This window comes from Orbicella faveolata, unplaced genomic scaffold (genome assembly GCF_042242905.1).
Source record: "Orbicella faveolata isolate gen_17 unplaced genomic scaffold, um_ofav_v1 contig_26, whole genome shotgun sequence".
Taxonomy (NCBI): domain Eukaryota; kingdom Metazoa; phylum Cnidaria; class Anthozoa; order Scleractinia; family Merulinidae; genus Orbicella; species Orbicella faveolata.
In genome coordinates, this window is record NW_028301554.1 from 52913 (window position 1) to 197091 (window position 144179).

At 39.9% G+C, this 144179-nt stretch overlaps 6 protein-coding genes and 1 long non-coding RNA gene across 7 annotated transcripts; 3 read left to right on the plus strand and 4 right to left on the minus strand.

Annotated features, from left to right (window-relative positions):
• Positions 1-28094: 28094 nt before the first annotated feature.
• On the minus strand, positions 28095-34514 carry LOC110048227 (putative skeletal organic matrix protein 5). Its single transcript, XM_020754019.2, has 6 exons — positions 34115-34514; positions 31985-32280; positions 31767-31884; positions 31016-31058; positions 30583-30709; positions 28095-29586 (listed from the first exon to the last, which is right to left on the minus strand). Exons 1-6 carry the CDS (start codon positions 34185-34187, stop codon positions 29107-29109), a joined length of 1137 nt encoding a protein of 378 aa, XP_020609678.2. The 5' UTR covers positions 34188-34514; the 3' UTR covers positions 28095-29106.
• A 48-nt stretch (positions 34515-34562) lies between these two features.
• LOC110048226 (phenylalanine--tRNA ligase, mitochondrial-like) lies at positions 34563-39441 on the plus strand. The gene is made up of 4 exons (XM_020754018.2): positions 34563-35265; positions 36404-36674; positions 37797-38065; positions 38957-39441. The coding sequence occupies exons 1-4, from the start codon at positions 34669-34671 to the stop codon at positions 39122-39124; spliced, it is 1305 nt and encodes a 434-aa protein (XP_020609677.2). The 5' UTR covers positions 34563-34668; the 3' UTR covers positions 39125-39441.
• Positions 35248-36452, minus strand: LOC149107526 (uncharacterized). Its single transcript, XR_016209226.1, has 2 exons — positions 36388-36452; positions 35248-35844 (listed from the first exon to the last, which is right to left on the minus strand). It is a non-coding gene; the product is annotated as an uncharacterized LOC149107526 (long non-coding RNA).
• Positions 38710-47829, minus strand: LOC110048257 (polyunsaturated fatty acid 5-lipoxygenase-like). Its single transcript, XM_089296215.1, has 12 exons — positions 47606-47829; positions 47332-47502; positions 46259-46368; positions 45454-45788; positions 44744-44891; positions 44333-44641; positions 44018-44216; positions 43530-43692; positions 42819-42925; positions 42343-42445; positions 41656-41874; positions 38710-40823 (listed from the first exon to the last, which is right to left on the minus strand). The coding sequence occupies exons 1-12, from the start codon at positions 47671-47673 to the stop codon at positions 40590-40592; spliced, it is 2166 nt and encodes a 721-aa protein (XP_089152341.1). The 5' UTR covers positions 47674-47829; the 3' UTR covers positions 38710-40589.
• A 1657-nt stretch (positions 47830-49486) lies between these two features.
• LOC110048213 (regulator of nonsense transcripts 1-like) lies at positions 49487-69658 on the minus strand. The gene is made up of 29 exons (XM_020754001.2): positions 69186-69658; positions 68316-68405; positions 67729-67896; positions 67018-67059; positions 66255-66351; positions 65474-65515; positions 63008-63081; positions 62794-62881; positions 60589-60772; positions 60373-60481; positions 60063-60182; positions 59813-59900; positions 59571-59641; positions 59326-59401; positions 58819-59022; positions 58525-58668; positions 57996-58057; positions 57659-57810; positions 57222-57339; positions 56007-56163; positions 55786-55872; positions 55222-55277; positions 55089-55131; positions 54767-54824; positions 54584-54657; positions 53457-53711; positions 52772-52897; positions 52513-52614; positions 49487-52284 (listed from the first exon to the last, which is right to left on the minus strand). Exons 1-29 carry the CDS (start codon positions 69539-69541, stop codon positions 52141-52143), a joined length of 3387 nt encoding a protein of 1128 aa, XP_020609660.1. The 5' UTR covers positions 69542-69658; the 3' UTR covers positions 49487-52140.
• A 93-nt stretch (positions 69659-69751) lies between these two features.
• Positions 69752-78289, plus strand: LOC110048214 (haloacid dehalogenase-like hydrolase domain-containing 5). The gene is made up of 8 exons (XM_020754002.2): positions 69752-70280; positions 71041-71153; positions 73542-73638; positions 74122-74158; positions 74527-74701; positions 75128-75173; positions 75473-75609; positions 76247-78289. The coding sequence occupies exons 1-8, from the start codon at positions 69960-69962 to the stop codon at positions 76593-76595; spliced, it is 1275 nt and encodes a 424-aa protein (XP_020609661.1). The 5' UTR covers positions 69752-69959; the 3' UTR covers positions 76596-78289.
• A 3341-nt stretch (positions 78290-81630) lies between these two features.
• On the plus strand, positions 81631-83333 carry LOC110048215 (uncharacterized). The gene has a single exon (XM_020754004.2). The coding sequence runs from the start codon at positions 81942-81944 to the stop codon at positions 82683-82685; it is 744 nt and encodes a 247-aa protein (XP_020609663.1). The 5' UTR covers positions 81631-81941; the 3' UTR covers positions 82686-83333.
• The last annotated feature ends 60846 nt before the right edge of the window (positions 83334-144179 follow it).

The following is a 144179-nucleotide window of genomic DNA, read 5'->3' on the forward strand; positions in this document are numbered from 1 at the left end:
CCACAGTTGGTAAAATGCGGCGACCTTGGAAAAATGCGCCACACTTGGCAAAATGAGCCACACTTGAAAAAAAGACGCCATATTTGGAAAAATGCACCACGCCAGAAAAAAATGCGCCACACTTCCAAAATTGCGCCACACTTGGAGAACTGCGCCACACTTAGAAAAGTGCGCCACACTTTCAAAAATGTGCCACACTTGGAAAACTGGGCAACACTTACAAAAATGCCGCACAGTTGGTAAAATGCGGCAACCTTGGAAAATCGCGCTACACCTAGAAAACGGTGCTGCACTTAAAAAATGCTCCACGCTTGTAAAAAATGCGGAAAAGATGGTAAAATGCGCCACAGTTGTAAAAATGCTTAACGTTTGAACAAATGCACCCAACTTGAAAAAATGCGCCACAGTTACAAATATGCGCCAAACTTAGAAAAATGCGCCACACTTGCAAAAACGTGCCACATTTGGAAAAATGGGCAACACTGGGAAAACTACGCCAGACTTAGAAAAATGCGCCACACTTGGAAAAATGCGCCACACTTGGAAAAATGAGCAACACTTGGAAAAATGAGCAACTCTTGGCAAAATGTGCCACACTTGAAAAATAAGGCGGAGTTAAAAAAATCGCGCAGAACTTGGAAAATGCGCCACACTTGCAAAACTGTGCCACACTTGGAAAAATGAGCCACACTTGGAAAAATGTGCCACACTTGAAAAAATGCGGCACAATTGAAAAATTCCGCTAAACTTGGAGAAATGCGCCACATTTCGAAAAATGTGCCACACTTGGAAAAATAAGCAACTCTTGGAAAAATGTGCCTCACTTGAAAAAATGCGGCACTGTTAGAAAACTGCGCCAAACTTGGAAAAACGTGTTACTTTTGGAAAACTGTGCCACACTTGAAAAAATGCGGCACAATTGGAAAATTGCGCAAAACTTGGAAAAATGCACCACACTTGGAAAAAGAAGCAACACTTGGAAAAATGTGCCACACTTGAAAAAATGCGCCACAGTTGGTAAACCGAAACAACCTTGCAAAAATGCGCCACACTTAGAACATTGTGCCAAAGTTGGAAAAAAGCGCCACACTTGGAAAACTACGCCAGACTTAGAAAAATGCGCCACACTTGGAAAACTGGGCAACACTTGGGAAAATGTGCCACAACTGAAAAAATGCGGCACAGTTGCAAAATTGTGTCAAACTTGGAAAAATGCGCCACCCCTCGAAAAAAATTGCCACTCTTAAAAAAACGAGCAACACGTGGAAAAATGCCCCACACTTGAAAAAATGTGGCATACTGGAAAAAATCCGCCACACTTGGAAAAATGCTCAATGTTTGGCAAAATGCATTACACTTGGAAAAATGCGGGACTCTTAGGAAATTGCGCCAAACTTTGAAAAATGCGCCACACTTTAAAATAATGCGCCAGACTTAGAAAAATATGAAACACTTGCAATAATGTGCCACATATGTAAAAGTGGGCACCACTTGGGAAAATATACCACACTTCAAAAAATGCGGCACAGTTGGTAAAATGAAGCAACCTTGGGAAATTGTCCCACACTTAGAAAATTGTGCCCACTTAAAAACAATCCATTACACCTTAAAAAATTCGTTACTCTTAGAAAAATGCACCACACTTGCAAAAGTGTGCCAGACTTGGAAAAATGTCCTACACTTGAAAAAATGCGGCAAAGTTGTTAAAGTGCGAAACATTTGAAAGATGCGTCACACTTGGCAAAATACGCAACACTTCGAAAAATGCGCCACGTTTGGCAAAATGCACCACACTTGGAAAAATGCGCTACACTTGAAAAAATGCGCCAAACGTGGAAAAATTCGCAACACTAAGAAAACTGCGTTACACTTAGAAAAATGCACGACACTTGAAAAAATGCGGCAAAGTTAATAAAATGTCTATTCATCGAAAACCTAGACCATCCCAAGTTAGTTTAGATTCACGGGGACCAAGTAATATCCCCCAAGTTTCGGCAAATCGACCCAAAGCTGATCGATACCACGCTGCGTGTAAGGCGGTCTAGGCTATTTTTTTAAACTTAAAATAAAGTGGAGCTATATTTCGTCCTAGAAGCTCGAAACCGAGCGTTCATTTATTTTTCTTGTGTCCATTTTACCGAAAACAAAGGCCATCACAAGTTAGTTTAGAAACCCCAGGACAAGAAAAAATCTCTTAAGTTGCTGGAAATTGACCCAAAGTTAGTAGAAATCACAATGCGCGTAAGGCGGTCTGGGCTACCTTTTCAGTTTTAAAATTAAATGGGGCTATATTTCGACCCAGAAGCTTGAAACCAAGCGTTCTACTTTTTTTCTTCTGTCTATTTCAGCGAAAACCAACGCCATCAAAACTATTTTAGAGTTCCCTGGACTAGAAAGTATTCCCCATGTTGCTGAAACTCGACCCAAAAGTTGGTCAAAATCACGCTGCGCGTCAGGCGGTCTAAGCTATTTTTTCAGTCTTAAAATGAGGTAGGACTATATTTCGGCCTAAAAGCTCCAAATGGAGCTGGTGATTGTTTTACCTCTGTCCATTTCACCGAACACCAAGGCCATCAGTAGTTAGTTTAGAGTCCCCGGGACTGGAAGATAACCCCCCAGTTGCTGGATGTCGACCCAAAGTTGGTCGAAAGCACGCTGCGCGTAAGGCGGTTTGAACTACTTTACAGTATTAAAATGAAGTGGGCAATATTTCGGCCTAGAAGCTCGAAACCAAGCGTTCAATTATTTTTCCTCTGTGTCTTTCACCAAAAACCAATAGTCCCCGGAACTAGAAGATATTCCCGAAAGTCCAGAAAATCGACTTGGACGTGGGTCAAAATCACGCTGCGCGTGTACCAGTCTGGACCACTTTTTGAGTCTTAAAATAAAGTGCGGCTATAATTTGGCCTAAAAGCTCGAAATCGACCGTTCAATTATCTTTCTTCTGTCAATTTCACCGAAAACCAAGGCCATTACGAGTTAGTTTAGAATCTTAGGGACTTAAAAATATCCCCCAAGTTGCTGGATATCGACCCAAAGTTGGTCAAAATCACGCTGCGCGTAAGCCGGTCTCGGCTACCTCTTTTCAGTCGTAAAATGAAGTGGAGCTATTTTAGAGCTAGAAATTAGCTCCAAAACGCGCGTGCGATCGTTTTATCTTTGTACATTTCTCTGCAAAGCAAGGATATCAGGAGTTAGTTTAGAGTCCACAGCAAGTTGCGGGATATTGAGCCAAAGTTGGTAAAAATCATAATGCGCTTTAGCCGGTCTCGCCTACCTTTTTTCAGTCGTAAAATGAAGTGGAGCTATGTTAGAGCTACAAATCAGCTCCAAAGCGCGCGTGTGCTCGTTTTACCTTGGTACATTTCTCTTCAAACCAAGGACATCAGGAGTTAGTTTAGAGTCCACAGCACTGGAAAGTATCCCCCAAGTTTCAGGAAATTGAGCAATAGTTGGTGAAAATCACGCTGCGAGTACGCCGGTTTCGGCTACCTGTTTTTAGTCTTAAAATAAATTGGAGCTCTCTTAGGGCTAGAAATAAGCCCCAAGGCGAGCGTGCGATCGTTTTGCCTGTGTACATTTCTCTGCAAACCAAATCCATCAGGAGTTAGTTTAGAGTCCCTGAGACTGGAAAATATCCCCTAAGTTGCGGGAAATCAAGCCAAAGTCGGTGAAAATCACGATGCGCGTAAGCCGGTGTCGGCTACCTGTTTTCAGTCCTAAAATAAAGTGGGGCTATATTTCGGTCTTGAAGCTTGAAACCGAGCGTTCAAACATTTTTCCTCTGTCCATTTCAGTGAAAACCATGGCCATCAAGACTTAGTTTAGAGTCCCCAGGATTGGAAAATATCCCCCAAATTGCGGGAAATATAGCCAATGTTGGTCAAAGTTGCGATCCGCGTAAGAAGGTCTTGGCTACTCTTTCAGTCTTAAAATAAGGTGGTGCTTTATTTCGTCGTAGAAGCTCGAAACCGACAGTTCAAAAACGTTTGCCCCTGTCCATTTCACTAAAAACCAAGGACAGGAAAATATTCTTCAAGTTGGTGGAAATCGACCCAAAGTTGGTCAAAATCACGGTGCGTGTAAGGCGTTCTGGGCTATATTTTAAGTCTAAAAATGAAATGGGGCTATATTTTGGGGCTAGAAGCTCAAAATCGAGCGTGCCATTGTTTTTGCGCTATGATTAGCAAAATACACCAAGCTTGGAAAAATAAGCCACAGTTGGAAATATGCGCCTCACTTGGAAAAATGCGCCACACTTGGAAAACTACACCACACTTGCAAAATTGTACCACACTCTGAAAATTGTGAAACACGTACAAAATGCGACACAGTTGGTAAAATGCGGCCACCTTGGAAAAATGGGCTACACTTAAAGAAATATGCCACCGTTGGAAAAAGACGCCAGATTTGGAAAACTGTGTCACACTTAAAAAAATACGGCACACTTGAAAAAACCCATACGCGCAAAAGTAAGCAACATTTGAAAAAATGTGCCACACTTGTAAAATGCCGCACAGTTGGTAAAATGTGCCACACTTGGAAAAATTCCGCACAGTTGGTAAAATGAGGCAACCTTGGAAACATGCGCCACACTCAGAAAAATGCGCCACACTTAAAAAATGTCCCAAAATTGAAAAAATGCAGCACTTTTGAAAAACTTTGCCACACATAGAAAAATGCACGACACTTGAAAAAATCTGGCACACTTGGAAAAATGTGCCACACTTGGAAAACTGGGCAAGACTTGAAAAAATGCGACACCTTTGGAAAAATGCGCCACACATGGAAAACTGCGGCACACTTAGAAAAATGCGCCACATTTGGAAAACTATGCCACACTTGAAAAACCAGGCAACACTTAAAAAAATGCGACACAGTTGGTAAAATGCTGCAATTTTGAAAAATTGCGCTACACTAAGAAAAATGTGCTACACTAGAAAAAATGCGCCAAACTAAGAAAACGTTGCACACTTAGAAAAATGCGCCAAACTTGAACAAAAAGCGCCAAACTTGGAAAAATGCGCTACACTTGTAGAAAATTGGGAACAGTTTGTAAAATGCGCCACAGTTGGAAAAATGCTGAACGTTTGGTAACATGTACCTAACTTGGAAAAATGCGCACACTTGGAAAAATGGGCAACACTTGCAAAGATGTGCCATACTTGGCAAAATGCGCCATACTTGGAAAAACGCGCGACGTTTGGTGAAATGCAGCATACTTGCAAAAATGTACCAACTTGGAAAAATGCCGCACAGTTGGAAAAATGAGGCAACCTTGGAAACATGCGCCACAGCTACAAAATGTACCATACTTGGAAAAATGGACCACTCTAGGAAAACTGCGCCCTACTTGCAAAGAAATGCGCCACACTTGTAAAATATGCGATGGAGTTGGTAAAATTAGCCACAGTTGAGGAAATGCTCGGGAAAAAAAGTTTGGGTAAATGCACCAGATTTGGAAAAATGCGCCACACTTGGAAAATGACGCCAAATTTAAAACGATGTGCCACAATTGGAAAAAAGCGCCACAGTTAGAAAAATGCGTAACATTTGCAAAAATATTAGACACTTGGAAAAATGTGCCACACTTAGAAAACTGCGCAACACTTGCAAAAATGCGCCAAACTTAGAAAATTAGGTAAGAGTAAAAAAATGCGCCACAGTTGGTAAAATGCGGCAACCTTGGAAAAATGCGACAGTTTTGGCAAAATGCGCCAAAGTTGGAACAATGCGCCACACTTGGAGAACTGCGCCCCACTTACAGAAATGCGCCACACTTGCAAAAATAGGCTACACTTGGAAAATATTGTCACACTTGGAAAAATGTGCAACACTTGAAAAATTCGGCACAGTTGTTAAAATGCGAAACCTTGGAAAAATGGGCCACACTTAAAACAAATGCGCCAAACTTAAAACAACGCGCCACACTTGGAAAACGGCGGCACACTTAGAAAAATGCGATACACTTGCAAAAATGTGCCACACTTAGAAAACTAGCCAACGTTTAAGAAAATGCGGCACACTTGGTAAAATGCGCAACTTTAGAAAAATGGGTCACACTTAAAAAAATGGCCACGCCCAGAAAAATGCTCCACACTTGGAAACGTTCGCCGCACTTAAAAAAATGTTCCACACTTAGAAAAATGTGCTACATTTGCAAAAACGTGCCACACTTGGAAAACTAGGCATCACTTGAAAAAATGCGGCACACTTAAAAAAATGCGCGACGTTTGGCAAAATGGAGGACACTTGCAAAAATGCGCCACACTTGAAAAAATGCGCAACCTTAAAACAACGCGAAACACTTGGAAAACTGCGCCAGACTTAGAAAAATGCGCTACACTTGACAAAATGTGCCACACTTAGAAAACTAGCCAACGTTTAAAAAAAATGCGGCACACTTGGGAAATTCCGCTGCACTTAGAAAAATGCCTCACACTTGCAAAAATGTGTCACACTTGGAAAACTAGGCAACACTTGAAAAACTGCGGCACAGTTGGTAAAATGCGGCAACCTTGGAAAAATGCGCCACACTAGGAAAATTACGCCACACTAGGGAAATGCGCCGCACTTGAAAAAATGAGCCACACTTTAAAAAAATGCGCGAAAGTTGGAAAAATACGCCACACTTGAAAAACTGTGCCACACTTAAAAAAATGCGTTCACTTGCAGAAACGTGCCACACGTGGAAAACTAGGCAACACTTGAAAAAATGCGGCACACTAGGAAAATTGCGCCACACTAGGAAAATGCGCCACACTTAAAAAAACTGAGCCACACGTTAAAAAAAAATGCGCGAAAGTTGGAAAAATGCGCCACACTTGAGAAACTGTGCACACTTAAAAAAATGCGCCACACTTTAAAAAACACGACACGCTTAAAAAACTGCGCCACAGTTGCAAAAACGTGCCACACTTGGAAAACTAGGCAACACTTGAAAAAATGCACCACACTTGAAAAAATGCGCCACACCTAAAAAAAAGCGCCAAACTTAAAACAATGCGCCGCACTTAGAAAACTGCGCCACACTTTAAAAAATGCGCGACACTTGCAAAACTGTGCGACACTGGAAAACTGGGAAAAACCTGAAAAAATGCGACAACCTTGGAAAATTGCGTCACACTTAGAAAAATATGCCACACTTGGAAAAATGGGCAACACTTGAAAAAATGTGCCATACTTAACAAACTGCGGCGCAGTTGGTAAAATGAAGCAATCTTGGAAAAATGCGCCAGAATTGGAAAAATGCATCACAATTGGATAAATACGCCACACTCAGAAAAATGCGCCACTCTTGTAAAAATGTTCCAAACTGGCAAAATTGGGTAACACTTGAAAAAATTCCCAACGTTTCGCAAAATGCACCACACTTGGAAAAATGCGGTACACTTGGATAAATGCGCCTAACTTAAAAAAATGCGGCAGCTCGCAGAAATGTGTAACACTTGGAAAAATGGGCAACACTTTAAAAAATGTGCCACGTTTGACAAAGTGCGGCACAGATGGTGCAATAAAGCAACCTTGAGAAAATGCACCACATTTAGAAAAATGTGCCCCATTTGGAAAAAATCATAACAGTTGGAAAACTACCCCACACAAGAAAATTCGCTACACTTGCAAAAATATGCCACACTTGGAAAACTGGCTAACACTTCGAAATATATACTAAGCTTGAAAAAATGCGGAACAGTTGGGAAGATGCGCTACACTTAGAAGAATACGCCACTTTTAGCAAAATGCACCACACTTGGAAAAATGCGCCACACTTGAAAAAATGCGCCACACTTGGAAAACTGCGCCACACTTAAAAAAATGTGGCACACTTTCAAAAATGTACCACACTTAGAAAACCAAGCAACACTTAAAAATATGCGGCAACCTTAAAACAATGGGCCACGTTTGGAAAAATACACTACGTTTGGCAAAATGCACCACACTTGAAAAAACTCACCGCACGTGAAAAAAGTGCGGCAAACTTGGGAAAATGCGTCACACTTGGAAAACTGCGACACACTTAGAAAAATGCTTCACACTTGAGAAAATGCGGCACAGTTAATAAAGTGTTCATTTCACCAAAAACCAAGGCCATCACGAGTTAGTTTAGAGTGCGCGGCACTGGAAAATATCCCCAAAATTGCTGGAACCCGACCCAAAGCTGGTTGATATTACGCTGCGCCTAAAACGCTCTGGGCTACCTTTTGAGTCTTAAACTGAAGTGGGACGATATTTTGGCCTAGAAAATCGAAACGAAGCGTTCAATTTCGTTCCTCTGTCCAGTTCACCAAAAACAAGGGCATCACGACTTAGTTTAAAGTTAATGGGACTGAAAAATATCTCTCAAGTTGCTGGCAATCGATCCGATGTTGGTCGATATCACATTGCGCGCAAGGCGTTCTTAGCCACTTTTTCAGTCTTAAAATATCTAGAACCTTGAAACCGAGCGTTTAGTTAATTCTTCTCTGTCTATTTCACCAAATAGAGCTAGTGATTGTTTTACCTCTGTCCATTTCACCGAACACCAAGGCCATCACGAGTTAGTTTAGGGTCCTTGGGACTGGAAAATATCCCCAAGTTAATGGAAATCGAGCCAAAGTTCGTCAAAATCACCCTCTGCGTAAGGCAGTCTCAACTACTTTTTCAGTCTTAAAATTAAGTGGGACTATATTTTGGCCTAGAAGCTGGAAACCGAGCGTGCAATATTTTCATCTCTGTCCATTTCACCGATATCCAAGCCCATCAGGAGTTAGTTCACAGTGCCCGGGATTGTAAAACATTCACCAAGTTAATGGAAATCGACCCAAAGTTGGTCAAAATTACGCTGTGCGTAAGGTTGTCTCGGCTCCTTTTTAAGTTTTGAAATAAAGTGGTACTATATTTCGAACGTGAACCTCGGAACCGAGCGTGCGATCGTTTTACCTCTGTCCATTTCACCGAAAACCAAGGTCATCAGGACTTTAGAGTGTCTTAGACTGAAAAATATCCCCCGAGTTGCTGGAAATCGAGCGAAAGTTGGTCAGAATCACGCTGCGCGTAAGGCGGTCTCGGTTACTTTTCTAGTCTTAAAATGACGTGGGGCTATATTTCGGCCTAGAAGCTCGAAATCAAACGTGCGATCGTTTTACCTCTGTTCTTTTGACCGAAAACGAAGGCCATTAGGAGTTAGTCTAGAGTCCCTGGAACTGGAAAATATCCCCCAAGTTGCTGGAAAGCGGCGCAAAGCTGGTTAAAATCACGCTGAACGTAAGGCAGTCTCGGCTACTTTTAAAGTCTCAAAACATAATATGGCTATATTCCCGCCTAGAAGCTCGAAACCGATGGCACGATCGTTTTACCGCGGTCTATTTCACCGAAAACCGAGGCTATTACAAGTTAATTAAGATTGCTCGGGACTGGAAAATATCGCCCAATTTCTTGGAAATCGACCCAAAGTTGGTCAAAATCACGCTGCGCGTAAGGCGGTCTTGGCTACTGTTTCTGTTTTTAAATAGAGTGGGGCTATATTTTGGCCTCGAAGCTCAAAACTGAGTGTGCGATTGCTTTACCGCTGTCCATTTCACCCAAAACTAAGGCAATCAGAAGTTAGTTCTGAGTCCTTGGGACTAGAAAATATTTCCTAAGTTGCTGGAAATCGACCCAAAAATTTTTAAAATAACCCTGCGCGTAAGGCGGTGTAGGCTACTTTTTCAGCCTTTAAATGAAAAGGGGCTATATTTCTGCTTAGAAGCTCGAAACCAATCGTGCGATCGTTTTACCTCTGTCTGTTTTATTGAAAAGCAAGGCCATCAAAAGCTAGTAGAGAGTCTTCGGGACTAGAAAATATTTCCCAAGTTGCTGGATATCAAGTCAAAGTTGGTCAAAATCACGCTGCGCGTGAGGCGGTGTCGGCTACTTTACCACCCTTAAAATGAGATAGGGCTATATTTTGGCCTAGAAACTCGAAACCGAGCGTGCGATTGTTTTACCTCTGTACATTTTACCGAAAACGAAGGCTTTCAGGAGTTAGTTTAGAGTCCCTGAGACTGGAAAATTTCCTCCCTGTTCGGGGAAATCAAGGCTGAGTTTGTCAAAATCGCATTTCGCATGAGGCGGTCATAGCCACTTTTTCAGTCTTAAAATGAAGTGGGGCTATATTTCGGCCTAGAAGCTCAAAACCGAGCGATTGAATATTTTTCCTCTGTACATTTTACTGAAAACCAAGCCCATCACGAGATAGTTCAGATTCCCTGAGTGTAGAAAACCATCTCTCAAGTTATAAGAAATCGACGCAAATTTGGTCAAAATCACACTGCGTTTAAGGCGGTCTCGGCTACTGTTTCAGTCTTAAAGTGAAGTGGGGCTATATTTCGGTCTACAAGCTCGAGACCGAGCGTTCAATTATTTTTCCTCTCTCCATTTCACTGAAAAGCAAGGCCATCACGAGTTAAATTAGAGTCCTCGGGACCGGAAAACATCCCTTTAGTTCCGGAAAATCGAACCAAAGCTCGTCATAATCACCACCCGCGTAAAGCAGTCTCGGCCATTCTTTCTGTCTTAAAATAAAGCGGGGCTATGTTTCAACCTAGAGGCTCGAAACTGAGCGTTCAATTGTTTCCTCTATCCATTTCATTAAAAACCAAGGTCATTACGAGTTTATTTAAAGTCCCTAGGACTAAAAATATTCCCAAAGTTCCCCCAAATCAAGCCAAAGGTGGTCATAATCACGATGCGCGTAAGGCGGTAACGGCTACTCTATCAGTATTAAAATAAGGTTGGGCTATACTTCGGCGTAGAAGCTCGAAACCGAGCATTCAAATATTTTTCCTCTGTCCATTTCACTGAAAACCAAGGCCATCACGAATTAGTTTAGAGTCCCTGGGATTGGAAAATAATCCCCAAGTTCGTGGAAATCGACCCAAAGTTGGTCAAAATCATACCGCGCGTAAGTCGATCTCGTCTACCTTTTCAGTCTTAAAATGAAGTGGGGCTATATTTCGGTCTAGAAGCTCGAAACTGAGCCTGCAAATATTTTTTCTCTGTCCATTTCACTAAAAACGAAGGCCGTCACGAGTTAGTTTAGAGTGCCAGGGATTGATAAATATCCCCCAAGTTCCTGGAAATCGACCCAAAAATGGTCAAAATTCATGCTGCGTGTAAAGCGGTCTCGGCTACTTTTTCAGTCTTAAAATGAAGTTGGGCTATATTTTGGCCTAGAAGCTCAAAACCAAGCGTTCAAATATTTTTCATTTGTCTATTGTATTGAATACCAAGGCCATCTCCAGTTATTCTAGAGTCCCAGGGATTGGAAAATATCCCCTAAGTTCCTGGAAATCGACCGAAAGTCGGTCAAATGCCTGCTGCGCGTAAGGCAGTGTCGGCTACTTTTTCAGTTAAAAAATAAAGTGGGACTATATATCGGGCTAGAAACTCGGAACTAAGCGCGCGATCGTTTTTGTGCCACGTTTAGCAAAGTGCACCAAACTTGGAAAAATGCCCCACAGTTCGAAACATGCGCCACCCTTGGAAAAATGCGCCATACTTGCAAAACTGCGCCACACTTGGAAAAATGTGCCACACTTAAAAAAATGCGGCACAGTTGATAAAATGCACCACATGTAGGATAAAAAAGCACCACATGTAGGACAATCAGCCACACTTGGAAAAATGCGCCACAGTTGGAAAACTACGCAACATTTAGGAAAATGCGCCACACTTTAAAAATGAGCCATACTTCGAAAAATTAGCAACAATTCAAAAAATGTGCACACTTGAAAAAACGCGGCATAGTGAATAAAATTTGCCACACTTGAGAAAATGCTCCACGTTTGTCAAATTGCATCACACTTGGAAGTATGCGCCACACTTGGAAAACTGCGCCAAATTTGGAAAAATGCGCCACACTCGGGAAAATGCGCCACATTTAAAACACTAGAGAAGACTTAAAAAAATGCGCCACAGTTGGTAAAATGCGGCGACCTTGGTAAAATTCGCCACACTTGGCAACATGCTTCAGTCTTGGAAAAAAGCGCCATATTTGGAAAAATTCACCACACTTGGAAAACTGCGCCACGCTTCCAAAAATGTGCCCCACTTAAAAAACTGGGCAACACTTGCAAAAAATGCGGCAGAGTTGGTAAAATGCGGCAACCTTAAAACATTTCGCCACACTTAGAAAAATGTGCCAAACTTAAAAAAATGCTCCACACTTATAAAAGATGCGGAACAGTTGGTAAAATGAGCCACACTTGGAAAAATGCTTAACGTTTCACAAAATGCACCAAACTTGGAAAAATGCACCACACTTGGAAAATTACGCCAAACTTTAAAATAATGCGCCACAGTTAGAAATATGCGCCAATCTTAGAAAAATGCGCCACAGTTGGAAAAATGTGCCACACTTGGAAAAATGAGCAACACTTGGAAAAATGTGCCACGCTTGGAAAAGTACGGCAGAGTTAAAAAAATTGCGTGAAACTTGAAAAACTGCGCCACACTTGGAAAAATGTGCCACAGTTGAAAAAATCTGCCACACTTGAAAAAATGCGACACAGTTGGAAAATTGCGCCCAACTTAAAAAAATTCGCCACACTTGGAAAAATGTGCCACACTTGGAAAAATGAGCAACTCTTGCAAAAATGTGCCCCACTTGAAAAAATGCGGCACAGTTGGAAAAATGCGCTAAACTTGGAAAAATGCGTTACACTTGTTAAAGTGTGCCACACTTGCAAAAATGCGGTACAGTTGGTAAGACGAAGCAACTTTGGAAAAATGCGCCAAACTTGGAAAACTTTGCCACACTTGGAAAAATGAGCAACACTTGGAAAAATGTGCCACACTTTAAAAAATGCGGCACAGTTGGGAAATTGCGCCAAACTTGGGAAAATGTGCCACACTTGGCATAATGGGCAACACTTAGAAAAATGTGCCACACTTGAAAAAATGCGGCATAGTTGGAAAAATGCTCAACATTTGGCAAAATGCACCACACTTGGAAAAATGCACCACACTTGGAAATTACGCCAAACTTAAAAAAAAAACGCGCCACAGTTAGAAATATGCGCCAAACTTAGAAAAATGCGCCACACTTGCAATAATGTGCCACATTTGGAAAATGGGCAACACTGGGAAAACTAAGCCAGACTCAAAAAAATGCGCCACACTTAGAAAAGGGTGCCACACTTGGAAAACTGAGCAACACTTGGAAAAATGTGCCACACTTTAAAAAATGCGGCACAGTTGGTAAGACGAAGCAACCTTGGAAAAATGCGCCACTCTAGAACATTGTGCCACAGTTGGAAAAATGCGCCACACTTTGAAAACTACGCCAGACTAAGAAAAATGTGGCACATTTGGAAAAATGGGCAACACTTGGAAAAATGTGCCACACTTGAAAAAATGCGGCCCAGTGTGAAAATTGTGCCAAACTTGGAAAAATGAGCCACACTTCGAAAAAAAGTTGCCACACTTGAAAAAATGAGCAACACTTGGAAAAATGTGCCACACTTGAAAAATTGCGAAACAGTTGAAAAAATGAGCCACACTTGGAAAAATGCTTAACGTTTGGGAAAATGCATTACACTTGGAAAAATGCGCGACTCTTGGGAAATTGCGCCAAACTTGGAAAAATACGTCAGACTTTAAAATAATGCCCCAGACTTAGAAAAATATGAAACACTTGCAATAATGTGCAACACCACATATGTAAAAGTGGGCACCACTTGGGAAAATATACCACACTTCAAAAAATGCGGCACAGTCGGTAAAATGAAGCAACCTTGGGAAATTGTGCCACACGTAGAAAATTGTGCCCACTTAAAAACAATCCATTACACCTTAAAAAATTCGTTACACTTAGAAAAATGCGCCACACTTGCAAAAGTGTGCCAGACTTGGAAAATTGGATAACACTTGGGAAAATGTGCTACACTTGAAGAAATGCGGCAAAGTTGTTAAAGTGCGAAACTTCTGAAAGATGCGTCACACTTGGCAAAATGCGCAACACTTCGAAAAATGCGCCACGTTTGGCAAAATGCACCACACTTGGAAAAATACGCTACACTTGAAAAAATGCGCCAAACTTGGACAAATTCGCAACACTAAGAAAACTGCGTTACACTTAGAAAAAAGCACGACACTAGAAAAAATGCGGCAAAGTTAATAAAATGTCTATTTCATCGAAAACCTAGACCATCCCAAGTTAGTTTCGAGTCCCCGAGACTAAATAATATCCCCCAAGTTTCGGCAAATCGACCCAAAGCTGGTCGATACCACGCTGCGCGTAAGGCGGTCTAGGCTATTTTTTTAAACTTAAAATAAAGTGGAGCTATATTTCGCCCTAGAAGCTCGAAACCGAGCGTTCATTTATTTTTCTTCTGTCCATTTTACCGAAAACAAAGGCCATCACAAGTTAGTTTAGAAACCCCAGGACAAGAAAATATCTCTTAAGTTGCTGGAAATTGACCCAAAGTTAGTAGAAATCACAATGCGCGTAAGGCGGTCTGGGCTACCTTTTCAGTTTTAAAATTAAATGGGGCTATATTTCGGCCCAGAAGCTTGAAACCAAGCGTTCTACTTTTTTTCTTCTGTCTATTTCAGCGAAAACCAAGGCCATCAAAAGCTACTTTAGAGTTTCCGGGACTAGAAAATATTCCCCATGTTGCTGAAACTCGACCCAAAAGTTGGTCAAAATTACGCTGCGCGTCAGGCGGTCTAAGCTATTTTTTCAGTCTTAAAATGAGGTAGGACTATATTTCGGCCTAAAAGCTCCAAATGGAGCTGGTGATTGTTTTACCTCTGTCCATTTCACCGAACACCAAGGCCATCAGTAGTTAGTTTAGAGTCCCCAGGACTGGAAAATAACCCCCCAGTTGCTGGATGTCGACCCAAAGTTGGTCGAAAGCACGCTGCGCGTAAGGCGGTTTGAACTACTTTACAGTATTAAAATGAAGTGGGCAATATTTCGGCCTAGAAGCTCGAAACCAAGCGTTCAATTATTTTTCCTGTGTCTTTCACCAAAAACCAATAGTCCCCGGAACTAGAAGATATTCCCGAAAGTCCAGAAAATCGACTTAAAGTGGGTCAAAATCACGCTGCGCGTGTAGCAGTCTGGGCCATTTTTTGAGTCTTAAAATAAAGTGCGGCTATAATTTGGCCTAAAAGCTCGAAACCGACCGTTCAATTATCTTTCTTCTGTCAATTTCACCGAAAACCCAAGGCTATTACGAGTTAGTTTAGAGTCATTCGGACATAAAAATATCCCCCAAGTTGCTGGATATCGACCCAAAGTTGGTCAAAATCACGCTGCGCGTAAGCCGGTCTCGGCTACCTCTTTTCAGTCGTAAAATGAAGTGGAGCTATTTTAGAGCTAGAAATTAGCTCCGGGACTCGAAAATATCCCCCAAATTGAGGGAAATCGAGCTAAAGATGCTTGAAATCACGCTGCGCGGAAGGCGATGTCGGCTACCTTTTGTCAGTCTTAAAATAAAGTAGGGCTATTTTAAGGCTAGAAATTAGCTCCAAAGCGAACGTGCGACTGTTTTACCTGGGTCCATTTCTCTGCAAATCAAGGCGATCAGGAGTTAGTTTAGTATCCCCGGGACTGGAAAATATCCCCCAAGTTGCGGGAAATCTAGCCAAAGTTGGTCTAAATCACTATGCGCGTAAGCCGGTCTTAACTACTCTTTCAGTTTTAAAAAAAGGTGGGCTATATTTTGGCTTAGAAGCGCGAGACCGAACGTTCAAATATTTTCCTCTGTCCATTTCCATGGAAACCAACGCATTCAGGAGTTAGTTTAGAGTACCCGGCATTGGAAAATATCCCCCAAGTTGCGGGAAATTGAGCCATAGTTGGTCAAAATCACGCTGCGAGTGCGCCGGTCTCGGCTACCTGTTTTTAGTCTTAAAATAAATTGGAGCTCTCTTAGGGCTAGAAATTAGCCCCAAAGCAAGGGTGCGATCGTTTTGCCTGTGTCCATTTCTCTGCAAACCAAGTGCATCAGGAGTTAGTTTTGAGTCCCTGGGACTGGAAAATATCCCCTAAGTTGGGGGAAATCAAGCCAAAGTTGGTGAAAATCACGATGCGCGTAAGCCGGTCTCGGCTACCTGTTTTCAGTCCTAAAATAAAGTGGGGCTATATTTCGGCCTTGAAGCTTGAAACCGAGCGTTCAAATATTTTTCCTCTGTCCATTTCAGTGAAAACCATGGCCATCAAGACTTAGTTTAGAGTCCCCAGGATTGGAAAATATCCCCCAAGTTGGGGCAAATATAGCCACAGTTGGTTAAAATTGGGATCCGCGTAAGACGGTCTTGGCTACTCTTTCAGTCCTAAAATAAAGTGGGGCTTTATTTCGTCGTAGAAGCTCGAAACCGACAGTTCAAAAACTTTTCCCTGTCCATTTCACTAAAAACTAAGGACTGGAAAATATTCCTCAAGTTGGTGGAAATCGACCCAAAGTTGGTCAAAATCACGGTGCGTGTAAGGCGTTCTGGGCTACTTTTTAAGTCTAAAAATGAAATGGGGCTATATTTTGGGGCTAGAAGCTCAAAATCGAGCGTGCCATTGTTTTTGCGCTATGTTTAGCAAAATACACCAAACTTGGAAAAATAGGCCACACTTTGACATATGCGCCCCACTTGGAAAAATGCGCCACACTTGGAAAGCTGCGCCACACTTGCAAAATTGTGCCACACTCTGAAAATTGTGCCACACCTAAAAAATTGCGGGACAGTTAGTAAAATGCGGCCACCTTGGAAAAATGGGCTACACTTAAAAAAAATATGCCACACTTGGAAAAAGGCGCCACATTTGGAAACTGTGTCACACTTAGAAAAATACGGCACACTTGAAAAAGACCCCACACGTGTAAAAATAAGCAACATTTGCAGAAATGTGCCAGACTTGTAAAATACCGCACAGTTGGTAAAATGTGCCACACTTGGAAAAATCCCGCACAGTTGGTAAAATGAGGCAACCTTGGAAACATGCGCCACACTTAGAAAAATGCGCCACATTTTAAAAAATGCCCCAAATTGGAAAAATGCAGCTCTTTTGAAAAACTTTGCCACACTTAGAAAAATGCGCCACAGTTGAAAAAATGTGCCAACCTTGGAAAAGTGGGCAAGACTTGAAAAAATGCGACACATTTGGAAAAATGCGCCCCACTTGGGAAACTGCGGCACACTTAGAAAAACGCGCCACATTTGCAAAACTATGCCACACTTGAAAAACTAGGCAAGACTTAAAAAATGCGGCACGGGGTTGGTGAAATGCTGCAACTTTGAAAAATTGCGCTACACAAAGAAAAATGTGCCACACTAGAAAAAATGCGCCAAATTAAAAAAAAAACGTGCCACACTTAGAAAAATGCGGCAAACTTTAAAAAAAGCGCCAAACTTGGAAAAATGCGCTATACTTGTAGAAAATGGGGAACAGTTGGTAAAATGCGCCACAGTTGGAAAAATGCTTAACGTGTGGTAACATGCATCTAACTTGGAAAAATGCGCCACACTTGGAAAAACGCGCCACGTTTGGCGAAATGCAGCACACTTGCAAAAATGTACGAACTTGGAAAAATGCCGCACAGTTGGTAAAATGAGGCAACCTTTGAAACATGCGCCACAGTTACAAAATGTGCCATACTTGGAAAAATGCACCACTCTAGGAAAACTGCGCCCTACTTGCAAAAAAATGCGCCACACTTGTAAAAAATGCGCTGGAGTTGGTAAAATGCGCCACACTTGAAAAATGCTTAACGTTTGGGAAAATGCACCAGACTTTGAAAAATGCGCCACACTTGGAAAATTACGCCAAATTTAGAAAGATGTGCCTCACTTGGAAAAAAGCGCCACATTTGCAAAAATATTAGACACTTGCAAAAACGTCTCACACTTCGAAAACTAGCCAACGTTTAAAAAAAATGCGGCACACTTGGTAAAATGCAGCAACTTTAGAAAAGAGCGCCACAGTTAAAAAAATGGCCACACTTGGAAAAATGAGCCACACTTGAAAAAAAATGCCTTAAAGTTGGAAAAATGCGTCACACTTGGAAAAATGCGCCACACTTAAAAAAATGTGCCACACTTAGAAAAATTTGCCACACTTGGAAAACCGTGCCACACTTGGAAAACTAGGCAACACTTGGAAAACCGCGCGACGTTTGGCAAAATGGACAACAGTTGCAAAAATGCGCCAAACTTAAAACAACGCGCCACACTTGGAAAGCTGCGTCACACTTAGAAAATTTCCCTACACTTGCCAAAATGTTCCACACATAGAAAAGTAGCCAACGTTTAAAAAAATGCGGCACACTTGGTAAATTCCGCCACACTTAGAAAAATGCCCCACACTCGCAAAAATGTGTCACACTTGGAAAACTAGGCAAACATGGTAAAATGCGGCAACCCTGGAAAAATGCGCAACACTTAAAAAATGTGCCACACTTGGAAAAATGCGCCACACTTAAAAAAAATTCGCCAAACTTGCAAAAATGCGCCACACTTTGAAAACTGTGCGACACTTAGAAAAATACGCTACACTTGTGGAAAATATGCCACACTTGAAAAACTGGGCCACACACTAAAAAATGCGGCACTGTTGGTAAAATGCGGCAACCATGGAAAATTAATCCACACTTGAAAACATATGCCACACTTGAAAAAATGCGCCAGACTAAAAAAATTGCGCCACACTAGGGAAATGCGCCACACTTGAAAAACTGTGCCACACTTAAAAAAATGCGCTACAGTTAAAAAAATGCGCCACACTTGCAAAAAGGTGCCACACTTGGAAAATTGCGGCAAGATTGGAAAAATGCACCACACTTGGCAAAATGCGCCACCCGTGAAAAAATGCGCCACACTTAAAAAAAATGCGCCAAACTTAAAACAATGCGTCGCACTTAGAAAACTGCGCCACACTTTAAAAAATGCCCGACACTTGCAAAAATATGCGACACTTGGAAAACTGGGGAACACCTGAAAAAATGCGGCAGAGTTGGTAAAATGCGGCACCCTTGGAAAATTGCGTCACACTTAGAAAATTGTGCCACACTTGGAAAAATGCGCCACACTAGGAAAACTGCGCCACACTAGGGAAATGCGCCACACTTCAAATAAACTGCGCCCAACTTGGAAAAATGCGCCCTAATTGTAAAAAAAAATACGGAACAGTTGGTCAAATGCGCCACACTTGGAAAAATGCTCAACGTTTGGCAAAATGCATAACACTTGGAAAAATGCGCCATACTTGAATAAATGCGCCAAACTTAAAAAAATGCGCTACACTCGCAAAAATGTGCTACACTTGGAAAAATGGGCAACACTTGAAAAAATGTGCCACACTTGACAAAATGCGGCGCAGTTGGTAAAATAAAGCAACCTTGGCAAAATGCGCCACACTTCGCAAAATGTGCCCCACTTGGGAAAATGCATCACAATTGGATAACTACGCCTCACTTAGAAAAATGCGCCACTCTTGCAAAAATGTGGCAAACTGGCAAAATTGGGTAACAGTTGGAAAAATGTGTTACACTTGAAAACATGCGGCACAGTTGTTAAAATGCGCAAACTTGGAAAAATGCGCCACGTTTAGCAAAATACGCCACACTTAAAAAAATTATCAACCTTTTGCAAAATGCATCACACTTGGAAAAATGCGGTACACTTGGATAAATGCGCCAAACTTCAAGAAAATGCGCCAGCTCGCAGAAATGTGCCACACTTGGAAAAATGAGCAACACTTTAAAAAATGTGCCAGACTTGACAAAGTGCGGCACAGGTGGTAAAATCAAGCAACTTTGGAAAAAATGCGCCACACTTACAAAAATGTGCCGCACTTGGAATAATGCATCACAATTGGAAAACTACGCCACACTTAAAAAAATGCGCCACACTTGAAAAAATTTGCCACACTTGGAAAATTGGGTAAGATTTCGAAAAATGCGCGAAACTTGCAAAAATGCGGCACAGTTGGCAAGATGCGCCACACTTCGAAAAATGCGCCACTTTTGGCAAAATGCACCACACTTGGAAAAATGCGCCACACTTGAAAAAATGTGCGACACTTGGAAAAATGCGCCACACCTGGAAAAAATGTGACACACTTGCAAAAATGTGCCACACTTAGAAAACCAAGCAACACTTAAAAATATGCGGCAACCTTGAAAAAATGCGCCACATTTGGAAAAATGCACTACGTTTGGCAAAATGCACCACACTTGGAAAAATCTACCGCACGTGAAAAAAATGCGCCACACTTGGAAAACTGCGACACACTTAGAAAGATGCTTCACACCTGAAAAAATGCGGCACAGTTAATAAAATGTTCATTTCACCAAAAACCAAGGCCATCACGAGTTAGTTTAGAGCGCCCGGCACTGGAAAATATCTCCAAAATTGCTGGAAGCCGACCCAAAGCTGGTCGATATCACGGTGCACCTAAAACGCTCTGGGCTACCTTTAGAGTCTTATAATGAAGTGGGACGATATTTTGGCCTAGAAAATCGAAACCAACCGTTCAATTCTTTTCCTCTGTTCATTTCACCAAAAACAAGGGCATCACCACTTAGTTTAAGGTTAATGGGACTGAAAAATATCTCTCAAGTTGCTGGAAATCGATCCGAAGTTGGTCGATATCACAATGCGAGCGAGGCGGTCTTGGCTACTTTTCCAGTCTTAAACTAAAGTGGGGCTATATTTTGGCCTAGAACCTTGAAACCGAGCGTTTAGTTAATTCTCCTATGTCTATTTCACCAAAAACCAAGGCCATGACGAGTTAGTTTAGAGTCCTTGGGACTGGAAAATATCCCCCAAGTTAATGGAAATCGACCCAATGTTGGTCAAAATCACCCTCTGCGTAAAGCGGTCTCAACTACTTTTTCAGTCTTAAAATTAAGTGGGGCTATATTTTGGCCTAGACGCTGGAAACCGAGCGTGCAATCGTTTCACCTCTGTCCATTTCACCGATATCCAAGCCCATCAGGAGTTAGTTTAGAGTACCCGGGACCGTAAAATATCCCCCAAGTTGATGGAAATCAACCCAAAGTTGGTCAAAATTACGCTGTGCGTAAGGTGGTCTCGGCTCCTTTTTAGGTCTTGAAATGAAGTGGAGCTATATTTCGAACTAGAAGCTCGGAACCGAGCGTGCAATCGTTTTACCTCTGTCCATTTCACCGAAAACCAAGGTCATCAGGACTTACTTTAGAGTCCCTCAGACTGAAAAATATCCCCCAAATTGCTGGAAATCGAGCCAAAGTTGGTCAAAATCACGCTGCGCGTAAGGCGGTCTCGGCTACTTTTCTAGTCTTAAAATGACGTGGGGCTATATTTCTGCCTAGAAGCTCGAAATCGAGCATGCGATCGTTTTATCTCTGTCCATTTCACCGAAACCCTAGGTAACCCAAGTTCCTTGAAATCGCCCCAAAGTTGGTCAAAATTACGCTGCGCGTAAGGCGGTCTCGGCTGCTTTTCTAGTGTTAAAATAAAGTGGGGGTATGTTTCGGCCTAGAAGCTCGAAACCGATCGTGCGATCGTTTTACCTCTGTCCATTTCACAGAAAACCAAGGCCATCAGCAGTTAATTTAGAGTCCCTGGAAATGGAAAATATACCCCAAGTTGCAGGAAATCGACCTAAAGTTGGTCAAAATCAGGCTCGCGTAAGGCGGTCTGGGCTACTCTTTTAGTCTAAAAATGAAGTGGGGCTGTATTTTGGCCTAGAAGCTCGAAACCGAAAGTTCAAATATTTTTCCTCTGTCCATTTCACTGAAAAGTAAGGACATTACGAGTTAGTTTAGAGTCTCCGACACTGGAAAATATCTCCCAAGTTTCAGGAAATCGACCTAAGGGTTGTCAAAATCACGATGCGCATAAGGCGGTCTCGCCTACTCTTTATATCTTAAAATAAACTGGGGGTATATTTTGGCCTAGAAGCCCTAGACCGAGCGTTCATAATATTTTTCCTGTCCATTTCACTAAAAACCAAGGCCTTCACGAGTTAGTTTAGAGTCCCCGCAACTGCAAAATATTCGCTAAGTTGCGGCAAATCGAGCCAAATTTGGGTAAAATCGCGATGCGTGTAAGGCGGTCTTGGCTACTCTTTCAGTCTTAAAATAAAGTGGGGCTATATTTAGGCCTAGAAGCTCGAAACTGAGCGTTCCAGTATTTTTCTCTGTCCATTTCACTGAAAACCAAGGCCATTAAGAGTTAGTTCAGAGTCTCTGGCGCTGGAAAATATCTCCGAAGTTCCGCGAAATCGAGCCAAAGTTGGTCAAAATTACGAGGCGTGTAGGGTAGTCTCTGCTACTCTTTCAGTGTAAAAGTAAAGCGGGGCTATATCTCTGCTTAGAAGCTCGAAACCGAGCGTTCAAATATTTTTCCTCTGTCCATTTCACTGAAAACCAAGGCCTTTATGAGTTATTTTAAAGTCCCCAGCACTGTAAAATATACCCAAGTTCCGGGAACTCGAGACAAAGTTGCACATTATTTTCTACAGCATTGTTGAGACCTATGGCATGCCATCCATTGATCCTTTTGCATGTAGAATTAACAGAAAAGTTTCACGTTATGTGTCATGGAGGCCAGACCCCGAGGCACAATTTGTGGATGCTTTCTCTTGCTCTTGGTCTCAAGAACAATTTTATGCTTTCCCTCCTTTTAGGCTGATACTTCGTTGTTTAAAGAAAATCGAAATAGAGGATGGGGAAGGGATCATAATTGTTCCAGTCTGGCTCAGTAGTAGTAGTAGTAGTAGTATACTTTATTTACCCTCGGATTTTAGAGTAGCTTTAACAGCTAATATCTCCGAGCATTTCAACAGCACAATGGGCAAAGACCACACCACAACACTGGGAACTTCGTGCCCTGCTCTTTACGATGAGTGTGTGGGTTCTTTAACGTCCCCTGCTGACCATAACAGTGAAGATGCAGGAGACGGGGTCTACGGTTTATCGTCCTTATCCGAGAAGACTAGAATATCTAACCATTTGCAGATGTCATTGCAAAGGCAGCATATTCTCCTCAGTTATTTTAAGACCCTGAGTGTTGGTCCGGTCTGGGCCTCGAACCCGAGACCTCCCGCACGGTAGTCCGAAGCTCTACCAACTGAGCTAACCCGTCGGCCCACCCAACCTTGGTATCCAAAGCTGATGAGTCTTTTGGTCGACAAGCCCAGACTGTTACCAGTGACAAGAGGGACATTGTATCTTCCAAGCAAGTCCAGTCAACCACATCCCATGAAGGGCAAACTGAAACTAATTGCACGCAAGTTATCGGGGAATTCCTTTCGGAGCAAAACATTTCTGCAGAAGCTACCAAGATTATCCTCAAGTCGTGGAGGAAAGGCACATCTAAACATTACCAATCCAACTACAAAAAATGGCTTTACTTCTGTCATAGAGAACAGATTAGTAGAGTTCGTCCCTCTTTAGCCCAAGTGATAGAGTTTTTACTGACTTTATTTAACAATGGTCTTAGTTATAGTAGCCTTAATACTGCCCGCTCAGCACTTTCTTCAATACTCCCTTCAATACATGGTATCCCAGTTGGGCAACATCCTTTAGTTATTAGGTTTCTAAAGGGAGTATTTGAGTCTCGCCCAGCGATGCCTCGTTATGCAGCAGTTTGGGATGTAAACCAAGTTCTTTATTACTTAAAGACTTTGTCCCCTGTTAATCAGATTTCTCTCAAGAGTTTAACTCTTAAGCTCACAATGTTATTAGCTCTAGTCACTGCTCAAAGGGGGCAATCCCTTCTTTTTCTCAATGTGGACAGCATGATAGATTCTGGCTCCTCTATAGTGTTCAGACCTCAAGAGCATGTTAAACAGTCCAAACCAAGGTCCAAGGGTATGGTGATTGAACTTAAATCATTCACAGATCCGAGACTTTATGTTGTGACCTCTCTTAAGGAGTATTTGACTAGAACAAAGCTTGCAAGGGAGACTCGTTCATGTAGTCAACTGTTGCTAAGTTATGTTAAACCGTACGGTCCAGTGTCTAGAGATACGATCAGTCGTTGGGTTAAGTTTGTATTACAAAGTTCAGGCATTGATGTAAACATTTTCAAGCCTCATAGCACAAGGTCAGCTTCAACTTCTAAGGCAAAGCTGAGTGATGTTCCATTAGCAGATATTCTTGACAAGGCTGGATGGAAGTCAGAATCCACCTTTGCTAAATTCTATAACAAAAAGATTGTGGAAGACACGTTTGCCAATAAAGTTTTGTAGTAATATGTTCACTTGTGTGAAATTATTTACTACTAGCCTGTGCATCTGTCTTTGAAGTCTCATGTGATCCCTCTGTGGGTGACAAGGTGGAATACAGAAGTTGAACGAGACTTACCGGAAGTTGAAGTTCGACTGGGATTCTACCTTTGACACCATACACAGAGGGATTACATGCCCTCCCTTGGACCCACCCTGTTACCTACTTCCTACGATGCACATGGTTAATGCTTTCAAGACTGAGTTCACGCAGGCGCAATGCTATCTCATGTAATCCCTCTGTGTATGGTGACAAAGGTGGAATCCCAGTCGAATTTCAACTTCCGGTAAGTCTCGTTCAACTTCTGTATTTTGTTTTGTTTTATACCTCTATTAAACGGCCAGGAAGATTTGAAGTCGGGCGTTTTCGGCCAGATGAAGATAAAAGAATGACAAGGTGGAAACGTAATTGTTTCTTTGGCTTTTGTTAACGTTATGGACCGTATTATAACCAACATTGTTCTACTTTTTCTACGCTTGCATTTGTTTGTACTTACATTTGATAAACCGAAAACTGGACCACGACCAACGTTGTTTTCGTGCAAATCTCTATTTAAGAGCATGAAACGGCAAACGGCAAAACTGAAACTTTTGCCGTCTGTCTTCAACTATCTGTACAGTGAAGTGAAAATATTTGTATTTGCGGTGAATAGTAGAGGACATTTTTCTATTTTTGTGTGATTTATTTAAGGATTACAAGAAAAGAATAAAAAAAAATCAGAGGTAATCTTTGCAGTTTGCCGTCTGCCGTAAACGGCAAGCTTAAACTCTCTATTAGGGAGCTTAATTAAGAAACCACGACGGCGACGCCGAGGACAACTTCTATTAAAAAATGGTTTGATATTTTATCTCCGAATCCCGCGGTTCTTCAAGTCGTTTACTTTGCTTATCACTGTCAAAGCTACCACGAAACTGAATCTTCGACACATCGATAAATTCGAAATAAAAATTTAAAAAATTAGCCTTCGTGGTTCACCTTCTCCAGACAACGCAGAATTTCACGTTGTTGTTTTGCAGAGAACGACAAAGAAATCTAGCAAGAATTATAACGCACGTGCACAGCCATTGTTCTCCTCATTAAACCTTTTGTTTAGCGACTTTGTCGTTGCCGTTGCCGTCGTGGTTTTCTTAAGCTCCCTAATCTCTCCAGTGGCAACTTAGACCCCGTCCACACGTATTCGGATATTTTTGAATCCGCAACTTCTTCTTTTCGGATTAAAAAATCTCCCCGTCCACACTTAGCGTATTCAAATCGAATTCGCCTGTCCACAAGCATCCGGTGGTATCCGGATTCACTGTGAGAAACTAGGCCTACACGTTGTGCCGCCATATTGATTTATTGTTCGGTAAGAGACTGGACACGATTTTGCTACGTTATCGGATTCGAACACATCCGAATTCACCGTCCACACGTTATCGAATTCGTTGCGGACCTATTTTTTTTTCATTCTAGCGAGCGGATTCAAAAACATCCGGATTCGCAGCCGAATTCGCCGGATGCATGTGGACGGAAGCAGTATCCGAAAAGAAAAAGTTGCTGATGAAAAAATATCCGGATACCTGTGGACAGGGCCTTAATAGAGGTTCGACTGTGTTTGCTGTGCACAAATATAATGTAAGTTAAATGAATGAATCTGGGTGAAAAGATTTGATGAGCAGAACAATGGCTTTATGAGTGCGTTATAAATCCTTGTACATTTCGCAGCCCTTCTCCGTAAAACACAACGCGCGGCCAGACTATTTTCCAAATTTAAGTCTGGAATTGAAAGTTTTCTTTATATATTCATCCGGAACTAGTTCTTAAGCTGATTTAAACGTGAAAATATGCTTTAAATAAAATTCAAATTAATCGCAGTCCTGTCAGTTGGACATAACACATTCCGGAAGAACGTTTTTGATTTTTCTCTGTAACAAACAAATTTGCATTTGGCAGTTCTAGATTCACAACTTGTTTGGTTTTCTACTCGCCATGTAGCAGTGAAAGCGATAGAACAAAATATGTGATAGAGTGACCAAAACTGGTTTGAGATACGTACATCTCACTTTCGCTTTTCAGTCTGCTTAATATATAGTGGGATGAAGAACAAATAACGTCGGCGCAGGGGTTATTCCAGAGGGCTCGTTTCTCGAAAGTCCCGGAAACTTTCCCGGCCCGTAGAGCCATTTTTAGTTCATCTTTATCTAAAAACAGAGGCGTTTACGCCTGAAACTTCTTATATGAAAAATACCTCTGTTCGTATTAAGAGTATGTGAATAAAACAGCTCTGTAATGATAAGGTTTGAGATTCTGCTACGGCTTTCCGGGCGCGAGGGGCCCGTTTCTCGAAGGTCCCGAAAAGTTTTCGCACCAGGAAAGCCGCAGCAAAATCTCAAACCTTCTGATTACAGCGCTGTTTTATTCATGTATTCGTAATATGAACAGAGGCTCTCTTCATACAAGAAGTTTCAAGCGTATACACCTCTCTGTTTGTTGATACAGATTAACTGAAAATGGCTTTGCGGGCCCGAAAAGTTTCCGGGGCTTTCGAGAAACGGGCCCCAGGTGTCTGCGCCCAAAGCAAACCACGGCTCAAAGATAACATTTCTATCGAGAAAAATATTGGCTATTAATGTTCTTATAATACATTTGACGGAAAAAAATCGTATATTTTTAAGAACGCCTTAGTGCTTTGTAGTGCCCGAAAGGCAACTGACATTGAGAGAAAAATGTTGGGTTTTTAATTGTTTTGGAATAATTCGAAAGAAAGAAGTCATCATTTCATTCGCCGCTAATTTGGAGGCTTTTACTCTCGTTCCAAGAAGAAGTTTGCGTAGTTTTTCTCAGGTAACCTTGGGCGCCTTCCATTCGACCAAAATTTCCGAAATTTTCGAAACGAGGGCAAATGGTACGGAAATTTCCCGGGAAAGGTCCCAGAAAATCCGGAAATTGTTGAATTTCCGAAAAGCGAATCGTTCAACCCAAAATTCTGGAAATTCCGGGATGAATATCAAATGGAACGGAAATTTCCAGGAAAACATGTTCGAAAATTTGGGTAAAACTCACGAGGTTGTCTTTTTTTTCGGAAATTATGCAAATTCTCGATTTTCTATTCAGCGCTAGTTCTTTTGGCCGCGATCACAACGAGTTGGACATCTCACGCAAGGATGACAGCAACGCGTATTCGAAAGTGGAAATACTTTAGAATCATTCCACTTATATGTCGATAAATACTAGCTGCAGCTAAATTCGTGAAGAAAACATTTTATAAAAATAATTCTCCCTTAGTGTACTTGTTTGTCTTGCGTAGGCTGGCTAGGAAATGTACAACGCGTACGCGTGCAGAACCATTATACGACTCATTACACCCTTCGTTTTGCGACTTTTTCGCAACCGTTGTGGTTTGTATAAGGTCCCTGCTGTTGTGTGTCATGATGTCGACATATTAGTGTTCTGTTTGCTTCTATATTTGCGATTTAAACCTCGAAGGCATTGAAAAATTCCAAGCGAACAAAACTGTGCGGCTTGTCGTTTTCCACACTGGTAAAGTCTGTACCATTCGCCCATGGAAATTTCCGGAAATTCTTACCGGAATTTTTGGTCGAATGGAAAACGCCCCTTGTCTTCTTACACTGTGTTTTGACTGTCTTCTTGTTTTAACTATGAAGGAAAGCGCGCGCTTCCAGTTTATTATTGTTTTTCTTGACGTTTTGTTTCTCTTATTAAATATTTGCCGTAGCCCAGTAATAAGAGAAGCAAAATAAGAAGGGTAAAATAACAGGGGCAAAATAAGTAGGGTCAGAGAAAACTGGAATAGTAAAGAAGCACACATTTAACACACTTACACTGACAAAGTAATGAATCTGGCAAAGAGGCCTGAAAAAGTCTTGTGCATCTTTTTTATACTGTTCCTGCAGCTTACCACTGCTGTCAATCAATCAATCAATCAATCAACCAACCAACCAATTAATCAATTAATCAATTAATCAATCAATCAATCAATCAATCAGTGAAACTATATCTAGAAAGGATAGTTATTAAGTTATACAACTAATGAACTTGTGGGAATTAATATTTATAACTTGACTGTTTATGCTAAACACTATTTCAAAATGAATTGACTAAAGGCTTTACAACACTAAAGTCAAAATATCAAATAATTTTTTGTAGTCAGAGCGCAATAATTATTTTTCTTTAAAAAAGTGGAATGCTGCGGTCGACTCAATCGAATTTCAGCCACAGTAAAAATGTGAATATGAAGAAGAGTTATATCAAGTTCATTAGAGGGGGGCTAAAATAGTGTCACAGATTGTCTTTTTTCAAAGAGGGCCTTGTAACCGGAGTTCAATTGCCTCCCATATGCAACGTTCAGTTTGAACGTGTTGTTTTCTGTGGCAAGAACTTTTTTTGTTGCTGGAATCTATACTGAATGTCCCGTGAGCTTAGAATGTTAATGAATGGCTGACGAATTCCTCGAAAGATGTTCTTTTACTCTAGTTTCTAATCACAAGGAGTTTCGCCAACATATTCTGTCACATTGTTCACAATGAATGCCCCCTATATTAGCTATGATGTGATAGACTGTTCCGCACTGTTTCAAGTTTTCTGTTTTGTCCTTAACTTGTACTAATAACGATCTCAGAGAATTGGCAAACCTCGATGATAGTAAAAACAACAGTTTTTTTTTAACTTTTGCCGTGTTTTCACGACAGGTTTACTATGGTTACAAATAAAGTTATTATTATCATTATTATTATTATTATTATTATTATTACTATTATTGTAATCTTTTACAAAGCTTAACTTTTATTGCTTAGGCTACAATTAATGTCAATAAGGCTTTTGGCTTGTTGACATTTCGAGGTCATGACAGTGCACCCTTAATGTTTGGTTCCATTCACTGGACCAAGATATATCCAAAGGCTTTTACGACCGAGCCATCCCCACATGTGTTACCCAAAAAATTACCAAAGCCGATCAAAGAATCGCAAGAACGGCAATCCAATTCGTTGTTTCCAAGGATGCCTATTCTTGATTTGCGTTGAGATCCACTGTAAGTTGGAGCATTAAACCCTTCCGAGTTGCAGTTATTCTGCAAGTAGGCCTGAGAACCAATCAGCGTCTTCCACTTGTCACGACCCAATGACGTGGCGCGATATTGCCCGTCAGCGATTAGTGAGTAGAGCGAGTCAGCAGTCTTGTTGATGACGGCAAACTTGATTAGCTGACCGACCTTCATACCGAGACAGATCTTGGAGAAGGATGTGTTCCAGTAGGTCGGCAGTTTGGTCTCTTGTGAATCAAAGCCAGTCTCCCCTCCAGCAAGGTTGTATTCATTTTTGTTAGTCCAGTACCCAGAGGGATACTCAAAGGTGTTCTGGAAAATAATCAAGGTGTAATTATTTCCAGATATTTTCAAACTCATCTTAAAAATCACTCATTATGCAAGATATGCTTACGCCGGTTGACCTTGAGAACAAGCAAATGTCATCAGAGCATTGAATTAATCTACAAACGGTTGACCAAATACCGTGAAGATCTCTGTTTATACCACCTTCCGGTTAAAGACCCATCTATAGGTAAACAGAAAACTATTTTGGTTGGACTCTCCCATTTATAAGGGGTTTTGGGTGAGCTTATAAACGGGAAGGATGGGGGCCTTTTATCCGGCGGGGACTTATAAGAGGTGTGGAAAAAAACGTTTGGAAATGAGGTTATAAAGCCAACATCAGTGGTATCAAAAAGCGTTATAAGTTCTTGGGGACAAGAAACACAAGTCACAAGTGAGGAAATTTATAATTGAAGCACAGAGGTCATTGTATGGAACTTTGGCAAAATAGCAAATACTGGAGGTACATAAATAAAGCCCTTTGAGATTGGATAAAATTGAAGCCTTTTAAAGAGATTTTCTGTTCACCGACTTTAACAACTTTAACTGACTTTTGAACACCTGAAACCCCCAACAGTTTCTTTAATTTTTTTTTACCTGCTTTATTTCAAAATACAGACATTATTTACATGGTGTGTCTGTCAAGTACACGTACAAACTACTTACGTAAGTAAGTAAGTAAGTAAGTAAGTAAACAGTTTCTTTAATGATATTTTACGAGATAGTGAGAAAAATATTGTTTTACACTCAACTGGTTCTGGGAGAAAAAAAATCGAAGCGAATGCCAATTGCATTGATTCGAAGCTTAGCAAATCATAAACTGGAACAATAACAATTCATCAATGGAAAAATCGGTTTTAACCACCCACAGATGAAGTTTTTGAAAACTAGAGGAGCGCGTCCTTGAATTTAACAGAAATCTGGAGTAATCTATGTCTTCCAAATTGGAAAATGGCAATGGTATTCAGTTGACCAATGACATACCTTGTTGCCGTCAATCTTCATGACCAGCGTCCATCCCCTATCTCCACATCCAAAATCCCCCATGTGACAGAGAATGGAAGTTGGTTTTGAGTCAAGGTTAAGGGTAACCAACTGACTGGCGTTGGACCTGTTCAGTATTAAACAAGAGAGAACGGGATAAATAAATATGCACATCTGTGTAAATGCTGAGTAAATGCGCAGGTTCTTTTGGATCTCACGGTTCCGAAAAGGCTTTAGTTTTACGAAAAATTCCAATATAAGTTCTTGTCATATTTTTGGCGAACTCTTTCTTTTCCACAATAACTCCATGACGGTATGGTCAAAAGAGATGTTTTTAGAAACAGTCGGTTGGATAATTGATGGCGTAAATAACATATCTAGGTGTGAGATCTCGAAGAGAAATCATTGATGTCAAGTATACAAGATGACTTACTTGTACAGGGCGCCATAATCATACGCTTCCTTGCAAGACGTAGCTAGAAGAATTATGAAATTATGTCCATTAACAGCCGTTATACCTCTTTAGATGGCAAAATAACTTATCGTATTTACTGAACCTCATGATGACTCAATTAGTACGTTATATAAAAATATATTGAATCCGGGTAGAATTATATGTTTATACAAGTAGAAAAAGACCCTACCATTTATTTATCCTCTGCTCGAAAGAGTATAGAATAAAGGTATACTTGCAGAGACAGGAAAGCGAAATCAAACTTAAATTTCTGTGGTGTTACGTGTGATCCCATTACTGACGTAAGATCTTAAAGGAGCTCAGTGACGATATTTTGCGTTATTTTAGCCACTTACAAAGTTACTTTTAAATCAAGAACACCAAAGAGATAACAATAAACCATAAAAAACCAGGATAGTTAAGAATGGAGAAGATTGACACAGATTAGAAACGACCAACTTGAAACATTTAGGCTAAACTTTTCAAGATGGGCAAACCGTGACGTAGCTCTTTTAAGGCATAATCCACCACACGTTTGGGTGGAATTATACACGTGGCAAATCCGTTATCATTGAAATTAGAAGAAATGTGATCGATGGCACTTTATAAATGTTTGCAATATTATGTGTAAGTAGCGTGAGCGACACACTCTCAAAAAGAAGCCTTGGACTTTTGCCTTGTACTGTTGTGTCATGGTACTGCATGTTAATCTCATGAAAGTGTCACTTACGCCTTTTGTGGCAATATTTTCCTGTGAAGCCTGCTTTACAGAGACATTCGAACGTGTCATGTTTATACTTTGTCATGCAGGTGCCTCCGTTTTGACAAGGCGAAGAAGAACAACGACCCTGCAAAAAGAGGAAAAGCTCGTCAATACAAAAATAAATATTGTGGCACAAGTTGTACCGTATTTTAATTGAAAAGCTTTGTGTTTGAAATGTTCCGCACCTTTATGAAAAAGTGATGAGTGCTCTTGTTTTCCTTGAACTGCGTGAAGTTTCTGTACTTATCAGAAGACAATAACTCGCACCACAGCCTTCCGTCGGCCCCTTTGGAGGCAGCTAGGTTTACAGAAAGGCACAAATGATTGCTGAGGCATTCAAAGGTGCAATCAAAGACGTCGTAAACCATATGTAATCCAATTCCTGGCACATTTAAATAATGGAACTCTTCTTTGAGGAATATATGTTGCCGAACACTTTGTGTGGTAGAGTAGATGTTCTCTTGATGTAAGACGTTTGACCCTGGGGAGAAAAACAAATTTCAAGAAACTGCACTCAAAACAACGAAAGTATTCAGGTGAAGGCGATTGTTAGTAGCTTTATGACAAGGAAATAGTGGAAATCGTTAAGCTGTTGAAATCCTGTCGCAAGTCGTAGTTCAACATATCTTTCAAAGTTAGGTCAGACGTGTGCGCACTTACGTTGAGTGCTGCAAATTTATCACAAGTTGTTCAATAACATGGGTTGGAAATGGTTTTTCCTGGAACTCTGCTTACACCTGCCTGTCTCACTAGAAGGCTTTTCATAAGCAGCCATGCATGCCAAACAGCACCCCAGACATCGAACAAAAGAACGTCCCTCGCAATAAAGTAGAAAATAACCCAAGCACTGTATGAACTCATTGGATTGCATATGAATATATTATGTAAAAATTGGGGAAAGGCATCAAATATTTACAAAGGACATTTATTTATGAGGCAACGCTTAAAAAGTTTCGTTCGAATTGATGCGAAGAGCACGGCTTGCGTTTCTGAATGTAAGTGTTTTGGTCAGATAAAGTTTTGCAAACTGGCGGGTCCATATTTTAAACTAGCTGATGAGCACTTTCTTTGGTAAAAAAATATGATTCAGTTCTAAACAAATATGAAATTTTGTGTTAATTGTTAGTCATATGTCATATCATAAAAGTGCAAAATAAATCTTATTTCGTTCTCAGAATTGAAGAGCAAAGATCTAAGAAGATGACAGAAACATAATCTAAGAGATAAAAACAGAAAGAATGACTAAAGAACATAAAGTTGAAAACAATTGTTCAAAGCCCCCCCGCTTTTTTTTCTTTTTTTTACCTACAATGAGCTATTAGGCTAACATAAAAACGACATTCGATCATAAGTCAATATTTTTAAGCCACCTGTTAAAAGCATAATGGTTCCAATCTCGCTTATTGGTGATTTTCTTCACAATGATCAAGCACTTTATTGCCAGAAAACCCGTTCACGAATTTCACTTTTTTACATGTGGTCGCGCTTGCTTTTTGGCATCAGTAGCAATGATCATTTTCTTTGTTTAAGGGATAATGATGTGATCTTGGAAAATTCATGAGATTATAAATTCATTAATTTTTAATTCATAATTTTTATATACGTTGTGAAAAAAGTTGTTTAAAGGCAGTATTTTCCATCCGTCACCGACTCAGTAAGATTTTAATGTTGGCGTATAACTGCCTTAAATGACAAAAACCATCACCATTATTATTATTATTAAACCAAAAGGCTCAAAACTCTCTTCAAAATTCAAGCCATTTCTTTTTTTTTTTTTGGAAAATCAGCCCTAATGCTTCAGTTATTAACCCTCGAACAATTACCTAGGTTTTAGCAAGTTTCATAGCACCCATCAATTCTTCTGTTTAGTTTTATTATAAAAACTGGGATCATTCGATAAATGAACCAGCACATGATTCTATACAATCGTTCAGTTTGCAGTTTTCAGTTATGTTTATCTAACTATTCAGTCTCATTTTGGACTGTGGTTTATACGACGGACTTTGTACTGTGTTCACCTGCACATTTCGTTTTTCCTGGGTGTTTCAAAAACGTTTAGATATTTAATACGTCCCGCAAAGAACGGTAAAGCCGGAAAAATGCAGAATTAACTTAACATTTATTCCAAAAATCATACATTTTATGAGTATAACATGGTGAATGGCCAAAATTGTAAACACCTCTCCGTCTTGTGCCATGAAAATGTGATTTTTCAGAACAGTGCTCAACGACGTTTCGTTATTAAAAAGTAGAAAAAGGCACAAACATGACATAAGTAAAATACAGTTATAAGCAGGTAAATAATGTTCACTTACCTTCAGAACAAGTTGCCTCGGTTATAAGATCCGACGAAACGAATAAAACAGACAAAATGAAAATATAAAACATGACAGCATGCAGCCCTTATCCTAAGAACTGAATATACGTGAAGAAAACCTCTTTACCCAGCTACCAAACTGAAAACTTCTTTATTAAATTTTAATATTCCGCGTCAATCAAGCATCAACTTCCTCATGTCGGTTTTAACCAATCAGAGAAGTTCATGTGACGACAGGTGCACGTGAAGATGAGTGAAACATAAATAAATTGCCAAACAGAAATTGCCAACAGAACCGTTCAATAGCACGTTCTTAGTGGACGATGGAAACTGGTATTCAGCATGTTTTTCTTAATAAGATCAGCACTTCACATAATTTACTCCCCTCCTAGCCCTCCCCCCACCGAAAAATGTACATGTACACCGCGCAGAACTGGTCAGCGGCAACTGTTATAATCAGAGACGACTTCGTTTAGTGTCAGAAGTAGAGTGTGAGAACTGGATGATGCCGCAAGTGGCCTAAAAAACGCTTCAAAATTTGGAGATTCTACGATGTCCATCGTTCTGAAAACACGAGCCTTTTCTGCCCTCCTTAACAAGCAGTTACAGAATAGACGATTGTTGTTTGCTGCTTGCTTGCACAGCAAAACACAACTGGAAAGCGAGCACGTTCACCTCTTCGACAAGGTGTACTCTCGTGACGGCATGACCAATGTAACTACGAACATTTTGTCCAAAGTCGGACGAAAATTACACCTGTGCAAGAATCACCCACTGAGCATTTTAAGAGAAAAGATCCAAGAGCACGTTTATGCTGACTACAGAACTCGTTGGGGTGGTCCAATGTTTACAATGGTAGATTACCTATCTCCTGTTGTCACTGTGGAGCAGAACTTTGATAGTTTACTTGTCCCTAAAGATCATATTAGCCGCGCCAAGAATGATAACTACTACATAAATTCTGAGTACTTGCTTCGAGCTCACACATCCGCGCATCAAAGGGACTTGATTAAGACAGGATTGGATGCGTTTCTTGTGACGGGGGATGTGTACAGAAGGGATGAAATTGACATGTGTCATTATCCTGTGTTTCATCAGATGGAAGGGGTCAGACTGTTTTCACAGCACGAGTTATTTTCTCAATACAAGGTGAATATTAGTTATTTTATTATATGGCTTGTGTTTGTAACCAATACAACACAAGCTCGAATTCGCGAATTTTTGGGTATTTTTTCCCCGTTATGCCCGTGAGCTGATTAGTGGCCTGCAAAAATAAAGAAAAAAGCTATATAATAAACAATAAGCTTGAACGTTGAGTCTTAACAGGAAGATCTCAAATCTCAGCCTTGCTGGTCAATATGGCAAGATCTCGGTTTGAGATTTTCCAGTGAAGACCTCACTCTCAGTTACATGTAATAAGTAGTTTTTGTCATAGCCTACAGCTATGTAGTCTGCATAAGGCCCCAGTTGTTCAATAGCTAGATAACACTATCCACTGGATAAATTGCTATACAGTGGATAATTGTTAACAAAACAAATTGCGCCATCTGCTGGATAGTGATTTATCGGATTGAAAGCTTTATCCACCTTTTGAACAACCAGGCCTGGAGGATGTTGATCGGTGGTAGGCATTTTTTCCTCCCAGCTCTCTTCCCCGGTTTTTTCTTGTATCCAAGCTGCCATGTTCCTCTAGCACTCTTGCAATTAAATATGTGCCATAATCTGCAACTGAATGAATATAATATGCATTGTTTGAGTGGACCACAATGACATGTTTCAAACCACTCTTAACTCCCTATTATAATATGGCAAAAATCTTTTGTTTACAACTTTGTGTTGCAAGGAAATGCCACCAAACAGGCCTGTAGCAAGTAATAGGCAAACTGAGACACCAGCCTCAGTCATTTTGTTTTATTTTTCTTGTTTTAGTCATAATTGATACCCTTAGTAACTAGGAAGAGAATTTAACCGTGGACATTACCTCAGTTATAACTTTTTTTTCTGGCTACGGTCCTGAAAAGTAGTCACAAGCTTTGAGCAACCTGCTATGAGGTTTTGCAAACATTATTGTCTACTTGTTTATGGGAACAAAGTGTGGACACCAAACCGGACCCTGTTCTTCCTTTAGAAGGAGTCCAAAGGGGTTTCCAGTTTGGGGATCTATCTTTTGTACTGATAAGCCATGTTCCATTTACATCCCAACTAGAATATCCAGAAATTGTTTGTAAATGTTAAACAACAGGAATTATTGATTCAAATCTTTATATTTACCTTACTTTTGCAAAAGGATCCCCTGGAGATTTTTGACCACAGCAAAAATAAAACTCCAGAAAAACAAGCTGTGCACACACTGGAAGCAGTGAAGCTGGTTGAGTTCAGTCTCAAGCAAATGCTTGTCCGGATGGTCGAACACCTGTGTGGGGAGGGAGTGGAGATGAGATGGGTTGATGCCTACTTTCCTTTCACTCACCCCTCCTGGGAATTGGAAGTCAAATTTGAAGGTGATTGGTTGGAGCTTGTTGGCTGTGGAGTTATGGAACATGATATATTGGTCAATGGTAAGTTAAGCAAAAGTAATCAATTGAAAACAATGCCTTAATTGTTACAAGTAAGTAAACCAACAATAATAGCTTAATTTTGTCAGAGAATATCTACCAAATAGTGACTAATGGGGAGCATTAGAAAGAGAGAATGGTTGGCACTGGCCAGGATGGAAATGGATTACAATATAAAAAACTTGATAGTGGGTGACTCATGCCTTTAGCTATGAATTTTGTTCAGATCTAAGAAGGGAGCATGGACCTCTGTTAATCCAAGCACAATAGGGCCATAAAAATCAGGTCATATTAACTTGGTGGTTGTATAAAAGGGTTTTAACTAGCTTAGCTCTCATTTAAGGTTATTCCCCAGTATTGCATTGCACATCCCTACTGCACATAATTTCACGCGTGATTAGCGCGTGCGCATTAAAAAAGGCGACTTTTTCTTTACAGCTGGACCTCGCCATAGAGGTAAATTGTCATTTTTTCGCAAACAAGTATGGTGACCTATCATTTTTTTCTGTTGTTTTGAATTGAGTTATAAATTTCTCTGTGTAAAAGAAATATGGACCAATTCTCAGTGCACAACAAAAAGCAATTGTCGGAAACGTGAATTTAGCAAGCAATCGTGACTACAATCATGGTGCTATTATGACGATTTATATGGGTATAAACAAGGTGCTGTTGCTCCTAAATGAACATGGGGACCCCTCATTTTTATTTCAAAATTTAAGTTCCTATAATATAAACAATCAATAGGCAAAGTTTCACAAAAATCTCAGTGCAGGTTCTATTTCAGTGGAATGACCTTAATTTAGGCTAAAAGAAAGTGGTAATTGTACACGAGTAAGGAGATGGTTGTAAGGGAGGGTTCTGCTAGAAATTATTCAGAAGATTCATTAAAAGTTGCAACAAATACAAATGACCAAAGAGAAAAATGTACATTACAACAAACATTTACGCACCACAGATACAAATAAGCTGGGGAGAGGGGGGGTATGAAATTAACATTTGACTGGGGTTGTGCACACAAAGCTTAATTTTGACGCAAAAAGATCCCACGATATCCAAAACTGTTACACCCAGCAAATGCAAAAATATTTATTATGAGGGATAAGTGAATTTTCTTTTCATTGTTAGGTGGCGCTGGGCAAAAGATAGGCTGGGCATTTGGTATTGGACTCGAGCGTTTGGCTATGCGGCTTTTCAACATTCCTGACATACGACTTTTCTGGAGTGAAGATCCAAGGTTTCTTGCACAGTTTGAGGGAAACCAGATTATACAGTTCAAGCCATTTAGCAAATATCCACCTACCTACAAGGATGTTGCATTTTGGCTCCCTGAAAACTTCTCTCCAAACAACCTATTTGATGTTGTACGAGGGGTGGCTGGTGATATCGTGGAAAAGGTGAGAGATACCGCAAAGAAGAAAGACTAGGTAGAGTTATAGTCTGTGAGCAGGTTCACAGTTAAAGCTTTGCATGTGAGTGCTAAGGCAGTGAGAATGAGTTGCCAAGTAAAGCGAGGTATGGCCGACTTCACTTTTGACTTGCTCCAAACATGAGCCTTATTTGACTAACCTGAAAATTGCAGGCTGGTTTCACTGACACATAAGCTAAGCATAAGCCTACATAAACCAGACAAACCACTGAGAGACAGTAAGATGTTACTGATATTGTTAGTACCTTTGCCAAAAGGCACTACTTAACAGCATTCTGCCGTGCCTGCCTACACTGCTTATGCTTATGCGCTAGTGAAAACTAGCCTTAAGAGATGACATTCTTACATGTACCTTAAGTTTATTACTGATAGTGGAACTGGATAAAAACGAAAAACTAAAAAAAAAATGAAGAAAGGAAAATTTTACCTGCCTGAGCCTTTGAAATGTGTACCAAATACATGTATCCATGAGTAAAGTCTGTGGCCTCATTGTGCAATAGACAATGTACTAAATTTGGTGGTAACATGCAAATCATAGAGAGAATTTGACTTTTCATTAGTTAACTTAAGATGATCAGTTTCTATCATCCAATGACTTTGTTTTTGATAATATTTGATTTTATTGGGAGAAACTGGATGATGATCACCTTTAGTTATCACTGTTAACATGTAAATTCTCTTTACATCATCAGTACACTGTCATTAGCACTGGTTATGAGAATATGCAAATCCATCAACTAAGTAATTGTCTTTATGTACCATCAAACTCGTAGTGTTAAATTCAATAAGCAATGTGTGGCACTTGGTGAGGAGAAGTCATCTTTTGACCCTGTGAATGACGTTCTTGCATTTATTTCAGGTAGAGCTTGTTGATAAATTCTCCCATCCCGAGACAAAACGAGAGAGCCATTGCTACAGAATAACCTACCGATCCATGGACAAGACATTCACAGACTCTGAAATCAACAGCATACAGGATTCGGTTCGAGAGGAAATTAAAAAAAGACTGCTTGTAGAACTAAGGTAGATTTCTACAACGCCCTAACCCTTTGAGTGACTCACCAACGTGGTTTCCATTGGCAGAACTTGCTAGCAAACCTGTTATGCTTGCTTGCATAAACCAGTTATTAAGTGTATCAAAAGTAAATACATCAACAATATTTTCTGAACTTTATTTTTCATAGAGCAGAACTCTTTTACCTGGTCATGAGGACTGTAATGTAGCTTTAGTTAATAAACTGGATCCAGATGTTAAAATCAAACAGAAAGTGGTACAAAGCATTGTACAGATTCTTTCATGTATTATCGACCACAAACAAGTAAAACGATCTCTTCAACTGGTCAGTGCTCACGAAGTATTAATGTCTAGTGATCCATGAGAATTCTTATTCAGTGTGAGAATCCTTATGTGTGCAAGAAATTTAGAGGGAAAAAGAACTTAACAACCGTGCTCAAAATGGGTGTCAATCAATATGCAGAGCTAACTGCTAAAACCACAAAAGTCCTCAGACTTGCTTACTTGAACTGTTGCCGTGGGAATACGAGACTTGTTCCACAGGGAATCAATTGTTATAGTATTGATGGTTTGCAACCAATCCTGAGGGTCTAAAAGACAAAGGGGTCGCAGTAGGACGAGGGTGCTCGTCGGAAATTTTGAAAAGAACCCCGAGAGGTACCAAGATCTTGCTTTGTGGGGGTGGCTTGAAATGTTTTCACTCTTAAGAGGTATCAGTTCTAAAACAACAGATTATCTCCTGTCTTTTTTTTCGACCTGATACCCTGAAAGGTACTGGAGAAGTTCCCGCTGGGGGCCCCACTGGGGAGCTATTGAGGTTGAACACCATGAGAGGTACCAAAACCGCTTTTTAACCCCTAAAAGGTACGATGAACATCCCCGTCCTGTTCATACAAGAGTACCCCTGGGAAGGGGGAGAGAGAGAGCGGGGGAGGGGTGGGGGAACACGTGCAGAAAGGTTAAAACTCGTGACACAAAGTTTCGGACATTTGCCCCCGAGCGGAGTTCAGCTTGTTCAACTACATGAAACATGTCGCAGGGAAAACATTTTCCAAGGGCCCGATATGTCCCATTGAGTGAACAGCAACAAGACTTCACAAAATGTCCGTTGGTATGTGTGCACCGTTAAATTCTCAAGGTAATAATATACCATGACTTACATTTTTATTAGATTCCAAGACACTCACTCACTCACTCACTCACTCACTCATCCTCATCGAGCCCATGAGGACTCTTGAGGCCGGAGACGTCACCTCCTAATTAGCCTACGTTCGATTGTCAGTACTCTGTCGCATCAAGGTGACAATCACACCGAGGGATTTTAGGGAGAAAAGTCGGTATTTTTCTAGCCACATTTTGTTAATTTCCAGGTGTTCAGCGTCATCTCAAGCATAGTTGTAGTATTTTTCCTTCTAAATTTTCATGCCACAAAAAAACGTCATTAAGAAATGGAAAATGATTGATTGCTCCCAATAAATTAAGTGCATATACTGTTAGGTATCCAGGCTGGACTCAAGTAAGGATATGTGAGGTACCCCTCCTGAAATCGCTGTTTGTTTCTGTTATCCAGGAGGGGTTTAACTTTAGAGTGAAGGCGGTTGTAGTGTTTAAGGACTATTACTCGGCCTCCCTGCTCCGTGATTCGGGCTCCATAATCAAACAGTCGGTCGATACGAAGAGAGCCCAAGCTCATGGCTACCCCGGCTTGAACCTTTAAAAAAGACGCAAGCATTTGTTAGCCATTACGCCGCGTATTTATTCATTCATTCATTTATTTATTTATTTATTTATTTATTTTAAGTACCTTTTCACTACAACAAGTCACATTGTTAGATGTGACAATAACGTTGTTAAAGGCAAGACAGAACTAATATAGGAACAGCGAGAATTTTGATAACAGTTTTGTATTTTTTCAGTGTAGTTTTCTGTTCTCTTATTTTCTTCCCAGCTTTGATTTTGGCTAAACTTCAAACTCCACCGAAATTAGCAGTAAACAGCACCGCACGTTTTACGTTAATTTCAATGTTAGCGTAAATTACCAATAACAATAATAATAATAATAATAATAATAATAATAATAATAATAATATTGTCGCGGCTAATCGCCGTCGCAAAGTACAACAACGGCGCAGCTCAACAAGGTCGAACCGAAAGCATACATTGGCGCCTCTGGCAGCCGCTATACGGTCCATGTCTGACCTTGGAGCACAGCTTACAGCCAGCTGGAATCAGCTGTATGTTGGTTTTTGCTGAGGGGGGAAAACCGGAGAACCCGGAGAAAAACCCTCGAAGCAGAGAAGAGAACCAACACAAACTCAACCCACTTATGGCGTCGGGTCCGGGAATCGAACCCGGGCCACATTAGTGGGTGGCGAGTGCTCTCACCACTGCGCCATCCCTGCAAACTAAGCTTAGCTGAAACATTCATCCGGTTTGTTTGTTTGCGATTCGTTTTCTTCTTTTCATCTTTTATATTTTATTTCTATTTTTTTAAATTGCTAACGTAAAAGAACAGTTATTTTATTGATAAGCTTTATACTTACTGCTGACACAAATCCATTCGGCAGTCGGAAAGGGTTGAATACTTCGGGCGCCACTCGGTCATCATCGTACATCTTCGTTGGCATATTCGGCGTGAATGCTCCGTAGGCTGTAATTGGATAATTCACAGCTGTGTGCTGAGCAGACGAAGTCCATATTAAGCGAGTCACGATGTTTGCCAAGATTGCCTTGGAGGTTATCGAGGCCGGAAAGCCACGCAGCTGAAAAAAAATCATGATGATTCAATTTAGTGCTCTTCTGCATCAAGCATCCGAATGCAAACCCTCTATTGACTCCGTTTTTTGTAATAAGCACCCAAATAACTAAAACCAACTCTTTTCTAATAAGAACCATTTGCAATTGTGCTGCAGCCTTAGGCACTGTCAGAGTACCAGGTGTAGTGTGATTGTCAAGAAAAATTTGTTTCAACAGCTAATTTTGCATCCATATTTTTGTTTGTTCATTGGACAAGGACAAAGATGATAATGCTAGAAAAACAAGAAAATATTCCCTATCTCCAATAAACTCCTTGCCTTGAAATTTCGATGATGCTAAACCGGAAAATTGCGGTATTGTTAAACAGAAGCGATATCCCTCGTAGGTAATTGCAAGAGCAACTAATGAAAACCTCATGCACAAATAATAAGAAGCAAAAATTAAATTTAAATGCATGGTCAGTAAATAAGCACCTTTCCTTGACCGCCGTTACTGCCCAGGCCATCGGATGACACCTCGTTGGCGAAACCTTGGATTTCATGGTCCTCCAGTACATCATTGTCAGCGGCGTAATAACTAAAATTGAATTCATGCGCGTGAAATTAACTTTTTCACTGGATAAAACAGTCACGTGAACTAACATCTCGATTCATTTTCTCAGCTCAGTACTTCCCAAACAGATCAAAGACAATAAACACCTTTTCTTATGAAAAAACTAGCGGCGAGTGAACGATGACCGAAATTTTTTTGTATTTTATTATTATTTTATTATTTTTTGTATTTTATTATAACGACTAAAATCGTTTCTCTTTGGAAAGGCGTTCCTATTTCTAGTGATTCCTGAGTGAACGGAGGGGAAATAGGGACTCCAGAAACTATGCTGGGTATGTTTTTGATACGAATTCTGCTTCTTGCGTCCGCATCATAATATTATGTCAAAGATACTCACAAGTTAACGTAATCGTTGACGAGATCTTCCGTGGCCTGATATATGACTTCTCCATCGTCTCGGTACGGAAAATATGGTAATTTGGACCGGTCATCGATTCCTCGTGCCTGGGAAACGAAGTGAAATAACATAAAGCTTATCCATTATGTTGATAATCGACGCAGAGGTTAATAATCTTTGAGTGCAAGGTTCTAGAAAAGGATCGTGCTTCTGTAAAATAGCGCATGACTGTAGCGCGCAATCATTTTACGGGCGGACAAATTTCAGGCCCTGTTCACACTACGAGGGAGAAATTTGAAAACGCAGCGGTTAGGCCCACCGTCCACACCGATGCGTCACGAGAACGGAGCTTTCCAAAAACGCTCTTCAAACTGGAGGAATTTGAAAACGCCGGCTTTGCGTTTTAGTGTGCACGGAAAACATTTTGAAGACGGTACTTTTCGAAAACGGTGAGGTCACGATAATCACGTGATTCCGCTGCCCGAGGTTTCCTCAAGCGCAAAATAGCTGGTGATGGTGGCGTAGTGTAGACAGGGCTTCAGAAACAACGTGCAATGTTTATTGTGTGCAGATCAACTAGTGAAAAACGGAAATGACAAGCAACATCAGACAGTGCTTTTGTCAGCGTTGAGAAAATCGCAAGAATGACATACACCATTTTAGGTCAGTAGTCTGTTGTTAAGAGGTCAATGGTGCAGGGTGATATCGTACCTTATTTTTGGCTCTGAAGTCCGTATCAGCCCATGTTAAGGTCTGATAAGCACGGACCAACAGAGTAACAGCGCCGATATTACCAATGGCAAATAACTGATGCATGTAAGCTTTGTCATCTACCAGTTTAGGAAAACCCACTTTGTTGGTCGGCAGTAAACCTCTGCAAGAGAGAAATACCAAGAATACACCATAACTAACTGTACCTAAATGAGATTTCCTCGCTGTAGTTTATTTTAAATTCTTTTGGCTTTTCTTCCCATTCGGAGAAAGTTTCATCTCTCGTAGAAAAATAAATAAGAAAAGGAAAGTAACTTAGATAATCGACGAAGGGCCTTTTCAAGGGGTCTCGCTTTTCTCGGAGACGCTTTATTTTTCTGTTATGGACGGCACTGTTATTTGCTTTCAACCAAACGCATGCGTACGCCTTACCCTCTCCCCAAAGCCATCAATATCCCCATGCCCCTTCCCTGAGTAGTTATTCCTACCTGCAGTGGTACTTAAGTAGCTGGTGCAGAGGGTGCAATTTTGACAGGTGTCTCAGAACGCACACACAGAACGGCTCCATCATGAGATGGGTCTTCAGTAGATGTTCCACCATTTCCACGTAAGCGAAGTCCGTTACTTGAAAGCTCTCTTTAGCTAGAGCCCATAGGTCTCCATCCTCAGGGGAGTAGACCTGGGAGTCTGTGACACGATAGAAAAAATGTCCGTGACTTCTAGCGTAGGTTATACAGTATTTTGTTTCCCTGCGGAGGCAGTGCAGGGCAGGAGTTGGGGTTAGAAGTGGTTTTATATCTTACCAGGCGTATAATCAAGCTGGATAGCCACTGGTCGTAACTGCGCAGGCGCACCACTTTTTCCTGGACGCGAGACGAACAATGCTATTGGAGACATTGCGGGCCACATTTTCCGCGTGGGCCTGTGTTCAGTGATGTCCGGCACTGTAACGAGGTTGTCGAAGACTGGGTACTGGGCAACGAAAATGGACCCATCGGAAATAGCTTCTTCAAGCAGAATGTTCTTTCCCAGGCTCCTCGTGACCGCGGCGTCCCAGTCGTAGTTTTGATTCAAGCGTGATTTGAGATCAGACCATTTAACACCGACAGAATCTATGAAATATAAAAATTACCGAGAACCTTTATGCAGTGTACTATGAAAAGCTTTATAAGGAAACTGTAGCGAGTCTGATACGGTCTTTGAGCCTCACTCACCTTGACCAGAGGTAACTTTCATCAGCGACATAGGATTGAGTCCAGCTAACCGCTGCTCGGTGAACACCCGATCTTCACGCCACGTGATATTATTGATGACGCTTTTGAAGGGTTCCTCTTGAGAAGGAAAGCGGAAAAACGGGCGAACCTGTCAAAAGAAAATCAATACCACGTGAAATTACTTCTCAATACAGATATCACTGTCGGAAACTGTTCAAATGATTACACCGTTCTAAGTGTGTCAGTCCACGGTCTACGGTGCCATACTAAAGTACAGCTAAATTGATTTCGAGTAAATAGTAAGATTACAAGTCTTAGAACGGCAGATATCATAGAGTACTGTAGCCTCGAATATGCAAGCGTTACGCCACGGACACCCTAAGGTATTCAAGGCGCATGTAATTCGCGATGTACACCTGGAATATACAAGGACTTATACTTGAAATAATTAAGTCCAATTGGGATAAATGGGCCAGATTCTAATACGATATTTCAGGGGTACTTTCGGTCAGGCGTCCTCGACTCCTCCGAACATTTTGGTGTACACGACGTGCGCCGATCTGTATTCGGGCGAATTCGGGCCCGAATATTTGCCATTTTGAGCAGTGACCATATTAATTTCGAAATTTTAGGGTGGTAAGGAAAAGAGGGTTATACCAGTCTACGCCCTATCGTTATATCATACAACACGAAAAAACTGAATAAATTACCATTTCTTCATTCTGCTGTTGCTTGATAAAGAAATGATACACTCCCTCGTAGTCGAAGATCTTTGTGAATTCTTTCGTATTCGTCTTGGGAAAGCTCTGAATGAGCGCCAGATTTTTCTTCAACATATAACCATACAACTTCATCCACGTTTCAGTAAACGGATCAGCCAGTGTGAGGTTAATTAACAGATACGCATTGATGTCGCTCATAGGAAAAGGAAGATTGTTCACGTGACCCAGTTTGTAGATTCCTCGATGTTTTGTTAAGTCTTTACCTCTGCTTTCGTGGCAATGTAAGGGAGCTTTTTGAGGGATGGCCACACCACAAGGAACACCTAGAAATAAGACAACAATATGTGTCCTTTGGGCCTTGTTACATGACATACTGTAACTACCAGCTCTGTGATAAGGCGTCCCGGACTGTTGTGCAGGTGACAGATTCGTGTCCTGTCGGGGCAACTCGGGAAATTTCTGTCAAGTAACTTTATAACATAGGAAATTTCACTCTACATACTAAGTTCCTTTGATGGAATTTGTTTAATTTACTTGTTAGTGGCTTTGGACAACTGAAAAGATAAGCCAATGAAAGCTGATATGGTTCTCCATTTTCTGCGCGTGCGTCAAATTTTGCGCCCTTTGGTTGTCCTTTATAGTCGAATATCTCTGAAGAAATTAATTTGGGATTTCTTTAGGAATGTCAGATTAAAAATCCAAAAACCACATGTATGTATAGTTAAAAAATAGTTTCTCTTGAAATTTAGCTAGGTCTCTAAGAACAGTAACCATAAGAAAGGATAATACTTACGTTCCTTGCACCCAACTTTTGGTTTGTACCCAATCCATCCCGGACAACAGTCGAAGATGTTATAGTGAATAAACTCGCGTGCTGGGTACCAGTAAATCTTTGTTTCATTTCTATAAAAACACGGCGAAAAGCAGTTTTATTGATATGAGAGCTACTTCCCCCAAATGTCGCGCTCACAAACATGTAGACCATAATAGTTTTTAGTTGATTGTGATAATCGACAGAAAGATGTTACTTCGTTAAATGTTTGAAAAATTTTCAATCATGAAAAGGTGAAATGGCAGGGAAAGTAGACAGAAAATAGAAATGCCACAATATTACTTCATATATTTCTTTTCGAGAAAGCTCTGAAAAAACGATTCAGTGAAAGCCTTAACTTACACTGAAGAAGTTCGAAATATTTCTTCATCTTTCATAAGCGTTTTTTTTCCAATTTACTACATTTTTCCTCGGGATATTTTCTTAATTTTTTAATTTTTATACAAGGTTCTTATCCTTATTTTCACTCAACTCCCACAAAAATAAGGGCATAAACAGATATGATTGTAGATTTTCTAACATATCCAAAACTACTTTTTTCTAGTGCAGTGACCAGTTGGCGTGGCGTGCAACAAGATCCCCCAATCGATCTAACAAACAATTAACTCGCACTGAATGTGAATTTTGATTCATAAGATAAAAAGTGCTTGAAGCTTTAATATTCAAGAAAATACAAGACTAAGCTGGCAGAACGCGCAAACGAACGAAATTGTGGAACGAAATTGTTCATCGAACATTGATGAAAATGAGCAGTTTTTTGTTTCGCTTCAAATTTTTCACATCAAGGGCTAAGACAACCCAATTTCGATTAGAATGGATTAAAATTGCAATACCAAGGGGAAAATCTTAATCATAAGAAATGAAGATCGCGGTAATTAATAGGACAAAATTGACTATGGTAAGATTTTGCCAGATATTTCACCTCCAACAGAACAAGTGTATACAAATATGTGGTTAAAGACCGCAAACAACAGCTGATTACGACAGAAGATAAGTGTATACGAAAGATTCAATGATTTTCTTTGAACTCTTACCTTTCTTCTTTACATTTTAGTTTTGGAAAAGAAGGAATGCCGCAGTCCACAATTTTTAAGTTCCTTGTGGAAGTTGCATTTCGTCGTAACACCAATTGTGTTTTCACTCTTTGATACGCGCAAACATTTTGTCCCTTTTCGGGCGCTGGCTTCGATTTCACATCGGATGTTCTTTCAAATGAGGAAAAAACAGTTTTAAACCATTGTGAATGATTATTTTAACACAGTTATCCATCTCAATACGATAAATAAAGGATAATGTGAAGCCACTTACCTTACGAGAACCAAGCATACTGATAACAAAAATATCGAAAAGGCAGTCGAAAGTAGTGTGAAATTCATTAGAAATAAAACTTTCGAATGTCAAGGAATAATAAAAATAAAACTAGAGATTCCAGGAAGGTGCTTTTTCAAAACTGTAAAATTTCCCCTTCTTCAAACAATGGCTGACGAAAATCTTATAAACCGTCCGATTTCTGGCCCTGTTTCGAAAGAAATCTCAGGCTTATTCAATCATTGCACACTTGAACAGTAATTACAATACGCTAATCATATATTTTGGCCGGATGTTGTGAACAATACGGAAGTCCTGTCTAAACATTTGTAATACGCTAAGCAAATCATTAGAGATCTCTTATAGGTTAAATCCAATAAGCCGTCAAGGGGATTTACTTTTTACGCAAAGACGGTTTTCTTCACTGATTACATTATATTTGCTGCCTTATCTCAAGAGAAATACCATCGAGGTTTCATAAAATCAGGACTTTTTTCAGTAGCCCGGCCTGAAAAATAGTCTAGATACCACTATTGATTTGATTTCAGTATTACTGCCATAATTAACGCCTTCCGTTTACCTCGACTTTTGACATTAAAGAAAACAAAAATTGTCGGATTGAAATCAAACAAGCAATCAAAACTGGTGATTATCCCTTGGTTAACGAGAAAAGATTAATATTCATAAGTGAAATTTTGACTGCTTTGCAGCGAGAAATAACAAACTGAAATCAAAGCCAGTCTTTCTAAAAACTGTCTTGATCGATCTATTCAAGTGGACGTTAAAATTTTTCTTTTTGGAAAAATCAGCGCCTTTCCATTTGAATTTATTATTCAGTTGTCGACTGCGGAATAGATTGATAAATTAGTATGTTAGGAAACTGTCGCGCACGCCTACAGGAAACTGGAATCAATTTTCTAGGTGATGCGCGGGCTTAGCTAAATTATACTTTATGTTGCCTGGTGAGAGGCAATTCTGCCAACATAACTTTGCGACAAAAAGTTTGGGACTACATTGAAAACAGATGAGATTGACCGATTCTAGCTTGAAAAACAGGTTTCTATTGTATTCAAGTCACCTCCAGACTTCTCCTACAAGAATATTTTAAAAATCATTTCATATAGCCTCACTGTATTTACATTGAACAGGAAGGGAGGGGGAGGAGAGGTTGATTGACTAACAGTTCTTTCTGTGCGTATGAGTACAACGAAGCTAATGCAGCAACTTCATCAGAGCATAAAATATTGCCCTTCCCCCTGTCCAACAGTTTTTCCAGACATTCATTTCCTTTAGGAGGCTGGAGCGCAAAAAATAGCGATGAAGATCAAAAGGCGAGGGGACCTTTGTAAGTTCACTAGTCGTTGTTCGCGCTGCTCCGCTGACCGGCTCAATTTACCGAAGGCCTTTTCAGGGATAATGAAACAAACATCAGAAACAAATACTGTTAATAGAGCATAAACAATTTAGAATTTCAGCTTGGAGGCTCTCCAGTTGGATATTTGAACGCAGGTCTAAAGAGAATAAAATCCAGCTTGTGGTCAGAACCCGACATCCGAATTCAATTCTGTGAAACGGGATTTGGGGAAAGTTTGGGCTGCAAATGGGATTTATACAACCCCCACCCCTTACACCTTCCCTTCAGGACTTTCTTATAAGACGTGGTAAATCTTCCTTGCTTGAGCAAGCAGATTGGGTCCGAGATTGCTTAGCAACAAGATCTCGAATCTTGGCGTGTATAACATCCCCATTAGCCAATCAGGAAAGTTCTTGTGGCGACCGCTAGAACACTAACGTAATTGTACAACTGCTTTAAAATATCCAGTCAGTGTGAAGTTCGACTTTCTCGTAATTATTTAACAAAGCAAATAAGACGAACTGAACTAAGCGTTCACTATTCTTTATTCAACTGTATGTAAGATGTACGCGTCACACTACCAGGTAAAATAAAAGAGAATCATTAACAAAACTCAACCGGCAGAAGTAAGAGAACACGTTGTTTGAGGTCAGAGGCTCGTATTCCTTTGAAAACAGAACCACTGAAATTGGAATTGGCTACCAAGATCTACAAATGCAAATCCTCGTTGAGCAAAAATGATCCAGGTTTGGAAATTTAAAATCACGTATAACAATTAAGAAAACTTTCAGATCAAGAATGATGTATTATAAAGGAACGAGCTTACATCAGTATAGGAATGGCTCATGTTTTACACCTAGTGTTAAGACACTACACAAAAAACCAAGGCATATAAAAGCAGAAATATAAATTTTTCAAAATGAAAAAAAATTGATTAAAACGAACAGCATCACATACCACTCGACACGATCCATCCCGAGAAAAGATTTTATGCCACACTCAAACCACAGCACAATACGACTCAAGTTCTCACTCTTAGAGGGAAAGCGTTAAGCAACAAAAAATATACTACAGATACAGTTTCTGTACTACAGAACCAACTACTGCTTGATTCAAAGGCAAATTCTCCCAAGTAGAATCAATCATAATGTGAAAATCAGTATGGAGAATTTTGCTGTTGATCTTGGGAGTTTGGACGGATAAACGTCTCCGCATGAGGACAGTGGAACAGTAAAACAATGGTTGAATTGATTTCTCTCAAAACACATCTAAGGAAATAATGACGATAAAGAACTGTATTTACTTCCCATTTTAGCCAGGAAATTGGGGCTCTAAAACCCTCTATGAGCAATTTGCATATTGATGGCCGAATGAGTTTACAGTGGCAGAATGTTTTCCTCCATCAATGTTCAAAACAAGAAAATGTGACACTTCTTAACTAACATACATGTATAGGTATGTAGAATTTGCCGTGGTCTATTGTAAATTCACCGTAAATTTGATATGGTCTCACACCATGCATACACTGAGTCGATGATTAAAAACCCTTAAACTTGTCTGCTATCACGTGATAGTTTACAGTGGGGGTAAGACCACAGCAAGCTTTATCAATTAAACTGATTACACTACTTACCCTCACTGACGGAAGGTTTGGCTCGTAGTGCAATCGTGAAACAACAGAGACCCACATTACATGTACCCTACTAAAACCTGGTTAATATGATAAATGTTTGATTACATTTAGTCTGCATACCCTAAAGTAATGTATAATTCATTGGAACAGGGCAATGGTAAAACACGATCAACACAAACACCACTAATCAAATAAGATTCAAAAGCTACAATCAAAAAAACAGTAACACGTGACAGGGGTGCAATAAGACACCCCACTTCAATGAACTTCACGGGACGCACGCCCATCGTTTCCAGGGATCTTAAAAATCTTTCCTTTCAGGAAGCAAAACCGAGTTAAAAATCCAATGTTCCATCAAAAGTTGACTTTTGATTCTTTTCTCTAAAGACAGCAATGGCAGGAAGAAAATGGAATCGAAGCAAAGTTTAAAGCTAACTTCTGTTCAGTCTTTTATGACAAGTTGTAGGAAACCGCATGAGAGGTTTGTTAGGGAAGCTGGTCAACTTGAAACTTCAACATCTCTTTTTTTGGCCATTCAACCAAAGATATCTTGTTACCGGCCGGGAACCGTTGAGACAGACCTGTCAGTTTTAATACAATTCATCCCTGCTAACGTAACCCAAAAAGGCTTTAGCCAAAGATCTAACTAACATTCGGCAATTGACATCTCCCGAGTTTGTGTTCAACTCAGTCTTCTGTTAAGCTACTATTAACAAGTTCAACACAAAACAGACATTGATGCTTGCAGTATCTCTTGCACAGGAGATGTTAAAGTTTCAACTCGATCGGCTTCCAAGAAAATGACCAACCACCGAACAACAATTCTTGCTCTATTAAGCTGGATAATCAGCTGAAATGTTCCCATTCTTCAAACAGAACTTCCAACTGGTTGAAGACGCTTCGTAGTTTCTTTATGAGGAAAAGCAGAGAAGTAGAAGCCAGCAAGATTTATGAGCGTGTTCTGTTCAACGTCGAGTTGTTAGCGACTTCTCTGCATAAGCTTTTACCATGGATTGCTCAGCCGCTTTGACGTTAAGAGCTCGAAGCGGGAAGCACAAGCTAGATGCCAAGTGCCAATAAGTAGATAAAGCACAAGAAATGCCAAATCGTCAAGACTCTTCACTAAAAAGAAGCCTTCTGCTGTCTCTTGTATAAATTTTTCACCCATAGGGTGATAAAAATTACAGTTAGGTAATGTTGCATCATCTCACAGCATCTCACAAGTCGTTTGTCCTGTTCAAAACAAGCGAGACTTTCTGTCCCTCAGATAATTAACTGTCTAAAAACAAAGTCCAAGTTCAACACATCCATGTTTCCCTTTGGCGGCGTCAAAACCGTTAAGATCTGCCGTTTGTAAAAGCGGCCAAAAAATTATCTTCTCTTCTCGTTTCTCTCTGCTCTCGTTTTTCTTCAAGGTTTAGGCGAGTGCCACACCCTCGGTGCGGGGCATTTCAAGGGTGCGGCTTTAGCAAGGCGTTACCTGCTGGTTGCCTTGATGACGGCTGCCAGATGGTGACTTGCCCCCTTATCAGCCGGGAGGCCGATTCTTTAGTACTGGGAGGCGTAGTTTGGCTGGGAGTAGTCTGGTAAGGAGTTCATGTAACCTCCCCTCTCCCCTTGGTAGGTGGAGTCCTGGGACAACACCGCGTCTGCTTGGGATTTTAGGTTGAAGTCGTCTCCCAAGTAACTGTCCTGTTAAGTTAAATGTAACATTAAGTCAGTTTAGTAAGTAATTCTATTTAATATAACTTGATGCTATAAGTTGCAACTTGCAACTCTACCACAAGTAAGCTAGATACTTCTTTATAGGTGCATTCAATTCATTCCCCATGAGAGCGAACCTGAAATTTGATTCTTAAGACTTGCACTCTGCCAGACTGAGAGAGAAATCGAGAAATACAGACACGGAGAGCAGGTTACCTGAGAAAGGTCTGGCTGGGACAAGGGCTGTGACGCCATGGGCTGACTCATAGACATACCACCTTGAGTGAGTGGGCCCTGGGACAGGGGCTGCGAAGCATCCTGTGACGGATTGAAAAATTACAAATCAGCGGTCAAACCAGAGAACATAGATTAACCAAAGTTGCTTCTAAACGCCACAAAAGATTCAAAACTTGTACCGGGCGGTATAAAAATGCACAAACGAAACATTAAATAACCACAAGAGGTATCAGCATACCTGACTGGCCTGGCTGGCTGGCATGTGAGGTGCGTATGCCATAGGCTGGTGATGGTGATGGTTTCGCTGATTGCGCTGCCTGGGCTGCTGGACTGGCCGACCATGAGGCATACGACCAGCAAGAGGCTAAAAGAGAAATATAGATTGCAGAAAGCTTGAATACAGATTTATACTTTTGAGATCCTATAGTCGAGTAATGTGGTTTGAAGTTTTCATTCCGTGGATGAAACCCTAGTGTATGACCATGCAAATAAAAGCTACTGAACAGCACTTTTACGTGGTACTGTTTATTATGCTGTACAAGGTGGTTTTAGCTTTAAAGAGTGTGGATGAAACCCTAGTATGTGACCATTTAAAAGGAAGCTTCTGAATACTGTTTCTTATGCTGTAGATAGCCTCTTCCAGGCGTTCAGTTAGTTGGGTCGCAGCGCGAAAATCAGCGCGCGAAGAAATAAAAAAAAAAAAACACGCGTTTTTTTTTTTATCTTTTCCCGTGCTATTTTCCGCGCTGCGCCCCAACTAACTGAACGCATGGAAGAGGCTATGCTGTAGAAGGTGGTTCTACATTTAAAGTGTATGGATGAAACACTAGTGTGTGACCAGTCTAATAAAAGCTACTGAGCAGTATTAACGTGTGGATGCATTAAGGAACTGTCAGCTTAGATTTAGCTTTTACGTAACCTACCTGTCCAAAGTAAGAGTGATGTGGGGGTGGTACGGGGGGAATGAACATTCCCACGGGTACTGGAATCCTTGCAGCAGCAGCAGGTGGGATGGTGCGCTCAGCTCCAATGTAGCTCAGACGGTCATGAGTGTGGAAGTAAGTGTCATGGAAGGCAGCAGGATCCATAGGCGCTGTAGGCATCTGCCTGTCATAGACACTGCCACGGATCAGAGCCTCACGGGCATCAAACATGGTGCTACTCATGAAACGGCCACCCTAAAGTGAAAAACAGCAACGATTGTTCGTAGAAAGCTAGCACTAGAGCTAGTCTAGGTAACAACTGACAGTTTTGGCCAATTCATGTAAAAGAGCAGGGGAATCTCCTCTGCTAGATTTTTAATTGACACGGTAATAAAGTCATCATTTATTTATTATCTTTTCTTACTTGGGTACTTAAACGCAACCTTTGTGACAAAACCAGATGGTTTGATCCCCCCAATGCAAGTTTTTCATAATCCTAAGATCAAACTGGAGTTAACTTGCCATGAAATACAAGGTGGGCATCTCTTTAAATGAAAATGCCATCAAGGCATTTTATTTATAACTTACTGAAGCTCAGTTAACTTGAGAAGTATGAAACCAAGGCTTTCAAATATTCGCATTAATTTGGTCGCAGTAATTTCAAGGAACACTTATTTATTCTAACGTAACTTTTTACGAGGCGCGTTATGTCACCCCTTTTCTTTCATTTTTATGACCTAAGTCTGTTAGGCATCTGCTGGGATCATAGGCATAAAGAAAACAGTAGATGATAGAATTGCGCTCTTAATTTTCCCCACACTCAAATGCTACTGAAAAACGTTTTTGATCTCACTGTTCTTTGTAGTAAACTTTGTTATTCTTGTACTGACGAAAAGTGGTCTTTGTACCATTCCCAATAATTACATTCAACTTCAAGTATTACACTCTTATTGGAGTAAATTTCCCTCACTTTGAATAATTCCCTTCGTCAAATCATGTTAATTTAAACTGCAATGATTAACACAAGTGCAAACTTCCTACAATAAGGTATTTTCGAACAAGATTTCTCTGAATGAAAAATGGTTTAATTGAAGGAAGGTGTAAGGAAGGTGTAGCAGTTGTCTTACCGGATTGGTGCGGTTGACAAGCTTCCTTGGCTTGCTAAACTGAATCATACTTTCTTTCAAATTGTTCAGGGGCCCTGCAAAGCACAAAAAGCCGTCAAACTCAAATTCCTGTTTCTTTACAGCATATTGGACAAAAGATTTAAGGCAAAGTAATAACAAAAGCAAGGTAGAGTTCAAACTCACCTTCCATCAATGTCTTGTTCTCTTTGTAATAGTTCAACAGGTGATTCCAAAGAGGTTGCTAAAGAAATTACAACACAGTCAAACGATTATGATTCAGACTATTTTTCTCCACAGAAAAACATGCCAAATTTTAGCATCTTTACACATCGTTACATTGGGTGTCCCTGTGATAAATTAAAGCACGTTGGCATGGACTGTTTGATATACAGAAGAGTTTCATTTGTTGTCAGTGTGTACAGGGATGTCCTTACATGTTATGATCACGTATTTCTTTTCATGAAGTGAAAGTAAAAACAATATATTTTACTTTGTAAAAACTTACCCTGGACAAAATCTTGGGATTGCCAATGACGATGATGCCATACCTGCAGCGGACATAAACTCATGTAAACAACTGGACACTTTGCATCATTAATATGACGTGTTCCCTGTCTTCAAACTAAAAAAAGACTTACTTGGCTCGGGTCAAGGCCACATTCAAACGTCTAGGGTCATTCAAGAAACCAATGCCCTGCAAATAAACAGAAACAACATACAAAAAGTTACCATGAGTGATAAACACCTTCCCAGTCATAGAAAAACTAAACCATAAATAAACTTGGGGATGGTGCTTCGACGCACCCAGATACTGATTTGGGGATTGAAAAGGGTTAACAAATCTTGGAAAAGAATCTATAATCGTGACCAAAAAGTGCCAACTGGTGATGCATACTTTTGAAGTGGGAAGTTATAGTTTAATTTTCCGAGCCCCCCAAACAATGTTGGAATAGTGGGTCTACTTTGTATGAATCAACATTAACATTGTGTTGGCGGGGAGGGGGAGGTCGACAGGAAGACAATATGTTGGCAAAAGTGCAAAGCATCCCAAGACTTTTCACTAGGGTTGTACACGAAATGCACTTTAAATCTTAAGACATGGAGAAATCAAAGGATTCAATGACTAAATTGATCATACATGCACTCTGCACAAAATACTAATCCATAAGTAAGGTATATGTAGATCATTACTCAATGTATACCTGGTGTTCATTGGATCGGACACAAGACAGGATAATATAGTCCTTCTCTCGTCCTTGGAATGCATCAACACTGGCCACTTCAATTTCCTATATCACAAAAAAATTTAGGATATAAGTGTCACAATGAAATCAGCAACAAGTGTATCTTCCCTTGAAGTACAAAAAAAAAACCATTAATACGATGACCACTAGGTTACAGTAAGTTCAAAGGGTTCGTTTACCAGGTACAGGTTGGCATGAAGAGATCCACTAAACTGCATGTACTGGACAAGGTAGGCTCTCTGGCCTTCATATGGAGTGATCACTCCAATCTGCTCAGGCTTCACTCCAGCACGGAGGAATCTGGTGGCAATCTTCTCTACATTAGCAGCTTCAGTCCTGTAGAAGAAACAACTCTTGTTTACAGATTGTACATAGGTTTTGAAGCAGTATTCAGAGAAATGAAGTTATCAGACAATATTCTGGTTACCGCAAACACCGGTGGATAGGCTGCACTCGCAGATAAGCCGCACCCCAGAGTTTGACAACTCCAGTTTTGGGGAAATGTTTTTGGAAAGAAATCAAAAATATTCGCAAGTGGGGCTTGAGAGAGATTCCTTTCATGTGCATTTCTTGATTAATTGAATGTAAACCCCAGTGTGTAAACTCACTAACAGTGAAAACAGAGAATACTTCAAACTGAAACCCTTACCTATAATCTTAGCTCTGCAATAGTATGGACATGATGTCTACCGACTTTGACAAAATTAATGTTGGATCTTTCTCTGGTATTTTTCCACCCGTATTTTTTCATTCCTGTCCGGTTTTCAGTAGACTTTTACATACAACAACAAGAATGGTTTTGTTCATTCATTCATAGTGTAGTAGCCAGGCACTTCACCAGGAGATGAAAACCTCTTCTGGCTAAAAGGTTTTTTAACGAAGGTTTAATAGTGTTTAACAGCTGGAAATATTCTTACGAACAAGAACGGCTCTATTAGGAGTCACCAAACTTGTTAAAGCAATGTTTGATGTGTACTCTGATATCATTAGTTTCCTGAAGTTCTTATTAGTTTGCTTTAAATACCAACTTGGAAATTTTCGATGAAAAGTGTTAAGTTATGCACATTTATGGCACATTGTCTGCTGTTGATGTTCTAGCAGATAAGCTGCATCCTTGATTTTTACGGAAAATTTTGAGTTAAAAGGTGTGGCTTATCCGCTAGTGTTTATGGTACACTTCTCTGTAACACAAGCTTTCTGATGATAAATACTGAGCTGTATTAAAAAGCAGGTTTTTTTTAGGAGTACACAAACAGGCAATTGTAACTTCTGGTAAAAAAAATGTCTGAAATACAGAACTAGCTTTCAATGTTTTTAGAGTTGAACTGCTTTTGAGTTTCTGGGTCGACAAAAACAAACAAACAAATAGAATGATTAACAATGAATATGTTAACCTGTTGAGGTAGGATGTTCCAGAGGAGGCTATTTCCTCTTGGCCCATAGTGGCATAGAAGAACATTGGCTTGTCAGGAACAGGCCATGGGAAATCAATTCCTGACTGCTGACGTTCAGCTGAAGGAAACGAGAAAAGCAAAGAATGTCAAACAACACAAAAACAAACATCCTACTACCACTACCCTTAAAGGCACCAGTTCCAAAGCTCATCTGCTGATGATGGCTTTGAATATAAACAAACTTTAGTCTTCTGGCAATTGAAAACTCTGTCACTGCTACATGAAAATGCATTTGCTCAAGCCTCTTTTAAAAGTTTCTGAGTATTTTCCTGAGATCCAGCAACCTCGAGTCTACTAAGACAAACAACACGAAAAGTGACAACTGGCTCAAACACATGTACATGAACAATATAGTATGATTTATAGCTCACACTTACCAACAGTAACTCCATTCTGAAGAGTTCCATCATAGAACAAATTGGATGGGAACTCACTAAGGGCTGGGTGCATACGATACTGGACTTGTAGACGAATGGGGCGGATTCCAAGAACCACCAGACGTTCAAACAGTGACTGAGACAGCCCAGCACTAAAGAATATCAAAATATGGTTAACATGTAAGAACATGGTAAGTACATGTACTGTATAAATTTAATTTAATTTCATGTACATCTTACCCTAACTTGTGTTGGAGTTCTCCCAAGAGCAGAGGTTATGAAAACCAAATGTATAGCTGTACTTAACTAACAGCAATCTTAAAGAACCATTACTTACTTGGCTGCTTTCTTGCACATCACAACAGGACCCAGCTGGCAGTGATCTCCAACAAGGATCAGCTGTAGACAACAACACAATGCACAAACAAAATAAAATGAATGATAATACACATAAACAGTACTGCTCAGAGAAAAGTGCATCTTATACTATCATTGTACATACTGGTTCCTTGAATGCTGTTAATAACTGGGACAAGTCAGGCAATTTGTCTCAAAGTAGTTGCATGTACTGTTGTCATATTGAAAAGCTACAAGAGCAGCACTGGGTTATTACAGGTAAGGCACTACACTGTAGAGCTGAAACAGTAGGTTTCAGACATGGCTGTCACACATCCTTTGCTAACCCAAGCAGTGACAAGTTCTCATACATGTATTTTCCTGTAGCGAAGCACAACGTCCAGCACAATGTGATAATAACATTTATCATTCCAGTGACTTGCTGTCTTCTGGAATGTGAAATGTTCCAGACCCTTAACATTTTGTGAGCTATATGTAACACTATTTAGTACGACATTCTACAGACTGACCTGTTTGCAGCCAAGTATGACTGGCACCATGCACTCAGGTTCAGTTGCCTGGGTGGACTCATCAATCAGTACGGTGCGGAACCTGAACTTAGACAGGCGAGGGTCACCGGCACCCACACAAGTGGTGCAGATCACATCTGCATGCTGAAGGAACCAAGCATCAGTTTTAACATAAAATCAGTCTTTTTTTGCAATAGACATGGCAGTTAGCATAATAGTCAAAAAGTAGCAGCAGCTAGTTTCCGTTTTGTAGCCTAACATGTACATATTTGACAAATGAACAAATTAACTGACCTGCAGCAAGTCTCGCTCACAGTTCCTCTTCAGAGACCGGTATCTCTTCTCATCAGCAGCTGACAGTTCACCCTGCTCATCTTTGAGTTGCTGTAGCTTTTGCAGTTCTGGAACACTGTCCATGTTACGCACTTGGTTATGCAGTGCAAGGAATGCTACTGGAGAGTCAATAGCCTCCCTGCTCTTGGCACACAGTCTGACAACCTATTTCCACACACAATACAATAGTTGAAGTTAATTCTCTGTGAATTACAGTGTAAGACCACTTGTTGCATGAAAATCCAGCAAAGTTTAAACTGGCATCAGCACATCTAGACATCAAAGAAAGTTGGATTGTGAATCAATAGTTGGACTTGTCTTCTAAGCCCCTCATTCTTTGGTGTCCAAAAATACTGAGCAGCAGACCTTTTTGAAATTAAATAAACAATGAAAAACAGTGGAGAACCACAATGCAAGGGCACCAGGTACTCATTTGAAGATTACAAGGTTTTTAGTAGCACACTGTACCTTGAGTCCTGTCTTGTGTATCTTCTCTGTCAGCTGATCCACTGCAATGTTACTTGGAGCACAGACAAGCACTTGACTGCGCGACAACCAAAAATAAAAATAATTAACCTTTATTCCAAGCCCAAACTACTGCAATTAAGACTCCAGTGCAAGAGATACATTTGCCTCGATGCAATTTAAATAGTTTGTTCAGTGTCATGAAGGAATTTCATAAATGCTAGCCTAATAGTGGTCTGAACACTCACCCATTGTTTTGTTTGGCCAGATGATACACAACACTTGCTGATGTCACTGTCTTACCAGTGCCTGGTGGTCCCTGTGTGTGCAGAAAGACAGAATAAAAATCTCGATCATAAACCAAATTGATGAACACTTGTGTCTTCATAACATGCCTCTAAAACAACTCTCTCTGTTGTTAGAAACAAAAAACGCTAGCACTTGTTGACTGTTTCTTGTGGTCATGCAAGGGTACTCAAGGACTACTAACCTGAATAAGACTGAGTGGTCTTTGCAGCACAGTCTTGACAGCATACACTTGTGAATGGTTAAGCTCTGGAAGACCTTGGGCTGAAAACCTATGGAGATGCAATGACAGCATTATGATAATATTAATCAATGCATAACCACAATGATACAATCAACATCTGTACATGTACATTGTAAGCAATGATAACATCGCTAATAAGGCAGTATAATATTACACCAACACGTCTGGATCTTTTATTTGTAAAACCAACCTTTTAGGCAGCTGGCATTTGACGACCTGTTCTTCTACCTCGTGTCCCAACAGCTTGTGGTAGATATAGCCACTGACTGATGTCTCGTCAACTGCAAAGGTCTTCATTCCGGTCTGCATTCTGTTGAAAAGGTAATACAATCATTAACAAAAAGTGAGATGTTTTACATTAACCACTTTTAAGAATAGAACGACAAGTTGTCCAGGCTGTCAAGACAAGACAAACTCATGAACTGATCAAAATTGATAACCATAATGACAAAGAATAATTTTCTCACATTGAAAGGTTTCAAGGAGCCTTTCATTTTTACCTGTCAAAAGAAGTCGATTTCCACACAAAGTCCACCACAAAGTTATGAGTACACTCTACTGGAGCACCCAGGTTGCTGCGCAACTCAATTCCAACCTCTTCTCCAAAGTCTAAAGGACGCTGTTAAGGAGACATCAAATCTACAGACAGGCACTGGACAATGTTGCATTTAGTTACATATTAAAGTTGTTTGGGATTTCTATCATTTCAAGGATACTGTTCGGCACTTTGATCACATGACCAACACCCTGCCAGGGCTTGTGCAATTCACCAATGTATCTCAGCCGCAGCTCATCACCAGGCATCAGTCGCATGTCATCATTTGTTTTTGGAAAGGAGAAATATGCAATCCTTTTCTTATTTAGACCAATATCCCAACGAACAACAATGTTATCTTGAGTCTGTACAAAAAAAAGATAAAAAAGACAGCATGTATGTTTAATATTTGTATGTAAGTTATACTGTATGGAAATCATTTGGTTTAACCCATTGATGCCTGAATGAAATGGCCCGCCACCCACCCCTAATTCCTTGACATTATTTGGAATATTTCAGAGCGAGCCGAAGCACAAAAATAAACCATATGCACAGTAACCACCGACACAAGATCAGGTTGCAAGACAGCGTTTCTTAAAGGTTGAATATATGAAGGGCCAAAATATTAAAAAATATTAACAAAAAGAATTCAACCTGATGTGTAAAACTGATAAGAAAAAAATAAATTATATTATTTCATTATCGTGCGACAAAATATCCCACGCATGCCAAGAAAATTGAATATGTGAAAATGAGTTGATTATTGACTTTGGAAGATAAAACAAAACCAAATACAACACAATTTCCATTCTTGTACTATAACGGCTAAAATTTGTGAAAACAATGGAAAATAAAAGCAAAAGACACATGTAAAAATCAATCTGAAAACAAGAAATCAAATTATTTCTTTGCTGCACAACGAAATATTACAGCGCTGTGAAAGCAAAATGAAAGTTGTAAATCAAAAAGATGACTAAAACAAGCCAATTATTTTGAGATCAATCGTATTTCAACTGTCTTACAGTGCGTTCACTGAAACCAGGGCCACCCAGACAATCAGATGGCAGAACTGAAACAATAGATCCCAACATTTTCAAATCCAGCCAATCAAATGTCCCATTATCAATTCCAGCCAATCAAATGTTTGGTACAAGACAATGAAATCTCAACTTGTTTGTTGGGATGCTTATGCAATTACAGTGTTGCATAATAAATTGTCAAGCTTAAACCGTTACTAGTTTTGCGTGCTTGCGGGTTCAAGAAGAATTATATGTTACACTTTTTATGGGATTGTTGATTGGTTTGGAAAATGCATGGAAATAAAAGCTGCGTAAGTGTCTGACTCGTAAATATATATTGCTAACAGAGTGTGTTGTGTGAATATTGTCACGGCTGTTTAAAAGAAACCCTTCAAATGGTCTCTGAGCAGCTTTGCATCAACGCAGGTTTGAAACGTACGAATTGGAAGGCGATTATTTTCGATGTAACTGAAAGGAGCTGAAAGCAAACTTCAAGCAGGAGAATTGAAAAGTTAACTTGATACAGAAATGAATTCTTTGTTCGAAATGTCTTTGATTTTTCCATCCAGGGGAAGTTCCTATGCGTCTGTCTTTTGTTTTTCCTTGAGTGATTTTACAAGCTGCGGCTTCGATAGTACACTGTACCACGCTGCATGATCCGCATGTTGAAATTAATTCTTCACGCTAAAGTGAAAGCTTGAGTTTCTGCCAACCACTTTTGCAGTCATTTTAATGCCCCTGGCTTTACCAAATGTTCCAAAAGTTGAAATAAACTGCGAAGTAATAATGTACATTACCATTCTTGTTTTCTAAAGTCCAGGAAGCCGCTTTAAACCCGCGATCTACATTCAAAAAGCACATGAAAGTGCACCACTTGTCATGTATTCGTGGCCGTTTAAGGAAGGAAAAATTCTTCACTAGAATGGTTTGAGGACTCTGTACACCTTGATCTTCCATTCTGAGGCCACCTAAACATTGATTTGTGTTTTTCCTTTCCATTTTAAGTCCCAAAGAATTTATTTCTCCATTTTAGGAACGAAAAACAAGACATTTGAAGTTTGTAGATTTGGCCTGAAACGCACCATTATTACCCACACTTTTCAAGTGCATGATTTCAAGACGAAAAACCGTCTTTCTAAGACCCCTAAGGTCCTTTAAAAATATGCTCAGAAAGTCCATTCTCATTAGTTTATTTGTCCTTAAAAACAATAGAACAATAGGAGAAACAAAAAGTCTTCAAGGAGGATAGGAAAGGCACTTGTCCTCATGTGCTTTTTTACTGCTGGTTACAGGCGTCAATGGGCTAATAAAGCAAAAAGGAATTGGTTGGGTAATGGGTCCTGTGACAAACATTAAAATTAAATTACCTGAGACTCTTTGAGCTTCTTATCATAGTCTGCTTCCAGTTTAACAAGTGGACCAAATATATTCTGATACTGGTAAGCATCCTCATACCTGAACAAACCAGCAAACTATAAGACAGGGTACGTGTATACAGTACAATACAGCTTGTGTGGGTTGATATAGAAAGTGAATTTCATTGATAATGAGGAGTTAGCACATGTACAGGGAATAGCGAACCTGAGAAGAACTTGTTGTGGTTCATCGTCTACTCCAGGCTTATCCAAATCCTCTAACTTAGCTTCAGGGTTATCCTAAAAAAACACAGAATAATCAGCGTATAACTATTTATTTTTTCTCTCTGCTTTAATGGTTATAATTTATATGTATGTGTTAAGTATTAAGGAACATTTGCACAAAAATGTTCTACTTGATAGATTTTCTTCAAACTTCCACTGCAGGGTTAGGGTTAGGGTTAGGAAAACTAGTCTGTGGAAAACTAGTCTGATTTTGAAAAATTGGCACACGTAAATCAGCATGGTCTCCAGGGCCGGGTTGTTCAAAGCCCGATTAGGCTAACCCAGGATTAGCGAGAATTTGACTTCGTGCGTGTAAGGTGCATGGACACTGCGCGTAATGTGCGTGTAGTACACGTGCTTTATGCACGTGTAATGTTGCAATCCCTCTGACCGGTACTGTCATATCATAATGATAAAAGAGAAGTGAAAGAGTTTCATGAATTAAGGGGGTCCTGCCCTCATGTACCGTTACATTACACCTTTTTTTAGTGTTACGTGCATAGGTGACATCTTTTCACATGCTATGTAACCTGGCCTATATCAAAAATGTAAGCTTAAGGTCATTCCCCAGTATTGCATTGCGCATCACTACTGCACATAATTTCACGTGTGATTAGCACGCACGCATTAAAAAATAGCGGCTTTTTGTTTACAGCTGGACCTCGCCACAGAGGTAAATCATCATTTTCCCACAAACGAGTATGGTGACCTATCATTTTTTCTGTTGTTTTGAATTGAGTAATAAATTTCTCTGTGTAACATAAATATGGACCAATTCTCAGTGTAAGACAAAAAGCAATCATTGGAGCAAGCAATCGTGACTACAATCATCATGCTATTATAAGGATTTATATGGGTATAAACAAGGTGCTGTTGCTCCTAAATGAACATGGGGACCCCTCATTTTTATTTCAAAATTTAAGTTCCTATAATATAATGGATCAATAGGCAAAGTTTCACAAAAATCTCAGTGCAGGTTCTATTTCAGTGGAATGACCTTAACTGACTTCTTTACAGTTGAGCTCAAATTCTAGTGATGAAAGATGGACTTGTTTGAATTCAAACTAAAGTTAGGAGTATCAGAAAGTCATTCCAGGAGAAATAAGTCGACTATTTGGAATGTTTACACGTTATGAATATTAAAAGCGGCAGCAGCCGAGTTATAACGGAAGTCACTATTGAGAACCGATCAGCTACACTTAAATCGTTTGAATTATCCCGTAAACAGGGCTTGAAATTGCGACTCACTGGTCGCCAATGCGACCAAAAATTCAGCACTGGCGACTAAATTTTCAGAACTGGTCGCCAGCTGGCGACTCGCGTTTTGTCTGATAACTAAAGAAAACCACGACACAACTTTTGTTTTTAAATCTTTATATTAGGAAATCAATTGGATATGGTAGCTAGTTTACAACATTACTTACCTTTCCGTCCCCAGTAAAATAATGTCTGAATATTACAAGATAATCGAAAAAATTGAATGTATTTCGTCACGTCGATACTGCATTCTGCATTCACGGCACGCCATACTGTTTCAGTGGCTTCTCCCGAAACTGGGATCGCAGGTGCACTTCAACACCATGTGCTTTTCATTTGCCGCGAAAATGACGGCAGATACCAATCAGTTGAAGGAATTACGTGAGCTTTTACGTGCGGGGGGAATGAAGATTCAGCCAAAAGGCTAATCCAAACTTTGAATACTTCATCAGTTGTTGATGTAGGGAAAGTGGATTTCACCAAACTGTCAACAGCGAAAAGGCGTCGAGGAAAGCCAGTCGAAAATAAAGAACAGCATTTCAAAGTAGCAAAGGGAAAATACGCAAGGACCCGTGTTTGTCTCAAAATGAAAACCACGGACTTAAAACTTCTTATGCTTAGCTTTATTTAAAATGACTATGGAGACAACCATCACCTTCGGTGTTACTCGTGTTGTTTAATTGTTTTCGCTCTTCAATTGTGACTTTTCTTGCATGCAAAGTAACATATAAAATCATGTTCCTGTGTAAGTTATATATAAAATAAGTTGGCGACCAAAATTTACGATCTGGTGACCAAAATTTTTCCGTTAGTCGCCAGCTGGCTCCCGAACGAAATAGTTAATTTCAAGCCCTGGTAAATTGGGAAACATGCAACATCTGCAATCTTGTTCAGCCATTTGAGTTCAGGAATTATCATTTATTTGTCATTTCTTCTGCTAATAAGTGGAAAAATTTCCAGTTTCACAGTTAAATGATCTTTCAGCCATTTACATAGCATGACAAAAGATGGCACCTTGAAAGATGGTTGAAAGATGTCCCTATAAACACAACACACTGAAAGTGGGTGTAATAGCTGAGCAAAATAATACAGTGTACACAACAACTACAGTACTATATATTTAAAAATATAATGGAAAAAATGTTCTAACCTTCCACAATTCCTCAAGCTTGTTAATCTGCTGGGCTGAGATCTACAAATATACAGGTCAAACAGGGCATACAAGATTTGATTTACAACTTTGTTTACAATAGTGTGGCATAATAATTATTTAGATGGAAACTTACTGTCTATGGTAGCTACATGTAAGTGTTGTTTTCTTATTTAGCATGAAACAAGACTAATGTTAATATTTTAGTTCTATTAAGCTTGTGAGTCTACAGAAACTGGCGCTGTCAAGCAACATAACAACAAATCATAGTTTATACTGGGGACCTCTTAAACTGGCATGGACTTTGACACTATGATATACACTGTATCTGTCCGTAAAACCTTGGTTGTTGATGAAAAATGTTGATTTTAGCAATAGACAGGTTGAAAGTTAGCTAGTGAAATCAATTTTTTAAGGAATATAATTATATTACTTAAAAGTGACGAAGTCGAACGCACTCTCATAATTTTGATTACTACTAGTATTTAAAAGTTAAATAATCCCAAGGCTACGTTTTAAGAAAAATTACAAGGAGCCCAAAGGTTCCTAACCATGAAATCCTGGGTGCCCAGCACTTCAGCTTGTCAGAAAAAAGTAAGTTTTTCTAGTCGCCCAAAGGCAAAAGTTAGTTGCATGTGGCACCTGGGCGCTTCTAAAGCATAGCCCTGAATCCATCTGTGGACAAGTTACAAGATTTGCACAATTTTCTTATAACAGTATGTTCATATAAAAGACATGCCTGGTTACCAACTGAATGACCACTAAAGTTATTAAAGCTTACCTGTCTTGCTCTCAATTGGTCCTCATCAGGTGGAACTTTCACGAGCCATGATAGGAAACACCGGTCATTAATCAGAGGCTGCCACTGGGCTTGATCCCTGATGAGGACAAAAATGAACAAAAAAATTAAGACGGAATCCACCAGAAGTTCAAGTAACAAGTGGACAAAAACCTAGTACCAAAATTATTTACATCATATTGCAAACTTCTGTACAGCTGTTTTAAATGTCTTCTGAAGAAAAAAATAATTTCTAGCAACACCTAACGTTGAAAATGAATGTTGAACCTCATATGAAACACTTGAAAGTACTGGTGAAATGAAACTGATGATGAAATTTTGCCTGTGTTTACATAAGTTCTCTGAACTTTGAAATTTATTTTCTCTCGTTCCCATGGGAAATTGTTTTTGGTGTTATTTTAGGCAATTATTTATGTATTTAGCTTTAAGAAAATGTAAAAATGACTGTAAAATACTTAAAATTATTCTGGTACCAGATTTTTGTCCACTAAAACCTGAAATTGCTCGAGTTTCTTTCGGATTTCGTCTTAATCCATTACAAAATATAGTTACAACAGGAAAGCAAGAATTAGATACAAGATGGTAACTTGGCAATCATGCATTAGGGTTTGCAAGCCTGCACTACATGATCAAACAACTGCCATAATGGTAATGACCATCTCTAACAAAATATTTTACAATCTTGTAATGGTAAATATAAAAAGTGTATATTTGAATTATCACTGCTTTTTGATGTTGTACATACCAGTTCATATCTTTGGAGTTACTTTGTGTTGCACATGGTTGCCTAGAGAAACAGTTGACATAATGACAGTCAATATTCTTTCTAGCAAAGTCAACCAATACATTTTCAATATTACTATTTTAAGCTTCAGCGCATACAGAAATAACACACTCTAGACAGCAGAATATTAGACCTTTTCTGAATTGTTGACACAAAAAACTACTTGAAGGTAAAAGAATGGTTTAAGATTTTTTTTATTTCTAGAATATGATAAAATGTTAGAATAAATTCTCAACAAGGTGGGCAAATAACGGGCAGGTGTAAACTGAGTGAAATGATGTTGGTGGTCCATTGCAGGTGATAGGGACCACTGACAACCTTATAAAAATTATGTTAGGGGTGGATGTGTCTGGAGATGGCTGGAAGACCAATCCAGGTACAGGAGTGCCTCCAAAACACAAGGCAGATGTGAAGGGTGGCTATAGTGGAGGTGCTTGCCACTAGTTCTTTCTACTGACATTGTTTTCTCTTGGCTTCTGCTGCCCCTAATTCAATACTGACTTCCAATAAATAGCATTTACTGCATGAAATTCACTCAATTAGAGGACCTGTACTTCCTTGAATTATCTTTCTTTCTCTCTCGCTTTAGTTTAGCCGTTTTTCAAAGAATTTTTTTTTGCTCTGACTGACACACCACATGTTGAGAAAGACTATTTTGAAGTCCATACTGACCTACATAGTAGCACAACAACAGAATCTGCCTTGGCGGGGATGAAACCCAACAGGAAAACATTGCGACAAGCACAGTTGTAACATTCTAAGATTGTCTCGCCCAAAGGACCATCCTTGTGAAGTGTCACCTCTTTATGCTTGGCTCTGACAAGATGGTTTACAATATGGCTACAAACAAAACAAACAGGAAAGAGTAAATGGCTGAGTCAAACTACATTACTTGAAAAGTATGATAGACAAGTGGCTAAAAAGTAAAAAATGAAAATCATCACAGTAGTAGTTGTCATGTTCAAATTCACATACAGTACATGTACATGAATGGTAACTGACATCATTTAAAAAATGTATGGTTGAGAAGATGGTTTAAGCCCAGAAGTGTCTTGAGTTTGCCTAGAATATTATTGTCTGGGGGAGAGCAGACTCTAGAAGGATTGCAAGACTGACATCAACTACAAGCAAGTTAAGGTTGTTTTGACATTTGTTGATATTTCAGTATTTCAGTAAACATTTCAGACTAACAGTGTTTAAGTATTTCGAAGAATATGATTTAGTCTGGATGCTTCCTGTGCAAGAGAACCATTGCGTACCTGCCAGCAGTGTTTCCTCTCCCATTACAAAACCACTTTTTGCACTGAATGCACTGGACAACGGATGCTGGGTCATGGACTCCACAATACCTGGAAAATTACTGTCATTTAACTTTGAACTTAAGAAAGGGAGCCTGAAAGTCTTGTCACCATAAGGAAATATGATGTAAAGGACACTGTAGCCAGTAAGACAAAAGTACATGTAATGTGCATGAAAATTTTTCAAGCAAGTGAAAGTGGGAAAAGCCCCGAACTCCGGAACAAGGTGTCTGGGTTCAAGCCCTGGCAAGATGCCCTATTAACATTTCTTGTAACTAGTTGAATCCATTTTACATAGCCAAATGGTGCTGAATGCTAAAGCTTACATGTAGAACAAGATTTACATTTTTATAATAATCTAGAGACCAGTTTTAGTGCTCTGTTTGAAGACCACAAATACTTCTTAATCGTTTACTCAGTTATCTTTTGTTTTAAAAGGGAACTTTCAAGGCTAAAAAATTAAAAATAAGCTTATTATAAAGTTAATGGCAAAAATAAATTTAGAAAAAGAAATAAGCTTAGATGTCTTGCAATATTTACTGTAATAAAAAAGGAACACTTATCCTTTTGTCGTGGAGAGGGTTAAAAAAATAAAGAAAACTGAAGTCCTACGATTAAGATCAAACTTATAAAAACTACCCACTCAGATTTTCTAAACCGAAACGTCTATAGTTATAATGTAAACCGCTTTCGAAAGATATACATGATAGACATTTTTACAGTAAGCTTGCATCGCAATAAGCAGTTGTAAAAAAGCTCTTTATAAAACCACTGAACGGTTTTTTGAAAAAAACTGAATAACTATGGCAACTGCTTTTAAGTTAAACACACCTGCACGCGTAGGCTGGAAGATCTTTCGAGTAAAAGGTTTCATCTTCGTCTTCCTCGAAGTTCAGCTCTCCTAACGAGTTGCTAACCTTGGAGATATTGCTGTCTGTTTTCGCATCTTCATTTCCCGTTGCTGGGCCATTAGTCAGCTCCTCCTTTTTGTCCACAGAACTTCCATTAACCAAAGGTTGGCTCCCTTCGGGCTGCGAAGCTTGCGACTGAGTTTGAGTTTGCGATGGGACAGTGAAATCGTGAAATTCGTACTCGCTTCCTTGTGTGTCCGCGCCGAAATCAGCTTCTTCGGTGTCTAAAAAAGTCAATGTTTGAGATGCAGGCCCGTAAGAGTCTACAGTGCTCATATTTAATCTGAGAAAAACGTTAAAATTAACTTGCTTTCGCCACCTAAAACGAAACTACCGGAAGAGTTTTGAAATCTAGCGCAAGAACGTGGCCAAGATGGCGACCTGAGCCACGCGATTCCTGTTTCGCAATACATTCGCTAAAATTTCGGGATTATTCGGTAATACCGACATATAACGGGGGTTTCCGAAACTAGTCGACAAACTAGTCGACAATTAATCGGAGAAAAATCTCCCATCATTCTATCCGTCCCAAGCGGAAGACGCCCGGTAGATTTCCTTGCCTGTTTTGAAAACTTTGAAACCTCTTGCACATGAGAGGTAAAATCTTTAGTTTTCAAATTTTGTTAGGAGCAGTATTTTTGAAGAATCCCTCTACGTTAAGATTCTTCGGCGCTTTTTCGGATCAGTCCCAACGATGTCTGTGTCTTGTGTGACATCACGTCGTGTCCTGCAATCTTTTGCGCCAAAATTGCGTAATGCGCCACGGTCTTGTGTAGTTCGTTCTCTCTGTGAGAATCCTACTCCAAGACCGTTACCAAAAGCGGCGGTACAATCCTTCGGAGTTTTGTTGGATATCGACGGAGTCCTTGTAAGGGGCCGGAATGCAATCCCTGGGGCAAGAGAAGCTCTGGAAATGCTACAACAGGCGGACATTCCTACAGTATTTCTGACGAATGCCGGGTCTGAGTCTGAAAAGGAAGCTGCTGAACGCCTTTCTGATAAGACTGGCTTTGAGGTAATCGCATGAACCAATTACTGTGTTTTCATTAAAATCGGGGATGGGTTGCTGGGTCAAGATCAAATGAGATATTGGGACATTCCATTTTTTATCCGCACCCCTCTTGGTTGGGGGAGGGGGAAGAGGTGCTGATAAAAAATGGAGTTTCCCATTCAGTGATGGGCTGGGGTGGGGGTGGTAGGTGGTCTTAAATAACTCCCCCTGATTACTTAGTGTTTCCTGCCTCTTTGGGCTTCTTTTTAATAAGATAGCTTGCAATGTTATAAAAATATTTTTCCTGTTTATCTCAATTCCTCCAAGCTGGGGAATCCCACTTGTCTTGTGCACATTCCCTTTTCTTGTGTCATGTGGATAGAGTTCAGACATTAAACCATGTTGCATGTTTGAATGTCAGAACTAGCTATGTCACTGTTTGGGAATTATTTGGGATATTGGGAGAATCACACTTACAGTGAGCTTATCCTTTTCATCCTGGCTGGGACATTAGACTGCGATCAAACCCAGCTTCTGAACCCTGCCCTGTGCTTTTTAGCCTATACTTCACTCCATGAGAGATCCATTTCTTCCAGCTTCTTCAACACTGTTCTCCACCAGGTGGTTTTTGGATGGCCTCTCATTCTTTGCCTATAGGTAGTTGGGGTTACAGGGTTGGGAGGATCATAGAATGCATTTAAGAAGACCATGATATCCCATACTAATATATCTCAGATCCCCACAGCAAAACATTGTAAATGGAGTACTTTTATTTCACTTGAAGGTACAAGAAGAACAGATGGTTTTGTCACATACACCATTAAAAATGTTTGACTGGCTACACAACAAACATGTTTTGGTATCTGCACAAGGAAATATGAAAGAAATTCTCCAAGGGTATCCTTTTAGAAATATTTATGTCACAGAAATCTTTTACATCATGGCAATAAAAACATCAGTGTACATCTGTTTCACCTGGTAATATCATCCCAGTGTCACATATGTTAACCAATGATGCCACCTGCTTAGTTTAAAACTGTTTAAAACCTCACTGAATGGGATCTTTTTTTAGTACACTATACATGTGAATTAGAGAAAGTTTTATTACATAGGTTTTTTATTGTAGACTAGTTAATTAGTTCGTTAGTTAATGTAATGTAATGTTAGTTAATGTATTCCTACTAATATAGTTAATTTATTCTTTGTAATTTTTTACACGACTCCTAGCAAGACCATTTTTATGGTAAGACTTCGTGTTTTAAATAAAGATTGATTGATTTGCTTGATGTCAAAGTCTTTCCTGAACTTTAAAATAATATTAATACTAGATATAAAATATTGGACACCATAATATTCTTAATCACCTAGTTTTAACTGCATTTGAATACTAAAAAAAAGAAATAATTTCTCAAGTTTGACGCAAATCAATTGTCTCCAAGGCCATAGGCAGAAAAAAGTTATGACTGAGGTAATATTGTCCCTGAAAAATTATGACTGAGGCAACGTCCATTAAATTCTCTTCCTAGGTATATACACTGTAGGGTCTCATAATTATGTCAAAAATTAGTTTATTTATTTGTTCATTTATTTTGTCCCCGAAAATGATTTTGCAGGCACCATAATCAAGCTACAGGGTAACCATACCAGAATGTTGCTTCAAATATTATATACATTTACATTTAAACCCTTCTTTATGAGGCCCTGTTAGGGGGGTACCCATGTCCCCTGTCTGAAATTCACCACCAGCCATGTCGGCATTTCACAAGATTCCTATGTCGCCTGTCGGAATTTCGTCTCAGAAGAGTTGTGTCAGGAAATTTGACCTTGTTCGATTAAAACGAAGCTACACGCACAACACATCGTAATACCTTTGTTTATTAAAAAAAAACCGACATAGTGCTCTCAAGTCTCACACATTGAGCATGAGGCTCATGCAAACGAATTCAATCTTGTGCTCTTACACTGAAACTATTATTTCTTACGTATTGAAGGTTCCTTGCTGTTTTAGTTAACTACATATATAATTAAGTATCTCTTTGGATATAATTTACTTCTTGTAGGCTTTGCACTTGCTTCGAACATTTTTCAGCACTAGAAATTCTTATGCAAAGCCAGCATTTCTCCGGTCAGTGGGTTTAATGATTACTTTATGGTTACTTTTAAAGCATCACATTTCGACTCAGAATGAAGGAAAAGACTTCTTAGCTACTTCAATTTTTCAAAATTTTCTAAGGGGCTGGGGGTATGTTGGGGGGGGGGGGGGGGCATATTGGGGGCATGCTTTCTAAGGGCTTGGGCATGCTTTCGAGCATTGAAGTTGCTAACCTTCTTGGGGATGTGGGGGCATGTTCCCGCCGGGAAATTTTGAAATTTAGATGCTTAGAATTGCTATTTTCAGCCATTTTCCAGTCAGTATTTGGACCTAAAGTACAATCGAACCTATGACTATTTTTACCATGTTTATGTTTAACAACCGTTCTTTAACTCAAAATCTCAACGGCCTCAGTTAGATAATCTCTCCTATCTATAATCTTCCTTTGAATTTGGCGTAACCCTTATCTTCTGCTGAAGATGAGAAGACCTTGGCAGCTTTCCCCTGTCTCTCTTTTCCTTCCATAATGCCATTTGTTGATAATACAGCTTGATATTCTTTTACTGGTGACCCACTAATAAAAATATGAAGCAGACGGTCGAAGATCTCTTTCTTTTTTCCTTAAGCGTGTTTTTAGGCGTTTTAGGGCACTGCTCACTCAGCTGAGAGTGAGAAAAAATACTCAGCAATGACGGACTCGATTTATTTGACGTGGACGTTTTAGCATACATAAGAAAGCCTGTGTTTTCGGGTGTGTTTCACGATCCATTGACATCGCGCGTGAGAGAGGAAAACACATTTAAAAGTCTGGAAATTCGTCTTCACTTCAACTCAGACGTTTAAAACAATCGATACATTCTCAGTTCCGAAATTCGTTGTCGGTCTATCTTGCCATTGGTGTCGCTTTCCCTATTTCGCTGGAGTAGTCTGTCATTCGTTGCCAATTCAAAGCTCTCATGTCGCCATTTCAAGGCCACGTTGCTTGTCGGAATTTAACCCTAACAGGGCCTCCTTTATATATAGTTTAACCCAGGATTTTAACTTCTCTATTATATGGGAAACCTTTTTACCGGCTAGGTCCACCCTCCTTTCAAATAGATACTGTGGTTGACATTAAGTCAAAAGGATGTGTCTTGGCAGTGAGCAAGATATGGATGATTGTACTTTTCCTTAATTCTTATAATTAAAACTAGATATGGGTTTACTAATGTTTCTGATATACAAGATTTGAAAAGAGCCTATCCTTTACTAGACATGGTGGATAGAGAAACAAGATATGACAATGCTAATGTATGTACAGTGCTAGTACAATTTTAGAATTATTTGTCAATCAAAATGTTTTATTTATTGAGTAATAGAATGCAATAGAGTGGTTTTTATTTGAGTGTCAAAATGTAATATTGGTTTTGCACTACTATGCTACATGATTACATGGACCTTAAAAACCTCACGTCACTTTTTTGTCTAATCAGAAGTGAGACCAAAACCAATTACTACTGACTCAATTGAACGCGTTTTCCCATACTAAGTGTCAGTTTCATCTATTTACTTTGAGTTTTGATTGGTTCACTGGACTGGGGTTTGGACTGGCTCTGCCCTTTGTGATTGGCTGATTGAGTGATTAGGTGCTGTGGTTCTGGTTTTATGGCACTCAAAAATTATTGAAAACCATTCTATAAAACAAAGTATTATTCTATACGGATTTGTATTATCAGACTGTCTCACCATATCAAGCACACCCTAATGGCTTGTTCCAATCTTTCTTCATTTCAGCTTGATAATGCTGGCAAAGAATTTCCACCCATTGAAGGTATAGTGCAACCTGTCCTTACTGCCACCTCATTACTGGACACATTTTCTTTCTTTTAGGAACAAGGACAAAAGTTTATTCAGTAATGTTTTTAGTTAGAGTCCTTAAAAAAAAATGACAGGAATTTTGGTGGTGCATTGGTGGTCAGATTGATACAATATTTCATGGTCTCATTGTGGGTGAATACATTTGCATGTATAGGGAAACTTAGCCCGAGAATCACAATTTAGTAACTTTGCAGTAATAACTTTGTTCTCCCTTCAGGACAGTAGAAAGAGTCAAAGATAACTAAAAGACTGTTGAGTTTTTTTGAAATCCAGACTTACATGTACATGTATTGCCTTTCTATTTTCCTCTTCACTTTATAGCTGTGCTGTTACTTGGTGAGGCAGTAAGATGGGAAACAAATCTGCAGTTAATTATTGATCTTCTCATCACAAATGGTCGTCCATATTCCAGTCCAGTTTCCCCACCAAAGGAACACATTCCTGTCATTGTAGCAAACACTGATTTAATCTACATGTCAGAAGCTCCCTTAGCCAGGTATTAAATCAATTGTAATTATTATTTTTGGTAGGGTTCCTGCAATCTTGATAATCTACTTTTCCTCAAATTACCACAACTCTTATCACCCGAGACCTACTCCCATCTGGCCTCCCCATAGATCAGTTGGTAGAATGCTCAAGGTTGATCTAATCTAATCCCATGCGTAGATATAGTATCACTGATGACTGATTTCCAAAACAACAAGCACCAAAGATAAAGACATCTAGACTAGGAGGGATCCAGGTTATCTTCCCCAGGGAAATATTTTGGATTGTAACTCCCTAAAGTCTCCTTACCTGGGTATCTAACCCTCTCTGAAAAATCTGAATGATTTCGATAAAGTGGTGGAAACCGGTAAGGATCTGCTCCTGTGGCCTTATTATCCAAATAATATATTAATTTATTGTTATATTTTAATCATAGATTTGGTCATGGTGCTTTCTTGCTGAGCCTGGAAAATCTTTACAAGGTGCAGTTGTAGTAAATTTACGTACATGTTTAATCATTATCTCCATAATGCTTTCAGTCCTCAGAGCATAAACTAATACTCAGGTTCAAGATCAGTGAATTATTTTGTCCATTCTGCATTGTGGATGTGTGGTGTTCATTATCATTATTAATTTTATCTCCACACATTAGATAGGGAAGACTTCTCTAGATCGATCAAAATGTCGTTAAAAGTGCATTGAATTTGATTTGCTATAAGTGATAATCGACTATTTAGCTGTATGATGTTAATACAATGTGCATTTTCAATTTCTTTTTCAGAAATTGACTGGTCAAGAATTAATTTACACAGAGTTCTTGGGCAAGCCTTATTTGACAAACTACCAGTATGCAGAATATTGCCTTAACCAAAACAATGGAGGCACATCAGGCAACATAAAATCATTATATGCAGTTGGGTAAGTATGTACATGTACTTGGCTATAGTTTTTCTCCGAGTGCTCTGGTTTTCCTCCCTTCACAAAACCAACATCTCCAAATTCCAATAACTTTGACCGGACTAGAGGACACAAATGAAAACCAGCTAAGGCCAATGTATTTTCAACTCTGAACATTGTAATTTTTTAACTACATTCATGTAATACTTATGTGGTTTTCTGGTTTCTGAGTTTGCCATGGTATTTCCTTATGACTTTAAAATTATGACTTTATAATTATTATTAAGTCATAATTTTAAAGTCATTATAAAGAAATGCCATGGCAAGCTTGAATGTTTGATCTTTGAAATGCTGTGGATCAAGGAGAAAAGACCAGAACTGAACACGCAAGCGGATTTCATTCGGGCGAAACTTTATACCTGAATCCATGTCACCTTTGCTTATGTATTTCCTCACATCCTAATTTCTATAAATATGCCTTGCTATTATTTTTAATTAGACAGTGATGACCTGAAGTCGTCGATATGTCATGTTACTTTACTTTCACCAGTTTTCTTGCTTAAAAAAATTATAAAAGCCACAAATTTTAAACTTGTGACTGTCAGTGCAATGAAGTCAAAAACTTTCAATCAATTGTTTTTTTGTTTTCTTTTCTCAGAGACAATCTGGATACAGACATTTATGGAGCAAATTTATGCCATGAGTACTTGAAGGTATTTCATAAAACTAGTGGAAACAATGGTGAAAAACAACTGAAAAGCTCCTGCCATCAGTCAAAACAAAATGGGATTAACTGGTTGCCTGAAGTAAAAAGCGTAGAATCTATTTTAGTTCAAACTGGAGTGTCACAGCAAGATGACAGCAAACTCACAAATGGCGATGGAGCAAGATTTCTACATCGTGACACTGTCTATCTTCCTCATTTGAGAAGGGCAAATCATGTCGTGGAAAATATTGCTGAAGCAGTTGAACTCATTTTAAAACAAGAACAAGAAAGTTCCGTTTGACTACAACGGTGTGTTATATGATGTTGCTGTGTGACATTTTTGTTTTGTTACTGCTGTGTATATCAATATTACATGGGCCTCTGAGTTATGTCAGGGTACACTGTATTTGAAGTAAAATATTTGTTCTAAAGCTAATTTTTGTGAGTGCTGCATAGGCTTGTCTTTGAATCCCAATTGGACTTCATTAGGCTTAAAAAAGCTCCCTTTATTTTGAGGGAAAAAAATTGAATGAATGTGATACATTTTCTGGACACTGTACATTGGATCCCAGATCCAATACAACTATTTATATTAGTTTTTTAGCAACTGAGATATTATGTTCATGGTTGTTTTAACCACGTACATGTTCATATGTCAGACTGCTGAAAGTTTAGCCAAAGTTTGCTTAAAATCCACCATTTTTTATGACTAAAATACAGTATAGTGGTCACTGAAGCATATGTTGTAGTTATTGTACATCTCTAAATACAGTCAGAAGGCTTGACAAGGTACATGTAAATTAGCAATCATGTTTCACTTTGGATTTTTTTGAAAATACTTGAAATCAAAGTTAAAGATGTCACATATCAATAGTCTTAATTTTATTTATTTACAGCAAATATTAGAAAACTATTCCATTTTGTGAAGAATCTGAAAATTAACTTTGATTGAAAGGCAACATTTTTATTCTTTTAACCTCGACTGCAACCAAATTAGTGTAAAGTAGAATAATTATTTGTCATTATATACTGTTGTGTGTACTTAACAACATTTTAAAGATTATTTCAAGCATATTATTTATCAGGAAAGAATCCTGCAAAATCAATCATTTTAGGTGTCAGTCTGTCTCTAGGTAAACATGTTTATCAATTTTTATGAATAACTCAGTATTATTATCACAACAATAACATATACCCATGGCTAGAACATTATTCAATTTGTTACAACATTAACAATGTTAGCATTCCTGAGGAACATTCGTTTTTGCTGAAATAGTATAAATATATTCTCAATTTAATAGATTTCCACTGATATTGTGTCAAGTGGAAAAGGTATTGTTATAGAGGTTTTGCATGGCAACCATGTTGCACGGCAGGAACAATGGACACTTTCTCCTATGGGGAAAAAATGTTCTTTCTAATGCAAAACATTTTCATTGCTCCTGCCATGCAAAACCTCTATGGTTACATCTCTTTAATATATACTTGAATGACTATTACATTTGACTGTCTATAGACTGGGTTTTTAGATTTCATGCATGGGATGTAAGTTTCTTTTTTTAATCTATTGAATGTGTATAGTATATAACATTAGACTTAAATGCATATTTACTGATATTAATGTCTTAGTCTTGAAAGAAATCAACTTGAAATCTTGTTTCCTCAGGAAGAATTTTTATTTTACAGGTATATTCACATGTAATTTTTATTTATTTATTGCATTGAGTTTGATTATACCACTTAGCATAAGAAGCAAATAACAAAATATTAATATCCTGTGTTTATTTTTGAGGGGGGTGAAATTGTTTCTTTTTAGTATCATTTTGCCATTTGGAATTTTTTGAGTAGGAAAATGACTGACTGGGCTTTTGTTTGGGCCAGAATAAAGGCCCTATAAATGGGTTGGCTGTAAGGTGGGGATCACTGTAGTAAATTCTTTAGATGTCTGACAAATGTGTGAAGTGTCGAAGTGAATAAATGAGTGAGACTAACAAATATATGAATTAAACTTTTAATGTGTGTTGTGAAGTTAACAGACTTATAAACAAAATATCAATAACTCAATACACATGCAACAAAGCTCATTGGTTCAAGATTTGTAAAAAAAATTATGACTTTTGTTACTCCATTTGTTTGCAATATCAATTGTAAGAAGTTGGTCATACATCAAGACCATCTGTACTGAAGCTGTTGATTTTCTTCTCATCACCTGCCTGTGTCCACACATTTCAGGACTAACCATTTAACGTTCTATAGATAAAAGTTGCAAGATTCTTATGCAATGTTCACAGTGGTTTCCATCCTACATCCCAAACTAAACATCCTGTTTTCCAGTATGATCTTTGCTATTAATTTAATTTTGTATGTATTTAGGCAAAATGACCACCAATTAGCAATGAGTGTATAAAATGCTCTACTAACGGAACCTTTTTGCATATTTAAAAAAAAAGGTTTGTGCTCACTTTTCACACTTATCATCATGTACCTCTTATAACATCCAAGTTGCCATGGAGATTAAATCTTTATGGAAAAGAATTATTGTTTGAACCCTAGGACTCAACTTTAGTCTTAGGCTCTGTCTTGTTTGGTATACTTAGAACACAACATTGTGTCTAAGATTCTAAACAAACTTACTTTGCAACTTTGTTAACTTATGCTCTGATGTTAAGATGTGAGCAATGGCTGTTTACAAACCCCCTGTGTTTTGTTTATTTTAAGAAAAATTCTCTCCTGAGAACAGGAAAAGATCTGTCAAGTTTCTTAAGTACAAAACTTAGACTCTGTCATAAAAAGATGCTCTGATCACCAGGTTAGGAATCCCAGGGGAACTGTATTAATTCAGGGACTGTATCCCTCTGTTTCACATCAGCTAAATTTTGTGACTTGGAATCCATCAGGTCCTGGTTGGGATTAGAGACTGCCTGACGGGCGCCCAGAATGTCTGCTTAGCAAAATGGACCAGTGTGTAAATTGATCTTAATCCTCGGTAAACTTTTAAAACCATCCTGCCTCTTTTCCATTGTTCTATTGTATATTTTTCAGATTTTCTTTCGATCTTTAGTCTGAATACCCTGATTAAAAATGAGACAGAGATAGGTTTTATTCTATTCAGCGCGCGAGGCTGCCTAGCGGATATAAAGTTTTACATCATCTACCAGACTCTGTTACGCCGAGAATGGCGCAGTCTCGCATTGCGTGACTAACCGGCGACGACGTGCGCTCGATGACGTCATAAGTCGATGAGACAATAGATTGGCTATTTGCGTCACGGAAAGTTATGTTTCAGCCGTCAGTAAGTTTCAACGCAATGGACTTGATAGAAGCAATAGGCCAGTTGCAAGCAAACAGGGGATTCCGGTTTACACAACGGCATCGAAAAACGCTTCTGTTTTTTTTTTAAACCGTGTGTTCTTGCATGATTTTTGCAACTGTCTACGTCTTCATTTATTTTAAAGTTCCAGATCGAAGAAACAGACAAAAGACCGCGAGATAATTTAATTTCAATTACTGTTAATAATGTTTTATTAAACTTTGGACACAAACAAACAAAAAACATTAATTTTGGTTCGCAATTCAATCCTACGATTCAATTTTTTAGTCTCGTAAATCATCTAGCTGTCTCGCATTTGGTGTTATTCTCATTTCTCGTCATTGCGTTGTCAATCGGACTGCGTATATGGCAAACTTTTCAATTCAACCCACACATGGTAGTCATGCGGGCCTATGCTCGCCGCTCCAGTGATTCGCGATGTCGCACATGGTCCATGCGTCAGTCGTTTTAACTTTCAAGAGTCGAGTATTCGCAAACGCTGTCAGTTTATGCACGTGAAATCTTGGCACAGTTTTTTTCGTACGCGTGGCGTCTTCGTAGGTGTGTCCAAACTGAAACGCGACGCAACAATGTCAAGTATCACAAACACGCCTCAACACCAACGGGTCGCGAGAATTTTCTCTTGATGTAAACTCGCGTACTTAGCAAAATTATAATATCAGCTGCCAAGAAGGTATTACTGCTTGCCGAAGTTTAGTTTCCAGGGCCTTCTAAGTCAATCTCGATTCTTCTTGCATTCGAGTTTTATAATAAAAGCAATTGGTAGGCGTATTAACCGGTAACAAGGCAATTTTAATTCTGGCATTCTGTCAAAGTTTTGTGTGTTTAACGCGCGCGGCAAACTAATGGATATTTTCCTTTCATAAAATAATCTACACCCAGATCATAACTTCGGCGTGGTTGCTATTTTTATCGTTTGTAGCCGATAAATATCGCCTTATCAGTCTTGCAAAGATTCTTATATCTTGAGACACGGGGGTTAGAGTCAGTTTACAGGAAAAATCGTACCTAAACTACTTGCCCCCAAACGCGTCTTGTAAAGGACGAAATGTTAATTGTGCAAATGGAATCTGACTTGTCTTTTGACTGGGTTGAAATAATTTGATTGGACAGCATTTGTAGCAAGGCGCGTGCTAGTTACCTATTTTAGAATAACAAATCTCTACACGCGGGTTTACACTTGATCGCACTTCCAAGTTCGCAACTTTGTCAAGCACAGTTGTGTTTGTCCCCAGACGACTGAATGACACTTTTCTGCGGTTTATTTGCTGGTTGCCGACACAAAAGAACTCTGTTATCGCACTGTATGCCTTGACCTGCTCCAGGTGAAGATCGGATCCCTGGTTGCTACGGTGTTCATAACCTGCTAAGCAATTATGATAAACATGTAGGCGTGACAGATTTGATGTTTTTCAAATGAAAAAAAAGGGACAACCGACGAAATCACCACCACCAGCCACACTGATTCAATTCAAAATGTTTTTGTGGCAGTAGATAATTTGCTCTATTCTTTCCAAGAAACACACATTCCAAATCTTTTTTGAAGGTTATGTCAAGTCGTAAAGGGATTTAACTTCAGTACTGTAGTGCGCGTCCCTTGGGGGTTGCCGGTGGCTCACGCCTTCATTTTGAGGTGTAAACAAAGTTGTTTTGCACGAAAAGCCCTTTAAGTGAAGGGTGGTATTCCGACCGACAATCATTCCGCCCTTTACCGAAGTCGTTTTACATCTTCCGCGTCATTTCGTAGTCCGGAATTACTCTTCGGAGGGCAACTTAGCAAAGGAAATTTGAATTTCCGATATCTCGACCCAAATACTTGAAAGGTCGTCAAGACAAAAAATATCTATTTATGTTTGTCAATTTCAGCACGTGTACCTTTTGGTTATTGAATTCACGAGCCAATCGCTGGGCAGAAATTAGCATTAATTAGCTTAGTAGGGTTTTGTTGGCCCCGCCTCCCAAAGCACGGAAACGGTTCTTTTGTTGTCATTGAGCGGAAACAAAACCCACTTTCAACCATACCCAGCTGTTGCCGTCATTTAAAAATATTCATACTCGAGGATTCGCACATGAATTGTACATAAGCTTCTGCGCTGGTTCGCGGTAAGATCTACGTCCGTAGATCGACATCGTTTTTGTGGACTGTGTTCCGCTTAGGATTTCAGTTACCCTTAACTCTGTCTGACTTGGTCACAAGTTATTCCTGTGATTTAAAGAGCGGAGAATCGCCAAAGGATATATTCGCCGGAAATTTTTCGTGGGATTGCGTTCGATCGTCTGGTAATACACAAGCGCCGATTTGAAGTTTGAAGCGAAATGGGAACTCAAGCTTTCTTTTCTCCCAGCGTCGCCTTGGACACTCTCTCGGCCGCGAGATGTTTACTCGATATGTCAAAAATTTTTCCAAAGAAACCTGCCCCAGTGTATTCTGAAAACTCGTCGTCGTCGCCTCTGTTGATGTTCGCAAAAATCTTGGCTTCCATGGAGGAGGAGTGCTTTATGATAGAGAAACATTCTTGCCTTTCGGACTCTTCAAAGCAGACGTCGAACGTCAAGATAGGACCCGGGTTCGGCGTACATTTTAAGGAAACAGAGCGGGAAAAATGCACGCTAGATGTAACCCCGAAGGACAGTGCTAGCGTTACGCGACGCGATAACGACGACACGCCCTCTGAGCCCAGTGAACTGATCACGAAACCAAAACAAAAAACCCGGCGACGAAACGCACGGAGAAAGAGCGAGCAAGAGAAGAAAACTCACGTCTGTCAGTACCCTGGTTGTGATAAAAAGTACGGCAAGAGTAGCCACCTGAAAGCGCACCTTCGCACGCACACGGGAGAACGTCCATTTCACTGCACTTGGATAGGTTGCGAAAAAAAGTTTGCTCGCTCCGACGAGCTCGCCCGTCATTACCGCACACATACGGGTGAGAAACGGTATGTCTGTGGGATCTGTAGCAAGCGTTTTATGAGAAGCGATCACCTTTCGAAGCACGCGAAAACACACGGATTGAAGTCCCGCAAAGAACTAAACAGACCCACAAACCCAATGTTCTTTTGAAACGGAACGCGTTGGTTGCGCGCTTGAAGGACAGCACGACAACTCATCGCTGCCTTTGAAGGAGAGCCACGCGTGGGCTTGCGTGCTAACTTGACTGCTGCTCAGTTACGAGAACTGTGCAGTAACAAATACAACCGCAGGGGACATTTTACCAGAGTTTAAAATAGATCAAAAAAAATTATTAGAGCTTGTAGCTTCTTAAATTACCCTTGTTCCCCCAGACTAGTATTTACACACATGAGATCGCCCAGTGGTATTGACAATTGATTTTATATATTTTATTATAATTTTTATGAACAAGAATACTCGGTGATCGAGACGCACTTCACCATCAATTTTAATCTTGAGCTTCACAGAATTCAGGAAATAATTTTGTAGATTGAATAGGTGTTTGTTACACCCTTTTGTAAATTAAAAATAATTTTTTTCGTGAAAGGCAAAATTTTTCAATCAGGCTTTTAGCATGTTTAATGAATTCAGCTGGACTGGATCCGAAATAGTTTGGTGCTGCTTACATCTTTTTATTTTAAAACTTCAAATAACAAGACCTGACACACTAAGTTAATAAAAAATCTTGGCTGATTTTATGGCATAAATACTTGTTGTTAATCTACCGATTTTTTTGTAAATAACAAAGAAGTTCTAAAAGTTGTTGACTCTGTCCTCTTCTATTACGCAATATAGTGCGCGCTACGCGGGGCTGCTTTTGTAAACAACTATCATCATTACATTCAAGCGAATGGCTTGAAATCAATATTGCTGATCAACAACGTTATTCAAAGCCGTCATTCATTGCTCTAACCGGGCTTTGTTTCATAGTACAAGATCTTAAAACTCGTAGAATAGAGTTTCGCGCTATGACCGACAAGAGCTCTAAACTGATGAGCTGTTCGCTTGTCACTGAACATGCAAATTTTGATCTTGGAAGAAATGTCAAGGGCAAAGGACCCACGTATAAATTACAATAAGCAAACTAGTTGAATATAACAAAGAGCAGCTGTGAATGAACTGAATTAGATTGCACACGCCACAATCCTGGCAATGTTTGCCCCTTGCAGATTTTTAAAATGAACTTGTTGATCTTTTCGTTCGAGGTGTAATCGTTGATTTGAAATCAAGAAATGTTTAAAACTGCTAATAGCAGTTATTAACATTGTTTTGCTTTCGAAAAAAGAAAAAGAAAGAAAATAACCTAGGCATTAGGTTAGCAGTAAAAAGCGAGTCAGGTTTCTCTTAACTGTATGTAATTTTTCCTCAGTTAGATTTGCAAGACGATCTTGTGGTTTTTCTTTTCAAAGAACAAAAAACCTCTCACCAAACAATTGAAACTGCACGAAAATAGCTCCCTCGGGCCGGTTCAAGGTCAGACCACTCTTGATGAAGACTGTGTTACTTAGACACCTCAGTCATACAAGATTGACAAGAATGGTTGCATTAAACTCGTACTGTCGAAAATCAATACAATTTTTCAGTATTATTTCCGAAATTTTGAAGCCTTACATGAATGCCTTCAAAACAGAAAGGATCTTTCTTCTTTTGTTCAAAAAGTTAAACAATTCTCCCGCTGCATTTATACTCCATGCAGCTGCCGATTTTGAATAAAACAAACAAACTCGATATGCTTTTGGTAGATAAGACTTTAATATGGCTTTGCGCTAATGAATTTATCAGAAATTCGTAATAATTCTTAGAGAAAACATTTTGCGCCACCCACATGCATACTGTAAACTAGCATTTTCTCGGGGCTTTAACTATAAAACTCTAATGCCTTTGCCATTTTCATATTTGTCTACATTCCGATGTCAAAAAAGACCTATTCTGGCCTTTGTTTCGTATCTTGTATTTGAAGAAAGAGCTTTCTTTATATTGCACGATTGTTCACTGCAGCTGCCACGCGCCGAAGTTCTTTATCCCGTGAAATCTTCTTTGTCTTATTATTTAAATATGCGAACTTTGTCCCGTTCGAACATAATCTTCACTGTTCCTGCTTCTTTAGCAAAAAGCACGTGTTTGGTAAGCCGCGAAAGTGTTTTTCACAAGTCGCAATTTTGTTGGTTTCCGGTGGTTGCATAAGCCGGCAAAAGTGTAAAATATCTTTTGGTTAACAAGAGAACATGGCTGCCATTTATTTCAAAACCAGCTGGGAACACCCCCTATGCCATTATTCCACAGGTGGCCGTTTTCTTCGAGCTTATGGCAAAGTCAGCAATGAATTCCGTTTTCAATTCGCGTGATATTGATTGTTTAACAGGTACTTCGTGGAGGATGCAGTAGTTAAGAAAGAAGCCATTGGAAGTTGCTCCGGCGACACTAAACAACTGTTATGTTTAAAATTAGCTGTGTGTAGAAGCCGCTCTTTCATATAAAATTTTGAAGTGTGTGAAATTTGAATTTTCTCTACCCATCTCGGAATGAGCAAAAATGACTTTTATTGCACAAATGCCTTAGTCTCGTAGCTGATCTTCAATAGTTCGAAGCGTACTTCTAACAGACAGTCGATTTTGAGAGCGCGGAAGGAATTTCAGTTTTAATCACGAGGAACGAATCAAGTTTGAGCAAACCTTTTGCACAATTTCCAGCCGTGCGCTTCACTTCTATTCGTTGCTGTCGCACTTGAGCGAACAAAGCGATCAACGACAGCCGTTCCACCTCGTCAGAAAAAGGCACTAATTAAAAATCGATTAGCTTTGTTAATGAGGGTGAAATAGCCGCCCGCTGTGGACCTTAGCGACTTCTAACAGTCACGTCGAGACACGAGGGCGTTCAAATCTACCCGTGCGTGAAACTGAGAAATTTCTTTAACACTCTTCCTTCAAAGTCGCTAGCTTCTGGGTTGTTTGAGCCTCAGTTTTGCTACATTTCGCATTCCCCGCTGAATTGAAATTTTTTTGTTCTTTGAAATTAAGGGCTTTTTAGGAACCAGTTAAAAATTTAAAAAGCAAGCTAGCCTCCGTTTAATGGTTTAAAGTGCGAATTGGCTACGTTAGGTCTATCGAAGGTTTATTCATGTTTCTTGGACGCAAATTATTTATTTAATGAATATTTTTACTCTGTAGGTATCTACTCTATCGGTCAGGAATAATTTTTAACCCTTGTTTGAATTCAATATTTCGGAGTTCAGACCGAATTTATTTCTTTTACTAAAATTTTTCTTTGTCTCTTGTCTCTGCAGATTAAAATTTTCAGTAACAAGAACTAGAGATAGTTTTTCGCTACAAGACAAGCGTGACGCACGCGATAGTGCTCGCGCGAAGCTTGCGTGTTACGCGTGGCAATCACGCGAGATTTATTTTGCCGTCAACTTCTTTTATATTGCAAACCTTCATAATATTGTCAACTTTGACTATTTGCACTTGAGGTAAGTCTCACATCAAAATGGTTGATGTAGTCATAAAATGAAATAGAATACGTGTTGTTCCATATTTTAATTCTTCAATTTTCAGGCGAAAGCTGAGAAGTACTTGAACTAAACACTTGCAAATTAGCGAAAAAATTCGTTGAACGTTTTTTTTAACCGGAGCAAAATTCTAGTCACGTCTTCCTTGTAAAAGTAATACGCACGTCATTGATCTTAGTAATTTAGCAATTATTAGGACAACTCTCACTTGAAAAATTGGCCAAGCGATAACTTAGGACAAGAATGAAATATGCCCAGCAGTTTAATTTTTCTTATTTAATTTTCATGATTTTCGTACAAGGGAAGTTTTGACTCTACGAAAAAGCGGCGGCGTTCTGCTTTTTGGGTGTGAAACTGTTGCGTGATATTATTCGTAACTCCGCAAAAAAGACGCAAGAATATGTTCGTTTATTTCTGTTAAGTGAAAACCTTAACAAGACAGAAGTTAATCAATTTGTGATGTCGTATTTCCGTCAACCATCACCCGATACAGAACGGCTTTTATTCATGTTATTGTACAAATCCACAACAGAAACCACCGTAAGAATCTCTGGGTTAGCCGTCAAAACCGACTTCCGCCTTTTAATTCAGAAGACCCCATTCCCGTGGAACGCATATGACGTATAATACGCTTCAGACGTCGGCGTCCACGTCTTAGAAGATTAATACATCCTATTTTACGTATTTGTCTCTAACGTTTTTCATGGCCTATAGGTTGTATGTCTTCCAATATAAATTACGTCAATGCTCATTAATTTTGTGACGACCTTCATCGACCTAGCCTCCTACGTAGACATTCTTTGATAAGAGCGCAATGGCAGTCAAGTCCCGCTTTTTCCCCTCCCCTTGTTTGGCCGAACTACACTTCCGCGGGAAGAGTAAACAGAAGGGGGTAATCTGCCCCAATTTGAATTGACCAATCAGGATTCAGTAGGCGGCAAAAACTGTACCATACTGACGTCAAACTCGTGTTAACAGGAAAGGCATTGAAGTCACTGGAGACGGCTTCAAATGCGATAAACTGCGGGTGTCTTGAAAGCAAAGACCCCCTAAGATCCCTAAGACCCCCAAAGACCCCCTAAGACCCAAAAACTTGAAAACAAAGACACCCCATTTTTTTTTACATATTTTTTTGGAGGGGGTGCGAAGGAGTACTCCTCTCTCCAATACCCCCGAAAGAATCGACCATCCTTGGAAAAAATCACCTTTTTCTGCGGAATGGGGAGGGGAGGCCATTCTTGTAATTTTTCATGTGTACAATAATCGGAACAGTTTAAATTAAAAGTTAAAGTCTTCTGTTTGTACTCTCTCTTCTTTTTGTCACTTCCCCCAAAACTGTCTTTCTCTGAGGGGAAGGGGTGGAGTTTTAAAAGATGTACCACCCTCCGTTCTTAATCTCCTGTGCACGAGGAGAGCACAAGGGTGCTAAACTGACAACTGTACTGTACTCAACCTCGCCCCAGCACTCTCTCCTTTTTCTTTCCACCCGACCTAAAGAACTTGTCTTTTTCGAAGGGGGTGGAGAGGGGGAAGAGAGGGAATTTGAAAATAGATCATCTTGGATTTTACAGCGCGTTCAAAGTTAACTAAAACAGTACAATACTCTGCTTTTCAAGGCTCAATTTGTGAAAAAGCTCACTCGAATCGACACGTAACTCTGTTCAGTCTAATTTTAGCTCACTGCTGTGATTAGCAACTTTGCACAGACATCGTGAGGCCGTGAGACTTTGTGAGGGGGAGTAGCCTGGCGTTAAACATTTTGTAGCCGGTGCCAGTGCTGTGCGTTACCACACGTGACCGAAAGTATACAAGAAAGTAGATCCTGCCTGAGGTCTTGGGCAGACTAAGTCATAAATCACTTGCCAAGGAATTTATACAGTGTCACAGTACACGTCTATTTAACTTTTATTAATCGCCTTGCATCGATCTCGCCTGTACTTCCTAACTTTTGGTCGTTACTAGTTTGTAGGGATTCCGGTCCCCACGGAGAAAAGATGAGTCAAATTGGATCTTTGGGCATTATTTGATACGTAAATGTTTCAGAAAATCGGGAAATTAAGTTCCCACGAAAATAAGTAACAATAAGGTAACTGAATCACATTCAACTGCACACACACCTAGATTATACATTTTCACGAAATTCATTTTATTGATGCCTTGTGTGTGTTTTTGTCAATTGGTGAAAAAAGTTTAATACCAGACAAGGGTAAATTATCTCGCTTGCATGCTCAGGGTTGAGCTTTTCTAATCCTTGCCGTTTAAAAAGAAAAACAATTACAAGAATGGCCGCCCCTTCTCCCCTCCCGATTTTTCCCGGAGGCACTGGGGAGAGGAGTACCTCCCACCCCCCAGCTATTTCTGCATATGTCCATAGGTTTTTGGTAATAAAGCTTTAAAACATCATAATAAAACGAATTCAAAACAAGGAAGGTTAGAGGGGAGCTTATATCCGGGAGTGCTTATAACCAGATTATTTTTTTGTTTACAATAAGTATAGGGGCCTATAACTGGCTTATAACCGTGGGTGGGGGTGTGGGGTGGGGCTTATAAGCGGCAGTATACGGGTATTCACAAAAATGGATTTATAATTCCAAAAACCATATCTGATTTTCAAAAGTGAAAAATGTGAAACATTTTGTGCGCGATTTTCCTTCGCGGTCCCTTGTCACATTTGTATTTAATTTGCCGCCAAAATTGGTCGCCCGCTTCCGTCAACTCGTTCGTCGCTCGTGAGTGTCACAAGGGATCACCAGGTAGGCTAATAGTTGTGTTATTTTGAGCAAAATATGTTATTCCTTGTCAAATTAAACCCAGAATTGTCGAGTTAACTATTCGAAGAGGTCAAAACAACTTTAGCATCGTTTTTGCTGTCGTTAGCTGCCAAGAAAAAGACCGTGATTAGAAAGCTTTAGCAAACCTCGACGGTAACGGCGGGGTTGTGCCACGGGTCAGGAAATGTTTAGGGAAAATAAATTCTTCATGGTCAGGGAAAAGTCTGGAAATTGTATTTTCAGTCAGGGAAAACCGAAATAATTTAACGTGGCTGATTTTGAAATACCACTGAAGGCTGGAAGAAACACGGTGAAGAAGGAAAATTTGTTGTAAACTTAAGTTATCAATCTTAATGAATGAGAGGAAAGGACGGTTGTAAAATGAAGCTAGAAGCCGCTGTTATATCTGAAATTTTTTATTTATTTGGTCAGGGAAATTTTATTTATCAGGCAAAAGTGTGGGAATTTTGAAAAGTTATGCCTGTGGCAACCACGAAAACGAGAACGCCACCAAACAAGAGTTTTAATGAGCAGAACAATAGTCGTGCACGTGCGTTATAAATCTTTGTACATTTCTTCGCCGTCCGCTGCAGAACATTTTAAAATGAATTCAAATTTTACCTACGAATCTCGTTATACTCTAAAGTCAATTACTTTGTTTGTCACTGTCAGATCCATCGCAAAACTGAATCCGCAACACAGTGATAAATATGAAATAAAACTTTAAAAAATTAGTCGTCGTGGTTCACGTTCTTCATAAAACGCAGAATTTCACGTTGTTGCTTTGCAGAGGACGGCAAAGAAATGTACCAAGAATTATAACGCACGCGCACAGGCATTGTTCTGCCGCCGCGGATTTCGTAAACTCCCTAACAATTGAAATGACAAAGTTCTTCGTACAGTGGCTAATTGTTTACATATTTACTTGGAATTATTATCCAACTTTCATACACTGTACGAATTCGGATTTTCTGATTGGCTGATTTGTACCACGTGATACTGGGTTGTGACGAGACAACCACCCTGATGTCATTATCGTGGTGTAATAGCCGTGGTGTAAATTCAACACACCACTGTCATTACAACATGGCTTCGGTTGACTCAAATATATAGTGGCTTCAATGCAGTGTTTCTTTGTGTAGTGTATTGAATTTGAATAATAAAAATGTTAACGCACTCATTGCTCGTGAATTATGGGGATTTACCTGTACTCGTTCACTAACAATGAACTCGAAATTTTCAATACCGCACTCGGCCAAGCTTACAGAGCTGGCCCCGTTTGTTCGAAAGCCGATTAAAATAACTCGAGGTTAGCGGTTATTCTAAATTTCGTACTCCCAGGACAACTAATCGGGGGATAAAAAGGTGTTCCTGAAAACAGATTTAATCTTCGATTAACTACGCTACGATTTAACTCGGATTAAGCCGGTAAAACCGGTCTGTGGTGGGAGAAAATGGTGTAGCATTAGGGGAGGGAAGACAAAGTTGATACGAACTTGTTGTTGAATAAAAAGAGAAAGAAAGCCCACATTTTATACTTCAACCATGTTTGCTTGCTATAACAACCAATAAAAATGCTTACATTAAAATTAGAGTTCAAACATTTAAAAAAGACGACACACCGTTTAAATTTGCAAGACATGTTTCGGATACTCAGTATCCATCCACCTTTTTATTCTCCCACTCTGTTGTATCCCTTAAGTATTATGCAACTTTTTCACTGCTTTGTAAATATTATCCTACGTATTGTAATTTACACCTACTTGTTACCTACTTTATATTAAGTCACTTACTTGTAAACATCCTTTAACTGAAGATGGATACTGAGCATCCGAAACATCCGGCAAATTTAAACGGTGTGTCTTCTTTTTTAAAGGTTTGATTTCAATCTTACTGCTACGAAAATTTGGCAAAATTAGAGTTGTGATAAGAAATCTGTTCAAGATAAACACCGGGTGAAGCTCACTGAATCATGCACAGGCGGAAAATCAGTGAGCTCTTGAAAACGCTCAACGATCTAATTTTCCTCCTTACTTTTTTGTAATTTAGAAATTTAGGATAGCCTCTGTTCGGATGGGCTAATAAAGTAAGTTTGGCTAGGGGTAAATACAGAAGAGAGGAAAGCCATAAACTAAGCAAAAAAGTGAAGGCGGAGATTGATTATCTTAATTCTGCCGAATGAGATAAATAGCCTTTTCAAGAACAAGCAAGGGAACAAGAAAGGTCGACAGTAAACGAAAGTTTAACAATATTTTGTCCATAAAATAATCGCCCTCACCGCTTATCAAGCGAAAAAAGCGTTTAACTCCATCACTGATCCTTCCTTTTACATTACAGTAGCTAGTAAGATACGATTTCTACCGCTGAGAGCGGAAATGTTGAAATTTCTTGCTTCGCGCTCGTTGTGTAAAACATTTTGCGGATCGCTGAACAGCGGTCCGTCGGTGTTGTGAAAACTCGAAAAACCCGCAGGGAAACGGGGCGCGGGATGGCTCGTCCGTGAGAGAATAGTAACATCTATTTTGGAAAGTCATCAGCATGTAACCCGAATTGCTTTTCTTTCCTTACCGGGCCCGGCAAGAAAGCAAAAAAGTGACTGGAATGCATTTAAACAAGCAAAAAACAGTGTGACTCAACTTATCAGGGGTACAAAACAATCATACTTCAAGGATAAAATTAACGAAAACAAGAACAACTCCAGGAAACTCTGGAACCTTATCAAGTGTCTATCAAATGATGACGAAAGCGCTAAAAGTGGAATTGAAAATCCCACAGAAAGTGAGGAAAATATCTTGGATAAACAAAGTATTGTCGAGATTCTAAATTTGTTTTTCGTTGATTGACCAAAGAAACTGGTTGCGGCACAGGCCACTCAACAATGACGACTCAGTCACAGATCTCCCAACAATAACACAGAGGACGGTTGTAGAATTACTGCTTTCTATCCCAACCCATAAAGCCACCGGAGATGATGGCATTAGAGCCCAAATTACTCAGAATTGCTGCACCTGCAATATCACCATCGCTGTCAAAGCCACTGACCCTCTGCTTGTCTACAAAGACTTTTCCAGCTGCATGGAAGGCTGCAAAAGTCACCCCTGTCTTCAAAGGAAATGGCAGTAGGAATGATAAGAACAACTACAGACCGATTTCTCAGTATCGACTAGCCGTCTCTGGAATATCATGCCCGCCCACATCAAAAACCAACCTAACCTTACACGCTTCAAACAAATCCATTTTGAAATATTTTATGGACAGTTATAAGGAATTGGATCATTTTATCATGTAAATGTTTAATTGTTAGAATTGATCCAATGCTTTGCTTTTCAATATTTTAATGTATCTCATATCTCAGTTTTTTGATATAATCATTGCATATTTGAGAATCAGTTTCTATATTTTTAATTTTTAACAGGTAATCTTTTGTATTCTGTAAATATATTTATATGAGGGCCACTGGTTTTTCAATGATTGCCGTTTTGTGCTACCCTCAGTAAATAAAGTTGAATATTATTATTATTATTATCATTATTATTGTTATTGTTATTGTTATTGTTATTGTTATTGTTATTGTTATTGTTATTGTTATTGTTATTGTTATTGTTATTGTTATTGTTATTATTATTATTATTATTATTATTATAAAATCAACAAACTATAAGTCCGCCATTTTGATTTGTTTGTCCGCGTTTTCATCCGATTAGCCAGTTAATCCACCTCGCTAGGTTTGTTAAATTTAGCCCTTAGTTTAATCCTTGGATAATGCTAATCGAGCTTCGATCGAGGAACAGAATTTAATCGAACGATAAATTTGATTGATCTTGGGTTAGCGCTAATCGGCTTTCGAACAACTGGGGTCTAGATATCAAACTATACCAAGAATTTTGAAATAAAGCGAATTGAAGAATTTTCACGACCTTTAAATGCAAGCGTCCAAATAAACTTTTGAAAGCTATAAGTCCAAGCGAATTTGCTCTTTTGTCCTCAGAATCGGGCAGTAGCTAGTTAGAGATATAAACAACGAAAAAGTGTCTGGGAACTTTTTATTTCGAAATATTTTTTTCAGCGAGAGCGATTTTTGCACGATTACTCCGTATTTTATAAATCCTAGTTCGAAAATGTTCTCTAACGTTTCACTGAAATTGCATATGGCAAAACCCCTATAACAAATTTTAAAAGCTTATAGACCTAGCTATCAAACTATACCAAGCTTTGAGCCCGGAAACTGAGGAACAAATTAAATTAGCGAGAAACTTTGACTTGAAGCTTTCAAAAGGTGATTCGAATGTTTGAATTCAGAGGTCGTAAAACAATCGACAATTCGTTCTACTTCAAAAGTCTTGGTATAGTTTGATAGCCAGGTCTATAAGTGAGCCTTAATTTGATATTGGGGTTTTTATAGTTTAAATCGGATGTGCTACATCGCTTGGACGCGACACACCTCTTAAGGTATACGGTAACCCTCAAGTAAGCATTCTTCAGGTACCAGAGATAAAGCTTTCGAAACTCTTCCTGTATGCATGTAACGTTAGTTGCAAGGAAGACACCACATTTAGCTTTACCATCTTGACCCGAAAACCGCTTCCACTTAACTTGTCCTCTCCCAATTCTTAAAACTTGGGAATATTGTGAACCTTCGCTCCTCAGTTTCCCGCTTTCCCTCGCTTTCCCGCTAGTACTGATAGTAACATAAACAGCAGTGTATTAATTTGGGAAAAAATCCATACTTAATAAGGCTTAGACCCGCGAAGGATAATAGCTAAAGCTGTGCTGAAGTTTTTTTGACCAAGTTTAACCGTCCGCACACAGTGAAGAGAAATTTAACTTTAGCTCTACTAGTAATAATCTATGGTAAGGTCGTTACATTTTTGTTACATTTTGCGTTTAAAAGTTGTTACAATTCGCGTTAAAGAAATTGTTACATTTTGCGTCAAAAGTGGTTACATTTTGCGTTAGTTGTTACATTTTGCGACGCAAAAGTCCCTAATACGCCACGATCACTTGAACATGAACAACAACGCTTTATCTGGTCTCTAAAATTGTCAATGAAAAATTTACTTCTTCGCCCGCATTCGTCTGATTTTGAAATTACTCGCTCGATTACTCCACTCCACTCGGTCCAATTACTAATTACTTTGGAAATCTTCGGAAAGAGGTCGGAAACCTTTGGAAAATCGTCACAAAACTTCGTTATTAGTATGTTTATCTATTGTGAGGATTTTATATAATAAAAATAAAATGACATGATCGCTGGACATACGAAATTTCTCTTCTCATGTTAAAAAATATTTCACTCGTCCGCTGCGCTTACTCGTGAAGTATTTGCCATTCCGTATCTCTGCGTGGCCATGTAATATCCTCTATACATCTGACACATCTTGCAGACAGACAGTACCATACAGCGATATACTAAAAACACTCATCAATGAAATATGGCCCGAAGACAAAGAGGGTTAGGCTCTTTTTTTGCATTGCCTTTTTCATGACAGTCCCACTCTCCCTTCCTCCATCCCTGGCCACCCAATCCACCCCACTCTCACTCTCTTATCACAATCAGTTACTCAGTAGGCCACAATATGTTCGTAATTTCCAGGGTTCTTGACCCCATTTCCGCTAGAGTTTCCAGGAAACTATCAGGAGGAAGCGAATTTTTTCCGGAGTATTTTTTTTTTTGACCCTTTAATTGTGATTCACACTACTTACAAACAATGGTACGTCCACTTACACTATTTACAAAAGTAATGCAACTAGTAAAGTCAATTACATTACCGCCAAATGTTTTTATACAATTCAATTACTTACGCATTACTTACACTAATTACAATTCAATGCAGTTACAGGTGCTACTTACAATAATCCAATTTGCATAACTTACTCAACAAAACAATACGATTACCTATTTAACTTACGATACAACTTCTAACACTTACACTTCTTTCTGGAGTAAAAAATTTTATTTTCTACCTACATAAGCCACTATCATCCATTTATCTAGTAAAAGTTAAAACATTGAAAGGTGATTTAAAGTTTTAAGCCGTTTTCATTCATTAACCGATAATGAGGTCTTTACGGGAAAATCTTCAAACCTGAAACTTACACCTTGCCGTTTTGACTGAACGATAGCAAGGTCAATGAGTCGGATCAATGTGGCAAGTTGGCGGTGGGAAGGTGGCAAGATTTTCCCGTAAAAAACGAAAGTTTGAGGTTATTAAAAGCTGTTTGGCTGTTTCCTTCGTCCTGTCCGGATCGTAATTTCACACTGTGAATTCGCCGCTCTTCTGAAATTCTGGCCCGTCAGGGTAATAAATATTTGTTATTTGCTGGCTGGGAGGTCCATTTACTGCCTGTGACCGAGGTCTTGAAAATGCTGCCCGAAGTCGCATGCCTCCTGCTCGGGCAGCATTTTCAAGCCCGAGGTCAAGGTTTTTCATTTTACGGACCAGCCGGATAATAACAAGTACAAACGATTTGTAAAAAAGATCTTCGCAACGAACGAATAACTCAGATACTAGACAAAGAAAGATGAATTAAAGAACAGGGTTATTTCGAACTACTTTATGTTGGTTGCGTTTAGTTAACCAGCAAAGTTCTCCAATATTGTTTTTCCAGTGTGAAATTTCGTGCAAACTTTGGAGTTGCACCACAAAAACAATTTCTGTCACTCATTGCGAATCACTTGAGATCAGACTTTTCTACCGTAAATTGTACTGTACCGTGTATTCCACAGAAATTCTCTTAAATTATAGTAACGATCAGTGGGGTAAAAGTCGACTGAAATTTTACGGCGAGAGAAACTCAATACTACTCGTCAATTAAGTGCCAAGTTATAAACAACAAACCAAACTCTTACAACTTAAAAACACACGACTAAATTTACTAACAGCTTTCCTTACCATCTAAAAGTGAATAGAGATAAACGTCCGTTGATCAATCGTCGATGGAAGTGTAAAAAAAAGCAAACGATTACAGATTACCGCTCATTCGTTCACAAAAATAGATCAACATGACGATTCCGCCCGCCCTGAGCGGACCTGGGGCCTGTTTCTCGAAAGCCCCGGAAACTATTCGGGCCCGAAAAGCCATTTTTAGATAATCTGTATCAACAAACAGAGAGGTGTATACGCCTGAAACAACTTGTACGAAGAGAACCTCTGTTGATATTAAGAATATGTAAATAAAACAGCTCTGTAATCATAAGCTTTGAGATTTTGCTACGGCTTACTAGGAGAGAAAATTTTTTGGGACCAATCAGATTGCAGGATTTATTGAATTCCGCACTCGCACGAATTCTCACGAAGATCCACGAATTCCGCCCGCTCACTCATTGTTTTCAGTAGCCACAATAAAAAACGATAATTTTTTAAATTACTTTTTCCTTTGTTTTCTCAGGTCAATCAGCTCCTGAGCATTACGGAAGAATAATGCCCTGTAATTAGCCAATCAGCGAGCGCGTTATATCTGTTTTAAAAGCAAGCCATATGTAATATTGAGAACATCTTGACTTGTTACAAACTTCAAGTTAATTGTTTGCATTTTGTGTTAGAAATAATCATATTAGGAAAAGGTGGTAAGAAAATATTTTTAAAACAATATAATAAGCATAAAAGCAACAGTCGAGCATAATTAGGAGCATAATTGTTCGTTTTTGGAGGCGACCCTAAAAAACCAAGATGCTTCATGAAATCTGGGCAGAAGGGAAGCCTAGTAAAAAAGAGCAAAAACAATCGAGTAGGGGTCATTTTCAACCCAACCGGTAAGATTTTCCTAACCCATCCTTACTAAGTCCTTGGTTTTGTCTTTTGGCATGTCATTTTTCATGTATTGCGCATTTGTCGCTACATTCGAGATGAGAACGTAATTTCTAATCAAAATATGCTTCATTGCCTCCAGGACTAAGGAAAAAGTAAAATGTGTTTCTGTGGATTGTAAGACCAATCCAGACATCCAAGACTGTTGTTGGCAGTCCTTTATTACACCTGGAAAGACAATGCACAGTACACCAGTCAAGTTGAAAGAAGCTTCAGACCTGAAGGATTCAGAGTTAGCTCGCTAAAAGGAGAAAAGAACATTAGAACCAGAACAAGGAGAAAGGATCCTGACCAGATGAATATAAGTAAATGGAAGGAGGGGATTTACAGCATTCCAAATGATTATGAGCAGGTACATTTGATTGTATTCAATGAATATACTAACACTGTACTATTCAAATACATTACGGTACTTTAAGAAACACTGTGTAAGAGTTGTTACATACCTTAAACATAGTTTTCATCCAGCCGCAACAAAGTAAATGCTGGTGTAATACAATACAGTCCCCCTTAAGAAGCATCCGCACCCCGTGATAAGAAAAATTAACAACCAACCCAAGCAACAAGTCCTGCTTTGCGACAAGTAACAACAGACCAAAAAACAGCACAACATGGCGCAATTTAGAACAACATCATACACACATACCAAAGCATAGCACAACATAACACAACATACCACATAGCAAAACAACGTGGCACAACATGGCACAGCTAGGACTCAGGACTCTAGGACTCTAGGACTCAGCACGGCATAGAGGAAAAAAGCAAAACATAACAAAACATAGGAGAAAATAGCACAACATAACGCAACATGGTACAGACTAGCGCAAGATATCTCAAAATAGCACAATATACACAAAATAGGAGAACATAGCAGAAAATAGCACAAATGAGCACAACATAGCACAACAAAGCACAAAATAGCGCAAGATATCTCGACATGACACAACATAGAACAAAAAAAGAACACATGGGAGAAAAAAGCACAACGCAGCGCAACATGGCACAGAATAGAGCAAGATTTCTCAGCACGACACAACACAGCAATTTATAGCCCAAACTAAGAGCACATGGAAGCAAAAAGCGCAACGTAGCGCAACATAGGAGAGAATAGCGGAAAGCATCTTAGCATAACGCAACGTAGCGCTAGTATAACCTAACATAAAAAAAACTCAGGAGAAAACAGCACAACGTAGCGCAACATAGCAGAGAATAGCGGAAAATATATGAGCATAACGGAACGTAGCGCCTTTATAACCTAACCTAAGACTACCTTGAAAAAAGGGATAACGTAGTGCACTATTGCAAACAATAACGGGAACCATCTGTGCATAACGGAACGTAGCACTTCTATAACCTAACGTAAAACCACCTAGGAGAAAATGGCACAACGTAGAGCAAATAAGCAGGAAATAGCGGGACATATCTGAGCATGACGCAACGGAGCACCTCTATAACCTAACCTAAAATCACTCAGGAAGAAAAAGCACCACGTAGCGCAACATAGCAGACTATACCGGGAAATATCTAAGCATAACGGAAAGAAGCATCTCTGTAACATAACTTAAAAACACCTAGGAGAAAACAGCAGAACGCAGCGCAACATAGAAGAGAATAGCGGGAAATATCTGAGCATAACGTAACCTAGCATTTCTAAAACCTAACATAAAAACATCCAGGAGGAAAGAGCACAACGTACTGCAGCATAGTAGAGAATCGCGGCTAATATCTTAGCATAACGTAACGTAGCACCTTTATAACCTAGCCTTAAACCACCTAGGAAAGAGCAGCACGACGAAGCGCAATATTGCAAAGACTAACGGGAAATATCTAAGCATAATGGAACGTAGCACCTAACACCTAACATAAATACAACTGAAAAGAAAACAGCACAACGTAGGGCAACATAGCAGAGAATAGCGGGAAAGATCTGAGCACAACGAAACATAACATAAACTTAAAAACACCTAGGAGAAAACAGCAGAACGTAGCGGAACATGGCAAAAAATAGCGGGAAATATCTTAGCATAACTCAACGTAGCACTTCTATAACCTAACCTAAAACCCCCTGGGAGAAAATATCACAACGTTACGCAACATAGCAGAGAAGTGCGGGAAAGATCTCAGCATAACGGAAAGAAGCACCTTTATAACCAGACTAAAAACACCCAGGAGAAAACAGCAGAACGCTGCGCAATATAGCAGAAAACAGCGGAAAAAATGTCTTACAATAACGACGATAGCACCTCTATAACCTAACCTAAAACCAGCTAGGAGAAAACACCAGAACGTAGCGCAAAATTTCACACAATAGCGGGAAATACCTGAGCATCACGAAACGGAGCACCTTCATAACTTAACCTAGAACCTCCCAGGAGAAAACAGGACAACGTAACGCAACATAGCTAAGAATAGCGGGAAATATCTGAGGATCACGCAAGAAGCACCTTTATAACCTAACCTGAAACCACCCAAATGAAAACAGCATAACGTATCGCAGCGTAACGGAGAATAGCGGGAAATATCTAAGCATAACAAAACGTAAGACTTCTATAAACTAACCTAAAACCACCCAGAAGAAAACAGCACGAAGTAGCGCAACATGAAAGAGAATAACGGTAAATATCTAAGCATCACGAAAAGAAGCACCTTTATAACCTAACCTAAAACCACCCAAATGAAAACAGCACAACGTAGCGCAACATAGCAGAGAATAACGGGAAAGATATGAGCATAACGCAACGTAGCAGGTCTAAAACGTTACCTAAAACCATCTATAAGAAAGCAGCAGAACGTATCGAAACATAGCAAAGAATAAACGGAAATATCTAAGCATCACGCATCGAAGCGCAACAAGCAGAAAATAGCGGTAAATATTTAAGGATAACGTACTTCTATAACCTAACCTAAAAGCACCCTAGGAGAAAATAGCACAACGTAGCGCAACATAGCAGAAAATAGCGGAAAATATCTGAGCATCACGCAACGAAGCACCTATATAACCTGACCTACAACCACCTAAATTAAAACACCACCACGTAACGCAACATAGCAGAGAATTCCAAAAAATATCTAACAATAACGCAACGTAGCACTTCTATGACCTTACCTAAAACCATTCAGGAAAAAACAGCAGAACGTAGAGAACATAGCAGAGAATAGTAAGAAAGATCTAAGCATAACGGAACGTAGCACTTTTCTAAACTAACCTAAAACCACCTAGGATAAAACAGAAGAACGTAGCGCAACAGACCAGAGAATAACGGGAAATAGCATCACGCAACAAAGCATCTTTATAACCTAACCTAAAATCACCTAGGAGTAAATAGCACAACGTAGCGCAACATAGCAGAGAATAAAGGGAAATATCTAAGCATCAAGCAACGAAGCATCTTTATAACCTAACCTAAAATAATCCAAATGAAAACAGCACAACGTAAGGCAGCATAGAAGAAAATAACGGGAAATATATGAGCATCCCGCAAAGAACCACCTTTATAACCTAACCCTAAACCACCTAGTAGAACACAGCCCAACGTAGCGCAACATAGCAGAGAATAACGCGAAATACATTAGCATTACGCAACGAAGCACCTTTATAACCTAACCTAAAACCAAGTAGGAGAAAACAGCACAACGTAGTGCGACAGGGCAGAGAATAACGCGAAATATCTGAGCATCACGCAACGAAGCACCTTTATAACCCAACCTAAAACAACCCAAATAACGTAACGTAGCACCTCTATAAACTAACCTAAAACCACCTACCAAAAAACAGCGCAACGTAGCGCAACATAGCAGAAAAGTCTGCATGCGAGCCAAATGGCCCATCAGGCCGGAGCTTATCCCGGTTTCTGTAGCATGAAGCGACTAGGAGTATTTCTATTCCCCCCTGGATGGGATGCTAGTCCATCGCAGGGCTACCCTCAGCATTAAGATCGCCAGTACCCATTTATACACCTGGGTGGAGAGAGGCACTGTGAGAGTAAAGTGTCTTGCCCAAGAACACAACACAATGTCCCCGGCCAGGGCTCGAACCCGGACCGCTCGATCCGGAGACGAGCGCACTAACCATGAGGCCACCGCACCTCCCAACAACATAGCAACATAGCAGAGAATAGCGGAAAATATCTGAGCATCACGCATCGAGCCACCTTTGTAACCTGACCTAAAACCACCCAAATGAAACCAGCAGAACGTAGCGCAAAATAGCAGAGAATAGCGGGAAATATCTAACCATAACGGAACGTATCACTTTTATAAACTAACCTAAGACCACTTATGAGAAAACAGCAGAACGTCGCGCAACATAGCAGAGAATAACGGGAAATATCTGAGCGTCACGAAGCAAAGCATCTTTATGATCTAACCTAAAACCCCCCAAATGAAAACAGCACAACGTAGCGCAACAGAGAACAGCAGAAAATATCTCAGCATTACGCAATGTAGCAAATCTATAACCTTATTTAAAAACACCCAGGAGGAAACAGCAGAATGTAGCGCTACATAAAAAGAAATAACGGGAAATATCTGAGCATCAAGCAACAAAGCACTTTTATGACCTAACCTAAAACCACCCACCTACTATACCTTGAAACTACTAAAATAAAAACAGCACAAGCTACAACCACATAGCAAAATATAAGGTCCGATATATCAGTATGGCCATACGTAGCATTCTATCACCCAACCTTAAAACTACTAGCAAAAAAGATTTTGCGGCACATAGCAGAGAATAGAGTATAATATGTCAGCATGGCCATACAAAGCAATCTATAACCATACCTTAAGACTACCAGCAAAACACAGCACAACCTATAGCCACATAGCAGAGAATAAGGTCTATTATGTCAGCATAAACCATATGTAAGAATCTATAAAAAAAAAAAAAAATTTTGCCGCACATACCAGAAAATAGGTCTAATATGTCAGCATGGCGATACGTAGCATTCTATAACCCAACGTAAAAGCTGGGAGCAAAAAAAGACATATTTTGCCGCACATGGCAAAGAATAAGGCCTGATGTGTCAGCATGGCCATAGGTAGCATTCTATAACCCAAGCTTAAAACTACTAGGAAAAGAAGGCACAACTTTAAGACAAATTGCAGAAAATAGGTCCAATATGTCAATATGGCCATACGTAGTATTCTATAACCTAACCCTAAAACTACTAGCAAAGAGAGACAAATTTTGCCGCACATAGCAGAGACTAAGGTCTAATATGTCAGCACGGCCATACGTAGCATTCTATAACCCAACGTTAAAGCTAGTAGCAAATACAGCCAAATTTTGCCACACATAGCAAAGGATAAAGTCTAATATGTCAGCAAAGCAATACGTAGCAATATATAACCCAACCTTAAAACTACCAGCACAAAAGAAACATTTTGCTGCACATAGCAGAGAATAAGGTCTAGTATGCCAGCATGGCCATACGTAGCATTCTATAACCCAACCTTAAACGCACTAGCAAAAACGGCAAATGCGTAGCATTCTATAAACCAATCTAAAACCAGTAGCTAATAACAGCAAAATTTTGGGAGAAAGGGCAGAGAATAGGGTCCAATATGTCACTATGGCCATACGTTGCATTGTATCGCTTAGCGTTAAAACAACTAGTTTAAGACACCAAAACTTTGAGACAATTAGTAGAGAATAGGGTCCAAACCCCAACTATAACCAGAGGTAGCATTTTGTAAGCCAACATTGAAACTACTAGCAAAAACCAGCAAAACTTTGGGACAAATAGCAGAGAATAGGGTTTAAACCCTAACTATGAACATACGTAGCGTTCTATAACCCAACCTAGAAACTTCTAGCAATAAAAAGCAAAACGTTTTGACAAATAGCGGAGAATAGGGTCCAATGTGTCACTATGGCCATACGTTGAAATCTATAACCCAACCTTTAAACTACTAGAAAAAAAACAGCAAAACTTTGGGACAAATAGCAGAGAAAGGAATCCAAACCCTAACTATGACCATAGGTAGCATTCTATAACCCAACCCTAGAGTTTTTAGCTAATAAGAGCAAAACTTTGGGACATATAGCAGAGAATAGGGTCCAAACCCTAAGTATGACCATACCTAGCATTCTTTAACCAAACTTTAAGACTACCGAGCTAATAACAGCAAAACTTCGAGAAAAGTTGCAGAAAATAGGCTCCAATAGATCACTATGGCCATATGTTACATTCTATAACCTAACCTTAAAACTACTAGCAAAAAAGAGCAAACCTTTGCGACAAAGAGCAGAGAATAGGGGCCAATATGTCACTATGGCCATGCCTTGCATTGTATGACTTAGCGTTAAAACTACTAGCAAAAAACACCAAAACTTTGGCGCAAATAGGAGTGAATAGGTTCCAAACCCTAACTATAAACATACGTAGCGTTCTATAACCCAACCTTAAAACTAGAAGCAATAAAAAGCAAAACTTTAAGACAAATAGCAGAGTATAAAGTCCAATATCTTGCTATGGCCATGCTTGCATTCTCTAATCCAGCCTTAAAACTACTGGCAAAAAACAGCAAAACTTTGGGACAAATAGCAGAAAATACGGTCCAAACCCTAACTATTACCATGCGTAGCAATCTGTAACCCAACCCTAGAACTACTAGGAAAAAACAGCAAAACTTTGGGACAAATAGAAGAGAATAGGGTCTAAAACCTAAGTATGACCATACGTTGCATTCTATAATCCAACGTCAAAACTACTAGCAAAAAGCAGCAAAACTTTTGGACAAATAAGAGAGAATAGGGTCCAAACAATACGTATGACCATACGTTGCATTCTATAACTCAACTTTAAAACTACTAGCAAAAAACAGCAAAACTTAGAGACGATTACCAGAGAATAGGGTGCAATATATCACTATGACCAAACGTTACATTCTATACTCCAACCATAAAACTACTGGCAAAACACAGAAAAACTTTGGTTTAAACAGCAGAGGATAGGATCAAATTTGTCACTATGGCGCTACGTTGCATTCTATAATCCAACCTTAAAACCAGCAGCAAAAAACAGCAAAAATATGGGACAAAGAGCATAGAATAGGGTCCAGGCCATAAGTATGACTATACGTAGCATTCTATACCTTAACTTAAAAACTACTAAAAAAACAGGAAAACTTTGAGAGAAATAGCAGAAAATCGGGTCCAATATATTACTAAGGGCATACGTTGTAGTCTATAACCCAACTTTAAAACTACTAGCAAAAAAAGAGAATTTTTGCCGCACATAGCAGAAAATAGGGTCTAATATGTCAGCATAGCCATACGCAGTATTCTATAACCCAACCTTAAAACTACTAGCAAACAAAGACAAATTTTGCCGCACATAGAAGAGAATAAGGTCTAGTATGTCAGCACAGCTATACGTAGCATTCTATAACCCAAACTTTAAGCCACTAGGATAAAAAAAGATTTTCTGCACATAGCAGAGAACAATGTCAAATATGTCAGTATGGCCATAGGTAGCATTCTATAACCCAACTTTAAAACTTTTAGCTAAAAAAAGACAAATTTTGCCGAACATAGAAGAAAATAAGGTGTAATATGTCAGCATGGCCATACGTAGCATTCTATAACCCAACCTTAAAACTACTATTACAAGAAAGCACAACTTCAAGGCACATAACAGAAAATAAGGTCAAATATATTAGTATGGCCATACGTAGAATTCTATAACCCAACCTTAAAACTAGTAGCAAAATAAGAGAAATTTTGCCGCACATACCAGAGAAAATTAAGGTCTAATAAGTCAGCATCGCCATACGTAGCATTCTATAACCCAATCTTAAAACTACTTGAAAAAAGACAAATTTAGCCGCACATAGCAAAGAATAAGGTCTAATATGGTAGCATGGCTATAAGTGGCATTCAATAACCCAACCTTAAAACTACTAGCAAAGATAAGACAAATTTTAACACACATAACAAAGAAAAAGGTCTAATATGTCAGTATGGCCATATGTAGCATTTTATAACCCAACCTTAAAACTACTAGAAAAAAAAGACAAATTTTGCTCCACATAGCAGAGAAAAAGGTCTAATATGTCAGTATGGCCATACGTAGAATTAAATAACCCAACCTTAAAACTACTAGCCAAAAAAGACACATTTTGCCACAAATAGCAAAAAATAAGGTCTAATATGTCAGCATGGCCAGACGTAGCATTCTATAACCCAACCTTAATTAAAATTACTAGGAAAAGGAAGCACAACCTTAAGGCACTTAGCAAAGAATAAGGTCTAATATGTCAGGATGACCAGGAACAGAACCCAACTTTAAAACTACTAGCAAAAGAAAGCCCAACTTTAGGGGACATAGCAAAAAAAGGTCCAATATGTCCGTATGATGATTCGTAGCATTCTATAACCCTACCTTAAAACTAATAGCAAAAAAAAGAAATTCTGCCGCACATAGCAGACTGAGAATAAGGTCTAATATGTCAGCATGGCCATACGTAGCATTCTATAACCCAACCTTGAAAATAGTAGCAAAAGAAGACACATTTTGCTGCACAGAGCAAAGAATAAGGTTTAGTATGTCAGCATGGCCATAGGTAGCATTCTATAACCCAATCTTAAAACTACTAGCAAAAAACACCAGAAATTTAAGGCACATAGCAAAGTTTAAGGTCTAATATGTCAGCCAAGCCATAGATAGCATTCTATAACTTAACCGTAAAACTACTAGAAAAAGATAGGGCAACTTTAAGGCACATAGCAGAAAATAAATAAGGTGCAATATGTCAGTATGGCCATACGTAGCATTCTATAACCCAACCTTCAAACTAGTAGCAAAAAAGAGAAATTTTGCCGCACATAGGAGAGAATGAGGCCCAATATGTCAGCATGGCCATACGTAACATTCTATAACCCAACCTTAAAACTACTAGCAAAAGAAAGCACAACTTTAAGGCACATAGCAGAAAATACGGTCCAGTATGTCAGTATGGCCATACGTAGCATTTTATAACCCAACCTTGAAAGAACTAGCAATAAAAAGAGAACTTTGGCCACACATAGCTGAGAATAAGGTCTAATATGTCAGCATGACCATACGTAGCATTCTATAACCCAAGTTAAAAAATACTAGAAAAAAAAAAAGACAAGTTTTGCCGCACATGGCAAGGAATAAGGTCTAGTATGTCAGCATGGCCATAGGTATAATTGTATCACCCAATCTTAAAACTACTAGCAAAAGAAAGGACAACTTTAAGGCACATGGCAGAACGTAAGGTGCTATATGTTGAGACTACTAGCAAAAAAAGACAAAATTTTCCTCACATGGCAGAGTTTAAGGTCTAATATGTCAGCATGGCTTTATGTAGGATTCTATAACCTAACCTTAAAACTACTAGAAAAAGAAAGCACAACTTTAAGGCACATTGCAGAAAATAAGTTCTAATATGTCACCATGGCCATACGTAGCATTCCATAACCCAACGTTAAAACTACTAGCGAAAAAGACAGCTTTTGTCGGAAATAGCAGAGAATAAGGTCTAATATGTCAGCATGGCCATACGTAGCATTCTATAACCCAACCTTAAAACTACTAGCAAAAGAAGGCATAATTTTGGGGCGCATGGCAGAAAATAAGGTTCAATTTGCCAGTATGGCCATACATAGCATTCTATAACCCAATCTTTAAACTACTGGCACAAAAAGACATATTTTGCCGTACATAGCAGAGAATTAGGTCTAATTTGTCAGCATGGCCATACGAAGCATTCTATAACCCAACCTTAAAACTAATAGGAAAAGACAGAACAACTTTGGGTCACATAATATTATACTATGGCCCTACGTAACATTCTATAACCCAACCTTGAAACTACGAGCAAAAAACAGCACAACCTGGGGTACAATGGCAGAGAATAGGGTCTAATATGTCAGCATGGCCATACGTGGCAACGTAGCGCCCTATAACAGAGAATAACGGGAAATATCTAAGAATAACGGAACGTAGGACTTCTATAAACTAACCTTAAATCACTTAGGAGAAATAAGCACAACGTAGCGCAACATAGCAGAGAATAACGGGAAATATCTGAGCATCACGCAAGAAGCACCTGTATAACCTAACCTAAAACCGTCCAAATGAAAACAGCACAACGTAGCGCAACATGGCAGAGAATAGCGGGAAATATCTAAGCATAACGGAACGTAGGACTTCTATAACCTAAACTAAAACCACCCTAGGAAAAAACAGCAAAACGTGGAGCAACATAGCAGAGAATACTGGGAAATATTTAAGCATAACGTAACGTAGCACTTTTATAACCTAACCTAAAAGCACCTAGTAGAAAACAGCACAATGTAGCGCAACATAGCAAAGAATAGCGGAAAACATCTAAACATAATGGAACGTTGCATTTTTATAAATTACCTAAATGTACCCAGGAGAAACCAGCGCAACGTAACGCAACATTGCAGAGAATAACGGGAAATATATGAGCATAACGCAACGTAGCACCTTTGTAACCTAACCTAAAAGCACCTAGGAGAAAACGGCACAACGTAGCGTAAGATAGCAGAGAATAGCTGGAAATATCTGAGCATAACGCAACGTAGCTCTTCTACAACCTATCCTAAAAACACCCAGAAGAAAACATCTGAACGTAGCGCAACATAGCTGAGAATACGGAAATATCTGAACGTAACGCAGCGTAGCACTTCTATAACCTAACCAGCACAACGTATCGTAACGTAGGGCTAATTTTATTTGTTAATATGGGCAGCAAAACTACCAAGCTTCTACATAAAATGTTTTTAGACCAGAAAAGTTGCACGTCGTTTTCAGATGGCGGCCATTATACACTAGCATGGCCGATGTTTGACTAATTTTTTTACCCATTAAAAAGATGAGATTCTACTATTGAAAGATGAAGTTTTAGGTGACAGTTTTATATCTTGATATCCACACAAAAGCAACCAATCTACTACACAAAACGTTATTAGACGAGAAAAGTTGCAGTTTGTTTGAAGACGGTGATCATATTACACTAACATGGCCGATGCTTGGCATCATTGTCTTTTTCATCCGTTTAAGAGGTGGGATTCTGCCATCGAGAGATAAAGTTAGGTGACAGTCTTAGATCTTGATATCCACCCCAAAACTACTAAGTTTTCTATATGAAAAGTTATTAGACCAGGAAAGTTGCAATTGGTTTGTAGACGGCGGCCATATTACACTAAGATGATCTTTGTTTGATATCATTAGATATCTACCATTAGATTTACTTATCATTAGATTTTTAACGCCTTAAAAAGATGGGATTTTACAATCGAGAGATAAAGTTTTAAGTGACAGTTTTACATCTTGACATCCACAGAAAAACTACCAAGCTATTACATAAAAAGTTACTAGACCAGAAAACTTGCACATCGTTTAAAATGGCGCAAATTTTACATTAATATGGCCGATATATGACATCATTTATTTGTTCGCCCGTTTAAGTTCTGGGATTCTACAATCGAGAGATGAAGTTTTAGGTGACAGTTTTACATCTTGCTATCCACATAAAAACTACAAAGCTACTATATAAAAAGGTATTAGACCAGAAAACTTGCACATCGTTTAAAATGGCGCAAATTTTTAAGATGTCAGTTTTAGATGTTGATATCCACACAAAATCTACCAAGCTACTACAGAAAAAGTTATGAGACCAGAAAAGATGCACTTTGTTTTCAAGATGGCGGCCATATTACGCTAACATGGCCGATGTTTGACAACATTCTCTTTTTCACCCGTTTAAGAGATGGGATTCTCCCATCGAGAGATGAAGTTTTAGGTGACAGTTTTATATTTTAATATCCACGCAAAAACTACCAAGCTTCTACATAAAAATTTATTAGATCGAAAAAGTTGCACTTTGTTTTAAGATGGTAGCCACATTACACTTACATGGCAAATATTTGAAATCATTTTTTTTTACCCGCTGGCCGAGATGGGATTCTACCATCGAGAGATGAAGTTTTGGGTGGCAGTTTTAGATCTTGATATCCACACAAAAACTACCAAGCTACTACATAAAAGCCGCATTTCGTTTTAAGATGATGGCCACATTGGATTAACATGGCTGTTGGTTGATATCATCCTCTTTTCCACCCGTTGAGCACATGGAGTTCTAACATCGAGATATTTATTTTTTCAAGTGTGACTCACTGTGTTGCGTGGGTAAACTGTCTCGTTGGGGTTTGGCTTTTTGGACTGGATTATTAACGCTCAATTTACTTATTAAAAGCGTCTTTGTTAAATTGCTGGATTTTAGCAGTATAGACGAATTTCTCATTTAAGAGGCCAGGAATAATTAGTCTAAAACCAATTTCAAATTGTGGTACAATAGCTCACTTACTCTCTTGCGCATGTTAAATAATCTTAAATTTTATTTGTATTGAAACACAAAAAAAATCAGAAGTCACTTAGTCTAAAACAAAGATTTTAACCTACATTAGCGCTATGTTATTTTTTGGAGCAAAAATATCTTATAATACCTTACGTCTAAACTTTTGGACTTTGCTGTCATAACGTTCTACATTTAAGGACGGTGCCTACTTTTGTTAGTGCGCACACGTTCTGCGCATCACGCAAGCCATGGTTTAGCTCCACACGCGTGCTGGGGCTGACATTTGACGCAATCAACTACGCTATCACGTACACGACTAAAATGAACACAAAATTTTCCTACTGTGACCAAATCAGGTTTAATGAACCTGTGCTTAAACCAGGAACACCAGAATAGCAGCATATCGCTAACCACTAACTGTTTACGTCTTCCAGCTAAAAACCTAGCTATCGAAAATTATTCTGAAATCCAACTGTAAACATGTACCTGCAGATGGCGTAGTGCGCGTGCAAAACAAGTGCGAGATACGCAAATGTCTTACTTACTGGAGAGGTGACAGGAAAAAATGTAACGGGCACCGTAAAAGTTTTCAAAGAAAGATCAATAGCTTTAAAAGACGCGTGGTTACCCCTATATTTTATGTTATGAAATGGAAGGGGCAAGTCTATTCAACACGTGATTAGTTTCTGGTTGTGAGCGAAAGGTATTTAGAATGTATTTTAGCTGAACTAGAGGAGGGCTGTCAGATACGCTAAAAGCGCTTTTGCAATGATTTTGTTATTAAAAACATATCAAAAATGTTTTTTGTTACCATTTGCCATGTAGTTTAAAGATCTTTTTAAATATGTTTGCTTTTCTGTATGTAAAGGCGAATTCTATGAAAATCTGTGAAGAAATATCCTTTCCTCCCTTTTACAGGAAAATGCTGACGTCGGCATTTTTGTTGAGATTCAAGGCTACCTATCTCGAAAAAATGCGTGGCTACCCCCATTTTTCTTTGTGGATTCCAATAGCCCTTGCAAAGATCTACTTTTCCCGCGTGGTCTTAATCTCGCGCAAAAACCTTTGCAATTAGTAGGCACCGTCCTTAAAAGAAGATCTACCCTGAATCAATCCTCTTCCTATTGAACTAAAACCCCCTGAAACAATTAAAAGATAGCCCAAATTCTGGAATCGCAATTTTTGCAAGTTTCCTACCACTCGGCCCACTCCGTTTAAAACCAACATAAAATATATAATAATAGATATCATTCTGTGTTGTTAGAGATTCGAGTTTGCAGCTACATTTTCCAAATTTCCGTCATGCGTTAGCTTTTTGGACAAATTTCTTGCACAAATATACTCTTATTGACAGTAAACTTTCACAAAGATCTTTTCTCTAGACTTCATACCCACAGCAGAAAGGTTATTCAAAAACTGTTTAACAACGCTGTAAGACAATCTTGACAGATATAAGCCGACCTTTCCTTAACTTGAATTCAAGGTAACCCTTCGCCATCCACGCCACTGTTGCGTGAAGTACGCCCGAACGATTGAGATCCACACTTTCTCCGACCAATAAATGAAGCGACAGTTACAAGCTTCCATTAATATTTTCCCTGATCAACAAATTAACCAGAAGTTTTAACAACCATTTAATCTCAGTTAATTATTTGAACTAACAGTTTCATTTTTTAGCATGTAACACTTGGATTCACGTAACACGTTGTCCTAGAGATGTCAAACAATATATGTCCTCGAAAAACAGTAAAATTTCGATGGGAAGTGAACAGATGATCGACCAACCCCTAATTTACATAACCTGATCCCCCACTTCAACCGGTAATATGCTTACGCTAGCACGGGTTAAAAATGAAAGCCGAAATCAACACCCTTAATTAAAGGATGAGAAATATCACATAGTGAAATACGAACACACCACAGGGTAAGCCTTTGAAAAGCAGTGATATATACATGTTTAACTTAAGTTACCAAACGTCTGTTTATGGAGACGAAATGTAGAAGTGAAAATTTAATTTTTGGCTAAATATGATACAAAAGTTTATTTGCTTTTAAGTAAATGTTTTCACAAAATCGTTGTAATAGCTCATTTAGCGTCTCTGACAGCCTCCCTCTGGTTCAACTAAAATACAGTCCAAATACCTTTTGCTCACTACCCGAAACTAATGACGTGTTAAATAAGCTTGCCACTTCCGTTTCATAACATAAAATATAGGGGTAACCACGCGTTGTTTTATGTTATTGACCTTTTATGAAAACTTTTATGGTGGCCGTGAGATGTTTTCCTGTCACCTCCCCAGTAAGTAAAACATTTGCGTGTCTCGTACTTGTTTTGTGCGCGCACTACGCCAGCTGCAGGTACATGTTTACAGTTGGATTTCAGTTTAACAAATTGATGTCAGTTTTTATGCGTCTGTCGTCTTATTGATGATAAATTGCGTCATAACATTATCAAAGTGGCTGTGGAACCACGAGCCACAGGCGAACGGTTCAGCAGTAAACTTTGACAATGTTATGACGAAATTTATCATCAATAAGAGGACAGACGCATAAAAAACTGACGTCAATTTTTTTTACAATAACAAGACCCCAAAATGGTCAAATGCCGGGAATAAATGAGTCGAAAAGATGCCGTAAGTAAAGATAAGTGAATTTTATTCAAAATGACGCTAGCATCGTTAATAGCTTTTCTCAGTTTTTGGCTACTTAAAAAAGTCCGTTAAATCTCATTGGTTAAAAAGTTCACAGTTTGAAAGCTAAAAGTTGAACTAAACTTGAGAGCTTACATAAATTAAAATTTTATCCGTCTGTACTCTTATTGATAATAAAAATGAGCCAATCAGCGCGCGAGAAGTTAGACAGTTATTGTAAAAATAATTTTCGACAGATAACAGCTTGGTTTTCAGCTGGAAGACGTTAACAGTTGGTGGTTAGCGATATGCTAATTATTCTTTTACGCTGATGACACTGTGACTTATTACTCATCGACTGATCTGCTCGACCTTGAAAGGAAGTTAAATTGTGATTTGGCTACAATTTCCAATTGATTTTCAAGTATTCTCCTAACCCTTAATATTTCTAAATGCAATTTCGTTATTTTTGGTAACTCACGGAAGTTTAAACTGGTTAATGACGTTTCTCTAAAAGTAAACTCCACTGCTATTGATAGGTCTGACTTGTTAGATCACGCAATTTTAGGCAATTTCAGCACTGATCAAATGGTCATAGAATTAACTAAAATATCACAGAAACGGCTCAAAACTATAGAAGATCTCAAACAAAACACAGGAAAGCCAAGAAAGGACATGGATGGACCAAACTGGAGAGGATTAAAATGGATTGCATTTGGGTAAATTTGAGAAACGTTGGCCCACCTTTTTTCTAATTTATCTCAGTTTATATCAAAATGTGTTTTACACAGCTGGAAAATCATTCTCAATTGTTACGTGAACGTGATTTTGCAAACAAAAGACTTTTGCTCTACCAATTTGACGTTTAGAGCTCATAATTAACAAAATTAAACAAAATTATCTAAAGTAACGTGACCTAGGCCCTGTATTGTGGAGTGGTTATAAACTAAACTATGTCTTAGTCCGAGCACATTGATACTATCGGTACAAAGATCAATCAAAAGATTGGAATAATAAAGAGACGACGAAATCTTTTGCTTTTACATCCTAAGCTAACATTATACAATTGCTTAATCATCCCACTGTTTGACTATGGTGACACAGCGTGGGGTGACAAAAATAACGACACGCTCATGGGTCAGCTGCAAGTTCTCCAAAACAAGGCAGCCAAGGTCCTGCTTAATTTACCACCAAGAAGTTAATCAGCCGAGGCACTAAATCGTTTGGACCTTGAAATCTGGAGGTCCCTGGTTCAAATCCTCCACCCTACCGCTATCTGGATTTGTTCTCGGTAGCCCCGAGTTCAACTCCTCGGCCGCGTTGTGTAAATAGCCAACTGGTCAGCCTCCCACCAGTTGGGATTCTTAATAGTTTATGTTATATTTGAAATATTTGTTTCTTTATGTACAGTGTCCCCAATTAGCACGTTAGTGCTAAATACATCGACACTTAAATAAAGTTATTATTATTGTTATTATTATTATCATTATTATTATTATTATTATTATTATTATTATCATCATCATCATTAGAAAAGTCTGATTTCGACTAATGGCAACGACTGACAGAAATTGTTTTTGTGGAACAACTTCAAACTTTGCACGAAATTTCACACCGGAAAAATAATTTTGAAGAACAACTGGTAAACTAAATGCAACTAACATAAAATAGTTCGAAATAAATCTGTTCTTTACTACATCTTTCTTTGTCTAGTATCTGAGTTACTCTCTCGTTTGCGCGTTAGATTTTTTACGAATGGTTTGTAGACGGCGTGTAAGCGGATTCAATTTTTTAACGAAGACTAGTGAGTAGCACAAGGGAAGACTTCTTGTAGTTGTAAAGTTTTTCGTTTGTTTCCGACACGTTTCGTCTCTATCTGAGACTTCTTCAGGGAATGATTACAACTAACATTGAACAGCATATATTGAGTTTGAGTTTTTTTAAATGCGCCCAAAAAACTTTATTATAATTATTATTATTATTATTATTATTATTATTATATAGCACATAAGCGTGATTAAGTTGAACTTCCCATGGAAGTGAATAACTGCTGAAACATGCTGTAAACGGACGTTACAAGAAACGCCTTAATGCATATGTTATTGCGTGTTGTTATATTTTTGGGGCCATATGATTAGCGTTAATCGTTTGGCCCCCAACAGATGTATTTTTTATTAATTTTTGTCGACTGTCCAAATTTAAAATAAATTGGATACCTTATTACAAGAAATTAACGCTTCATGTTTTGAAATTCTCGATAATTTAATTCGCGTTAATTTATGCAAATGTTAATTTCTGTGCTGTTAATTAAGTTGCGCCTTAATTTCCGTGACGCTAATTACCATTATTTTACCCCAAATCTGCAACACGCTCTAGACATTCTTGACACAGCCAAACAATAAATTTTATTCGCGCACTTTACATTTCACATCAATCTTTCACATTAGTAAATCGTTTACTGTACTTCAACTGAATTTTGTTCGTTTTCGCTGTCAGCTTTACAGTTTTAAAATAAATTCGTTCCTGTTCTCAACAAATTCTGGGGTTTTTTTTGGTGTAGCAGACGCGTTAATTTCCCTCTTATTAAAATTTTGCCCCCTCTCTCGTGGTAATTTCCTGTATTGGGAAGCAAATTTACCTTCAATTCGCGTTAATTAACACGAGCGTTTTTGCTCGAACGTTAAGTTTAGCTTTGAACAAACTGTCCAATCTGAGAAAAATCTGGATACTTTCCATCAACCAATCAAATGTCACGATAAATAAAAGAACCGAGTATAAACATGTTATTAGCCGGCTTAGGGTCGGTCCGTATGGGGAAAAACTGTGACCCCGGTCTTGAAAATGCTGCCTGAGGCCTGTGGCCTCAGGCAGCATTTTCAAGACATCGGTCAAGTTGTTTCACTATACGGACCTCTCAGCCGGCCAATATCATATGTGTCTTATTTTCTTTCAATATTATTAACAGCGATGTGGCTAAGTCGGTCTTGTCCCATTGAATATTAAAAATGTCTGAATGTGCGGAAGCGCGCAGGAATTGTGGCCAGGATGGAGGCAACTTTATATAGAATAGATAAAACGTCGGAGACCATTTTGATGCATGGTTTTTACCTACACGGCTGTTTTTTTTCTCTAGCATTGGTCCCTGCAGTCGTAGTTTTCAAAGATTGACTTCTCACGTGATAGCATTTCACTATCCACGCCGCATAAATATGATACAGTTTGCATGTTGCTGCGGCTTGGAAAACAGATATCTTCAACATTGAGAAAAACAATTTTGGCGCGCGCAACAATTACGACTTGTCTTAGCTATCTGCAACATCCTGTGCAATAAAGGTAACAAAAAAGTAACGTGTTTTTACTATCTACAACATTGTGCGACACATTTTTGCGTCAACTGTCTAAACAACACGCAAGGACTCAACCTCGGCGTGTACTCTATCTTCAATATTGCATGCGGTACTTTTAGCTTGTCTTGATTATGTGCAACTTCTCAAGGTGCTTTTCCCTCTGTTGTCTATTATCTGTTACACTGCGCAAAGTGGCCTTCCACAGTTATCAGCTGTTTCATTTTTCCTTGTTAAAACGCAGTTTACTCCCAAACGAAACTCACCAGGTATTTCTTAGTATAGAGGTACTGACAGTTAAGGCAACATTTTTTATACCCGTGTTAAAAACAAAACTTGTCTTTTCCCTTTTCCCTCTCCGTTTCTCCAGCTAAGTTTTTGTGGGCCTATGCATAAGGCCCGCTAAGTCAGAGCAAATATCTATGTATACGGGATGACACGTAACTGACCTTCCGGATCGTATTTTGCCCTATAGGTAGACTGGGTACTAGCATTCGCTGGGTCCATTGGCAGCGTTCTGCGTTTAATTTGGTGGGCGTATCGTTTCATATCGTGTTGTCTGCGCCCTTATTTTGTTTTTAAGTAATTCTTGTACAGCTTACTTTTATCTTTCTAGTAGTTGCCTACTCGTAAGGCTAGAATACGTCAACCCAATGCAGTGCTGGAATAATTTCTCCTCTTTAACAGGTCATGGTGTGTCCGTTCAACTCTTCATTTTGGCCGGACAAGCTAAATGCCGGGCTTGGTTGGTCCTCGGTCTTGTGCTCAAGATCTCGAGCACAGCTTTTCCCACTACGGACCGAGGTATGTATGATTCATAGCTAAAATGAACACGATTTCCAACATGGCGGGATACATGGCAGTTCATATAATATGAACATATTTTGACGCTGAAGCTGTGACGAAGAGGCCTTTGTGATATCAGTTGAGTTTTGAAAGGTATTTCCCTTCGCCTGGTTTGATTTGGGTGCAAAGGAAAGTAGCTGCAGCGGCTGCAAAACACTGAAACAGAAACCACGTTTACAAACGCTCACCGCCGACAACAGCCTGGCAATTCTTAGCTAATGCAAGACTCCTACCCGAGGTAAACTAAAACATATTAGTAGAATTCTACCTAAACACTAACGCAAATGCTGCAATCTGTTTGGCTAAGCCATTGCACTCTATCAGCCATTAGTGTGCAGTGGCTAGAGGTCGTCTTCAAAATTGCGACGTTTTTTTCGTTTTTCCAAAGTTTTGGAGGAACATTTTGATGCAAATGGCTAATTAAAATCCCTGAGATTACTTTAAAAAGGACATTTACGGTTTCGAGACTAAAAAAAACCTGGAATTACTGAAGAAATGATGCGCGCGAGTAGACAACTGCAATTTCAAATGACAATTCAATCCAAGCGATCTTTCTAAGGTAATATTAGAATTCTACTAAAACAGTTATATTATTCGCTGATTTCTTTGAGATGATAGTTGATTCAGCCGCAGGCTTCATTAACTATCACCTCATAGGAATCGCGAGCTCATACATGTAATCTAATTGTTAAATAGATTGCTGTTTGAGAAAATTTTTCTACAGGTCTTTTCTCACTTTTTATTGCGTAAGTAAGCATTTAACTTGGCTGAATAAAATGCTCCAAATGCTTTTTTCTTCATACCCACAGGAAATTTAAATTTCTAACATTTGGCATGCACGCTGTTGCTTTGAACAGGAATATCAGAAAGTAGGCTTAATGTTTGCTTGAATTTTTTTTGCACAAAAGTAAATTCGAACCCTTTGAAAGATGCCTAAAAGATGCCTTGAGGTGCTAAAATTATTGGGACCGCGTGCAATTTGCATAATATCATGGATGACAAATTACTCCTTATTTTGGTGCGAAATTTTAGCGTCAATTGGTAATTTCAAATGTGAAATTTCAAATTTACCATGGCAATGTTTGGCGCGAAATTTCTCGATACAATAAACAAGATAAAACCCAGAATTATAAAACTAATTAATTATTTATTTAACTATTAATTGTTTGTTTATAAAAGGCTAAAAGTTACTAAAATTTTAAAAACCAAGACGTTTTTGACCGTACGGTCATCATCAGTGGTACATGATGAAAATTTATATACAACTTGGTTTTGTACGATTAAGGTATTCCTGAGGAGAACAGTTTTGCAATGAAAGAAAGTACTTGTTTGTTTAGGGTTAGTTTCTCCCAAGTAATTAGCAGCCCTTCCATTATTTTCCTCCGAAAAGTGGTTTTCTCGGTGAACGCAATGTTCCATGTGTATGTGTGGGTTGGGTGTTTTGCGAGGTGACGGTTTGGACTCGTGAGACTTGTTTTCGTGTTCTGCCTTTTGTATTGCGAATTTTCTTTTTGTTCCCTATGTAGGTTTCACCACATGTGCACTCAGCACAATAGATGACATTTGATTTGTGCCGGTTTATTATCTTTGAGATTGAATTGGTCACCCATGATATTAAAACATGGTCAGATGGTATACTCGTTAAATTAAGAAAATTAGTATTGGAAAATCTAATGATCTGACAAGCGAGATTAGGAAATAATTTCATGCATAATTTTTTAAATTATTCTGATAATTTCCCTCGATTGACGGCTTACAAAATTATTAGAATTTTGCCAAAACCCGCGTGAAATTATTTGCTAATCTCACTTGTCATCATCTGCGCAACGGATATTTTTTTTGTAACAAAAGCTCATTATGGGGTCAGTGGGTTTTGTGCAAAAACAAGTAACTGACGTGTCCCTTCAGTTAAAACTGCTTTGTATCAAGTTTTGCAAAGTCTTTCATTTTTGTGAAAAATAAAATGCTTGGGGTATCTGGTATTTAAAAAGGTTTTTTCCAGTGTTTTGATGAAGAACATGAGTAATGCAAATTCATTTCTAAATGCAGGCTACCTCAATTGTTGTATTTCTCACACAGTAAGCAGGTTTCTGGAAGTTTCACGCAAAGATGACAATATTGAAACACGCCGCTAGGAAAACCGAGTGTTTTCTGCATACGTAATGTCTCGCAAACGAAGCAAACTTAACCGGAAAAATTACGGGACATTGCTACGCATACCTAAACAAAACTGCATGCAAAATTTGGAGTGTTTTCGACAAAGTTCACTTTAAAGCAAAATACCTAATGCTCTTTTTCAGCCGAGCCCTTCAGATAAACGAAGCCAGGGCCTTTGTTATGATAAACCGAGCCGATCCTTCGTTATGATAAGCCGAGGCCAGCCTTTGTTATGAGTCAAAATCTCTCCTCGGTTTATTACAACAAGGGATCGGCTCGGTTTATCATAAAAAAGCCCAGCTTCGTTTGTGTGCACGGTTCGGTGGGCAAAGGGCGTTAGGTATTTTGTTCAAAAGCGAACTTTGTCAAAAACGCTCCATATTTCACGTGCGTTTTTTTTAGGTGTGAAACAATGTTCTGTATGTGTTTTTGCTGAAGTTTGCATCGTTTTTGAAATATAATCTATGCAAAAAACATATTATTTTGTTGTCACGTCAGGGCGAGACCGCAAGGATGTTCATTTTACTTAAAATACAGCAAAATGTGGATTTCTCGCAACGCGTAACCTTAAAAATTATTGATTAAAGGCCAAAAACGGTTAAGATGTTGATTTTACGCTAACGCGTGACCATAAGGACTTTGATTTAACTTACAAAATAGCAAAAAGTTGAACGCGTGACGGCAAGGATATTGATTTCACTTAGAAAACAGCAAAGTATCAATTTCACATAACGCTCAAAAATGTTAATTTCAGGTCAAAAAAAGTTAAAATGTTGATTTCACGCGAACGCTTGACGGCAAGGATGCTGATTTCACTTAGAACACAGCAAAATGTTAATTTCACGCAGCGTAAAAGCCTTTAAATGTTAATTTTAGGTCAAAAGAAGTTAAAATGTTGATTTCATGTGCACGCGTGATAGCATGCATGTTGATTTCACTTAGAAAACAGCAAAAGGTAATTTCACGCAACGTGGAAGATAAAAAATGTTAATTTCAAGTCAAAAAAGGTTAAAATGTTGATTTCATGTGCACGCGTGATAGCAAGGATGTTGATTTCACTTAGAAAACAGCGAAATGTCAATTTGACGCGACGCATAAGCTCAAAGTGCGTTAAAATATTGATTTTACGAGAACGCGTGACGGTAAGGATGTTGATTTCACTTAGAAAACAGCAAAATGTTAATTTTGCACGACGCATCGGCTGAAAAATGTTGATTTCAGGTCTAAACGGGTTAAAATGTTGATTTAACGTGAACGCGTGACGGCAAGGATGTTGATTTGACTAAAAAAAAACAGCAAACAGTCAATTTCACGCTACGTATAAGCTCAAAATTGTTAATTTTAGAGCAAAAAAGATTAAAATGTTGATTTCACGTGAACGCGTGATGGTTAGGATGCTGAATTCACTTAAAAACAGCAAAATCTCAATTTTGCGCGACGCATCAGCTCAAAAATGTCGATTTCAGGTCTGAATGGGTTAAAATGTTGATTTCACGTCAACAAGTGACTCTAAGGATGTTGCTTTCCCATAGAAAACAGCAAAATGTCAATTTCACGCAACGCATAAGCGTTAATTTGGCTAATTTGGTTAATTTCATTAGAACGCGTGACCGCAGAGATGCTCTTTTCACATAAGGAAACTAAAATGCCAAAGGCTCTAGCAACAGTAATCACAGTCCCAGGGACTCTAAACTAACTCCTAATGGCCTTGGTTTGAAGAGAAATGGAGACAGGTAAAACGATCGCACACTCGGTTTCAAGCTCTTAGGCCAAAACATAGCCCCACTTCATTTCAAGACCGAAAGGGTAGCCGAGACGCCTTACGCCCATCGTGATTCTGACCAACTTTGAATCGACTTCCCGGAACTTGGGGGATATTTTCCAGTCCCAGAGACTCTAAACTAACTCCTGATGGCCTTGGTTTGAAGAGAAATGGACACAGGTAAAACAATCGCACGCTCGGTTTCGAGGTTTTAGCCAGAAATATAGCCCCACTTCATTTTAAGACTGAAAGAGTACCCGAGACCCCCTTTACGCGCATCGTGATTTTGACCAACTTTGGCTCGATTTCCCGGAACTTGGGGGATATTTTCCAGTCCCGGGGACTCTAAACTAACTCGTGCATGCCTTGGTTTGCAAAGAAATGGACACAGGTAAAACGATCGCACGCTCGGTTTCGAGCTTTTAGGCCGAAATATAGCCCCACTTCATTTTAAGACTGAAAGAAAAGTCGAGACCGCCTTACGCGCATGATGATTTTGACCAACTTTGGCTCGATTTCCCACAACTTCCGGGATATTTCCCAGTCCCGGGGACTCTAAACTAACTCTGTATACGTTGGTTTGCAGAGAAATGGACAGAGATAAAACGATCGCACGCTCGGTTTCGAGGTTTTAGCCAGAAATATAGCCCCACTTCATTTTAAGACTGAAAGAAAAGTCGAGACCGCCTTACGCGCATGATGATTTTGACCAACTTTGGCTCGATTTCCCACAACTTCCGGGATATTTCCCAGTCCCGGGGACTCTAAACTAACTCTGTATACGTTGGTTTGCAGAGAAATGGACAGAGATAAAACGATCGCACGCTCGGTTTCGAGGTTTTAACCAGAAATATAGCCCCACTTCATTTTAAGACTGAAAGAGTAGCCGAGACCCCCTTTACGCGCATCGTGATTTTGACCAAATTTGGCTCGATTTCCCGGAACTTGAGGAATATTTTCCAGTCCCGGGGACTCTAAACTAACTCGTGCATGCCTTGGTTTGCACAGAAATGCACACGGGTAAAACGATCGCACGCTCGGTTTCGAGGTTTTAACCAGAAATATAGCCCCACTTCATTTTAAGACTGAAAGAGTACCCGAGACCCCCTTTACGCGCACCGTGATTTTGACCAACTTTGGCTCGATTTCCCGGAACTTGAGGAATATTTTCCATTCCCGGGGACTCTAAACTAACTCGTGCATGCCTTGGTTTGCAAAAAAATGGACACAGGTAAAACGATCGCACGCTCGGTTTCGAGCTTTTAGGTCGAAATATAGCCCCACTTCATTTTAAGATTGAAAGAAAAGTCGAGACCGCCTTACGCGCATGATGATTTTGACCAAATTTGGCTCGATTTCCCGGAACTTGGGGGATATTTTTTGCAGTTGCGAGGACTCTAAACTAACTCGTGTTGGCCTTGGTTTTCAGTGAAATGGAGAAAGGAAAGATATTTGAACGCTCGGTTTAAAGCTTTTAGGCCGAAATATAGCCCCACTTCTTTTTAAGACTGATAGAGTAGCCGAGACCACCTTACGCACATCGTGATTTTGATCAACTTTGGCTCGATTTGCCGGAAATTGGGGGATATTTTCCACTCCCAGGGACCCTAAACTAACTCGTGATGGCCTTGGTTTTAAGTGAAATGGACAGAAGAAAAATATTTCAACGCTCGGTTTCGAGCTTCTAGGCCAAAATATAGCCCCACTTCATTTTAAGACTGAAAGAGTAGCCGAGACCGCTATACGCGCATCGGGATTTTGACCAACTTTAGCTCGATTTCCTGGAACTTGGGGGATATTTTCCAGTCCCGGAGACTGTAAAAAAACTTCCGGTGCCTTGGTTTTCCGTAAAATGGACCAAGGTAAAAGATCGCAGGCTCGGTTTCGAGCTTGTAGACCGAAATATAGCCCCACTTCATTTTAAAACTAAAAAAGTAGCGGAGACCGCCTTACGCGCAGCGTGATTTTGACCATTTTTGGGTCGATTTCTAGAAACTTTGGGGATATTTTCCAGTGGTGGGGACTGTAAACTAACTCGTAATGGCCTTTGTTTTTGGTGAACTGGACAGAGGTAAAACGATTCCACGCTCGGTTTTGAGCTTTTATGCCGAAATATAGCCATACTTTATTTTAAGACTAGAAAAGTAGCCGAGACGGCCTTTCGCGCAGCGTCGTTTTAACCAAATTTGGGTCAATTTTAAGGAACTTGGCGAAATTTTCCAGTCCCGGGGACTTTAATCTAACTCCTCATGGCTTTGGTTTTCGGTGAATTGGACTGAGGTAAAACGATCGCACGCTCGGTTTGGAGCTTCTAGGCCGAAATATAGCCCCTTTTCATTTTAAGCTTGAAAAAGTAGCCAAGAGCCCCTTACGCGCAGCGTGATTTTAACAATTTTTGGGCCGATTTCCAGCAACTTGGGAAATATTTTCTAGTCCCAACGACTCAGAACTAACTTCTGATGGCCTTACTTTTCGGTGAAATGGACAGAGGTAAAACGATCGCACGCTCAGTTTTGAGCTTCGAGGCCGGAATATAGCCCCACTTTATTTTAAGACTGAAAAAGTAGCCCAGACCGCCTTACGCGAAGCGTGAGTTTCACCAACTTTGGGTTGATTTCCAAAAACTTGAGTGATATTTTCCAGTCCCTGGGAATATAATTTAACTTGTGATGGCTTTGGTTTTCGGTGAAATGGAACGAGGTAAAGCGATCGAAACCTCGGTTTCGAGCTTCTAGGCCGAAATATAGCCCAATTACATTTGGAGACTGAAAAAGTAGCCGAGACCGCCTTACGTTCAGCGTCATTTTGACCAACTTTGGGTCCATTTCCAGCAACTTGTGGGATATTTTCCAGTCCCAGGGACTTAGAAGAAACTTCTGATGGCCTTGGTTTTCGGTGAAATGGACAGAGCTAAAACCAACGCACGCTCGGTTTCGAGCTTCTAGGCCTAAATATAGCCCCACTTCATTTTAAAACTGATAGAGTAGCCGAGACCGCCTTAAGCGCATCCTGATTTTGACCAACTTTGGCTCGATTTCCCGGAACGTGATGGATATTTTTCAGTCGCAGGGACTCTAAACTAACTCGTGATGGCCTTGGTTTTTAGTGAAATAGACAGAGGAAAAGTATTTGAACGCTCGGTTTGGAGCTTGTAGGCCGAAATATACCCCCACTTCATTTTAAGACTGATAAAGTAGCCGAGACCGCCTTAAGCCCATCGTGATTTTGAGCAACATTGGCTCGATTTCCCGGAACCTGATGGATATTTTGCAGTCCCAGGGACCTTAAACTAACTCGTGATGGCCTTGGTTTTTAGTGAAATGGAGAGAGGAAAAATATTTGAACGCCAGGTTTCGAGCTTCTAGGCCGAAATATAGCCCCACTTCATTTTAAGACTGAAAGAGTAGCCAAGACCCACTTACGCGATCGTGATTTTGACCAACTTTGCCTCTATTTCCCGGAACGTGATGGATATGTTTTAGTCCTAGGGACTCTAAACTAACTTTTGATGGCCTTGGTTTTTTGTAAGATGGACAGAGGAAAAATATTTGAACGCTCGGTTTGGAGCTTGTAGGCCGAAATATAGCCCCACTTCATTTTAAGACTGATAGCGTAGCGGAGAGCGCCTTAAGCCCATCGTTAATTTTGAGCAACTTTGGCTCGATTTCCCGGAACTTGGGGGATATTTTTCAGTCCTAGGGACTCTAAATTAACTCGTGATGGCCTTGGTTTTTAGTTAAATGGACAGAGCAAAAATATTTGAACGCTCGGTTTCGAGCTTCAAGGCCGAAGTAAAGCCCCACTTCATCTTAAGACTAATAGAACAGCCGAGACCGTCTTACGCGCATTTTGATTTTGAAAAACTTTGGCTCCATTTCCCACAAGTGATGGATATTTTTCAGTGCTAGGGCCTATAAAATAATTCATGCTGGGCTTGGTTTTAAGTGAAATGGACAGAGGAAAAATATTTGATTACTCGGTTTCGAGCTTCTAGGCCGAAATATAGCCTCACTTCATTTTAAGACTGATAGAGTAGCTGAGACCACCTTACGCCCATCGAAGTTTTGACCACCTTTGGGTCGATTTCCGGAACGTGGGGGATATTTTCAGTCCCAGGGACTCTAACCTAACTCGTGATGTCCTTGGTTTTTAGTGAAATGGAAAGAGGAAAAATATTTAAACGCTCGGTTTCGAGCTTCTAGGCTAAGATATTGCCCCACTTTATTTGAAGACTGATGGAGTAGCCGAGACCGCCTTACGCGAATCCTGATTTTGACAAACTTTAGCTCGATTTACCGGAACGTAGGCAATATTTTTCAGTCCCAGGGACTCTAAACTAACTCGTAATGGCCTGTGTTTTTAATGAAATCCAGAGAGGAAAAATATTTGAACGCTCGTTTTCCAGCTTCTAGGCCGAAATATAGCCCCACTTCATTTTAAGACTGATAGAGTAGCCGAAACCTCCTTACGCGCATTCTGATTTTGACCAACTTTGGCTGGATTTCCCGGAACGTGTGGGATATTTTTAAGTGTCAGAGACTCTAAACTAACACGTCATGGCCTTCGTTTTTAGTGAAATGGACAGAGGAAAAATATTTCAAGGCTCGGTTTTGAGCTTGTAGACCGAAATATAGCCCCACTGCATTTTAAGACTGATAGAGTAGCTGAGACCGCCTTACTGCATCGTGATTTTGAGCAATTTTGGCTCGATTTCCCGCAACGTGATGGATATTTTTCAGTCCAACGGACTCTAAACTAACTCGTGATTACCTTGGTTTATACTGAAATGGACAGAGGAAATATATTGGAACGCGCGGTTTCGAGCTTGTAGGCCGAAATATAGCCCCACTTCATTTTAAGACTGATAGAGTAGCCGAGACCGCCTTAAGCCCATCGTGATTTTGACCAACTTTGGCTCGATTTCCCGCAACGTGATGGATATTTCTTAGCCCCAGGGACTCTAAACTAACTCGTGATGGCCTTGGTTTTCAGTCAAATGGAGAGAGGAAAAAATATTTGAACGCTTGGCATCGAGCTCCTAGGGCGAATTATAGCCACACTTCATGTTAAGACTGATAGAGTAGCCGAGACCGCCTTAGGCGCATCGTGATTTTTACTAACTTTGGCTCAATTTCCCGGAACGTAAAGGAAATTTTTCAGTCCCACGGACTCTAAACTAACTCGTGATGGCCTTGGTTTTTAGTGAAATGGGCAGAGCAAAAATATGTGAACATTCGGTTTCGAGCTTCTAGGCCGAAATATACCCCCACTTGATTTTAAGACTGATAGAGTAGCCGAGACCGCCTTACGCGCATTGTGATTTTGACAAAATTTGCCTCGATTTCCCGAAACGTGGGGGATATTTTTCAGTTCCAGGGCCTATAAACTAAGTCGTGATTTCCTTGGTTTTTAGTGAAATGGACAGAGGGAAAATATTTGATTACTCGGTTTCGAGCTTCTAGGCCAAAATATAGCCCCACTTCATTTTAAGACTGATAGAGTAGCCGAGACCGCCTTACGCGCATCGTGAATTTGACCAACTTTGGCTCGATTTCCCGGAACGTGATGGATGTTTTTCAGTCCCAGTGACTCTAAAGTAACTCGTGGTGGTCTTGGTTTTTAGTGAAATGGAGAGAGGAAATATATTTGAACGCTCGGTTTCGAGCTTCAAGGCCGAAATATAGCCCCACTTCATTTTAAGACTGATAGAGTAGCCGAGACCGCCTTACGCGCATCGTGAATTTGACCAACTTTGGCTCGATTTCCCGGAACGTGATGGATGTTTTTCAGTCCCAGTGACTCTAAAGTAACTCGTGGTGGTCTTGGTTTTTAGTGAAATGGAGAGAGGAAATATATTTGAACGCTCGGTTTCGAGCTTCAAGGCCGAAATATAGCCCCACTTCATTTTAAGACTAATAAAGTAGCCGAGACCGCCTTACGCGCATTGGGATTTTGACAAACTTTGGCTCGATTTCCCGGAACTTGGGGAATATTTTTTAGTCCCATCGACTTTTAAACTAACTCGTGATGGCCTTGGTTTTTTGTAAAATGGACAGAGGAAAGATATTTGAACGCTTGGTTTCGAGAATGTAGGCCGAGATATAGCCCCACGTCATTTTAAGACTGGTAGAGTAGCCGAGACCGCTTTACGCGCATTGTGATTTTGACCTACTTCGGCCCGATTGCCCGGAACTTGGGGGATATTTTGTATTCCCAGAGACTCTAAACTAACTCGTGATGGCCTTGGTTTTTAGTGAAATGGACAGAGGAAAAATATTTGAACGCTCTGTTTCGAGCTTCCAGGCCAAAATATAGCCCCACTTCATTTTAAGACTGATAGAGAAGCCGAGACCGCTTTAGGCGCATCGTGATTTTAACCAACTTTGGCTCGATTTCCGGGAAATTGGGAGATATTTTTCAGTCCCAGGACTCTAAACTAGCTCGTGATGGCCTTCTTTTTTTGTGAAATGGAGAGAGTAAAAATATTTGAAAGCTCGGTTTCGAGCTTCTCGGCGGAAATATAGCCCCACTTCATTTTCAGACTAATGGAATAGCCGAAACCGCCTTACGGGCATCGTGAGTTTGACTAACTTTGGCTCGATTTCCCCGAACGTGATGGATATTTTGCAGTCCCACGTACTGTAAATTAAATCGTGATGGCCTTAGTTTTTAGTGAAATGGACAGAGGAAAAATATTTGAACGCTCGGTTTCGAGCTTCTAGGCCGAAATATAGCGCTACTTCATTTTAAGATTGATGGAGTAGCCGAGACCCCCTTACGCGCATCGTGATGGCCTTCTTTTTTTGTGAAATGGAGAGAGTAAAAATATTTGAAAGCTCGGTTTCCAGCTTCTCGGCGGAAATATAGCCCCACTTCATTTTCAGACTAATGGAATAGCCGAAACCGCCTTACGGGCATCGTGATTTTGACCAACTTTGGCTCGATTTACCGGAACGTAGTAAATATTTTTCAGTCCAGGGACTCTAAACTAACTCATAATGGCCTTGGTTTTTATTGAAATGGAGAGAGGAAAAATATTTAAACGCTCGTTTTCCAGCTTCTTGGCCGAAATATAACCAAACTTCATTTTAAGACTGATAGAGTAGCCGAAACCTCCTTACGCGCATTGTGATTTTGACCAACTTTGGCTCGATTTCCAGGAACGTGTGGGATATTTTTCAGTGTCAGAGACTCTATATCAACTGGTGATGGCCTTGGTTATTAGTGAAATGGAGAGACGAAAAATATTTGAACGCTCGGTTTCGAGCTTCTAGGCCGAAATATAGCCCCACTTCATTTTAAGACTGATTGAGTAGCCGAGACCGTCTTACGCGCATCGTGATTTTGACAAACTTTGCCTCAATTACGCACAAGCGATGGATATTTTTCAGTCCCACGGAGTCTAAACTAATTCGTGAAGGGCTTAGTTTTTTGTGAAATGGACAGAGGAAAAATATTTGAACGCTCCGCTTCGAGCTTCTAGGCCGAAATATAGCCCCACTTCATTTTAAGACTCATAGAGCAGTCGAGACCCCTTACGCGCAGCGAAGTTTTGACCACCTTTGGCTCGATTACCCGGAACTTTGGGGATATTTTTCAGTCCCTGGGACTCTAACCTAACCTTTGATCTCCTTGGTTTCTATTGAAATGGAGAGAGGAAAAATATTTGAATGCTCGGTATTGAGCTTCTAGGCCGAAATATAGCCAAACTACATTTCAAGACTGATAGAGTAGCCGAGACCGCCTTACGCGCATCGTGATTTTGACAAACCTTAGCTCAATTTCCCGGCACGTGAGAGATATTTTTAACTCCCAAGGACTCTAAACTAACTCGTGATGGCCTTGCTTTTTAGTGAAATAGACAAAGGAAAAATATTTGAACATTAGGTTTCGAGCTTCTAGGCCAAAATATAACCCCACATCATTATAAGACTGATAGAGTAGCCCAGAACGCCTTACACACATCGTAATTTTGACCAACTTTGGCTCGATTTCCTGAAACGTGATGGATATTTTTCAATCCCAGGGACTCTAAACTCTCTCGAGATGGCTTTGGTTTTTAGTAAAATGGACAGAGGAAAAATATTTGAACGCTCGGTTTCGAGCTTCTAGGCCGAAATATAGCCCCACTTCATTTTAGGACGGATAGATTAGCCGAGACCGCCTTACGCGCATCGTAATTTTGACCAACTTTGGCTCGATTTCCCGAAACGTGGTGGATATTATTTAGTCGCAGGGACTCTAAATTATCTGGTAATGGCCTTGGTTTTTATTAAAAGGGACCGAAGAAAAATATTTGAACGCTGAGTTTCGAGCTTGTAGGCCGAAATATACCCCCACTTCATTTTAAGATTGATAGAGTAGCCGAGACCGCCTTACGCGCATCATGATTTTGACCAACTTTGGCTCGATTTCCTGGAACATGGGGGATATTTTTAAGTCCCAGGGACTCTAAAATATCTCGTGATGGCCTGGGTTTTTAGTGAAATGGACAGAGGAAAAATATTTGAACGCTCGGTTTCGAGCTTCTAGACCGAAATATAGCCCCACTTCATTTTAAGACTGATAGAGTAGCCAAGACCGCCTTACGCGCATTGTGGTTTTGACCAACTTTGGCTCCATTTTCCGGATTTTAGGGGATATTTTTAAGTCCCAGGGACTCTAAACTAAAGCGTCATGGCCTTGGTTTTTAGTGAAATGGACAGAGGAAAAATATTTGAAAGCTCGGTTTCGAGCTTCTAGGCCGAAATATAGCCCCACTATATTTTAACACTGATCGACTAGCCGAGACCGCCTTACGCGCATTGTGATTTTGAGCAACTTTAGCTCCATTTCCCGGAACTTGGGGTATATTTTTCAGTGCCCGGGACTCTAAACAAACTCGTCGATGCCTTGGTTTTTAGTGAATTGGACAGAGGAAAAATATTTGAACGCTCGGTTTCGAGCTTCTAGGGCGAAATATACCCCCACTTCATTTTAACAATGATAGAGTAGCCGAGATCGCCTTACGCGCATCATGAGTTTGACCAACTTTAACTCAATTTCCCAGACCTTGGGGGATATTTTGCAGTGCCAGGGACTCTAAACTAACTTCTGATGGCCTTGCTTTTTAGTGAAATGAACAGAAGAAAAATATTTGAACGCTAGGTTTGGAGCTTCTGGGCCGAAATAAAGCCCCACTTCATTTTCATACTGAGAGTAGCCAAGACCGCCTTACGCGCATTGTGATTTTGACCAACTTTGGCTCTATTTCCCGGATTTTAGGGGATATTTTTCAGTCTCAGGTTCTCTAAACTAACTCGTGATGGCCTTGGTTTTTACTGAAATGGACAACGAAAAATTATTTGAACGCTCGGTTTCGAGCGTCTAGGCCGAAATACAGCCCTTCTTCATTTTAAGACTGATAGAGTACCCGAGACCGCCTTACCCGCATTGTGATTTTGGCCAACTTTGGCTCGATTTTCCGGAACTTGGGGAATATTTTTCAGTCCCAGGGACTCTAAACTATTTTGCGATCGCGTTGGTTTTTAGTGAAATGGACAGAGGAAAAATATTTGAACGCTCGGCTTCGAGCTTCTAGGCCGAAATATAGTCCCACTTCATTTTAAGACTGATAGTGTAGCCGAAACCGTCTTACGAGCATCGTGATTTTGACCAACTTTGGCAAGATTTCCAGGAACTAGGGGTTTATTCTTCAGTCTCAGGGACTCTAAACTAACTCGTGATGGCCTTGGTGTTTACAAATTTGACTGGATTTCCCGAAACGTTATGGATATTTTTCAGTCCTAGGGACTCCAAACTAACTCGTGATAGTCTTGGTGTTTAGTGAAATGAACAGAGGAAAAATATTTGAACGCTTGGTTTCGTTAGCTTATAGACCGAAATATAGCCTCACTTTATTTTAACACTGATAGAGTAGCCGAGACCGCCTTACGCGCATCGTGATTTTGACCAAGTTTGGCTCGATTTCCCGGCACTTGGGGGATATTTTCCAATCCCAGGGACTCTAAACTAACTCGTGATGACGTTGGTTTTTAGTCAAATGGAGAGGGGAAAAATATTTGAACGCTCGGTTTCGAGCTTGTAGGCCGAAATATAGCCCCACTTCATATTAAGACTGATAGTGTAGCCGAAACCGTCTTACGAGCATCGTGATTTTGACCAACTTTGGCAAGATTTCCCGGAACTTGGGGGGTATTCTTCAGTTCCAAGGACTCTAAACTAACTCGTGATGGCCTTGGTTTTAACTGAAATGGACAGAAGAAAAATATTTGAACACTCGGTTTCGAGCTTCTGGGCCGAAATATAACCCCACTTCATTTGAAGACTGATAGAGTAGCCGAGACCGCCTTAAGGCTGTCGTGATTTTCGCAACCTTTGGCTTGATTTCCTGGAACGTAAGGGACATATTTAAGTCCCAGGGACACTAAACTAACTCGTGATGGCCTTGGTTTTTAGTGAAATGGACAGAGGAAAAATATTTGAAGGCTCCGTTTCCAACTTCTAGCCCGAAATACAGCCCCACTTCATTTTAAGACTGATGGAGTAGCCGAGACCGCCTTACGCGCATTGTGATTTTGACCATCTTTGGCTCGATTTCCATGAACTTGGGAGCATTTTTCAGTCCCAGAGACTCTAAGATATCTTGTAAGGGCGTTGATTTCTAGTAAAATGGACAGAGGAAAGATATTTGAACACTCGGTTTCGAGCTTCTAGGCCGAAATATAGCCCTACTTCATTTTGAGGCTGATTGAGTAGCCGAAACCGCCTTACGCGCATCGTGATTTTGACCAACTTTGGCTCGATTTCGCGGAACGTGAGGGATATTTTATACTCCCAGGGACTCTAAACTAACCCGTGATAGGCTTGGTGTTTAGTGAAATGGACAGAGGAAAAATAATTAAACGTTCGGTTTCGTTAGCTTCTGGGCGGAAATATAGCCCCACTACATTTTACGACTGATAGAGTAGCCGGGACCGCCTTACGCGCATCGGGATTTTGACCAACTTTGGCTCGATTTCCCGGAACTTGGGAGATATTTTTCAGTCCCATCGACTCTAAGCTAACTCTTGATGGCTTTGCTTTTTAGTGAAATGGACAGAGGAAAAACATTTGAACGCTCGCTTTCAAGCTTCTAGGGCGAAATTTAGCCCCAGTTTTTTTTAAGACTTATAGAGAAGCCAAGACCGCCTTACGCGCATCGTGATTTTGACGAAGTTTGGGTGGATTTCCCGGAACTTGGGGGATATTTTTCAGCCCCAGGAACTCTAATCTAACTTGTAATGGCCTTGGTTTTTAGTGAAATGGACGAAGGAAAGATATTTGAACGCGCGGTTTCGAGCTTCTAGGCCGAAATATAGCCCCACTTTATTTTAAGACTGATAGAGTAGCCGAGACCGCCTTACGCGCATCGTAATTTTGACCAACTTTCGCTCCATTTCCCGAAACGTGATGGATATTTCTCAGTCCCAGGGACTCTAAACTAACTCGTGATTGGAGTTGATTTCAGTGAAATGGACAGAGGAAAAATATTTGAACGCTCGGTTTGGCGCTTCTAGGCCGAAATAGAGCCCCACTTTATTTTAAAACTAATAGAGTAGCCGAGACTACCTTACGCGCATCGTAATTTTAACCAACTTTGGCCCGATTTCCCGGAACGTGATGGATAAGTTTTAGTCCCAGGGACTCTAAAATAACTCGTGATGCCCTTGGTTTTTAGTGAAATGGACAGAGGAAAAATATTTGAACGCTCTGTTTCTAGCTTCTAGGCCGAAATATAGCCCCACTTCATCTTAAAGCAGATAGAGTAGCCGAGACCGCTTTACGCGCATCGTTATTTTGACCAACTTTGGCTCGATTTCCCGGAAGTGGAGGGATATTTTCTTAGTCCCAGCGACTCTAAACTAATTCGTGATGGCCTTGGTTCTTAGTGAAATAGACAGGGGGAAAATATTTGAACGCTCGGTTTCGAGCTTCTAGGCCGAAATATAGCCCCACTTCATTTTAAGACTAATAGAGTTGCCGAGACCGCCTTACGCGCATCGTAATTTTGACCAACTTTGGCTCGATTTCCCGCAAAGTGATGGATATTTTTCAGTCGCAGGAACACTAAACTTACTAGTGATGGCCTTAGTTTTTAGTGAATTGGACAGAGGAAAAATATTTGAACGCTCGGTTTCGAGCTTCTAGGCCGAAACATAGCCCCACTTCATTTTAAGACTGATAGAGTAGCCGAGACCTCGTTCCGTGCATTGTTATTTTAACCAACTTTGGCTCGATTTCCCGGAACTTGGGGGATATTTTTCAGTCCCAGAGACTCTCAACTATCTCGTGATGGCCTTGGTTTCTAGCAAAATGGACAGAGGAAAAATATATTAACGCTCGGTTTCGAGCTTCTAGGCTGCAATATAGCCCCACTTCATTTTAAGACGGATAGAGTAGCCAACACCGACTTACGCGCATCGTAATTTTGACAAACTTTGGCTCCATTTCCCGGAACGTGATCGATATTTTTCAGTCCCAAGGACTCTAAGCTAACTCGTGAGGGCCTTGGGTTTCAGTGAAATGAACAGAGGAAAAATATCTGAACGCTCGGTTTAGAGCTTTTAGGCCGAAATATAGCCTCACTTCATTTGAAGACTGATAGAGTAGCCGACACCGCCTTACGCGTACCGTGAGTTTTACCAACTTTGGCTCGATTTCCCAAAGCTTGGGGAATATTTTTCAGCGCCAGGCACTCTAAACTAACTTGTGATAGCATTGGTTTTGAGTGAAATGGACAGAGGAAAAATATTTAATCGCTCGATATCCAGCTTGTAGGCCTAAATATAGCCCCACTTCATTTAAAAACTGATAGAGTAGCCGAGACCGCCTTAAACGCATCCTGATTTTGACCAACTTTGGCTCGATTTCCCGGAACGTGATGGATATTTTTCAGTCGCAGGGACTCTAAACTAACTCGTGATGGCCTTGGTTTTTAGTGAAATAGACAGAGGAAAAGTATTTGAACGCTCGGTTTGGAGCTTCTAGGCCGAAATATAGTCCCACTTCATTTTAAGACTGATAAAGTAGCCGAGACCACCTTAAGCCCATCGTGATTTTGAGCAACTTTGGCTCGATTTCCCGGAACCTGATGGATATTTTGCAGTCCCAGGGACCTTAAACTAACTCGTGATGGCCTTGGTTTTTAGTGAAATGGAGAGAGGAAAAATATTTGAACGCCCGGTTTCGAGCTTCTAGGCCGAAATATAGCCCCACTTCATTTTAAGACTGAAAGAGTAGCCAAGACCCACTTAGGCGCATCGTGATTTTGACCAACTTTGCCTCTATTTCCCGGAACGTGATGGATATGTTTTAGTCCTAGGGACTCTAAACCAACTTTTGATGGCCTTGGTTTTTTGTAAGATGGACAGAGGAAAAATATTTGAACGCTCGGTTTGGAGCTTGTAGGCCGAAATATAGCCCCACTTCATTTTAAGACTGATAGCGTAGCGGAGAGCGCCTTAAGCCCATCGTTAATTTTGAGCAACTTTGGCTCGATTTCCCGGAACTTGGGGGATATTTTTCAATCCCAGGGACTCTAAATTAACTCGTGATGGCCTTGGTTTTTAGTTAAATGGACAGAGCAAAAATATTTGAACGCTCGGTTTCGAGCTTCAAGGCCGAAGTAAAGCTCCACTTCATCTTAAGACTAATAGAACAGCCGAGACCGTCTTACGCGCATTTTGATTTTGAAAAACTTTGGCTCCATTTCCCACAAGTGATGGATATTTTTCAGTGCCAGGGCCTATAAAATAATTCGTGCTGGGCTTGGTTTTAAGTGAAATGGACAGAGGAAAAATATTTGATTACTCGGTTTCGCGCTTCTAGGCCGAAATATAGCCTCACTTCATTTTAAGACTGATAGAGTAGCTGAGACCGCCTTACGCGCATCGAAGTTTTGACCACCTTTGGGTCGATTTCCGGAACGTGGGGGATATTTTTCAGTCCCAGGGACTCTAACCTAACTCGTGATGTCCTTGGTTTTTAGTGAAATGGAAAGAGGAAAAATATTTAAACGCTCGGTTTCGAGCTTCTAGGCTAAACTATTGCCCCACTTTATTTGAAGACTGATGGAGTAGCCGAGACCGCCTTACGCGTATCGTGATTTTGACAAACTTTAGCTCGATTTACCGGAACGTAGGCAATATTTTTCAGTCCCAGGGACTCTAAACTAACTCGTAATGGGCTGTGTTTTTAATGAAATTCAGAGAGGAAAAATATTTGAACGCTCGTTTTCCAGCTTCTAGGCCGAAATATAGCCCCACTTCATTTTAAGACTGATAGAGTAGCCGAAACCTCCTTACGCGCATTCTGATTTTGACCAACTTTGGCTGGATTTCCCGGAACGTGTGGGATATTTTTAAGTGTCAGAGACTCTAAACTAACACGTCATGGCCTTCGTTTTTAGTGAAATGGACAGAGGAAAAATATTTCAAGGCTCGGTTTTGAGCTTGTAGACCGAAATATAGCCCCACTGCATTTTAAGACTGATAGAGTAGCTGAGACCGCCTTACTGCATCGTGATTTTGAGCAATTTTGGCTCGATTTCCCGCAACGTGATGGATATTTTTCAGTCCAACGGACTCTAAACTAACTCGTGATTACCTTGGTTTATACTGAAATGGACAGGGGAAATATATTGGAACGCGCGGTTTCGAGCTTGTAGGCCGAAATATAGCCCCACTTCATTTTAAGACTGATAGAGTAGCCGAGACCGCCTTAAGCCCATCGTGATTTTGACCAACTTTGGCTCGATTTCCCGCAACGTGATGGATATTTCTTAGCCCCAGGGACTCTAAACTAACTGGTGATGGCCTTGGTTTTCAGTCAAATGGAGAGAGGAAAAAATATTTGAACGCTTGGCATCGAGCTCCTAGGGCGAATTATAGCCCCACTTCATGTTAAGACTGATAGAGTAGCCGAGACCGCCTTAGGCGCATCGTGATTTTTACTAACTTTGGCTCAATTTCCCGAAACGTAAACTAACTAACTAACTCGTGATGGCCTTGGTTTTTAGTGAAATGGGCAGAGCAAAAATATGTGAACATTCGGTTTCGAGCTTCTAGGCCGAAATATACCCCCACTTGATTTTAAGACTGATAGAGTAGCCGAGACCGCCTTACGCGCATTGTGATTTTGACAAAATTTGCCTCGATTTCCCGAAACGTGGGGGATATTTTTCAGTTCCAGGACCTATAAACTAAGTCGTGATTTCCTTGGCTTTTAGTGAAATGGACAGAGGGAAAATATTTGATTACTCGGTTTCGAGCTTCTAGGCCGAAATATAGCCCCACTTCATTTTAAGACTGATAGAGTAGCCGAGACCGTCTTACGCGCATCGTGATTTTGACAAACTTTGCCTCAATTAGGCACAAGCGATGGATATTTTTCAGTCCCACGGAGTCTAAACTAATTCGTGAAGGGCTTAGTTTTTTGTCAAATGGACAGAGGAAAAATATTTGAGCGCTCCGTTTCGAGCTTCTAGGCCGAAATATAGCCCCACTTCATTTTAAGACTCATAGAGCAGTCGAGATCCCCTTACGCGCAGCGAAGTTTTGACCACCTTTGGCTCGATTACCCGGAACTTTGGGGATATTTTTCAGTCCCAGGGACTCTAACCTAACCTTTGATCTCCTTGGTTTCTAGTGAAATGGAGAGAGGAAAAATATTTGAATGCTCGGTATTGAGCTTCTAGGCCGAAATATAGCCAAACTACATTTCAAGACTGATAGAGTAGCGGAGACCACTTTACGCGCATCGTGATTTTGAAAGACCTTAGCTCAATTTCCCGGCGCGTGAGAGATATTTTTAACTCCCAAGGACTCTAAACTAACTCGTGATGGCCTTGCTTTTTAGTGAAATGGACAAAGGAAAAATATTTGAACATTAGGTTTCGAGCTTCTAGGCCAAAATATAACCCCACATCATTATAAGACTGATAGAGTAGCCCAGAACGCCTTACACACATCGTAATTTTGACCAACTTTGGCTCGATTTCCTGAAACGTGATGGATATTTTTCAATCCCAGGGACTCTAAACTATCTCGAGATCGCCTTGGTTTTTAGTAAAATGGACAGAGGAAAAATATTTTGAACGCTTGGTTTCGAGCTTCTAGGCCGAAATATAGCCCCACTTCATTTTAGAACGGATAGATTAGCCGAGACCGCCTTACGCGCATCGTAATTTTGACCAACTTTGGCTCGATTTCCCGAAACGTGGTGGATATTTTTTAGTCGCAGGGACTCTAAATTATCTCGTGATGGCCTTGGTTTTTATTAAAAGGGACCGAAGAAAAATATTTGAACGCTGAGTTTCGAGCTTCTAGGCCGAAATATACCCCCACTTCATTTTAAGATTGATAGAGTAGCCGAGACCGCCTTACGCGCATCGTGATTTTGACAAACCTTAGCTCAATTTCCCGGCACGTGAGAGATATTTTTAACTCCTAAGGACTCTAAACTACCTCGTGATGGCCTTGCTTTTTAGTGAAATAGACAAAGGAAAAATATTTGAACATTAGGTTTCGAGCTTCTAGGCCAAAATATAACCCCACATCATTATAAGACTGATAGAGTAGCCCAGAACGCCTTACACACATCGTAATTTTGACCAACTTTGGCTCGATTTCCTGAAACGTGATGGATATTTTTCAATCCCAGGGACTCTAAACTATCTCGAGATGGCCTTCGTTTTTAGTAAAATGGACAGAGGAAAAATATTTGAACGCTCGGTTTCGAGCTTCTAGGCCGAAATATAGCCCCACTTCATTTTAGGACGGATAGATTAGCCGAGACCGCCTTACGCGCATCGTAATTTTGACCAACTTTGGCTCGATTTCCCGAAACGTGGTGGATATTTTTTAGTCGCAGGGACTCTAAATTATCTTGTGATGGCCTTGGTTTTTATTAAAAGGGACCGAAGAAAAATATTTGAACGCTGAGTTTCGAGCTTGTAGGCCGAAATATACCCCCACTTCATTTTAAGATTGATAGAGTAGCCGAGACCGCCTTACGCGTATCATGATTTTGACCAACTTTGGCTCGATTTCCTGGAACATGGGGGATATTTTAAAGTCCCAGGGACTCTAAAATATCTCGTGATGGCCTGGGTTTTTAGTGAAATGGACAGAGGAAAAATATTTGAACGCTCGGTTTCGAGCTTCTAGACCGAAATATAGCCCCACTTCATTTTAAGACTGATAGAGTAGCCCAGACCGCCTTACGCGCATTGTGGTTTTGACCAACTTTGGCTCCATTTTCCGGATTTTAGGGGATATTTTTAAGTCCCAGGGACTCTAAACTAAAGCGTCATGGCCTTGGTTTTTAGTGAAATGGACAGAGGAAAAATATTTGAAAGCTCGGTTTCGAGCTTCTAGGCCGAAATATAGCCCCACTATATTTTAACACTGATCGACTAGCCGAGACCGCCTTACGCGCATTGTGATTTTGAGCAACTTTAGCTCCATTTCCCGGAACTTGGGGTATATTTTTCAGTGCCAGGGACTCTAAACAAACTCGTCGATGCCTTGGTTTTTAGTGAATTGGACAGAGGAAAAATATTTGAACGCTCGGTTTTGAGCTTCTAGGGCGAAATATACCCCCACTTCATTTTAACAATGATAGAGTAGCCGAGATCGTCTTACGCGCATCATGAGTTTAACTAACTTTAACTCAATTTCCGAGATCTTGGGGGATATTTTGCAGTGCCAGGGACTCTAAACTAACTTCTGATGGCCTTGCTTTTTAGTGAAATGAACAGAAGAAAAATATTTGAACGCTAGGTTTGGAGCTTCTAGGCCGAAATAAAGCCCCACTTCATTTTAATACTGAGAGTAGCCAAGACCGCCTTACGCGCATTGTGATTTTGACCAACTTTGGCTCGATTTTCCGGAACTTGGGGAATATTTTTCAGTCCCAGGGACTCTAAACTATTTTGCGATCGCGTTGGTTTTTAGTGAAATGGACAGAGGAAAAATATTTGAACGCTCGGCTTCGAGCTTCTAGGCCGAAATATAGTCCCACTTCATTTTAAGAGTGATAGTGTAGCCTAAACCGTCTTACGAGCATCGTGATTTTGACCAACTTTGGCAAGATTTCCAGGAACTAGGGGTTTATTCTTCAGTTTCAGGGACTCTAAACTAACTCGTGATGGCCTTGGTGTTTACAAATTTGACTGGATTTCCCGAAACGTTATGGATATTTTTCAGTCCTAGGGACTCCAAACTAACTCGTGATAGTCTTGGTGTTTAGTGAAATGAACAGAGGAAAAATATTTGAACGCTTGGTTTCGTTAGCTTATAGACCGAAATATAGCCTCACTTTATTTTAACACTGATAGAGTAGCCGAGACCGCCTTACGCGCATCGTGATTTTGACCAAGTTTGGCTCGATTTCCCGGCACTTGGGGGATATTTTCCAATCCCAGGGACTCTAAACTAACTCGTGATGACGTTGGTTTTTAGTCAAATGGAGAGGGGAAAAATATTTGAACGCTCGGTTTCGAGCTTGTAGGCCGAAATATAGCCCCACTTCATATTAAGACTGATAGTGTAGCCGAAACCGTCTTACGAGCATCGTGATTTTGACCAACTTTGGCAAGATTTCCCGGAACTTGGGGGGTATTCTTCAGTTCCAAGGACTCTAAACTAACTCGTGATGGCCTTGGTTTTAACTGAAATGGACAGAAGAAAAATATTTGAACACTCGGTTTCGAGCTTCTGGGCCGAAATATAACCCCACTTCATTTGAAGACTGATAGAGTAGCCGAGACCGCCTTAAGGCTGTCGTGATTTTCGCAACCTTTGGCTTGATTTCCTGGAACGTAAGGGACATATTTAAGTCCCAGGGACACTAAACTAACTCGTGATGGCCTTGGTTTTTAGTGAAATGGACAGAGGAAAAATATTTGAAGGCTCCGTTTCCAACTTCTAGCCCGAAATACAGCCCCACTTCATTTTAAGACTGATGGAGTAGCCCAGACCGCCTTACGCGCATTGTGATTTTGACCATCTTTGGCTCGATTTCCATGAACTTGGGAGCATTTTTCAGTCCCAGAGACTCTAAGATATCTTGAAAGGGCGTTGATTTCTAGTAAAATGGACAGAGGAAAGATATTTGAACACTCGGTTTCGGGCTTCTAGGCCGAAATATAGCCCCACTTCAATTTGAGACTGATTGACTAGCCGAAACCGCCTTACGCGCATCGTGATTTTGACCAACTTTGGCTCGATTTCGCGGAACGTGAGGGATATTTTATACTCCCAGGGACTCTAAACTAACCCGTGATAGGCTTGGTGTTTAGTGAAATGGACTGAGGAAAAATAATTAAACGTTCGGTTTCGTTAGCTTCTGGGCTGAAATATAGCCCCACTACATTTTACGACTGATAGAGTAGCCGGGACCGCCTTACGCGCATCGGGATTTTGACCAACTTTGGCTCGATTTCCCGGAACTTGGGAGATATTTTTCAGTCCCATCGACTCTAAGCTAACTCTTGATGGCTTTGCTTTTTAGTGAAATGGACAGAGGAAAAATATTTGAACGCTCGCTTTCAAGCTTCTAGAACGAAATATAGCCCCAGTTTTTTTTTTAAGACTTATAGAGAAGCCAAGACCGCCTTACGCGCATCGTGATTTTGACGAAGTTTGGGTGGATTTCCCGGAACTTGGGGGATATTTTTCAGCCCCAGGGACTCTAATCTAACTTGTAATGGCCTTGGTTTTTAGTGAAATGGACGAAGGAAAGATATTTGAACGCGCGGTTTCGAGCTTCTAGGCCGAAATATAGCCCCACTTTATTTTAAGACTGATAGAGTAGCCGAGACCGCCTTACGCGCATCGTAATTTTGACCAACTTTCGCTCCATTTCCCGAAACGTGATGGATATTTCTCAGTCCCAGGGACTCTAAACTAACTCGTGATTGGAGTGGATTTCAGTGAAATGGACAGAGGAAAAATATTTGAACGCTCGGTTTGGCGCTTCTAGGCCGAAATATAGCCCCACTTTATTTTAAGACTAATAGAGTAGCCGAGACCGCCTTACGCGCATCGTAATTTTAACCAACTTTGGCCCGATTTCCCGGAACGTGATGGATAATTTTTAGTCCCAGGGACTCTAAACTAACTCGTGATGCCCTTGGTTTTTAGTGAAATGGACAGAGGAAAAATATTTGAACGCTCTGTTTCTAGCTTCTAGGCCGAAATATAGCTCCACTTCATCTTAAGGCAGATAGAGTAGCCGAGACCGCTTTACGCGCATCGTTATTTTGACCAACTTTGGCTCGATTTCCCGGAAGTGGAGGGATATTTTCTTAGTCCCAGCGACTCTAAACTAATTCGTGATGGCCTTGGTTCTTAGTGAAATGGACAGGGGGAAAATATTTGAACGCTCGGTTTCGAGCTTCTAGGCCGAAATATAGCCCCACTTCATTTTAAGACTAATAGAGTTGCCGAGACCGCCTTACGCGCATCGTAATTTTGACCAACTTTGGCTCGATTTCCCGCAAAGTGATGGATATTTTTCAGTCGCAGGAACACTAAACTAACTCGTGATGGCCTTAGTTTTTAGTAAAATGGAGAGAGGAAAAATATTTGAACGCTCGGTTTCGAGCTTCTAGGCCGAAACATAGCCCCACTTCATTTTAAGACTGATAGAGTAGCCGAGACCTCGTTCCGTGCGTTGTTATTTTAACCAACTTTGGCTCGATTTCCCGGAACCTGGGGGATATTTTTCAGTCCCAGAGACTCTCAACTATCTCGTGATGGCCTTGGTTTCTCGCAAAATGGACAGAGGAAAAATATTTGAACGCTCGGTTTCGAGCTTCTAGGCTGCAATATAGCTCCACTTCATTTTAAGACGGATAGAGTAGCCAACACCGACTTACGCGCATCGTAATTTTGACAAACTTTGGCTCCATTTCCCGGAACGTGATCGATATTTTTCAGTCCCAAGGACTCTAAGCTAACTCGTGAGGGCCTTGGGTTTCAGTGAAATGAACAGAGGAAAAATATCTGAACGCTCGGTTTAGCGCTTTTCGGCCGAAATATAGCCTCACTTCATTTGAAGACTGATAGAGTAGCCGACACCGCCTTACGCGTATCGTGAGTGTTACCAACTTTGGCTCGATTTCTTAAACCTTGGGGAATATTTTTCAGCGCCAGGCACTCTAAACTAACTTGTGATAGCATTGGTTTTGAGTGAAATGGACAGAGGAAAACTACTTGAACGCTCGGTCTTGAGCTTCTAGGCCGAAATATAGCCCCACTTCATTTAAAGACTGATGGAGTAGCCGAGACCGCCTTACGCGCATTGTGATTTTGACCAACTTTGGCTCGATTTCCCAGATCTTGGTTGATATTTTTGAGTCCCAGGGACTCTAAACTAACTAGTGATGGCCTTAGTTTTTAGTGAAATAGAAAGAGGAAAAATACTTGAACGTTCGGTTTCGAGCTTCTGGGCCGAAATAGAAGCCCCACTTCATTTTAAGACTGATAGAGTAGCCCAGACCGCCTTACGCGCATTGTGGTTTTGACCAACTTTGGCTCCGTTTTCCGGATTTTAGGGGATATCTTTAAGTCCCAGGGACTCTAAACTAAAGCGTCATGGCCTTGGTTTTTAGTGAAATAGACAGAGGAAAAATATTTGAACGCTCCGTTTCGAGCTTCTAGGCCGAAATATAGCCCCAGTTTATTTTAACACTAATCGAGTAGCCGAGACCGCCTTAAGCGCATTGTGATTTTGAGCAACTTTAGCTCCATTCCCTGGAGCTTGGGGTATATTTTTCAGTCCCAGGGACTCTAAAGTAAATCGTCATGGCCTTGGTTTTTAGTGAAATGGACAGAGGAAAAATATTTGAACGCTCGATTTCGAGCTTGTAGGCCTAAATATAGCCCCACTTCATTTTAAAACTGATAGCGTAGCCGAGACCGCCTTAAGCGCATCCTGATTTTGACCAACTTTGGCTCGATTTCCCGGAACGTGATGGATATTTTTCAGTCGCAGGGACTCTAAACTAACTCGTGATGGCCTTGGTTTTTAGTGAAATAGACAGAGGAAAAGTATTTGAACGCTCGGTTTGGAGCTTGTAGGCCGAAATATAGCCCCACTTCATTTTAGGACTGATAGTATAGTTGAGACCGCCTTAAGCCCATCGTGATTATGAGCAACTTTAGCTCGATTTCCCGGAACCTGATGGATATTTTGCAGTCCCAGGGACCTTAAACTAACTCGTGATGGCCTTGGTTTTTAGTGAAATGGAGAGAGGAAAAATATTTGAACGCCCGGTTTCGAGCTTCTAGGCCGAAATATAGCCCCACTTCATTTTAAGACTGAAAGAGTAGCCAAGACCCACTTAGGCGCATCGTGATTTTGACCAACTTTGCCTCTATTTCCCGGAACGTGATGGATATGTTTTAGTCCTAGGGACTCTAAACTAACTTTTGATGGCCTTGGTTTTTTGTAAGATGGACAGAGGAAAAATATTTGAACGCTCGGTTTGGAGCTTGTAGGCCGAAATATAGCCCCACTTCATTTTAAGACTGATAGCGTAGCGGAGAGCGCCTTAAGCCCATCGTTAATTTTGAGCAACTTTGGCTCGATTTCCCGGAACTTGGGGGATATTTTTCAGTCCTAGGGACTCTAAATTAACTTGTGTGGCCTTGGTTTTTAGTGAAATGGACAGAGCAAAAATATTTGAACGCTCGGTTTCGAGCGTCTAGGCCGAAGTAAAGCCCCACTTCATCTTAAGACTAATAGAACAGCCGAGACCGTCTTACGCGCATTTTGATTTTGAAAAACTTTGGCTCCATTTCCCACAAGTGATGGATATTTTTCAGTGCCAGGGCCTATAAAATAATTCGTGCTGGGCTTGGTTTTAAGTGAAATGGACAGAGGAAAAATATTTGATTACTCGGTTTTGCGCTTCTAGGCCGAAATATAGCCTCACTTCATTTTAAGACTGATAGAGTAGCTGAGACCGCCTTACGCGCATCGAAGTTTTGACCACCTTTGGGTCGATTTCCGGAACGTGGGGGATATTTTTCAGTCCCAGGGACTCTAACCTAACTCGTGATGTCCTTGGTTTTTAGTGAAATGGAAAGAGGAGAAATATTTAAACGCTCGGTTTCGAGCTTCTAGGCTAAAATATTGCCCCACTTTATTTGAAGACTGATGGAGTAGCCGAGACCGCCTTACGCGTATCGTGATTTTGACAAACTTTAGCTCGATTTACCGGAACGTAGGCAATATTTTTCAGTCCCAGGGACTCTAAACTAACTCGTAATGGGCTGTGTTTTTAATGAAATTCAGAGAGGAAAAATATTTGAACGCTCGTTTTCCAGCTTCTAGGCCGAAATATAGCCCCACTTCATTTTAAGACTGATAGAGTAGCCGAAACCTCCTTACGCGCATTCTGATTTTGACCAACTTTGGCTGGATTTCCCGGAACGTGTGGGATATTTTTAAGTGTCAGAGACTCTAAACTAACACGTGATGGCCTTCGTTTTTAGTGAAATGGACAGAGGAAAAATATCTGAAGGCTCTGTTTTGAGCTTGTAGACCGAAATATAGCCCCACTGCATTTTAAGACTGATAGAGTAGCTGAGACCGCCTTACTGCATCGTGATTTTGAGCAATTTTGGCTCGATTTCCCGGAACGTGATGGATATTTTTCAGTCCAACGGACTCTAAACTAACTCGTGATTGCCTTGGTTTATACTGAAATGGACAGGGGAAATATATTGGAACGCGCGGTTTCGAGCTTGTAGGCCGAAATATGGCCCCACTTCATTTTAAGACTGATAGAGTAGCCGAGACCGCCTTAAGCCCATCGTGATTGTGACCAACTTTGGCTCGATTTCCCGCAACGTGATGGATATTTCTTAGCCCCAGGGACTCTAAACTAACTGGTGATGGCCTTGGTTTTCAGTCAAATGGAGAGAGGAAAAAATATTTGAACGCTTGGCATCGAGCTCCTAGGGCGAATTATAGCCCCACTTCATGTTAAGACTGATAGAGTAGCCGAGACCGCCTTAGGCGCATCGTGATTTTTACTAACTTTGGCTCAATTTCCCGAAACGTAAACTAACTAACTAACTCGTGATGGCCTTGGTTTTTAGTGAAATGGGCAGAGCAAAAATATGTGAACATTCGGTTTCGAGCTTCTAGGCCGAAATATACCCCCACTTGATTTTAAGACTGATAGAGTAGCCGAGACCGCCTTACGCGCATTGTGATTTTGACAAAATTTGCCTCGATTTCCCGAAACGTGGGGGATATTTTTCAGTTCCAGGGCCTATAAACTAAGTCGTGATTTCCTTGGTTTTTAGTGAAATGGACAGAGGGAAAATATTTGATTACTCGGTTTCGAGCTTCTAGGCCGA

Excerpts from the sequence above, each read along its gene's own strand:
- LOC110048227 (XM_020754019.2), bottom strand. The coding sequence starts at position 34,187 with ATGTTTTATATTTTCATTTTGTCTGTTTTATTCGTTTCGTCGGATCTT. Across the intron at positions 31,059-31,766 it reads AAAATATTGCCACAAAAGGC|CTACGTCTTGCAAGGAAGCG; the intron begins GTAAGTGACACT and ends TAATTCTTCTAG. Across the intron at positions 30,710-31,015 it reads GATTATGGCGCCCTGTACAA|GTCCAACGCCAGTCAGTTGG; the intron begins GTAAGTCATCTT and ends AATACTGAACAG.
- LOC110048226 (XM_020754018.2), top strand. The coding sequence starts at position 34,669 with ATGTCCATCGTTCTGAAAACACGAGCCTTTTCTGCCCTCCTTAACAAG. Across the intron at positions 35,266-36,403 it reads AGTTATTTTCTCAATACAAG|GATCCCCTGGAGATTTTTGA; the intron begins GTGAATATTAGT and ends CTTTTGCAAAAG. Across the intron at positions 36,675-37,796 it reads ACATGATATATTGGTCAATG|GTGGCGCTGGGCAAAAGATA; the intron begins GTAAGTTAAGCA and ends TTTCATTGTTAG.
- LOC110048257 (XM_089296215.1), bottom strand. The coding sequence starts at position 47,673 with ATGAATTTCACACTACTTTCGACTGCCTTTTCGATATTTTTGTTATCA. Across the intron at positions 47,503-47,605 it reads GTATGCTTGGTTCTCGTAAG|AACATCCGATGTGAAATCGA; the intron begins GTAAGTGGCTTC and ends CTCATTTGAAAG. Across the intron at positions 42,446-42,818 it reads GTCAACGATTACGTTAACTT|TTATTACGCCGCTGACAATG; the intron begins GTGAGTATCTTT and ends ATTCAATTTTAG.
- LOC110048213 (XM_020754001.2), bottom strand. The coding sequence starts at position 69,541 with ATGAGCACTGTAGACTCTTACGGGCCTGCATCTCAAACATTGACTTTT. Across the intron at positions 68,406-69,185 it reads CTTCCAGCCTACGCGTGCAG|GTATTGTGGAGTCCATGACC; the intron begins GTGTGTTTAACT and ends GTAATTTTCCAG. Across the intron at positions 60,482-60,588 it reads TGTGATCAAAGTGCCGAACA|ACTTTGGAGAAGAGGTTGGA; the intron begins GTATCCTTGAAA and ends AGCGTCCTTTAG.
- LOC110048214 (XM_020754002.2), top strand. The coding sequence starts at position 69,960 with ATGTCTGTGTCTTGTGTGACATCACGTCGTGTCCTGCAATCTTTTGCG. Across the intron at positions 74,702-75,127 it reads TCAGAAGCTCCCTTAGCCAG|ATTTGGTCATGGTGCTTTCT; the intron begins GTATTAAATCAA and ends TTTTAATCATAG. Across the intron at positions 75,174-75,472 it reads GCCTGGAAAATCTTTACAAG|AAATTGACTGGTCAAGAATT; the intron begins GTGCAGTTGTAG and ends TTTCTTTTTCAG.
- LOC110048215 (XM_020754004.2), top strand. The coding sequence starts at position 81,942 with ATGGGAACTCAAGCTTTCTTTTCTCCCAGCGTCGCCTTGGACACTCTC.